The sequence below is a fragment of the Acipenser ruthenus genome, chromosome 3, assembly GCF_902713425.1.
Source record: "Acipenser ruthenus chromosome 3, fAciRut3.2 maternal haplotype, whole genome shotgun sequence".
NCBI lineage: Eukaryota > Metazoa > Chordata > Actinopteri > Acipenseriformes > Acipenseridae > Acipenser > Acipenser ruthenus.
This window is the reverse complement of record NC_081191.1, coordinates 93,666,404-93,788,932: the sequence shown is the minus strand read 5'-3', so window position 1 is coordinate 93,788,932 and position 122,529 is coordinate 93,666,404. Positions and strand designations below refer to the sequence as shown.

The 122,529-nt window shown below is 40.3% G+C and overlaps 5 protein-coding genes across 9 annotated transcripts; 3 read left to right on the top strand and 2 right to left on the bottom strand.

Moving 5' to 3' along the window:
• The first annotated feature begins 6,123 nt into the window (after positions 1 to 6,123).
• On the top strand, positions 6,124 to 55,685 carry LOC117395069 (GTP-binding protein Rheb). 3 transcript variants are annotated; one of them, XM_034921086.2, is made up of 8 exons: positions 6,124 to 6,426; positions 21,318 to 21,389; positions 41,912 to 41,979; positions 42,167 to 42,249; positions 47,497 to 47,553; positions 47,644 to 47,691; positions 53,333 to 53,443; positions 55,175 to 55,685. In XM_034921086.2, exons 1-8 carry the CDS (start codon positions 6,375 to 6,377, stop codon positions 55,317 to 55,319), a joined length of 636 nt encoding a protein of 211 aa, XP_034776977.1. In that variant the 5' UTR covers positions 6,124 to 6,374; the 3' UTR covers positions 55,320 to 55,685. The 3 variants fall into 3 exon arrangements, with proteins under 3 accessions (XP_034776977.1, XP_034776978.1, XP_034776979.1); XM_034921087.2 differs by having other exon boundaries at positions 6,126 to 6,426; positions 53,362 to 53,443; XM_034921088.2 differs by lacking the exons at positions 6,124 to 6,426; positions 21,318 to 21,389 and adding an exon at positions 35,843 to 35,914.
• A 2,009-nt stretch (positions 55,686 to 57,694) lies between these two features.
• LOC117435349 (gamma-crystallin N-like) lies at positions 57,695 to 61,418 on the top strand. The gene is made up of 4 exons (XM_034058435.3): positions 57,695 to 57,758; positions 59,141 to 59,389; positions 59,533 to 59,678; positions 61,200 to 61,418. Exons 1-4 carry the CDS (start codon positions 57,738 to 57,740, stop codon positions 61,333 to 61,335), a joined length of 552 nt encoding a protein of 183 aa, XP_033914326.1. The 5' UTR covers positions 57,695 to 57,737; the 3' UTR covers positions 61,336 to 61,418.
• Positions 61,419 to 66,555: 5,137 nt separating this feature from the next.
• On the top strand, positions 66,556 to 85,716 carry LOC117394427 (WD repeat-containing protein 86-like). 2 transcript variants are annotated; one of them, XM_033992688.3, is made up of 7 exons: positions 66,556 to 67,400; positions 69,408 to 69,549; positions 71,049 to 71,451; positions 72,418 to 72,495; positions 79,706 to 79,841; positions 80,742 to 80,845; positions 84,436 to 85,716. In XM_033992688.3, the coding sequence occupies exons 1-7, from the start codon at positions 67,199 to 67,201 to the stop codon at positions 84,670 to 84,672; spliced, it is 1,302 nt and encodes a 433-aa protein (XP_033848579.3). In that variant the 5' UTR covers positions 66,556 to 67,198; the 3' UTR covers positions 84,673 to 85,716. The 2 variants fall into 2 exon arrangements, with proteins under 2 accessions (XP_033848579.3, XP_033848580.3); XM_033992689.3 differs by lacking the exon at positions 72,418 to 72,495 and having other exon boundaries at positions 66,557 to 67,400.
• Positions 85,717 to 86,745: 1,029 nt separating this feature from the next.
• LOC117435314 (NEDD8 ultimate buster 1-like) lies at positions 86,746 to 109,496 on the bottom strand. 2 transcript variants are annotated; one of them, XM_034058375.3, is made up of 15 exons: positions 109,147 to 109,496; positions 107,027 to 107,151; positions 105,959 to 106,126; positions 105,751 to 105,812; positions 104,780 to 104,847; positions 104,121 to 104,291; positions 103,077 to 103,165; positions 102,451 to 102,557; positions 99,240 to 99,426; positions 98,114 to 98,221; positions 96,476 to 96,628; positions 93,165 to 93,311; positions 92,551 to 92,646; positions 92,062 to 92,215; positions 86,746 to 91,676 (listed from the first exon to the last, which is right to left on the bottom strand). In XM_034058375.3, the coding sequence occupies exons 2-15, from the start codon at positions 107,144 to 107,146 to the stop codon at positions 91,507 to 91,509; spliced, it is 1,800 nt and encodes a 599-aa protein (XP_033914266.3). In that variant the 5' UTR covers positions 107,147 to 107,151; positions 109,147 to 109,496; the 3' UTR covers positions 86,746 to 91,506. The 2 variants fall into 2 exon arrangements, with proteins under 2 accessions (XP_033914266.3, XP_033914265.3); XM_034058374.3 differs by having other exon boundaries at positions 107,027 to 107,162; positions 109,147 to 109,495.
• Positions 109,497 to 115,708: 6,212 nt separating this feature from the next.
• Positions 115,709 to 119,263, bottom strand: LOC131727375 (uncharacterized protein C9orf152-like). The gene is made up of 2 exons (XM_059018853.1): positions 118,837 to 119,263; positions 115,709 to 117,059 (listed from the first exon to the last, which is right to left on the bottom strand). Exons 1-2 carry the CDS (start codon positions 119,096 to 119,098, stop codon positions 116,491 to 116,493), a joined length of 831 nt encoding a protein of 276 aa, XP_058874836.1. The 5' UTR covers positions 119,099 to 119,263; the 3' UTR covers positions 115,709 to 116,490.
• Positions 119,264 to 122,529: the final 3,266 nt, after the last annotated feature.

Genomic DNA, 122,529 nt, shown 5'->3' with positions numbered 1-122,529 from the left:
AATCTAGGTAAAGTACCTTGCTGAAGGGTACAGCAGCAGTGTCCCCCACCTGGGATTGAACCCACGACCCTCTGGTCAAGAGTCCAGAGCTCTAACCACTACTCTACACTGCATGTATTAGAACACCCCATTGCTTCTGTAGTTCAGCAGTGTGCACATGTATTAGAACACCCCATTGCTTCTGTTGTTTTGATTTGTTGTGCATATTAAATCAAACCACTGGAACTAAAAATTGTCAAAGTAGGCAAATTAGTGATTGTCTAATTTAATTGATGACTTTAGGCCACACATGCAATTCATTTTTTAAGTTGTTTAAAATGCATAACTAAAGCACAAAGTGGTCTAACATTTTCACACACAAAAGTGCCTATTGTTTCTATATCGCCGATTACTGACCGAAAATAGATTTCTTGCACCCTGAGGTTCTCATGCAGGTAGGTATATAAAAGTTTATAAATGACACATCTTGAGGTGTTTTAATAAACTTGCACACTTCTGTACACAGAGTGGTGAGACTGTTGTTGAGGCTGAATCACTTGGATCCTTTAAGACCACACTTGACAAAACATTGAGATGAATCTGCTACTAAGAACCAGATAAACATTGATTGGCCAAATGGCCTCCTCTCGCTCGTAAACTCTTATGTTCCTATTGTTTACTGTAGATATCAGTTTACAAATGTTGTTATTGAAGTAAGAATGTACCTGTCCACATTTTCTATTTTACATCGTGCCTGTAATATATACTGTAAAAGAACTTCACCCACTCGGGTTCGTTGCCCCCTTTAAAAATAGACCCAACACAACAGAAATGGATTTTAAGCGCTGGGGCGCTATTTTTAATAAACACAAAAATCAAACAAAACACACAAAATAAACACCTAGCTCTGTACGAGCACTAACTAACACACCGGAACACCCTGGCTAACACGGGACAGCTACGCTCTTTCCCCGTCCTTACAAAACACACTGATTTTATACAGCACTTACTTTTTAACGCATGACTGCCAGGAAGCAGAGCACACCTTTCTGCCTCCTTCTCCTCAGCAGCCTTGAGCAGACTAGCTGCCTCTCTTAAATACCGTGCACCTGGTTTTAATTTAACAATAGCTAACAGGTGTAGGGGATAATTAATAATAAAACAATTAACAAATCAATTAAACAATAAAGTAAAACAATTAAATTAAACAAATGTGCATTCCGCACATGTTTTCCACTCAGGGAGGCTTTAACCCCCTCCCTGCTGTGTTACAATACTTTGCTGGAATTATACCCAGGATTTGACCACTATTTTTTAAAAAATGTGTTCTTTATATTGCATATTTTCTGAAAACTAATACCGGTACTTATAATTAAAAAATGAAAGACAGCTCACTAAAACAACCAACAGGTGCTGCTTTTTCGAAGTAAATCTTATGCCATGCTCCAGACGCAGTGACTGCATTGTATTGCCCTTCTTACAGCATCATTTGACATTGCAAGAAAGCAACCAACACTTACATGAGCTTGTGTAGAAGGCTGTCTTTCAGGAGGGTGGGGAGTTTGGATGTAAATTAATGTAACCAGCAAGCAGACCCATTTTAGTGACAGGAAACAGTTTCCATTTCCACTCTGTCTCATTACACCAAATTCGTGTGGATCATTTCTGAAAGCAAACTGAAAAGGTCTATTATTGAGTGATGAAATAACAGGCCCTAATTACATCACTGACATGTTACTGGAACTATGCTTTACAGTATATCCTATACCCCACAGCTAAAACATAAGGAGACAGTGATATGCACTGTTTTCTTCACATCTAAACCCTAATTTATTATAGGACATGTTACAGAACTAGTTGCTGAGAGTACATAAGAAGGATAGGTTTTACATTGTTCTACACACAGACATCTGAATGCAAATCACTTGCTCAGCAAGTCAGTTGTGTCTAGTTTAAAGGTAGCGAGAGTTATGCCTAAAAATAGACAGCATTTCCAGATTGTCCTGTTAATACACCATGAAGGCTTTTTTTCAGATTCAGAAAACCACCACCAGGATAAATATAGCCACAGCCTGTTTTACTGTCCACTTACAACACTCTCCACTCAAGAAGAACTTCATATTGTTAGAGAAGAGGCTGTGGCAAGTCCCTTTACCCTTGCCTATCGCTCTGTTCATCATACTGCCCCTTCCTATCTCCAGTCCCTCGTGCCTCCTTATATTCCCTCCTGCCCTCTCCCATACTAGCCAACTTTTGAAAATACAAAATTGGGTGGTGCTGATAAGATATATACTTATTTTTTCTGTTTCCCCTGTAGAGGGAGCCAGCAAGCGAGCGGGCAGGGGCGCTTGTTAGAGAATATTTACATAAGGTAATAATGCATTACAATTGGCAATCTAAATTATCCACGCCTCGACGAAATCGGGAGACTTGGCAGGTATGCTGGCCGACTTGTTATGCCTTCTCTTCACTCTCCTTCCTCCCATGCTCACTCCTTCTCTTCCCTTGTCCCGCTGTGGTGGAACCAGCTACCGGTTATCCTAAGGACTGTTCAGTCTTTTACTGCTTTCTCCTGTCTTCTCAAAACGTATTGGATCTTTATTTGTAAATGCCTATTTATATCAATCAATCCTTTTTTATTTTATATAACGCCTTTCATAGTGGACCACCATCACAAAGCGCTTTATATCTTTTCGTATTTTCTTTATTTATAATTATTTTGTATATATCGTAGCGATCCATGCATTTGTGTTTATGTACTGTATTCCCCGCTGTATGTTTGTGTTTACATGCTATGTGTTATTCCCTCCCCGCTGTATCCCGTCGCTGCTTTGTTTACCTCTTGTGTGTATTCCTGTGTATCCTGTAACCCGCTTTTCTCTATTAAATGTAATTTGCCATGTCTGCCCAGTTCTGAATGCTGTATAGATCATTTTGAATGACCTTTGCTGCTGCAACAGTGTTTGCCACTCCTCCGATTTTTGTGTCGTCTGCAAATTTAACAAGTTTGCTTACTATACCAGAATCTAAATCATTCATGTAGATTAGGAATAGCAGAGGACCTAATACTGATCCCTGTGGTACACCACTGGTTACCTCGCTCCATTTTGAGGTTTCTCCTCTAATCGGTACTTTCTGTTTTCTCCATGTTAACCACTCCCTAATCCACGTGCATGCATTTCCTTGAATCCCTACTGCGTTCAGTTTGAGAATTAATCTTTTATGCTGGACTTTGTCAAAAGCTTTCTGGAAATCTAAATAAATCATGTCGTATGTTTTTCAATTATCCATTGTCGATGTTGCATCCTCAAAAAAATCAAGCAGGTTAGTTAGACACGATCTCCCTTTCCTAAAACAATGCTGACTGTCTCCCAGGATACTGGTAACAGTATTCTGGGAGAGTCAATCAATCAAGGAATGCAGTGAAGCTGACAGAGCAGTGGTCTCTAAGTGGGTGCTGAGCTAGCATCCAAGCATGTCTTCTCAATTTGCTGTCTCTGGCTAAAATGCTACAAAATGTTATATATGCGTTTGTTTTGCATTTTTATTGCCTTGAATTTATATACTTTTATATTTTGTTTAATTTTCTGCTAAATAATTAAATAATACTAATAATAACAGTTTCACGTTTTGATTGGTCCTTGTCTGTCGCAGGAATATGAGTGAACACGAGTGATCAGAGAGAGAGGGAGATATATCTGCTTTCCAGAACCTTTCAATTAAAATATAATATGGTATTGTGCTGTACTAATATAACAAACTATGACTCGGGAGCACGCTGTGCTCCGAAACACGTGCCATCAGCCAACCGCTTCTTTTCACTCTGCAGGCCCACCTTGCAGCCAACAAAACATACAGGCAAGCCCGCAGGCGGCCGGCCAGTCTACAGGGGTCGCTGGTGCGCGGTGAGCCGAGCACACCCTGGCCGACCTACTGGAATGCTGAACTAGTCCATTAGCGCCTTTTGTGCTGTGCATCATTTGCTGTAGTGAAAAGAAAGGCTCATTAAGTCAATCTTGCTATTAATCGATTTGACTTTTTTAAAGTGACATTTGAAGGCAAGTAGTTTTGGTAGGAATAAATGTCAACCAAGTCTATAATGTAAAGCTGTTTCGAATGTCAGGCATTTCCATCTGTGGACTATTAGAAGTATGTATGTATGTACTGCAACAAAGTATCGATCTAGACAGTTATTAGGTGGCACAGGCTGATACATTTAACCTGTGGCATTTTGTCAATATCAGAACTGCCTGTGGGTTGTTAGTATCAACTACAACAACGTATCAATCTATGCATGAAGTAGGTCACACACTTGTGTCATTCTATCAGTAATGTTTCCAAGTAGGAAGGACTATACAGTTAATGGTTGAGGGGCACATTTTACACATTACTTGTACTGTGCACTAGATGTAATCACTACTATTTACAGTGTGTTTTTCCCCATTATATTTACATAGTCCAACTGTTTAAACATTATCTATAGCCTATATATATATATTTTTTTTTTAATAGATAAGGTATATTTATTTGAAGTTGTTGAAGGGCACTGGTCTCTTAAAACCCAGAAGTGAAAGAGCTGATATAGGCCTTTAGTATGTATTTTTTGTGTGTATTAGGTGAATAAAATATGTTGAACTCTACCATTCTATTCATGTTGAGGTCTGATAAACCCCTACACATGACTATAGATTGATGGGCATTACATAAGCAAATGAGATGTCCTTCTTTTGGAATACCACGTTCCTTCTCAGAAACATGCTTTAACACCTTTAATAAAGGAAAACGCCTGCTTTAATGAATTTTCATATACCTATTTCAGTGCAATGTAGTTTATTCATTGTAATAAAGAAATCAGCTTTTTAAAAACAGTATCTGTTTCTTCAGAAAAAATAATGTTTTCTGGAGAGAAACTAAAAATATGTTAACTTTTATTGATGTACTAAGGGTTACTCTTAAATGAAGTCATGATCCAGTTCTGGTGTACATTTTTATGGTAAACTGAGCATGACCTAAAAAACTCGACTGTCATCTGAGCAGAATATTCCAAAAACTGGGCTGAATTCGGAAAAGCAGAGCGGCCTGAGAACAGGGCAATCTATATGTAAAACTGTGATTAAATTACATTAGAGATAAACTAATGAATCCTGCAACAAAACTGTAATATTGGGCAGGATATATATATTTGCAATTAAAATAAATTACACAAAAGATTATAGATATATGCATTTGTGCATAACATGATAATTTATATAAAGTAAGTCACCCTTAGTTTGTTATATTAGTACAACAAAATACCATATTATATTGTAATGGAAATGAAAAACAGGTCTCTCTCCCCCTCTCTCATCACAATGTTAAAAACGCCTCCAACCTTTCCCACTCGTGTTCACGTCATATTCCTCTGACAGACAAGACCAATCAAAATGCGACACTGTTATGCTGCTCCATCCCAAACACCGGGCCTGTATCATACCTCGGTAATTTTAACATGAATGGGCGCTGCATATTTTTTTGTACCAATACTTTGTCAGTTTAGCAGTTTTTGTAATGCTTACTTTTTTGATAGCCTCTTTTTGTAGTTTATTTACTTCATGCTTGATGATCGTGTTCTTCATTTTCTTGGCCTTAATAAGTTTGAAGTCTGTCATTTTGGCCGCCTTTTCTTTGGCCACAGTTTTCTTGCCCAGTTGTACAAAGACCACTTCTCATTGACTTCTGCCTTCTTACCTGCACTGTGTGGGACTTTAATGACAAAGTCAGTAACCTATGGTGGCTATTGCACATTACATGCTGTGCTACAGTACAGTGCATGGCTAACCTCTACCCTAATAAGCTCTCGTATTGGACTGGAAAAGCTACACCCCTGAACACCCAACGGTAGTGTTCATTTTAAACACGCCGCCGCGCTGTATCAGGTATGCCAAGCCAGGGAGAAGGGATACGCCCTTTTGTGAATGACTACAGAAACAGAAAGCAGCAGAAGCACCTACACTCTGTCAGCTTTCCCTAACCAATCACCGCCGCCTTGCTTATTCAGACCAGGGCTCCATACTGGTGGATTGGCGTCGACTTTAACCAACGGCTACGTTACGAATGGAATTAGTACCGCCTTTTATCGGGTGCAGCCAACCGGCACAAGGTTTCATGAATTATTAACTAGGTTGTACAGGGGAGTGACGCAGTGAATACATATTCTCGAGTAATTTCATGTAATTGTTGGAAAAAACGCAGAATATATTTACAGAATTGTTTTATTCCTAAGATCGTGGCAACATTCACGTATTGTTATTCGTTTAACGATTTGAGACAGAATAAAGTGAGTCTGCTCTCTCAGATTCTGCATGTTGTTATATTGGTGTACTGTTAATTTGATGCCGTGTCGTTGCTAGAAAAAGATGCCGCAGCCGAAATCTCGTAAGATCGCCATCCTGGGGTACAGATCCGTGGGTAAGTATATATTTGGGATGATGTGGAGACAGCTAAGTTGATGCACAAATTGGGGGAAAAAGTACCAAATGCAAGAAACAGCTTAAAACTGTTCCGCCTTGCTCCAGATTGATGACAGACAGACAGATGATGTAGAGTACCATAGCTGTGTGTGTACTGTTACAGCACAGTATACTATCGTCGTGACTTTTCAAAACCAGACGGACATTCTCGTTCCTGGTGAATTTCATATACCTTTCATCGCACGTTTGTTTCTGATAGAGAAAAGTATTATCTTTGAAATAGTATTAGGATGTGCGATACCAATTTTTACGCTCCGCGGTGCTGCTAGGTGATAGGTATGAAGTGAACAATATAAATATATTGCTAGTAGTAATACTGTACATTCAGAACACAGACGAAAGAGTTTGCGTTTTGAAATGACAAGTGATGCTACATTTCATTGTGAGAATGTAAAGCTAGCTGCTAAATACACAGTCTGTGTACAGTCTTGTGAATGCGAGGAGTATGCACTGAACAGACGCTGCTGCTAACTCAAGATCTGCAAGGAAAACGCGCTGCTGACTGTGAATTAACCGACACAAGACAACGTGATACATGATACCATTCAGCAGTTATACAGGAGCTCGGGAGGGACCTACTCTGGATATCTTTTTATCTATTTATTCATTAATGTATTTATTTATGCGGACGAGTGTTTTTCGATTTTAACACGCTTACCGTGTATGGTTGGGGCGGGGTTCAGCGTGAAGCTTTTTGAAAATTGTATACAAAATGCAGCTGTTCTGTACTGTTATATTACAGATTGGACGTCAACTTCTTTTTTTCAGTACATGCAATTTTAGCGTAAGAGCATAAGCTAATTGTTAAAAGCCACTGAAATGCATCACTTTTCTCGACCTAAGCTGACAAATACCTGCATACAATGCATAGTAAAAATAACGTTATACATGCTACCTTTACTACTGCTGGTGAAATAAATAAATACATACTACTACAGTAATAATAATACACAGCACGCTAAATGCTCGGGTCTGCACTATGAATTTACCGTGTATGTATTGATTATCTTATGCTGCGCATACTCTGACAGCAAACCTCGTTGCACTAAACACTAGCCAACACTGCAGATCTTTCCAGGGTTACACGTATATTGTGAGTGTGTCTGAAACTGTGGAGCGTGCGGTTCCTTCCCGGTATATAGACGCTTTTGGGGGCAGCAGAGGCAAAGGCGTCTGACGCGCAGTCCCAGTAACTGTGCAGTTACAGTTCAGACAGTTTAACTTGCGTGGGCTGTAACGTTTCCAGTAGATACACTGCCATTGTGGATTCTGTTTGATAGAGGTGTAACGGGCAGTGTTGTGTGATACACTGTCAGTATGGATTCTGTTTGATAGAGGTGTAGTGGGCAGTGCTGTGTGATACACTGTTATTGTGGATTCTGTTTGATAGAGGTGTAGCGGGCAGTGTTGTGTGATACACTGTCAGTGTGGATTCTGTTTGATAGAGGTGTAGCAGGCAGTGCTGTGTGATACACTGTCAGTGTGGATTCTGTTCGATAGAGGTGTAGCGGGCAGTGCTGTGTGATACACTGTCATTGTGGATTCTGTTTGATAGAGGTGTAGTGGGCAGTGCTGTGTGATACACTGTCATTGTGGATTCTGTTCGATAGAGGTGTAGCGGGCAGTGCTGTGTGATACACTGTCATTGTGGATTCTGTTTGATAGAGGTGTAGCGGGCAGTGTTGTGTGATACACTGTCATTGTGGATTCTGTTTGATAGAGGTGTAGCGGGCAGTGCTGTGTGATACACTGTCAGTGTGGATTCTGTTTGATAGAGGTGTAGCGGGCAGTGCTGTGTGATACACTGTCATTGTGGATTCTGTTTGATAGAGGTGTAGCGGGCAGTGCTGTGTGATACACTGCTGTTAGGGATTCTGTCCTGCTCCCTGTCGGTGAGATGAGATCAGGTTAAAGGCTCTAAAACCATGAAGGCAGAGGAGCCCGGCTCTTTTGCATTGTGGTGCCCTGTCACACTGGTGGCGTGACCCGGATCTCGTAGATTCACTGCTGCCGATCGTTGAGGTTAAAGGGGGGAAGAGTGTAGCGGGCATTGTTGTGTGATACACTGCAGTTACAGATTCTGTCCCCTGTCAGGGTAAAGAGATGAGGTTAAAAGCTCTAAAACTACAAATGCAGATGAGCCCCTGAAGAGCTGCAGCCAGCCAGTAACTGTGAGAGTGAAGGACGTAGTGGGTTAGTCACTGGGACCCCCTAGCTGTAATAAACTGTCCAGTCAGAGCTCTTGAGACAGTTCTGAAAAGTTACACTGACTTGTTCAAAACAACACAATCAACAAACACAGAAGAGGCTGAATATGGGTAGACATACAATAGAAGGTAGTTCGCTTTTGGCAAAGAGCTGCATTTACATAGAAATGGAGTGAACCTGTGTACCTGAAATTTGCTGCATTTCCCTACATTGTCGTTTCTAATGTCTTGTCAGAATGCCTAAAATAGATACTTAACTCATACAGAAGGTCCAAAGATACTACCCCTGCAAAAGGATAGTCAGTAGATTTTCCATTCGATAGAATGTGTTTGGCTTGCCTTTTATAATGCCCATTGGTAGGTGTATAAAATGTCACTTCTTAACTAATGTCTTTTTCTTGTTATTCAAAAATCCCTATCATTTTCTGTTTGCGTCATTACATCCTGGTGACTTTTGAAAAACTCAGAGTGGCTAATGGTTAGAATGTGGTGTACCAGCTGTACTTGGAAAGAACACACCTTTGAGCCTTCCTGAGAGGCCACGGGAGTGTTTTTAAAAAACAACAAGATGCATTCGTTAGTTCAGATAATACCCGTTCCAAGTTGCTCTTTAAGTCAGGCAAGTCAGCCAAAGTTAAGTTAAGATAAGTGCTAAAGTATGGGATTGGGGATATCATCAGACCTTGTGTGATCCTTCTTAATTATTCATGTCCGGAGATTGATCATTTAAAAGCTAAAAAAGTCTTCCATTCCAGGGATCGATGCCCAAGTGCTGTAATAATGATTATTAGAGGCCTCTAACTGGGAATGAGATACTGTATAGATCGCCACTGTATTTAAATGTAGAGGGGACTCGCACAGGATTGATTTCAGTTACACCCAGCTAGAAGAATATTGGAAGTGGTGTTGGATAGAGTGCCTCCGAATAGGGAGTGCTACTGCAACCTTGCTGATACAGTATGTGAGTACATTCATTTTTATTTACATCAGATGTGTAAATCTGGGATTGAGTAAGCCATATGTCTGGGAATGCAAAGGTTTTTATTTCGTAAACTAAACTTGTTCTAAGATTTCCATATGTTAAATAGTAACTGTTGCAAATTGGGTCTTTGTCGACTGGGGTACTGTATATCGAAGTGTACCCGGGTTTAGACGAAGCTATTGCTTGGCATGTTACAAATGTACCCTGGTTTCAAGTCTCATTTCGTGTTGCAGGTCTGTAATGGGGTTACCCCCACCTCAGGAGTTTTTAAGAATGCAGAAAAACGCAACATGCTAGTGTTCACAGGCATGTCTGTGCTATCTTTATATTTCTTTATAATTGTAGAACTAATCACAATACTGCATGTTTTTATAGTAGAACGAGTATTCTGAATAACCACGTGTATCTGTTGTAAAATGTAAAATGACCAAAGTAAGAAAGAAAAGGAAGTAATATATACCTTTGTTTATTCTACCAAGATTGCTATTGAATACAGTGCAGTCTGTTTATAAGAATCACCGATATAAGAATAAACCGCATATAGTGATCAAAACCACTGGGAGCAAATAATTCCATATGGGAGTAAATCGATGTGCCTTAAATACAGATTCCGCCTCACCCAGCCATTCTGTATGGGAGTAAATCAATGTGCAGTAAATACAGATTCCGTCTCACCCAGCCATTCTGTATGGGAGTAAATCAATGTGCAGTAAATACAGATTCCGTCTCACCCAGCCATTCTGTATGGGAGTAAATCGATGTGCAGTAAATGCACTTGCTGGACGGGTTGCTCTGTATTGTATTTTCTAGACTGTATTTTGCTTAATATTTTGTATTTGAAGAAGAGATAGTCACCCATAACTTTCAGTACATGTTGCAGCCCCAGTCATTCTGTATTTGTTCATCTTTACAATTATTTGTTTGAGAACACAAACCGACTTGGCTTTTTATGCAGTCTGCCACTTTCATTTATAACTGTTGTGCTAATTCAGACACAACTGATCACAACTGAAGTTTCTTTCAACAACATTGGGCTGGATTTTTAAAACGGTTTACCATACATTAAATCAAATGGTTTACCATACATTAAATCAAATGGTTTACTGTACATTAAATCAAACTGTTTACCATACATTAAATCAAACTGTTTACCATACATTAAATCAAACTGTTTACCATACATTAAATGCAACGTCATTAGAATTGTTCTTCTTTTCATGTAGTGTTATTGGTACTCAAGCACAGCCAGTGCTCATGGGCTATATTGAGAAATATTTCACCAGAATTCAGCTCCCTTGCCAGGTACCTGCAGGAAGCAGTCAGAACATGCAGATATTTATAACAAGCAAAGGCAAGCACATGTAACAGGGAGGAGGCTGGGCGTGAACCAGCAACCCTGTGCACCACAAGCACATGTATCAAGGAGGAGGCTGGGCGTGAACCAGCGACCCTGTGCACCACAAGCACATGTAACAGGGAGGAGGCTGGGCGTGAACCAGCGACCCTGTGCACCACAAGCACATGTATCAAGGAGGAGGCTGGGCGTGAACCAGCGACCCTGTGCACCACAAGCACATGTAACAAGGCGGAGGCTGGGCGTAAACCAGCGACCCTGTGCACCACAAGCACATGTAACAAGGAGGAGGCTGGGCGTGAACCAGCGACCCTGTGCACCACAAGCACATGTAACAGGAAGGATGCTGGGCGTGAACCAGCTACCCTGTGCACCACAAGCACATGTAACAAGGAGGAGGCTGGGCGTGAACCAGCGACCCTGTGCACCACAAGCACATGTAACAAGGAGGAGGCTGGGCGTGAACCAGCGACCCTGTGCACCACAAGCACATGCATAGGGCAGCAGTGTGGAGTAGTGGTTAGGGCTCTGGACTCTTGACCGGAGGGTTGTGGGTTCAATCCCCACTGGGGGACACTGCTGTTGTACCCTTGAGCAAGGTACTTTACCTGGATTGCTCCAGTAAAAACCCAACTGTATAAATGGGTAATTGTATGTATCATTGTAGTGTTATTGGTACTCAAGCACAGCCAGTGCTCATGGGCTATATTGAGAAATATTTCACCAGAATTCAGCTCCCTTGCCAGGTACCTGCAGGAAGCAGTCAGAACATGCAGATATTTATAACAAGCAAAGGCAAGCACATGTAACAGGGAGGAGGCTGGGCGTGAACCAGCGACCCTGTGCACCACAAGCACATGTAACAGGGAGGAGGCTGGGCGTGAACCAGCAACCCTGTGCACAGCGAGCACATGTAACAAGGCGGAGGCTGGGCGTAAACCAGCGACCCTGTGCACCACAAGCACATGTAACAGGAAGGATGCTGGGCGTAAACCAGCGACCCTGTGCACCACAAGCACATGTAACAGGGAGGAGGCTGGGCGTGAACCAGCAACCCTGTGCACCACAAGCACATGTAACAGGGAGGAGGCTGGGTGTGAACCAGCGACCCTGTGCACCACAAGCACATGTAACAGGAAGGATGCTGGGCGTGAACCAGCGACCCTGTGCACCACAAGCACATGTAACAGGGAGGAGGCTGGGCGTGAACCAGCGACCCTGTGCACCACAAGCACATGTAACAGGGAGGAGGCTGGACGACCAATTATTATTTTTATTTATTTTTTCCCCCAATTTGGAATGTCCAATTACCAGCGACCCTGTGCACCACAAGCACATGTAACAAGGAGGAGGCTGGGCGTGAACCAGCGACCCTGTGCACCACAAGCACATGTAACAGGAAGGATGCTGGGCGTGAACCAGCGACCCTGTGCACCACAAGCACATGTAACAAGGAGGAGGCTGGGCGTGAACCAGCGACCCTGTGCGCCACAAGCACATGTAACAAGGAGGAGGCTGGGCGTGAACCAGCAACCCTGTGCACCACAAGCACATGTATCAAGGAGGAGGCTGGGCGTGAACCAGCGACCCTGTGCACCACAAGCACATGTAACAGGGAGGAGGCTGGGCGTGAACCAGCGACCCTGTGCACCACAAGCACATGTATCAAGGAGGAGGCTGGGCGTGAACCAGCGACCCTGTGCACCACAAGCACATGTAACAAGGCGGAGGCTGGGCGTAAACCAGCGACCCTGTGCACCACAAGCACATGTAACAAGGAGGAGGCTGGGCGTGAACCAGCGACCCTGTGCACCACAAGCACATGTAACAGGAAGGATGCTGGGCGTGAACCAGCGACCCTGTGCACCACAAGCACATGTAACAAGGAGGAGGCTGGGCGTGAACCAGCGACCCTGTGCACCACAAGCACATGTAACAAGGAGGAGGCTGGGCGTGAACCAGCGACCCTGTGCACCACAAGCACATGTAACAGGGAGGAGGCTGGGTGTGAACCAGCGACCCTGTGCACCACAAGCACATGTAACAGGAAGGATGCTGGGCGTGAACCAGCGACCCTGTGCACCACAAGCACATGTAACAGGGAGGAGGCTGGGCGTGAACCAGCGACCCTGTGCACCACAAGCACATGTAACAGGGAGGAGGCTGGACGACCAATTATTATTTTTATTTATTTTTTCCCCCAATTTGGAATGTCCAATTACCAGCGACCCTGTGCACCACAAGCACATGTAACAAGGAGGAGGCTGGGCGTGAACCAGCGACCCTGTGCGCCACAAGCACATGTAACAAGGAGGAGGCTGGGCGTGAACCAGCAACCCTGTGCACCACAAGCACATGTATCAAGGAGGAGGCTGGGCGTGAACCAGCGACCCTGTGCACCACAAGCACATGTAACAGGGAGGAGGCTGGGCGTGAACCAGCGACCCTGTGCACCACACGCACATGTATCAAGGAGGAGGCTGGGCGTGAACCAGCGACCCTGTGCACCACAAGCACATGTAACAAGGCGGAGGCTGGGCGTAAACCAGCGACCCTGTGCACCACAAGCACATGTAACAAGGAGGAGGCTGGGCGTGAACCAGCGACCCTGTGCACCACAAGCACATGTAACAGGAAGGATGCTGGGCGTGAACCAGCGACCCTGTGCACCACAAGCACATGTAACAAGGAGGAGGCTGGGCGTGAACCAGCGACCCTGTGCACCACAAGCACATGTAACAAGGAGGAGGCTGGGCGTGAACCAGCGACCCTGTGCACCACAAGCACATGCATAGGGCAGCAGTGTGGAGTAGTGGTTAGGGCTCTGGACTCTTGACCGGAGGGTTGTGGGTTCAATCCCCACTGGGGGACACTGCTGTTGTACCCTTGAGCAAGGTACTTTACCTGGATTGCTCCAGTAAAAACCCAACTGTATAAATGGGTAATTGTATGTATCATTGTAGTGTTATTGGTACTCAAGCACAGCCAGTGCTCATGGGCTATATTGAGAAATATTTCACCAGAATTCAGCTCCCTTGCCAGGTACCTGCAGGAAGCAGTCAGAACATGCAGATATTTATAACAAGCAAAGGCAAGCACATGTAACAGGGAGGAGGCTGGGCGTGAACCAGCGACCCTGTGCACCACAAGCACATGTAACAGGGAGGAGGCTGGGCGTGAACCAGCAACCCTGTGCACAGCGAGCACATGTAACAAGGCGGAGGCTGGGCGTAAACCAGCGACCCTGTGCACCACAAGCACATGTAACAGGAAGGATGCTGGGCGTAAACCAGCGACCCTGTGCACCACAAGCACATGTAACAGGGAGGAGGCTGGGTGTGAACCAGCGACCCTGTGCACCACAAGCACATGTAACAGGAAGGATGCTGGGCGTGAACCAGCGACCCTGTGCACCACAAGCACATGTAACAGGGAGGAGGCTGGGCGTGAACCAGCGACCCTGTGCACCACAAGCACATGTAACAGGGAGGAGGCTGGACGACCAATTATTATTTTTATTTATTTTTTCCCCCAATTTGGAATGTCCAATTACCAGCGACCCTGTGCACCACAAGCACATGTAACAAGGAGGAGGCTGGGCGTGAACCAGCGACCCTGTGCACCACAAGCACATGTAACAGGAAGGATGCTGGGCGTGAACCAGCGACCCTGTGCACCACAAGCACATGTAACAAGGAGGAGGCTGGGCGTGAACCAGCGACCCTGTGCACCACAAGCACATGTAACAAGGAGGAGGCTGGGCGTGAACCAGCGACCCTGTGCACCACAAGCACATGCATAGGGCAGCAGTGTGGAGTAGTGGTTAGGGCTCTGGACTCTTGACCGGAGGGTTGTGGGTTCAATCCCCAGTGGGGGACACTGCTGTTGTACCCTTGAGCAAGGTACTTTACCTAGATTGCTCCAGTAAAAACCCAACTGTATAAATGGGTAATTGTATGTATCATTGTAGTGTTATTGGCACATGTAACAGGGAGGAGGCTGGGCGTGAACCAGCAACCCTGTGCACCACAAGCACATGTATCAAGGAGGAGGCTGGGCGTGAACCAGCAACCCTGTGCACAGCGAGCACATGTAACAAGGCGGAGGCTGGGCGTAAACCAGCGACCCTGTGCACCACAAGCACATGTAACAGGAAGGATGCTGGGCATGAACCAGCAACCCTGTGCACCACAAGCACATGTAACAGGGAGGAGGCTGGGCGTGAACCAGCGACCCTGTGCACCACAAGCACATGTAACAGGAAGGATGCTGGGCGTGAACCAGCGACCCTGTGCACCACAAGCACATGTAACAGGGAGGAGGCTGGGCGTGAACCAGCGACCCTGTGCATCACAAGCACATGTAACAGGGAGGATGCTGGACGACCAATTATTATTTTTATTTATTTTTTCCCCCAATTTGGAATGTCCAATTACCAGCGACCCTGTGCACCACAAGCACATGTAACAAGGAGGAGGCTGGGCGTGAACCAGCGACCCTGTGCACCACAAGCACATGTAACAGGAAGGATGCTGGGCGTGAACCAGCGACCCTGTGCACCACAAGCACATGTAACAAGGAGGAGGCTGGGCGTGAACCAGCGACCCTGTGCACCACAAGCACATGTAACAAGGAGGAGGCTGGGCGTGAACCAGCGACCCTGTGCACCACAAGCACATGCATAGGGCAGCAGTGTGGAGTAGTGGTTAGGGCTCTGGACTCTTGACCGGAGGGTTGTGGGTTCAATCCCCAGTGGGGGACACTGCTGTTGTACCCTTGAGCAAGGTACTTTACCTAGATTGCTCCAGTAAAAACCCAACTGTATAAATGGGTAATTGTATGTAAAAAATAATGTGAAATAATGTATAATGTGATATCTTGTAACAATTGTAAGTCGCCCTGGATAAGGGCGTCTGCTAAGAAATAAATAATAATAATAATAATGTAACAAGGAGGAGGCTGGGCGTGAACCAGCGACCCTGTGCACCACAAGCACATGTAACAAGGAGGAGGCTGGGCGTGAACCAGCGACCCTGTGCACCACAAGCACATGTAACAGGAAGGATGCTGGGCGTGAACCAGCGACCCTGTGCACCACAAGCACATGTAACAGGGAGGAGGCTGGGCGTAAACCAGCGACCCTGTGCACCACAAGCACATGTAACAGGGAGGAGGCTGGACGACCAATTATTATTTTTATTTATTTTTTCCCCCAATTTGGAATGTCCAATTATGTTTTTTCTCCTCACCGCAGTTCTGAGGGCGTTTGAAGCCTAAAGCCAGAATCGCTTTTACGCCGAGCAATTCAGAGCAGAGGTGGGTGGGCTACCAATCCCGGAGAACAGAAATCAGCCCTGCTGCTTTTTATCCACTCTGAATGTGCTCGGTGTCTGGCCAGTAGGGTTCGCTGTTGCGTTATGAGGAGAATGAGTACCTGCCGGTTTCCCATCACCCACCCCGGGAGCGTCAGAGCCAATGTGATGCCCCCTTTGGAGTTCTCAGCAAAGTTCAGTCTCTTTGCACAGCACGAACGTGAACTGCCACCTTCCAAGCCGTGTGACTCATCCTGCACTCCCAGCGGCAGTGCTTTAACTGGATGAGCCACTCAGGGACCCCTTGGTTTTAGAGCTTTTAATCTTATTTCACTGACAGCAGTCAGAATCTGTAACGGCAGTGTATCACACAACACTGCCCGTTGCACACACATTTCAGATATTTTATTTGAGATTTTAAATGGGTATTTGCACATTTATAATTAGACTGAAAAGGTCCTAAAGATATTTCCCCTTTAACGATAACCTCTTACTCTTTGCCTTCATCTCCAGTATTTCCACCATCACGACTAACAACACCCTGAGTGTACCTCTATATGAGAGCCATTCACACCTCCATAACTAACGCCTCACAAGAAAGCGTGGCTGTTGCCTCAGAATATGGAAAACCATGTACATGGGAATATACGGTTCTCAACTGTGACGGTTGGCAACTGTGAATTTAACACACCGTGTCTAGGAGAAGTACAGTCCAGGCAGCAGGCTTACTGTACTGTGCTTTGAAGACAGCTGGAAGCTATGTTAGTCCTGAGATTTCAAATCAGTACTGCTTTGTGACAAATACATGACCACCCAATCTACCTGCGAGTGAATTTACTGTGCTGCCTATACTAATCTACTGTAACAGGAACCCAATGGGGTTCCCAGTGGGTAATGGAAATATTCCCCTACCCACTCACCACCACCAGTCTCAAGTACTGTACAGGTGATCTGCGTAACATCATTAGTGGAGAGACTTTCACCTGGACTCGAGTCACCACCTAATCTGTCAATCTAATGGTCATATCTGTGCCGAATATAGAACTCAAGAACTCAGATAAAATAAAGGCTAATATAGAACCTGACAATGAAAAGTAGTCTATAAAACAAAACATCTACCTAGTTGTATATTCCATGTATTTTCTGTTACTGTAATAAAATCTATTCATGTAGAAAGGTTTCAGTGCACACAGTATCTAATGGGATCAATAACAACCCTTTAATGAGGGATCTGTTATTGTAAAGGCCTTTATTCAGATTCAAACATGCTTGTATCCCTCTGGGCTCGCATTGATTTTTTCTCTCATTATTAAATATAATGTTTATTAAAGCAGAAAAAATAGCGTTGTCGTACTCAAAATGCATCATTTTCTCTAGTTATTATACAACAAATGTTCCTAAACATTTAAATGCTTTCCTGAAAAACAGTAAATGCTAAATCGTTTTTTTATGACCATCAAACAAAAATGTTCTGTTTCTGTGTTTATTTGCTTCACAGCCATTGTTTCTGGTCAATAAAGCAAATAAGAGTAATTGTTGTTTTTATTGTACAGTAGTTAAAAGTCACATTAAATTTATAATGTAAGGCTGTAGCTAATGCATATTCCATAGGTTAGCATTAAAGTAAGTACAGTATTTATTGAAAGTGCTCATGACTTCTAGGTAATGTTGCATTTCACTCACCGAAAATACATTTTGCTCACATAGGGCCTGATTTTCAGGAGGCGCATTTTTAGAGAGAAAATGAAGGTTGCAATGCATTTCCACTGCAAGTTGTTTTACCACCTAATTATACGTCTTTATTTTCAACAGGGCCAGTTCATTTCTCCTACTCGCAAAGCCTTTTGTGAATTCTGCGTATGACGGATCCAGTCTGTATCTACGCATATCTTGTATTGGAGGTAGATCTAAAATGTCTGACGGGGACGAACTATTCTGATTTTAGGGTAGGGTCGCTCATGCTGCAGTATGAGAATTGGAAGCTCTTCGATATCGATTACAGCTCAGTAGCCCTGTCAGCGGTCGCAGTTTAAATAAGACACGAGAGGGGTTGTGTCTTAATTAGCGAGTGTATTTTGGTGTACTAAGGGGGCACATCAGTGTTTTGCACCTTTTGAAAATAAGACATTATTTGCAAACTAGAACTAATTGTGGACTTCAGTTGCTTAACAAGCTGTAATGCAAGTGCATTTTCATAAAGCACACACCCTGAAATGCCATTGCGCAACTGACTTCTAGGACTTTTTAAACTACAGTTTGTCACAAAGGTGTTTTGTGACCTGATTTTCACGTTGCCCCTTCTGAAAATCAGGATGCTAGTGTCCTCATTGGAGAGTACATTACTCAGTGACCCAAACCCTTATCTGGAGCACTGCTGTACAGGATATGACTTCCAGCAGCACACCATCACTGCTCATGTAATCTTGATACAGCCAGGCATCAACAACAACTCACATTTCTATAGTGTCTTTCATCACAAGGACCCCAAAACACTTCACACAGATGCAAAAAAGAACTTAAACCATCACATTAAAAACAGTCTAATACAGAGAAAATACAAGATGAAATGAGATAGCAGTGGTGGAGACCAACCAAGATGTAGCTTTGCTGTAATATAAGAACCTTCAGCGCTTTTCCTCCAGGTAATGTGGATTTGCTATTGGCCCTGTGTTGATGGCTGAAGTGTAATGCTGGCCCCAGGGATCAGCCTATTTGCGGCCTCCCTGACGCATCAGCACACAGAACGCCGGCGATACCGGCTCCATACTGTTAAAAAATAGCTTCAACAACAGTCCTGAAAAGACTGGAAGTACTGAGACTGAAACACCTGGTGTGGAGCTGGTCCGTTTTCATTTGAAGGCTGAACGAATGCTGTATTTTACTGTAGTTCAAAGTATAGCATCTACAGTATTTATTTTTAAAATAATACAGTGTAGTCCTTTACAATGAGCAATTACTCCTTTCAGTCTTGAACAATCTTAACACATGCAATGTTAGTTGTGGTTGTGCTATAGTAATAATGTACTGTATTGATGTTATAAGTAAATTATTATATATCATCTATAAATATACATCACTAAAATGGTAGAATTTAGTAACACTAAACTGGTCCCATCAAGAGAAAATGTGCACGGGCTGCTCTTGCACAATGCAAGCATTAACCTGGTGTAGATAGATCAGTTATCCCTAAGAACTAAGTCAGCTGCTGTGATGAGAGAACATATAGAATTTAATAAAGAACATAAGCTTAAGCTGGTAAGATTAGTTAAGTGAAAAATGTTTCTGGTTTTTTTTATATATATTGTGACCTTGCATTTAATACAGTGTCCTATTGTATTTGTACTCAACATCATGATTAGGGCTGTATTTTATTCATTGTCAAGAATTGCTTATTTCACAGCATTTCATGGTCTAAAAATAGGTTTTTATTTCACGATAAACAGAATATTTATTAAAGCAAAAAAAATAGCGTTGTTGCATTCAGAATGTATCATTTTATAGTTGGGATTTTTATCCCTACCATCTCCGATTTACACCAGACTTGGTTCTTAGGGTTGTTCCAGGCAAACAAGCTCAAATTTACATTTTTAGACCGATCAAGTCAGGGGTTCAAAAGTTATAGAGAGGTCAAAATGTGGTCAACGTTAACCAACTTTTTACTCAAAAACGGTTTGTGCTGCGGACTGGGAAATCGTGTGGGAAATTCCAAAAAGGTAAAAACATACATTTGAAAGAAAACAAAAGGTAGTTAAACCCCCTCCCCATTTATAATCCAGCGAACACAAACTGTTATACACCACCACCACCTTCTAGACATGCATGATAACCGCGTATAATGAATTCCTTTTAACTGTGTGGTACCAAAGTTTTTAAAACCCATTCTTACCCTGGCTCCCCTTAACACTGCCAACGTCCAGATGTGCTACTAACGATAACATAAGCATTTGGCACATGGACAAGAATATTTTTTTTAAACCATAATGTCAAGGACCAACAAAAAGGTCTTGGCTCTCCTATAGACAATGTAGTATTGTTAAATAAGCCTCAATTGTCTTAATTTTTAAGTGCTGTTGGAAAACATGGATCGAGAATTGATTAGCAGTTTGCTACGCATGTGGACTGGCAGAGCTATACTGGTGTTCTTTTCTGAAAAGAAACTAATATTGCAGATAGCAGACTGTTTGGTTCAAATTGCATGTACTGCTAACAATTGATAAGAGACCTTGTTTCTACAAGCTTCTTGTCCAACATTGACTGCAAGCTAACAAGATAACAGTGCTATGGACCAGAAGGGGCCAGGCTCTAAGACTTTTGGGAATACAAAGCATAAAGGGGCTAAAAGGCTCCCAGGGACTGCCGTTGGACCCAAAGGTTCACAGGGAGAGTAAGAGATAATGCCACTGGACTCAAAGGGTCTAAGGCAAAACGGAGAGATAGTTACAAGGAAGATGACAAAAACCAGATGTATGGACCTTTTTGGGGCACCAGGGATTTGAGGAATGCACTGAGTTCAGAGGTCGTCACACTAGACTACACACACACACACACACACACACACACACATACACACACTCACACTAAATGAAATATATGTTAACAGGATAATGAGTTGTACCTTTTCTATTGGTTAAGTGTCAGAGAAAGAGGAGGAGAGAGACACCTATGCAGAAGGGTATTTAATGTCATGCAACAATTGAAAGAACGAGTATTCTGTTTGTCCTGTACCTGGGACCAGACTCCCTGCATATTTCAATAAACCTAACAACTGAGTGAAGAAAAGGACTCTGTGCATTTTCTTGAATCTACTTACTCATCATCCTCTTTTTTAAGTTACATCAAGTGCTCATCAGAACTCCTCTCCAAGCACTGAATCGTTGTAGAGACCATAAGCTGTAACAGTATGAGGGGACAGTTTCCTGTGACGGGAGACTAATAGCTAATAATAACAGCATGTCAATGGTTTCTCTTTTGCAGGAAAGTCCTCATTGACGATTCAGTTTGTTGAAGGCCAGTTCGTTGACTCCTATGATCCCACCATAGAAAATAGTAAGTATCTGCAGTATTGTGCTTTAAACATCTTGATTTGAAATTACCTGTAGATGACACAATTAAATTGGATGACACAAACGCTTACTGAAGAGTTGTGCACCTTCAGAGAAAGTACTGAGCGTTATTTCAGGTTAATTGAGAAGATAGAAAATCAACAAGAAGGTATATACATTGAATTAGCTCTGTTGAACTGCGCCTATGGATATTTAGGGAGACTTTTTGTTTACTTTCAAGAGTGTTACAGCTTTATTGTAATTGAGCAGTGAAGCTTGAACCCAGCTACCGTTCCTCCCAGCGCGTTGCAGCATTGCAATGCTGAACAAAGGCCAGCTGAAGAGTGGAGAATGTCGGCAGTAGGAAGCCGTTGGCAATCATTCTCTGGTTTTGTACTGTAGGAGGATTGAACTGAACAAGCAGGGCTGCAAGCAGCTGCTGGGTACACCCCTTTCTAACCCCACTCCCTGATTAACATGTACACAAGCCAGGATGAATGCACAGTACATGTAGGTGCCCTTCTGGGGTGTGTTACTGCACTGTAAAAAAAGATCAACTAGACTCCCCTTCTCATGTGAAATAAAAACAGAAATCAAATATCTGCTCATCGTTTGGGTTACAGCCTTCAAACCAGATACCTGTACTATTACTGATCTCTGCTCTGCGTTGGACAAAGAGAAGGATTTGCTCACCTGAGATACCGTATAAACACTAGCTGCACATCTATTAAAATCTTATCATGGCATGTCAAGTTCTCCACTACAGTACATTACAGTTAAACCAGCACATCAAAACCACTAATGAAAACCCTGCCTTTCTCTGTTATGGATAACAAAAAGAATCTGTATTACAAGTGTTCTCCCAAGGGGAGTTTTATAAATGCAGTGTAGTGGAGGTGTATGACCGTGGATGTTTGTTATAAAATTTTACTCAATATACTGTGACACCTATTTTGGAAAATTGGAAACATTTTCAGAGAGGAATAAGATGCTGATTTTTATTACATGAGAACAGCTGTCATTTACTTCATGCTAATATTGGACTTTCACCTTTCACCAAAATAAAATGAGATTGCAGTGGTGGGGACCAACCAAGACGTAGCTTCACTGTAATATATGAGCCTTCAGCGCTTTTCCTCCAGCTAATGTGTATTTCCTATTGGCCTGAGACAGGAGGTGCCCCCCTGATGACCCCTGTGAAGTGCCCCACCCAACCCAGCCCAGTTTACTAACCTTAGCCTTAACCTTCTTTGATGTAACTTTCCTCCATCTCTGTAATTTTAACAGTGTAACTAATTCCACATTTCCATCTGTCGCTGGAAGTGACTTGAGAGTAGAATCGATCATTTCCATCAGCAGCAGATCGAGATCAGAACGATTTCAATCAGGACTCTGTAAGTCCCAGATTGTGGGCTGCAGAACTGGATCTTCTGCTCGGATTGATGGTGGAGTTACCTAATGTGCATCTAATGCAAAGAACACAAGAGGCAGGTTTGAAATTCTCAGACTGCAGAAAAATCCCATATAGGTAGAACATGATGGATGTGTGAAAATAATGCTGTTGGGGAAAGGCTTGTGTTAGCTTGGCAACATGCTTTACCAGTTTCGACACGCTTGTTATGAAATGATGTTATAATCTACATGTTATATAAGTGCTTTGTGGGATATGTAACTTAGGTATCGTGTATAATGAGAAGCATGTGTTTTTACTCAACAAGAATAGGCGCATTAGCTACATTTGTACATCTAACTCATTTAAGTGCTTCTGCTGCAGGGCAATATAGGTCAACCTAAACCATTAGGACATTATTACTGTGATGGGAGGATATGCAAATGAGCTGAGCATGTGAAGACATCAGTGTTAGAACTCTGTCATGCTAGCACCCACGCTTTGTAGTTGGCTTAATTGATACAGCATGGATTTCGATAAGCCATGGGTCTGGTAATGGCCTCTGCTGTGATTAAAAATGAATGGAAGGGAAGCAAAGCATAGGGGTTAAAACAGTCTGCTTAAGAGGGGATTGCTAAGTGTTGAACCCTTTTTAATGCAGTCAGTATTTTTAAAACTAGCTTTAAAAAGTAGTTTTGGACACATGACAAAATATATTGTTAATTTAAAAAAATGTTCAGGTTTTTTCATTGCTTTATATGGGGAAAATGGCATCTTCATGTGAGGCTATCATGCAATTTTGTCTTTCATATGTCCCCATATAAAGATTATCTGTCGCCATGGATAAAGGGTTAATAACAAAGGTGTTTTTTTCTTTTTCTTTTACTGTTTTAAGTCATATTTTGAATTTTTGAATTTTAGGCACACAAAATAGAAGGAGCTTTATTTTATTATTCACTTAACAAATACAAAATCTAGCTTCAGTGAAGCAGGATGGCACAGCATGTTTATTGTATGGTAAGTAAGTAAGTACGTTTATTTATAGCACCTTTCATACAACAGTATCTCAAAGCACTTTACAACAATTAAACACGAACATGAAAAAGTTATAGTAAAATAAATCAAAACATCAACAAATATTTATTTATTTATTTATTTATTTGTTTGTTTGTTTGTTTGTTTATTAAAAATGATAACTCTGCATCTCTGATGTCAAATGGTAGTTTATTCCATAATCTGGGTGCATTGTAACTGAAAGCTCTTTCTCCTCTCCTTTTTGCCTTAATCTTACATATGACTTTTTTTTTTTAAATAAATAATTTAAAATCCAATCTCAATTTTTAGGACAGTCTTATGGTTTATAATTAGGCTTGCTACTTTTCAATATTAATCGGTAAATCTCGTTAAACGTCGAATTCCCCCAAAATTTGAGTTTGACCGAAATAAATGTATATACGATAAACGTTCGTAAAACCACTTGTTTTTTTATATTCTTACCAAAAATAATCATTTAGAAATCATGTCTAGTTTGTGTAGTTTTTATACTTGCTGTCTGTCCCGTCTCCGTTCCGCTCTGAATGGCTGAGGGTCGGTGTCAGTCAAATCAGTGGTCTGTTAGTACTGTAGTTTCACCCTGTCCTGACAGATCTCGTTGACTGAAGCAGTGCTAGAATGCTCTCATTTGCCAGCTACAGCGCCTGTCATTCAAAGCACCTACTTTGAAATTAGCGAGTTAAGGTGTACGTAAGCTTTTGCCTTAGGTATACAGTGACAGTAAACTAGTTTGATTTGAAAATGGGGCGCAAGAGACGGCTGAAGTCTCCGCGGCAGGACGAAGCGGGCCCGTCATCCTTGCCTTCCAGTGACTCTGAGTACGGCTGTGCTGAAGCAGGAGAGGGGGAGCTCAGACTCCAAATAGTTAGTTCTGTTCAACTATCTAATGTTTTGTACTGTCCATATTATTTTTACTCGTAAATTTATGCTATAAAGGTGTGTGTAATACACTTTTATATGCTGCGTTTACTATGGCTTATTTTGAGACCATTTTTATAGCTCAGCTGTGACCAAACGTTATTTCAATTAGTATGTTGGTAACCATGGTTTTGTTGCATGTCGAGACGTTTTTCAATGCCATAAAAAGGCTGTTGTTTTTTTTTAAAGCATAAAGGTCGATTTCGCCCATGCTCTGCTTGAATTGAAAAATAAAGATCGTAAACAAACGGTGTATTTTTTCTAAAATAAACGTCGATATTAATCGTCGATTTGGCAAAAACATAAAAATCGAATAGTAGCAAGCCTATTTATATATGATCGCAGTTTATTTATTAATGGCATTTTAAAAAGCATGTTATCAATAACTAAATATTAAATTAAAGAGCGTCCCCCCATTGCAGATATTGTCAGTGCTTGTGTGGGGCCAATCAGAGTGGACTGATGTCATAAGCAATCCACAGAACACAGTTTATTTGGCTGACTTCTCTGTAAAACATCTGCTAAGGGAAATTGAGAATCAAGCTCTTCTCGTCCACACCAGTGTGTCTGTTTATAAGAGTTAGGGGTGCAGTGTGGTGTGTTGGACTATCTGAGCGGCAGGTGGGTTGCACCCCTCCCTTACATAGAAGGCAGGCTAACTGGTGACAGGAAGACTTGAACGAGCATGCAGCTCCCTGGTCTCCGCGCTTCTGAGGATCCTGCTCTGGGGTCACGTCAACAGACAGCTAGTTAAATCAGAGTTGTAGCTTTGATGGAAAAACATCTGTATAGCTGTAGATTGGTGCTCAGTTTCAGGCAGTGAAAACGTATCTGTCATATTCTCTAAATGCTCTTGGGAAGAATGCTGGTTCCTTATGCACTGTATATGGTGTGTTTGTGTTTAGTTATTCATCAGAAGGTATTTATACTAGTGTTGTCGGAACTATTTCTGGGTAAGGCAGTTGTTCTTTGTAAATGTGCAAACCACCTGCAGTAAAATGGGTGTCAGTGTTCACTGTTGCCTGGCGACTGGAGACTGAACATGGCTTCACATCTAGGCACAGTCCACACTACATAACCCATGTAGTGAACTGTACTCGAAACTGTTCTAATTAATCCAACTCAAAGCAGCCACACTGAAGTACCGTTTTCATGTTTAGTCAGACCTAATGTGTACAAACACTATTAAAATAGTTCAGTTACAGTTTCTAGCAGCACAATGGACAGCTGTACTTAATACAACACTATCCCATCAGGCACTGCATTTTATGTTTAAAAGAATGTGTATGTGGACAGGGCCTCAGTAATAAGCACTACATAATATACTTTTTCAGTATTAAATGGTAAGGCACACATACTCTGCCACCATCAGTGAATTATCAAACAAAATAAAAACATAAATAAATGTAAAAATAACGACAGACACATTAATGTCCCCTTCTTGAACAGGATGCTGAAATATTTCAAATTTTTGATGCAGTGGGTGTCTTTTTCATTGAAGACATTTTAAAGAAATCATGCAGCTCTTTGCAGTGTGTGTTCAATCCTTTACTGGAAGCAAACTAAACCAGCTGCCAGGTTCCTAAATGCAGTGTAACAGGTAGTGCATCAATAAGGCAAAAGTTTTTGATATTACATGGTAACGGGTACATTTTACAGAAATCGTGAAATCCGGAATAACTGTTAAATAAATACAGCCTTACTCATATATATATATATATATATATATATATATATATATATATATTTACATTCTGAACAATGGCGTATGTATTGCAGTTATGTAATTTGTTATGTAATTTGTTTCCAAGGTTTTACAAACCCGTTTTATACACCTACATTCTGGTCTACAAGCAACAGATGCGGGTTGTGAGGAGCATGATATTTTTTCAGCATCCTAAGCCCCTCCCCATTTCAGAGAAAGAAGGCATGTGAACTGGAACTGCTGTGGGGCAGGCATAGCACAGGAGCGCTTTCCATACCCGTCTTCATCGTGTGTAGTAAAGCCATAGTGACTTTATTAGAAATGTGAAAACTAAATACAACAACAACAAATACAGACAGAAATGCAGCGGATCATCGCTTCACCTGCATTCAGCTAGTGATCACATGACCTGAGTGCCTGGGTACTGCCTTAAACAGCTCACTCAGATACGAAGACATGGGAGAGCACCACAAACCTGACACCTTCCTGTCATCAAGACAGTTAATAGCTTAAAGAAAAGCAGTGCCGATGCATATTCCTCATTGCCAAGCCTTACTAGCATCAGCAATCCTGCAGAGCAAGACCGGCAGCTTCTAAACATAGTCGTATTTTATTAGATATTTATAACCCTATTTGGATCATTAGACAGACAGTACATTATGTTAATGTAGGTGTGCATACAGACAGAAAGAGATAGATTCCAATTCTCCTCATATTCTGATACTATTGAGTCACCCTAACTGGCAATAATGCTTAAGAATGCCCTGAGCAAGTTCACTTGCACAATGTAAATGTTGCAGACTCCAAACACACAAGATTAGGACTTTGAGAGATTCGCTGATCCAACTGTGCTGAAGCTTGAAAAGGATTTGGCACAAGTCATTGAGTGCATGTATATGCTTATCTTGGGGTGCATGGAGGTGTCCTGCATGTCTGTTTAGAGGGCTGTAAACGGGTGTATGGAAGCAGGTTTGAAATGTTACATGTGGATAGAGGCACAGTGATTCCTTTTTCAGAATGTGGGGGTGTATGGAAGCAGGTTTGAAATGTTACATGTGGATAGAGGCACAGTGATTCCTTTTTCAGAATGTGGGGGTGTATGGAAGCAGGTTTGAAATGTTACATGTGGATAGAGGCACAGTGATTCCTTTTTCAGAATGTGGGGGTGTATGGATGCAGGTTTGAAATGTTACATGTGGAGAGAGGCACAGTGATTCCTTTTTCAGAATGTGGGAGTGTATGGAAGCAGGTTTGAAATGTTACATGTGGAGAGAGGCACAGTGATTCCTTTTTCAGAATGTGGGGGTGTATGGAAGCAGGTTTGAAATGTTACATGTGGATAGAGGCACAGTGATTCCTTTTTCAGAATGTGGGGGTGTATGGAAGCAGGTTTGAAATGTTACATGTGGAGAGAGGCACAGTGATTCCTTTTTCAGAATGTGGGGGTGTATGGAAGCAGGTTTGAAATGTTACATGTGGAGAGAGGCACAGTGATTCCTTTTTCAGAATGTGGGGGTGTATGGAAGCAGGTTTGAAATGTTACATGTGGATAGAGGCACAGTGATTCCTTTTTCAGAATGTGGGGGTGTATGGAAGCAGGTTTGAAATGTTACATGTGGATAGAGGCACAGTGATTCATTTTTCATGCTACTGGTAGCTCTCATTTTGTATGTACAGCTATGCCAAAGGATGTATGTCACAGATAAGCTTTATATAGATGTGTTTTATATAAAGAATGGACTACATTACAATTAGGACAACAAATGCATGTTACTGTGCCTACAGTTTCACTCTATTTACATACATGATAGGTCTGAATACTCATGACGTGGTTATAGTTTTTTTCAATTTAAAACAACACTGTTTTTTTCCATTCCTGGTGCTGCTCTTATCAAAGACGGGGATTGGAACAGTCCACTAATATGTTACAGTTCCCCTCTTGGATCTTGAAAAGCTTTATTTTAATCACGTACTGTAAAAAGCCCTGACGCATAGAGCTGCTGTGTATACGCGGTGGAATCTGTTCCCTGCACGTTTACAGTGCTGTACTGTACTGTACTGGCTCCCATGCTCACTCGTCCATTCTGTAATCTCTCAGTGCTATAAATAGCAGCAGTCTCTCGCCGGAGCACATTGAAAAGGCAGCACTGCAAACCTGAACTGACAAGGAGGGCTTGCCTGTCCTGTGCTGCAGTTACTTCACTATCTTTAGCCGAGCCATTCATTATTACAGAGCACACTGATCTGAGCTGCAGCAAATATTACAGAGCACACTGATCTGAGCCATTCATTATTACAGAGCACACTGATCTGAGCCATTCAGAGCACACTGATCTGAGCTGTTCATTATTACAGAGCACACTGATCTGAGCCATTCATTATTACAGAGCACACTGATCTGAGCTATTCATTATTACAGAGCACACTGATCTGAGCCATTCAGAGCACACTGATCTGAGTCGTTCATTATTACAGAGCACACTGATCTGAGCTATTCATTATTACAGAGCACACTGATCTGAGCCATTACAGAGCACACTGATCTGAGCCATTCATTATTACAGAGCACACTGATCTGAACCATTCATTATTACAAAGCACACTGATCTTAGCTGTTCATTATTACAGAGCACACTGATCTGAGCCATTCATTATTACAGAGCACACTGATCTGAGCCATTCATTATTAGAGCACACGGATCTGAACCATTCATTATTACAAAGCACACTGATCTGAGCTGCAGCAAATATTATAGAGCACACTGATCTGAGCCATTCATTATTACAGAGCACACTGATCTGAGCCATTCATTATTACAGAGCACACTGATCTGAGCCTTACATTATTGCAGAGCACACTGATCTGAGCTGCAGCAAATATTTCAGAGCACAATGATCGGAGCTGCAGCAAATATTACAGAGCACAATGATCGGAGCTGCAGCAAATATTTCAGAGCACAATGATCGGAGCTGCAGCAAATATTACAGAGCACAATGATCGGAGCTGCAGTTAGCATTAGTGGCTCCTGCTGTACGCAAATATTGTGTATCCCCTGCACACAGGGGGTCAATACAGAGAGAATAAACCTGCATGAAATCAACGCCTGGAACTGACAGCATGGTAAAACACTTCCGTACCACATTGTAACCATTAACCCAGGGGTGTCCTATCAGAGTCCTGGAAGGCCATTCCAATCCAGCTGTAACAGATACAATGAGATCATTAACTACTTCAGGGTCTGGATGGAGGTATAATTTAATCAATTAAAAAATTTAGAGCAGGGTTGGAACAAAGACCAGGAGTGGAATGGCCCGCCAGGACCGTGATTGGACACTCCGCCATTACCCTGTCCCCCTACTACACTGTTCCCCCAGTGCATGCAATAAATGCCTCCTTTACACTATGTAGTATTCCTTAACCCTTTGCAGTCCATTTATTAAATGCGCGTCAGGCGCATCAGGTCCAATTTATTTTCACACGCGCAGTTAATTTTAGACGCGCTGTTTAAAAGTATTTTTTTTCACAGTCAAACGGGTTTAAAAGGCCCTACATATCAACAAAGCACTCACTAGGCATCTCCAGCCCTGCCCCACCCTTTCGTTCGCTATAGCTTTCACCTATGTAAGAAATAAATAATAATAATAATAATAGTCGTGCATACCGATCAATCATCTCCTGATCACTCGTTTTATCACCAAACTCCTCAATAATGCGATCCAAGTCATTATTTTATTACTATAAAAAAACAACATATGAATCCAAATTAACATGTATTTATACTAAAGTAATACAAAAATGTCTACAAAAGATTTAGAAGTGAGTAGTTTTTCGAGATTTACGATTATACTGTAAATCACTTTCACGAATCAGCCCCCAAATGTAGTCTCCCATCATGTTCTCGTTATACTGTCCTTGGTAGCGGCGTTCAAAGTCCAGTATATCCTGGTGGAAGCGCTCGCCTTGCTCCTCCGAGTACGCTCCCATGTTCTCCTTGAATTTATCAAGATGAGCATCAAGGATATGGACTTTGAGGGACATCCTACAGCCCATTGTGCCGTAGTTCTTCACCAGAGTCTCAACCAGCTCCACATAGTTTTCGGCCTTGTGATTGCCCAGGAAGCCCCGAACCACTGCGACAAAGCTGTTCCAAGCCGCTTTCTCCTTACTAGTGAGCTTCTTGGGGAATTCATTGTACTCCAGGATCTTCTTTATCTGTGGTCCGACGAAGACACCGGCTTTGACCTTTGCCTCAGACAGCTTAGGGAAGAAGTCTTGAAGGTACTTGAAGGCTGCCGACTCCTTATCTAGAGCTCTGACAAATTGTTTCATAAGGCCCAATTTGATGTGCAGTGGTGGCATCAGCACCTTCCAGGGGTCCACCAGTGGCTCCCACTTGACGTTGTTCCTCCCCACAGAGAATTCGGTCCGCTGTGGCCAGTCCCGCCTGTGGTAGTGCGCCTTGGTGTCCCTGCTGTCCCAAAGGCAAAGATAGCAGGGAAACTTGATTAAACCGCCTTGGAGACCCATCAGGAATGCCACCATTTTGAAGTCTCCTATGACCTTGATGCCATCTCAGAAAAATGCAGATATGTATCCACTTAGGCAGCTGGAACTAAACTGAACTGGTGGGCTTAAGGCCCCTGTATTTATACTACTATTTATATTACTGGAAAGTTCTAGAAGTCACTCCAAGTTTACTCAGCACTGAATCTATCTGGAATGTTCTAGAAAATAGGTAAATTTCAAAATATCACTGTCCTGGTCACAAAAGCAAAGTTTGTGGGGAATAATAGCCATTTTCTATACTTTTGAGGCATAAGCAATTAGGAAATAACACTCACTACCCAGGAACCAAAAAAAAATAAAATTTGTTACACGGTGTTATACATGTCTTGATTATCTAGATCCTTAATAAGAGGGGGGATTCTTTGTGTTGCTGTTGTTAAGCTCTGCTTGATTTTTATAATACCAGGTATTAAAACATTACTTTTTAAAGCTGCTTTGTGATATCAGTTACTGTTAATTACAGCCTTTTTACTAGTGCACTAAAGCTTTCTGAATAAGTTCCTTCAATTCCTTTGTGCCCAGCGCAGGTGTTAAAAAATAGTCTTAAAATACAATACAATACAATACAATACAATTCACATTTCTATAGTGCTGTTCATCACAAGGATCCCAAACACTTCACACAACAAGAAAAAATGAACAATGAAACCATTACATTAAAAACAGTCTAATACCAAATGTAATTAAACAGAAATTTAAAACATGTGATGTGAAATGTACAATTAGAAAAAGATACAAAGCTGGTTTATAAAAATAGAACAATTAAAAAAAAGTCTAAAACAAAAATGTAACAAAATTGGAATTAAAAAAAAAACACAAATTGTAAAATTAGGAAAACTAAGATAAAAATACCAGTTTGTAAAAACAGAGCAATTAAAAACAGTCTATTAAAAAAACGTGGATACAATTGGAATAAAAAAGGACAAAAAGAAAATGCAGTTTGGGTTGTAAAATTTGAAAACTAAGATAAAAAAAGGTATTTTGTAACAAGGGCTTTTTTTATCTGGATTTAAAAACAGCTTCCCTGACAGAAGGCAGAGCATTCCAGAATTCAGGAGCTTTATTCACCCTGGAATAACCAGCAGCCCTGCATTCTGTGATCTAAGAGTGCAGTTAGGAATATGCAGGGTCAATAATTCCTTTAAGTAACTGGGTGCTAATCCATTCAGGAACTTATAAGTTAAAAGCTAAATCTTAAAATCAACTCTAAACGCCAAAGTAGGGATAATATGTTCACTATTTCTGCTTTGTATTCCAATTGTAATCCAGTCCACAGGCTATGACTGGCTGACCCCACTGTGTTGTTGTGTCACTGGCAATGCTGTTAGAACATTATAGGAGAAGTTATTATCAGACTCACCATCGCCCCCTCCCTACAGAGTCCTCCCCACAGTCAAACACAAAGATTCTTACTGGCAGAGACGCATTTAATAGCAATTTAATTTAAACAGGGCACACGCAGAGATTGAAGAACAGTGGCTGTGCTTTGTAATAAGCTTCATTACAATCATTCTGTTATTAAACACGTACCGTAACTGCCTCTGGAGCTAATGCTTGTTGAACTTTGGGTTTCTCTTGGTGCTTTTTTAAAGGCAGTCTATCCCTGATAGACATCATGACCAAGATGAAAAGAAGTTGCATGCTTATTTCTGTTTCTTTCAATTTAAATGCAGGCTCGAGTCAGATGCTGTACTATGTGGCTATAGAACAGGCCAGCTACAGTTTTTTCATCAGCAATGTACCTGTGATGGGTACTGGTGGAAAACTGGTTGCACCTGTCTGTGTGTGTGTGTCTATATATATATATATATATAGACACATATATATATAGACACACACACATATATATATATATATATATATATATATATATATATATATATATATATATATAGTGAAAAATATCACAATTTTTAAGGTCAGTAGCCCCTTAAAATCAGACGCAGACACAAGAATTTGAAGTTTTTAAAAGCACTTCTGTGCTGTTTTATTAATTACAGAAATCAAAGCCAAAAGAACAAAAAAACAAAACAAACCCTAACTCCGTTTTTGGAGCGCTAACCAAACTGTTCAGGAACCTAACTAACAACCTGGACGGCTAAGCCGTTTACCATTTACAAAACCATTTTTACACAATTACACATAACAACAATACAGAAAAGGGTTACACAATACCTTTTCCTTACTGACAGCCTCTAGCCTTCACACTGAAGGTAATCGCAGGCAGGTGGCATTCATTTATAATTATAGCCAGGTGTACCCCATCCTGGCTCCCCCCTGGCTGAGGGACTACATCTTTTCCTCTTCCTCCCCCTGGTCTGTTACAATCTATCTATCTATCTATCTATCTATCTATCTATCTATCTATCTATATACACAGTATGTATGGATGTATGTGTGTGTGTATATATATATATATATATACATTATATATATATATATATATATATATATATATAAGTTTGAGAAAGGAAAACTGCTGTGTACCAAAATGATCAATAAGAAAAAAGAAAAAAAAGAAAAGGATATTTCAGGTACTTAAAGGTAGAATAATTGATTTGTAATCAATTATCAGGACGTTTCGGACTACAAGTCCTTCATCGGCTGAATACAAAAAAACAGTGCTTTAAGAAGTTGATAAAAAACAAACAAGTAGTCTTTTAAACAAAGTTCCAGAATGTTGATGATGATGATGACCCCAGAATAGAATGTTCATTCCAAATGGCTCCAAAGTGCCTAGTTTGAAAATAAGCACATTCCTTTTGTTTCCTGACAGCATTAGTTCCATAGCATTGAACCATCCCACAAATTGTGATGTCTTCTATAGTGTGGCCATTTCTGTTAAAATGTCTGGTGACAGGAAAGGTAGAGGTGTTAATTCGTATACTTCTCAGATGTTCCACGAAGCGATCAGCCAAGCGTTGTTTTGTTTCACCAATATATAGCTTGTTACATTTGATGCAGCCAATGCAATATACTATTCCTTTACTAATGCAAGTAAAAGTATCATGGATAGTAAATGAGGATTTTGCTCCCTTAACTACTGTGTTGCTGTGAATGTATTTACAAGTTGCACAGCAAGACCTATTGCATGGAAACGTACCCTTAAGATTGGGTCGAATGTTACTGTGGACCAGATGCTCTCTTAGATTTTTGTCTCTTCTGTATGACATTAGAGGAGAGTTATTGAAAATAGGAGCTGTAGAAGGATCATCTTGAAGAATGCTAACATTTCTTTGTATGATGTGTTGTACTTTTTTGGTCATAGGATGATATGTAAGAACAAGGGGAATACGATTGTTGGTATTCTGTGTTTTGGTTTCCTTTCTGTTTATTGTTGATACTCTTAACTGAGCTTCTCCAAGTATAGTGTCTGGAAAACCACAGTTTCTGAAAAATGTACACATGTCATTTGTTTTATTCAAAATATCACTATCATCACTGCAAATGTGTCTCGGTCTTAGTAATTGGGAGTATGGAATGGAGTTGCGACAAGCTTTGGGATGTGAGGAGTCGTATCTTAGATATGAATGAGAGTCTGTTTATTTGTAGAAAATTGTAGTATTGATGGTACAATTAGAAACCGTGATGGTAATGTCTAAGAAAGAAATTTGTTTAGAAATGTTCCATGTATAATTTAGAGCTGGATGAGACTGGTCAATAAAATGTATGAAATCCATTAAATCTTCATTAGTGTTATCTGAGATGCCAAATATGTCGTCAGTGTACATAAGATATAACATTGGTGTATGTCCCTTGTACTGTTGAAAAACTTTATTTTCAATCCATCCCATAAAAAGATAAGGCATAAGAGGGCCCCATTTTGCTGATTAACGCTTCCAGCTTCTATACTGTTGTCAAGGAAACCTCATACACAATGAGTGGCCACATAAGTCTTGGCAGTAGACCAAACTGAAAGCACCAAAGTTTGCCCGGTAAAGCGCTGCTGTCTGTGCTCTTTAACCCTTACACTGCTTGTTGTCTCACTTCTCCCACACAAACTGTGTCCTTTAGGTCCCCATCAGACCATCTCCCAAGACTTTTCACAGGCTTCTCAGACACTGTTGGTATTGCCTCACCGTTAATATAGAACCTCTTAACCACTACATTACCTTTAATTAGGGCAGCAGTGTGGAGTAGTGGTTAGGGCTCTGGACTCTTGACCGGAGGGTTGTGGGTTCAATCCCCAGTGGGGGACACTGCTGTTGTACCCTTGAGCAAGGTACTTTACCTAGATTGCTCCAGTAAAAACCCAACTGTATAAATGGGTAATTGTATGTAAAAATAATGTGATATCTGTATAATGTGAAATAATGTATAATGTGATATCTTGTAACAATTGTAAGTCGCCCTGGATAAGGGCGTCTGCTAAGAAATAAATAATAATAATAATAATAATAATTATAGAGATGCTCCTTGACTTAGTAGGCTTGAATTGCATTCATGCCCATTCAATGTTATTGATTAGTTTGCCCAATAACCTATTAGTGCAGGCTACTGTTGTAGTCATGATTGTCATGTCATCCACGTATGCTCTAATTGGTGGCAGTCGCATTCCAGAAGCCAAGCGCTCTCCTTCCACTACCCATTTTGACACCCTAATAATTACTTCCATTGCCATGGTAAAAGCCAGTGGAGAAATGGTACATAGCAAATCTCCGAAGTAGGCTTTCACTAAGTTTGTTATTGTCCTTGGTACACTGAAAAAATCAAATGCTCCCCAAAGTAGTTCATGTGGTACTGAACTGTATGCATTAGCTAAATCCAGGAATGTCACATGGTGCTCCTTCCTCTCCTTTTTAGCTGTTTGAATTTGCTGATGTGCTCTAAGCATCCTGGGAAACCTGGAATATCAGATTTCTGTACTGGAGTGTCATTGAAGCAGTTCTTCAATAGGTAAGCTAGCAATCTCTGAGCAACAATGCTGAAGAAAATCTTGCCTTCCACGTTTAACAGGGAAATAGGGCGAAACTGACTGATACTCGTAGAATCTTTGTCTTTGGGTATAAAGACCCCACCTGCTCGGCACCATGCTCTTGGTACAGCCTGTTTTTCCCATGCCACTTTCATCAATTTCCACAGGATTTGTAGAACATCAGGGGCACTCTTGTACACTCTGTACGGAACTCAATTAAACCCAGGAGATGATGATGCCCTTGCCTTTTTCACAGCTTGCTCTACTTCTTTCCACTTAGGTGTGCAGTCCTCCATTTGGTATTCTGGTGGATTGATAGGTGGGATGTCTGAAGGAATCGACATAGGCTCCTGTCTTTTTGAATCTGTGTGCGTTTCCTTATATATGTGAGTGTGGATCTGGCAGAAATGCTCAGTGCTTGGCAGACCTCTTACCATGACGGTCTGAGTGGGCTGGTGGCTTACTCTTGTTAGTAACTTTTTAATGTTCTTATAAACTATCCTATAGTACAGTGGTTGTGGACCGCACTCCCCTTCCTCTTGTCTGTGGTAGTTGACACCCCCCCACCCCTCCACACACACATGTACAACATGCCAGGGCTCTCTGTATGTCACCGCTGTTGTGTTTTTCTCTTTTACACGAACCAGCCACTGATCCATCACAATAAGAGCAAACTTAACACTGCAAAAATAGTTTACCGATTGTGTCCAACGCTTACTAATGTGCACACCACGTAGTAAACCAATAAACAATGTACATCACTAGATGGCAGTGGACTTCATCCAAAAATATGCAAGCTTCAATAAAAGGCACCCGTCAGATGCACAGCGCCATCTAGAAACTTATATATATATATATATATATATATATATATATATATATATATATATATATATATAGGTTAAGATGCTGTATTTAAAAAAATAATAATTCTTATACGTTCTCATGCCAGGATACATTGTGTAGCCTCCTTGAGGGGTGCCCCCCCAGTTTGAGAACCACTGCAATAGTAGGTGCCTTAATGAGTGCAAGGCAATGGGAGCTTTCTATAAAAAGCAGATTTACAAACCAATGTGCACTCAGCTAGTTTCTGGGCTTGTACCCTCACGAACACTGCTTCCGTTACCAGAAGTTACATCAGTTCCATTGCCTTCTTTTGATTATCTGCCAGATACAGTAATGGCAGTGTTTAACAAAGAGCACTTTACAGCAGAATCAATGCCTAACAAGCTGAGGCCAGAGCTTCCATTATTGTCTGCTTATAATGGAGCCCAATCGGGGCTGCTTCCTCTAGTTCCTACTGTGTCAATAGAGGACATATATGAATAGTGTGTTGTGTTAAAAACTGCGCTGTGAAAACTATGTAATAGCATGCAGCAGTGCGGAGGAGACAATAACAATCTTTTACAGAGCTGCAGTGTGTTCACTGAATTCCACCGGATCAAGCCTTGGCGTCTCAGTCCCTATCTGTGACTCTTCTTCCCCTACATTGATCCCCAGTATCAGACCCTGTGAAAATGCATGTGATCGGGAGGTGTGGTGGGAGACGACAATCTGTCTCCTTACAATCCTGCCCTCATTCCTTTCCAGCTGCCAGCAGCACTATAGTATGAAAACCCCTAATAAAAAGGGTTGAGAATCCCATTAGTAAACATTCATTGATTGTTTAAAGAGCAAGTATAAGGTCCATATAAGTTACAACGATAGCTGTCACTTGTATTGGACCTTGCTGTGCTGTGTGCCGTTCCATATCTTACCTGATCCCTTGAAATAACTTTGTTCTCAACGCATTGATTATTGTCTCTTATTACCTGCCCCTTATCTGATTAGGACATTGGTTGCTGACTGCACCTCATTTAACCAGCCTGGCCGTGTATAATGTTACACATAAATACAGCAGAACCTGTCATATCTGATCTTGTAACATACAATACCCTTTATTAACCAATGGACAATTACAAAATTGCAACATATATTTTGGGAGAGAATAATAGATATTCAAATAATAATAATAATAATAATAATAATAATAATAAAGCTGAAATCTCCTCCCTTGGCTCCAAGCAGTGTTTGTGATAATGAGAATGTACTCTACAGACAAACTTCATGTCTAACAGCAAGAGGGGAGACATAGTGATGTTTCTGTTTTACAATTCAGCCATTCACTGGATTGAGGGTGCCTTGTGATGTAGTCAGAGCCGGTTTAAAGGGCAATCGGGGGGCCACTAGGCTAAGTGAGGGCATGTCTACTGAGCAGTGAAAAACAAATTTAACACAAGCATTCATAATAGTACCACATATGACACCTTAAAGTGGTCAAGTCTAGTTCTGTTTGTTTAATTTTACGATAATTGTTCATATGAAATGGTATTGCCATTTAACAGGTACAGAACTGGACGTAGTGGCTCTGAAATGATAGCTAGAGGTCTAACGAATACGTCTCAGACCTAGTGTGATATGATTGACTGCCACTCTGCCAGTGTGGGTAGAGAGAGGTTAGTCTGGATTACTGTAACATCAATGTGTAGAGGTTGTTTTTTAAAACCCTCATAAAATGTGAATAATCTGATTCATATCAGTGATGTGTCTCATTGCAAAATTGCTTTTGGTTTTATAATATTCTTTAGAAGTCATTACCCCTGTCAAAAAATAAGGTTTGGTTTCCCGAGGGGGCCCATTTTTCCACCTTTCGTGACATATATTTAACAGCCATGAGATGCTTCAAAAATGCACCGGATCACCACTTCTGCAGTGCCAAGCTAGTGGTCACATGACCTGACTGTGTGAATTCTGCAGTGCTGCCTTCCACAGAAAGACACAAAGGGGTTAACAGTTAGTCCTGGACCCATCCTCCTCCCTTCTCTACAGGCTCTGAGTGTTGCCAGCTCCTTCCGAGCCACCCTGCATTATCATTCACTTCATACATTGTCGAGGTACTGCTAGTTATGCAGATTGCACACTCAAATCACATGCAAAGGTTACCAAAGCTATGCATTAATCATTCAAAATACAAAACAATCTGTATAAATTGGAAGAAACTGACATTTATCCTGCTAGTTTTTAGCGAGGGAAGAATTGAAATTCCAGGCAACTACAGACCAGGTAACTACAGACCAATAAGCCTGACTTCTATTATATGTAAACTTATGGAAACTATAATAAGATCCATAATGGAAAATTACCTATATGGTAACAGTATCCTAGGAGACAGTCAGCTTGGTTTTAGGAAATGGAGACGGTGTCTAACTAACCTGCTTGAATTTTTGGAGGATGCAACATCGACAATGGATAATTGCAAAGCATATGACACGGTTTATTTAGATTTCCAGAAAGCTTTTGACAAAGTCCTGCATAAAAGATTAATTCTCAAACTGGATGCAGTAGGGATTCAAGGAAATGCATGCACATGGATTAGGGAATGGTTAACATGTAGAAAACAGAAAGTACTGATTAGAGGAGAAACCTCAAAATGGAGCGAGGTAACCAGTTGAGTACCACTGGGATCAGTATTAGGTCCTCTGCTATTCCTAATCTACATTAATGACTTAGATTCTGGTATAGTAAGCAAACTTGTTAAATTTGCAGACGACACAGAAAATAGGAGGAGTGGCAAACACCGTTGCAGCAGCAAAGGTCATTCAAAATGATCTAGACAGCATGCAGAACTGGGCAGACACATGGCAAATGACATTTAATAGAGAAAAGTGTAAGGTACTGCACGCAGGCAATAAAAATGTGCATTATAAATATCATATGGGAGATACTGAAATTGAAGAAGGGAACTATGAAAAAGACCTAGGAGTTTATGTTGACTCAGAAATGTCTTCGTCTAGACAATGTGGGGAAGCTATAAAAAAGGCCAACAAGATGCTCGGATATATAGTGAAAAGTGTTGAATTTAAATCAAGGGAAGTAATGTTAAAACATTAGTTACAATGCATTAGTAAGACCTCATGTAGAATATTGTGTTCAGTTCTGGTAACCTCGCTACAAAAAGGATATTGCTGCTCTAGAAAGAGTGCAAAGAAGAGTGACCAGAATTATTCCGGGTTTAAAAGGCATGTCATATACAGACAGGCTTAAAGAATTGAATCTATTCAATATCAGTATCCTCCCGTACATGCTGGCTCCAGCCCCCGGAATCACGCCACTGTCCCCAAAGAGGAGACGGCTTCTGCCAATTGTGCACAGCAAAGCCATTGTAAATCAGACCCCCACGCTGCTGAGCTGTTTGGAATGACACCAGTATAGTACATGTTATACTCAACGTTTAAGACATACAGTATATATATAGCTTGGACCACAAATTTGAAAAAAAAAAGAATTTTGATGGTTAGCTATGAGAGTCTCAGTTAAAGAAGAACACCCTAAGTTGGTCACTATATTAGCACACCTCTAATAGTAAAGGGCAGCAGTGTGGAGTAGTGGTTAGGGCTCTGGACTCTTGACCAGAGGGTTGTGGGTTCAATCCCTGGTGGGGGACACTGCTGCTGTACCCTTGAGCAAGGTACTTTACCTAGATTGCTCCAATAAAAACCCAACTGTATAAATGGGTAATTGTATGCAATAATAATGTGATATAACAATTGTAAGTCGCCCTGGATAAGGGCGTCTGCTAATAAATAAATAATAATAATAATACTAAAAAATGTAATCTCTAGACCATGCCAAAGCAGCAATGGCAAAATTATTACATTGCTGTTTATCATTTTTAAAACTTTACACTTTACTTACAGTTATCTTAAAAATAATGAAAGATTTCAGTTCTGTTTTTGGCACTTCTTTAGTCTGTGCAACATGGCCTGTTTACTGCCTTTAAAACCTACTTTGCTAGTTAGTTGATATTATCCTTTCAGTCTTGTCCATGCTTCTTTCAATGCATATGTAATGGGTGAGTGCAGCTTCCCTCCTCTGTGCTGGTGGACCAGACCCTCATTGAAACAGCACAGATGACTGGAAATGCTGCTGCTGGTGGTGCGGCTTCAGTAAAGTAATTGAATACAAGTTTGAAAAGCTTAAAATACACAAGTATCAAAACATTTTACAGATTTTTGAACACTGACTGTAAAAAAAGCCCAAGAACACAGGAGACCGTCTTGATGGACATGTCATTGCAGCTTGAGCATTTGCAGGGACACCCACTGTCATTCCCCCTGTGAAGTCACTGAGATCCTGCAACTTTCTACCTGATTCTCAATAGTTGCACATCTATAGCTCCAGTGGATCACATACAATAGTGTGCACATTTATCAGCACTCCCCGTTGCCTCTGTTGTTTTTCATTTGTTGGGCATATGAAATTAAATCCCTGTCTGAAAATCTTGGAAAATTGGCAAAATAGTCAAAGTAGTGATTGCCTAATTTAATTGATGACTCTAAAAGGCCACACATGCACATAATTTAAAATAGTAGGAGAAAAGGAACACATAACCACAAATGATAAAATGCATGAGACTTTTTAGAAGTTGTTTAATATCCGTAATTAAAGCATAAAGTGGTCTGACATTTCCACACAAGTGTTTCTATATCACTGATTACTGAGCTGTAATTCTCACACCCAGAGGTTTTTGTGCAGGCAGGTATATATTATTGTTATTTATTTCTTAGCAGACACCCTTATCCAGGGCGACTTATAATTGTTACAAGATATCACATTATTTTTACATACAATTCCATTGTTTATTTATTTTTACACATTATTTTTTACATACAATTACCCGTTTATATAGTTGGGTTTTTACTGGAGCAATCTAGGTAAAGTACCTTGCTCAAGGGTACAGCAGCAGTGTGCCCCACCTGGGATTGAACCCACAACCCTTTGGTCAAGAGTCCAGAGCCCTAACCACTACTCCACAGTACTGCCCCAGGATGTAAAGGATGTAAATCTCAAGGGGTTCTAATACATTTGCACATGACTACCTTGTGAAAGATGGCACGCAGTCTGGTACCAGTGATTATATGCTTGTTTTCCTTCTACAGCATTCACAAAAATGATCACAGTGAACGGCCAGGAGTACCACCTTCAGCTTGTAGATACAGCCGGTCAGGTGAGTTCACTGCTTACCAATTCACATACAGTAGCAACCTGAAATTAGAAGGTGTCTATTCCACAGACACAAGTGCGGGTGGAGCTCCATTGGGCTGTGCTACCACAGCTAAGCTAGCTTCATGCTTTTATGAACCTCTGTGCATGGATGCTATAAACATGAAACTCATTCTGCTGTGTTTTTACAGGATGAATACTCCATCTTCCCTCAGACTTACTCCATCGACATAAACGGGTACATCCTGGTGTATTCAGTCACGTCAAACAAAAGGTAATAGAAAATGTTTTATATTACATGGTCTGAAACTTGAGCTGAAGAATGTCCTTATCAAGCTTCACCTCCAGTGGATGAGATGCAGTACTGTATATGGAACAATGTTAGTATGATATCAGTACATATAGGTGACCAGATGCCTCCATATATCCCCAGATTCTTCTACTCCTAATAGCGTGCGCTAAAGAATGTGCGTAACATGTTTATATCACAGCTGGATAAGCTGTTCTCAGATATACTGTATGGTAGCTCCACTGTATAACCCCTCCAGTCACTGCATGTATAATGTTACCATGTTAACTTTCCTAGCTATCTATCTAGCTATTATCATGTAGAATGGGGGTTTTATTCAAAGTTGTGGCCAAAGAGTTCACACAAACTGTTTTAAAATTTCTAAAAATGTAATAATAAAATCGTGACCGACGGGGATGTATAGCTAATACATTGCATAAAAAATGTTGGAATTTGGGTGTCTTGATATTGTGTCTGTTTAACACTAATATTGGGTTGAGTGTATTAGCTCTGCAGCCCTAACTCAGTACTACAGATCTAGGGCCTTCCTTTTGATTAGGAAGAAATTCAAATTAGAATGGCTGATTTTCATGAAATAAATAGCAGATACCAAGCTCCTGATACATAAAGTATTGTAGTTATTCAATGCCAGATCAAAATCATAATAATACAAAATTAACACCTGAATTCAGAAAACCTGAACGATTTGTGCACTTCTTAGATGCACCACATTATTATTATTATTATTATTATTATTATTATTATTATTATTATTATTATTATTATTATTATTATTATTTATTACATGAGAGTAGCTGTTATTCATGATAATATTGAGCGCGGCTTTTGGCAAGATACAATGAGGTAGTAGTGGTGGGGTCCAACCAAGATGTAGCTTCACTGTAATATATGAGCCTGCAGCTCCTTTCCGCCACCAGGTAATGTGGATTTCCTATTGGCTCTGTGTTGATGGCTGAAGTGTAATGTAGTGATGAATATTTACGGCCTCCCTGGCGTATCAGCACACACAATGGTGGTAGGGTCTCCATAGGGCCTCAGCATGGCAGCCGTCTGGAAAGGGCTGGGTGGGGCACTTTGCTGGGGTCATCAGGTGGGCACCTCCTGTCTTCTGGTGTTTCATCGACTAGCCCACAACACCTCAGGAAGGCTGGACAGTGATGCTGTAAATGATTTTCGGTTGATGTTTGGTATTTCTGAAAATGTTTTGTTAGACATACAACAACGCACCGCATCCATTACTTGAAATAGTTAAATTCTTATACTATCAGAATGCTGTTTTTACTTTGGAGTATTTTGGAATTCTGTATAAATGCCATCCTTAACAGCAGCAGGGAAATGCAACAAATGAAAAGAGCTTGCAGTGGCACCCACCCTTGGTACTACATGGACAGATGCTAAGAGAAAGCTGGCACATGTAGAGCATGTCATCAAAGAAGATCATAACCCGTCAACATTAATTAAAGTGCTGTGAGCAAGAGTGGAATCTCACCTCACTGTACATGCATAACTGCAGCGTGTCAATACTTGATAGAGAGCATGACATAACTGCAGCGTGTCAAATCTTGATAGAGAGCATGGCATAACTGCAGCTTGTCAATACTTGATAGAGAGCATGACATAACTGCAGCGTGTCAATACTTGATAGAGAGCATGACATAACTGCAGCGTGTCAAATCTTGATAGAGAGCATGGCATAACTGCAGCTTGTCAATACTTGATAGAGAGCATGACATAACTGCAGCGTGTCAATACTTGATAGAGAGCATGACATAACTGCAGCGTGTCAAATCTTGATAGAGAGCATGGCATAACTGCAGCTTGTCAATACTTGATAGAGAGCATGACATAACTGCAGCGTGTCAAATCTTGATAGAGAGCATGGCATAACTGCAGCTTGTCAATACTTGATAGAGAGCATGACATAACTGCAGCGTGTCAATACTTGATAGAGAGCATGGCAAGCCCTTGAAGTGCGGTCTTGTACTAAAGAATCACAGGGATTCTAAGTGTAGGCCTGGTACACAAGGAGCTGGAAATGGATTTTAAAATGATCACTGTACCTGGCTGCTGCTCAAGTCTCCCTCAATCCAATCAGATCAGATAACTCCATTCACGCTATGACTTCATCTTCACTTACCCACTGGCAGCCCTCAGCCTTGCAGCACTGAAGACCTTTTCTCTTGTTTTTAGTTGGTGCTTGTGTAAGGTACTGGACTGACAAGCACTGGATGCTGAATTCTATCTAATTTTCCACAGAACAGTTGTAGTACTAGGAGTGTGAACAATCCCAAATTCTGCGGTGTACCCCATGCCTTCCTTATAGTGACACACCTTACTCGTATACCTCGTTTCCATGCACCACTCTACCCAGGTTGAAACCCTGCTGCCCCTGATACTGTGTTTCCATCTTCATTTAGCCAGCCTGCATTGGCTGCCAATACAAGCGGCCCCTGATTTTGTTCTCACTTTCCCAAAGCAGGATGGGTGGAAGTTTGTCCCAGCGCTGATCTATCAAGTGATGAGTGGGCGTAAACACTTAATCCACACATACAGGGTGAGCAAGTTCCTCCGTGCTTTAACAACACTGACCAATCAAGTGACGAGTGGGTGTGTACGTCACAACACAGACCAATCAAGTGACAAGTGGGTGTGTACGTCACAACACTGACCAGTCAAGTGATGAGTGGGTGTTTACGTCACAACACTGACCAATCCAGTGATGAGTGGGCGTAAACAATTTAAATCCACATCCAGGGTGAGCAGGTTTCTCCATGCGTTAATTAATATTCTTGTATGTTTTTTTTTTTTTTAGTAACAAAAAAATCCAAAGAATTATCGGAAGCAAAGCAATAGCGTCTATCCTTTTGTGTTAACAATGAATGTGACCTTAGTCGCAAGGCGTGCTGGGAAAGAACCGCCCACATCTGTCAAACTCACATTGCATCTTTTCACTCAGCTCGGGTAGACTATCAATGGGGGTTCAGGAGGAATGCAGGAGAACCCGGATCACCTCAGATTGGCGGTCAATCCATGCTCATGGAAACAAGGGATTAGAGAAGAGGGGAGCAGTTTGTTTCCCATGCCAAACCCTGGTCTCATTCATTAGCAGGTGTGCTGTTACTGGACGGTAGCTTTGTGTTAGGCATGTCATTTGAGACGACCATTGAACTCATTGAACCTAGACCTAGTTCATTTAACCCACAGTGCCCCCTCCCCCCTCTTCTCGGCAAGCTGTTTTATATCTGATGAAGTTCAAAGATGCTGCTGCAGTTCAGACACCCTCTCGCCCTGCTCCACCCCAGCTGTGCTGTGTGATAGCCGACTGGGAGGGGAAGAAGGCCATTAGAAAGCCTTGGAGTGCCTGGGCTGAGACGAACACACTGTCATAAGAAAGCCAGTGAGCGCCTGGGCTGACGAACACACTGTCACAGGCGTCCCAGGAGACAGCTTTAATGAACACAGAGACCCAGAGGAGCTGGAGATGAGCTGAAATTAAAATATAAAAGACGTTGCTAGGTTTTTTTACTTGAGTCTAAGAGTCAGCCAGTAAACATCCTAATAACCTTTCATGTTGGTACATGTTAAGCTCTCAATGTCCTTTTAAGGGCAAAGCCTGCAGAAAACAGAGTGTGCATGCCGTACTTGTACTAGGACTGTGATGCTAATGGAACCGCAGTCCTTGGAGATATTTGCAAGAACAATACAGGTGCGGATTGTATATGTATGGGCTCTGTCGGAGCTGTCCGTGGTGCTGCATCTCTCTTCTGCTCCTTTATGGTTAGAGCATGTGTTCTCCTGTAGCGCCCTCACTACTGATTTAATGGAAGGAGGTACATTCAGGTGCCCCATTGCAGAATAACTGGGTGGAATATTACACCTTGAATATGACTTCATTTACCCCAAAACCGTGGCTGTTAAGACTGGAACATCTTTCAGTGTCAATGCTTGCACAGCAGTGTAGGGACTTCCTGCTTTTGCTTCCCTTGTTATCGAACCTTGAGACTATCTGATCATTTCATCATGTGCGCTTTCATGTGGTGTGTATGTGTTAGGCCTGGTTAGGTCTTCACTGGGGAATCTGGCCAGCCTTCTGTGTTATAATCTCTGGGAATACTTACTGTGGTCACCTCATTGAGGTGACCTCACAGAGCCTACCTCACTGTGCTGACCTCACTGTGCTGACCTCACTGTGCTTGTATACAGAAGAAGAATAGATCACTCCACATTGGACTGGACTCTGCAGAGGCCCACCTATCAATTATCTGTTCTCTGCTACAGTTTTTGTTTTTAACTGGCATGTAAACTTCCTACTGCTTGAACCAACAATTGACAGGGAATTAAGTGATCCTTCAAAGGACAGGGCCGGTGGGAGTGGAGTGGTCTTCATGATTCTGAGGGATGTGAGTTTTGTTATACACCTTGGTCCATTTATAGAAGTTATGTATCTGTATGCATGTATCGTTCTATGTGGTTTTGCATCCAGACCCGGTGGTGATAAAAGGCAGCTTGTATAAGGAATGCTGGTTTTAACACCGTACAGACGCACCAAAGACCTGCCTGAACAGTAACAAGAAGGTGTGTTAGATCAGCCTTCGGCCTGTGTGCTTATTGAAATCCACATTCACAGGAGCAGCCAGGCACTAGAGTTAACAGTACCTTTGTGTTTCTAGCACACCCCTCAGGAAAGACTTCCAGCGCTGCTCCTGGTTGTTTTTCATCACGTTGATAGCGATTGATCATAAGCTGGGATGGTGCCAGCAGGTGAAATCTCGTTCTGATGTGTCTGGTGAAGCTTTTTGTAATGAAGGCAGTTTTTCACAAGCACTCGTATTAATCTGAGGGAACACAAAGCCACTTTCTCAGGAACAGTAGCTTGAAATCTGGTTCCAGGAGACCGGGAGACCTAGTTTGAGGCAACTTTGCTGTATCAAACCCCCAAGTCTCCCCTGGTGTGCCATGGAGTGGTCTGGAACCTTGTCTCCTGAAACCAAGTTCCAAGCCCCAAAGTGCCCAAAGACCAAAGCATGTAGTGTTTCCGAAACAGCAAAACAATGGTACACAAGCTTTTGGGTCCACAAAGAACCCATGTAACGTGGAGGCTTAAAAATGAACCTTCTTTGTTTTTTTAATACTGTAGGTACACAGTAGAAATGCACTTCTAGAAATAAGTGACCTGATTTTAAACTATTTCTACTTTTTTTTTTATTGCAGTTTTGAAGTAGTTAAAGTTATCCACGAAAAATTGTTGGATATGGTGGGAAAGGTTCAGTAAGTATTTAAACATTTAAATAAGCACACAAATCATGAAACAAAGCAAGAAATGTATGGTTTTAAAGTGTCTTTCTCTGCCTTGTTTAGGGTGCCCATTATGTTGGTTGGAAATAAGAAAGACCTTCATATGGAAAGGTATGTAGTCTGTTATTCTACGGATTGCTTTTTGAACTAACACTGATTGAGGTTGTCCAGTCAAAATGAATGTCGGCAGTTGCAACATTTGTCCAGCTGGTGGTGCTGTGTTCTACATTTAAATGCCGGTGTTCCATAGAACCATGCCTACCCATGGAACCATGCCTCCCACAGGCACATTCTGATAGCTATAGAAATGAAACCACGCCTCCCTGAGGAACCACGCCTCCCTGAGGAACCACGCCTCCCTGAGGAACCATGCCTCCCACAGGCACGTTCTTATAGCTATAGCCATGAAACCACGCCTCTCTGTGGAACCACGCCTCCCACAGGCATGTTCTGATAGCTATAAAAATGAAACCACGCCTCCCTGAGGAACCGTGCCTCCCACAGGCACGTTCTGATAGCTAAAAACATGAAACCACTCCTCCCTGAGGAACCATGCCTCTCAAAGGAACATTCTGATAGCTAAAGACATGAAACCACGCCTCCCTGTGGAACCATGCCTCCCACAGGAACATTCTGATAGCTAAAAACATGAAACCACTCCTCCCTGAGGAACCATGCCGCCCACAGGAACATTCTGATAGCTAAAGACATGAAACCACGCCTCCCTGTGGAACCACACCTCCCTGAGGAACCATGCCTCCCACAGGAACATTCTGATCGCTAAAAACATGAAACCACTCCTCCCTGAGGAACCATGCCTCCCACAGGCATGTTCTGATAGCTAAAGACATGAAACCACGCCTCCCTGAGGAACCATGCCTCCTTGAGGAACCATGCCTCCCACAGGAACATTCTGATAGCTAAAAACATGAAACCACTCCTCTCTGAGGAACCATGCCTCCTTGAGGAACCATGCCTCCCTGAGGAACCATGCCTCCCACAGGCACGTTCTGATAGCTAAAGACATGAAACCATGCCTCCCTGTGGAACCATGCCTCCTCTAACTAACAGTGTGGCATTATTGTTGCTTAGACTGGTGTTGTGGAAACATCCACACAGTGAGCAGAATATATGTGTCTCGATCCTCTGTTTAGGAGTTGGCGATGGTGAATATGTGTTCCCCAGTTATTATTCCTAGAATATGAACGCTGCAGTATTTTTTTTAGAATAATATTGCAATAACCACTTTAATACAGGGGGAGTGTAAATAATAGCATACATATAATAAGAACCGGAGACTAACTGGATGTAACCTGTAATGATCCTGGGGAGAGGAAATCGTGGTGGGGTACATGCTGTAGCAGGGCTAGTCTGAAGGATAGTAAACTAAAAGGTTTACAAGTTGTTTAGCATACCATTGCCTTAGTTATGGTTATTTTGAGAATCTCTGGGAATAATTGCTGTGCTGACCTATACATATGTTCAGAGAGAGCATGGGTTTCGCTGTCTCTTTTCTTGTGATTTATTTAAGTGTATCTTTTTGTGTATCTTTACATATACAGTAACAGGTAAAAGTTTTAAATAGAAACAGTATTGGTTAGACTTATTTTTCTTTCATTTCAAGGGACTGTACTATTTATAATAATGAATGACCTTACCTGTTATATCCTGAATGAAATGTACATACAGTAAGACGAGTGTACAGGGGAAGCACCCTTTTATGATGAGAGCTGTACCAGAATCAAAGTACAAATGCATTCACAGTGCATACCGGAGACATGGTTCTGTAATGAGAGCTGTAACAGAATCAAAGTACAAATGCATTCACAGTTCATACGGGAGACGTGGTTCTGTAATGAGAGCTGTAACAGAATCAAAGTACAAGCACATTCACAGTTCATACGGGAGATGTGGTTCTGTGATGAGAGCTGTAACAGAATCAAAGTACAAACACATTCACAGTTCATACGGGAGACATGGTTCTGTGATGAGAGCTGTAACAGAATCAAAGTACAAGCACATTCACAGTTCATACGGGAGATGTGGTTCTGTAATGAGAGCTGTAACAGAATCAAAGTACAAGCACATTCACAGTTCATACGGGAGACATGGTTCTGTGATGAGAGCTGTAACAGAATCAAAGTACAAGCACATTCACAGTTCATACGAACAACAGTTAAGAAAAATAAAAAATAAACCACCACCATTTCCCACTTGCATCTACATGCCACATATCCAAAAATCCAATGAATGGATCCAACATGTTGAATGGGTTTTGGCTCAGTCTGTAAATATCTGTTGGGACCCTGTGGCTCATGCGCATTCAGAAACACTGAAACACAGAAGAATACATTTGCATCTAAAACCTATTGATTGAACTGTAACTTGTATGCATTTGAACAGCCCCCTCCATTATCCAACCTGTCTGCAGAGCACCAGCCAGCACTGCAGTTGTTTCTGTATAACGAAGGGCTGCTAATGAAGGGCTGCATTGTGGCACAGCAGCTTAACTGGAGACTCTGTCAGCTTTGGGTCACTTTCAAAGGGTCTTGCAAAGGAGTAAATGAGGTTTGGTCTTCAGGTTATCTGCCTTCTTGGCTTGAGGCAGGAAAAGGATTTTAAATACATGCAAAGTATACTTTGGAAAGCTTGTAATATGTGAAATCTAGGGTTGGATAAATATATAGTAACAACCAAAACAAATTAACACTTTAGTTTAAAAAAAAAAAAAGTTAAATACATTATGCTTAAAATATGGCATTCCATTGGCTGCAGGTTTAAGTGTAAATCCTATAAAAATAGAATATTAATAGTTGTAATATGAATATGTACAGTAACACACTTTTCTTTAAATGGTTTGTTCATCACATAGCTGATTTAATGGACCACAATGATCTGTACTGATCTGTATCTGTACTGTCCCACTCTACTGATCTGTATCTGTACTGTCCCAGTCTACTGATCTGTATCTGTACTCATCTGTATCTGTACTGTCCCAGTCTACTGATCTGTATCTGTACTGTCCCAGTCTACTGATCTGTATCTGTACTGTCCCAGTCTACTGATCTGTATCTGTACTGATCTGTATCTATACTGTCCCACTCTACTGATCTGTATCTGTACTGTCCCAGTCTACTGATCTGTATCTGTACTAATCTGTATCTGTACTGTCCCAGTCTACTGATCTGTATCTGTACTGTCCCAGTCTACTAATCTGTATCTGTACTGTCCCAGTCTACTGATCTGTATCTGTACTGTCCCAGTCTACTGATCTGTATCTGTACTGTCTCAGTCTACTAATCTGTATCTGTACTGTCCCAGTCTACTGATCTGTATCTGTACTGTCCCAGTCTACTGATCTGTATCTGTACTGTCCCAGTCTACTGATCTGTATCTGTACTGTCCCAGTCTACTGATCTGTATCTGTACTGTCCCAGTCTACTGATCTGTATCTGTACTGTCCCACTCTACTGATCTGTATCCGTACCAAAACAGTTAAAACACATAATTATGGGTTAATTTAAAGAGGCAAATCAGTTGAACGAGGGAGTTCTATTATTGAGAAACATGGCACAGCCATGCCATTATCACTATTATACTGCAATGTATTTAGATGTATATATTTTATTTAATAACACTATGTAACACAATTTCTGTTCCTGGGTAGTAAGTGTTATTTCCTAATTGCTTATGCCTCAAAAGTATAGAAAATGGCTATTATTCCCCACAAACTTTGCTTTTGTGACCAGGAGTGATATTTTGAAATTTACCTATTTCCAGTGAGAAAACGGGTGAATTTGTGACTTTTCGTTCACATAAAGTGAACGAAATGGCAGCAGTGTGGAGTAGTGGTTAGGGCTCTGGACTCTTGACCGGAGGGTTGTGGGTTCAATCCCCAGTGGGGGACACTGCTGTTGTACCCTTGAGCAAGGTACTTTACCTAGATTGCTCCAGTAAAAACCCAACTGTATAAATGGGTAATTGTATGTAAAATAATGTGATATCTGTATAATGTGAAATAATGTATAATGTGATATCTTGTAACAATTGTAAGTCGCCCTGGATAAGGGCGTCTGCTAAGAAATAAATAAATAATAATAATAATAATAAAGTCAGAAAACAACATATGAATCCAAATTAACATGTATTTATACGAAAGTAATACAAAAATGACTACAAAAGATTTAGAAGTGAGTAGTTTTTCGAGATTTACAATTATACTGTAAATCACTTTCACGAATCAGCCCCCAAATGTAGTCTCCCATCATGTTCTCGTTATACTGTCCTTCATTGACAGCTCATCCAGGAGCCACAAAGCCGTGCTGCTCCATAATGGTAACAAGTACCCGTCTCTTCCCCTGGCTCACTCGGTGCACCTCAAAGAGGATTACAACAGCATCAAGACCTTGCTGGACGCCTTGAAGTATGATGAGTACGGCTGGGACCCCAGGAAGGTGCTGATGCCACCACTGCACATCAAATTGGGCCTTATGAAACAATTTGTCAGAGCTCTAGATAAGGAGTCGGCAGCCTTCAAGTACCTTCCAGACTTCTTCCCCAAGCTGTCTGAGGCAAAGGTCAAAGCCGGTGTCTTCGTCGGACCACAGATAAAGAAGATCCTGGAGTGCAATGAATTCCCCAAGAAGCTCACTAGTAAGGAGATAGCGGCTTGGAACAGCTTTGTCGCAGTGGTTCGGGGCTTCCTGGGCAATCACAAGGCCGAAAACTATGTGGAGCTGGTTGAGACTCTGGTGAAGAACTACGGCACAATGGGCTGTAGGATGTCCCTCAAAGTCCATATCCTTGATGCTCATCTTGATAAATTCAAGGAGAACATGGGAGCGTACTCGGAGGAGCAAGGCGAGCGCTTTCACCAGGATATACTGGACTTTGAACGCCGCTACCAAGGACAGTATAACGATAACATGATGGGAGACTACATTTGGGGGCTGATTCGTGAAAGTGATTTACAGTATAATCGTAAATCTCAAAAAACTACTCACTTCTAAATCTTTTGTAGTCATTTTTGTATTACTTTAGTATAAATACATGTTAATTTGGATTCATATGTTGTTTTTTTCTGACTTTATGTGAACGAAAAGACATTCGCCTGTTTTCTCATTGGAAATAGGTAAATTTCAAAATATCACTGTCCTGGTCACAAAAGCAAAGTTTGTGGGGAATAATAGCGATTTTCTATACTTTTGAGGCATAATCAATTAGGAAATAACACTTACTACCCAGGAACCAAAAAAAAAAAAAAATGTAACACGGTGAGATCAGTAGACTGGGACAGTACAGATACAGATCAGTAGACTGGGACAGTACAGATACAGATCAGTAGACTGGGACAGTACAGATACAGATCAGTAGACTGGGACAGTACAGATACAGATCAGTACAGATACAGATCAGTACAGATCAGTAGTGCACTGGGACAGTACAGATACAGATCAGTAGACTAGGACAGTACAGATACAGATCAGTAGAGTGGGACAGTACAGATACAGATCAGTAGACTAGGACAGTACAGATACAGATCAGTAGACTGGGACAGTACAGATACAGATCAGTACAGATACAGAACAGTAGACTGGGACAGTACAGATACAGATCAGTAGAGTGGGACAGTACAGATACAGATCAGTAGTCTGGGACAGTACAGATACAGAAGCTGGGCAGTGAGACACATTGTTGGGACCTGTCTCTTATAGCCTGATGGTTTTATTTGTACATTTCTAACCCTCTGTAGCTCTGTCTGTTGTGTCCTGTGTTTTTCAGGGTCATCACTTGTGAAGAAGGGAAAGCTTTGGCAGAGTCCTGGAGCGCAGCCTTTATGGAATCATCTGCAAAAGAGAATCAGGTATCCTAGTAGTAGCACTTCCCAGCCATTCATTCATTCATATGTATTTATTTAACCTGGATACAACCCATGTGAAATAAATCTTATTTAAGGGGGTCCTGGCAAGAGAAGGCAGCAATAATTAACACATTATAAAATCAATGCAGTAACCAAATCGCCCCAGAGTCCAGCCTTTGCCCTGTTTAAGATCACAACATGGGGGTATGGCAGGACTTAAGCTTGCATGTTGCATTCCATTTTTATTTTTAGTGTTCATCAAAATTGTCTATTCAGCAGAAACCTAAAAAATCATTTGACCTCAATATAGCAGTCATGTAAGGTTAGAGGTCAATACTGTGGCCACCAGTACATCTGGCTATTGGATTAGATATAACTTGAGATTATGAAGTTAGAACCTCAAATGGTATCTGATACATGAGGTTTTGACAGTGTGTCAGCGACTGCATTATACAAATGACTGCTATAAAAGGTTAATTTGTCTTGTAAAATACCCACAATCAAAATGAGTCATAGAATACAGCTGTGTACCAAGTATAAAGCCAATACATGACAATCTTTATCGTCTGGAAACCAAAAAGTCCCATTACCTCAGTATGGCAGCATGTATTCGCTTACAGGTTAAAGTGAATTGTACCTTTAGATTTTGCCTGAGGATTTTCCGTTACATTAAAAAATAGGCATATGAATGCAGTAACATCTCAAATAGTTTATGAAACATTAGCCGCTGAAATAGTAGTGGTACTGGCAGATTTACATACACGCTTCCCTCAAAGTGTAGAACATTTTAAAATCTACAGAAAAAATAAGGGACTATGCTATTAATAATTTTTAATTTGTTGTTACTGTAAGAGAAACTTTGTTTATTACCCCTTTAAAGCTTTGTGAACAGGGCCCAATATTGAAACTCAACAAGCAGGTACTGGAAAGCTAATGAGCATTCAGAGATAGGTATAGGTTGGCCAGGCTGTCCTTGGCTCACCGCGCACCAGCGACCCCTGTAGTCTGGCCAGGCGCCTGCGGGCTTGCCTGTAAGCTGCCCAGAGCTGCATTGTCCTCCGACGCTGTAGCTGTGGGTTGGCTGCATGGTGGGCCTGCAAAGCGAAAAGAAGTGGTCAGCTGACGCCACACGCTTCGGAGGACAGCGTGTGTTCATCTTCGCCGCTCCCGGGTCAGCGCAGGGGTGGTAGCGGTGAACTGAGCCTAAATACAATTGGACATTCCAAAATGGGAGAAAAATGGGGTAAAATTAATTGGCGACTACTAAATTAAAAAAAAGAAAAAAAACTGCTGTGACTGACATTTTGGACGGCCTCTAATATACAAGGGGAATACAGTCTAGAATGGATTCATAGAAATGTGTCTGTTAAAGGAATAAAAAATAAAATCTTAAAATCAGATTTCACATTCTTGTCTGATTGAACAATTCAAATAAAACTTAAATAGGATGTTACTATGATAGTCAAGAACATACATAATTACTGATTAGAGGTTTTAGTGGCTGTGGAGCCGGAGCCAGCTCAAAGCAGCTGGAGCTGGAGCTGGAGCAGAGGCTGCTGGATCAGGGAGGGTCTCCATCAGCTGTGGAGCTGGAGCTAAGCTACTAGAGCCACTCCGGAACTGGAGCTAGCAAAGCCGGAGCACGGTCAACCCTAGTGCACACCTTACACTCATGCACTAACCCGAGGCACTCCCATGGCTTGTATTAGACTGACTCTTGCTGCTGTTTTCCAGACGGCGGTGGAGGTTTTCAGGAGGATCATTCTGGAGGCAGAGAGGTTTGAGGGAGGAGCCCCACAGGGGAGGTCCTCGTGCTCGCTCATGTAGAGCCTGCTCGACGCCACGGACACTGGGAGAGCCCTCTACTGGAACAGGCTGAAAAAAAGGCCTGGTTTCCTCCAGATAAACTAGGCTTTCCTTCTTTTTTCTTCTTTTTTCTAAAAAATGTAGCAAAGAGAAAGATCTAGTTGGTCAAAGCTTCACTTCCTAAATGATGTTCCTCTCTGCTCTGACCTGCTCTCTTCCACTTTCAGAGTTTACGCTTTTATTATTATTATTATTATTATTATTATTATTATTATTATTATTATTATTAATAATATTTTTTTTCAATTTGTATATTGTATTTCTTATATAATTATGTCCAATAAATTTGCCAACTTACATTAATTTGTGTAGTGGAATGTTGTTTAAAATCTTCTCTGACTGTAAGCATTAAAACAGTATGTTGTTACACTATTATTTACATCAGTAGCCCTGGGCGTCTGTATTTGTTCTTGTTTTTTTCTTTCTCTATGGCCTGCATTGCACTGTATGTCTTATAATTACATTGTTTGCTGCAAGCCATTCTGAATGCTTTTCAGAGTTAACCTCAGCACAAATTGTCTTTCTCTGAAGCGATGGCACATGATTCTGAAACGGTGTTACAGGAGAATGATGGTAACACTTCCCATTCAGTGTATTGACGTGGTAGTTACTTGGTGTGTCCTTACACCTCATTAGAGTGTTATTGTGCAGAGTGTAACACAGCCTCCCGGCTCAGGCTCGTTTACACCCATCTGATTAGCAGACCAGACACACAACAGTACTTTTTAAAGCACTTAGGTGCACTTTTATTATTTACAGACATAAAAGAAAACTAAAAACTTTACTTTTCTTCACAATCCCTAAACTATAAATCAGACAGCTAAGCTGTTTTACCGGTTGCAAAAACACTATTTCACACAGTTTTACAAATTCAGTAACACAAAGGTTCACACAGCACCTTTTCTTTAGACCACACAGGTCTTTGGTCCTTACACCTTAGCTTCACACAGACAGCCCTGTATAAACATTTGTGTTCTGTTTAAATACCTGCCTGCTAATCACAGGCAGGTGTCCCTCATTCGGTCAGAGCCAGGTGAACCTCATCCTGGCTCACTCCCATGGCATTCTGGGGAATGTAGTCCTGCAGCACCCTTCTGGACTACATCTCCTCTCCCCCTACTCGGCCACAATAGTTACAATGTACATAATGTGTCAATCTTTGTGCATGATGTAACCCTAACCCTTTTCTAATACAATTGTGTACGTGCATATATCATGTAAAAACACCACTGCACACACAATAAAACTGTTGGGTTTTGTTTGGAATTTGAAGAAGTCAAAGATAAAATTGCAAAAGCGATTCATTGACCAATGTCAAGGTGGATTAAATCTGAAGAACACCTCCTGGCATTATCTTTCATGTGAAACAAGACCACTGCAATAATAGTGCTGCGAAAACAGGGCACATACAAGCTGGATACAGTTAGAAAACAATTGAGCAGAAGAGATCTCTTATTTTATGATTCAAATAAGTGCATTAGAATCCCAGTGATGAAAAAAATAGCAGAACTATAAAAAGTACTGGTCTATGGAATGCTCTGATTGAGTGTGATCAGGACCTGAAAAACAGCCAATCAAGACGCAGAACCCAGCATAAAGAAAACCAGATTGCAGTCCCTTTTATCAGGGTAAAACAGCCCAGTCATACTGGAAACATAAACAAGTAATATAGGAAATGATAAGTGGTTAATATGGTACTCCTAAAAACAAATCCTGTATTAGTCATGCGTTTTGTAGTTTCTCAGTATAGCATATTTTGTAAAACGACATAATATTCTGTCCCTAAGTGATAAAGTATGTGTTAATGGTACATGTCATTAAGATCTCAGTCAAGTAATATGGCATTTGCATGTTTACATCATTTTTACATCTGCATTGAGATATGAAATATGAAACTGTACATTGATATCCGGCCAACAAAGATTGGGACACAGGTATTGGTGCAAGTGGCTGTTGAAATGTTCTGAATGAATGAATAACAGAAACTCTTCCCTATGGGAAGTTTATATTGTGAGTAATAGCTCCAGCCACTTCGAGTCACTATTGCCACGGCACACTTTAATAAATTAGGCATGCAGCACCGTCTGCCAGTAATGATACACTATACACACACTGTGTGTGTCCAACATGATATACTGTACATTAAAAAAAGAGAAGCCCAACATATGCAAAACCAGCCCACAAAATCCCTTCCAAGCAAATCTTTTGTCAGGTCGTCTGCACTGAATCCAAACTCCAGAATCAGCAGTGCCAAATGGAAGGGAATCTGCTAATGAAGCAAAACCCTTAAACCCTCCATTGTGGCCACATTGTTGGATTAACCTCGCGATACCACTGCCCGCTCCCTCTGCCATATATATTGAGGTGTCCAGCTTTTTTACTGTCACACTTTCTCACCTCTGGGTTGGTCTGGACAGCATCCAGTAGCATCATGTCTCAGTACTCTGGAAAGGTAAGTAGCTGGGTTTAGCTCAATCAGCATGCATGATTTCTGTACCTTCCCTCTGAACAAATAATATATGAAATTAATTGCTCAGTGCCAGCTCACATTTATATATAACTTTTTTCTGAGCTGCTGTTAACTGCTTGTTTGAGAATTTGAATTAAATACTGTATTATGGTTGATGTTCCATTAAGGTTCAGCAAAAACTTTATATGCACTCAATTCTACTTCAGGTATTGTAACAATATTGTCAATATGTGGCTTGAATATATAAAAAAAAAATCTAAAGCCATTATGGAAATTATTTTTTTCTGTATGCTGTACTGTTCAATGTGCAAACCATTTCTTTTAATATATATATATATATATATATATATATATATATATATATATATATATATATATATATATTGACTTTGCTGTTCAGACTGAAAGCATTGGGGATGAAGCAGTTTCTGGAATTGAATGACTGTCTATGGAAACTCTGAGAAGTTTGAATACATGACTGGACTATGGAGTAAAGCTATAGCTACAGTAGGAGGTATTTTTAGCAACTGGAATAATAGGAATAACTAGGTGCCGTCCAGTGTACAAAGCCAATTACAGAACAATGTTGTCTGGTGGCTTCACTGTGGACCCGCAGTGCGAAAAATTACGGATTTGCAGTAGCAGTGAACCGGGATAAAAATAATAATTCCAAAAGGTGAAATCCAGCTTCAATGACAGGTTCAGTGTGGGGCACTCAGCTGGAATCTCTGCAGTGTGGAGTGTGCTAGAGCAGAGGTGAAATCCAGCTTCAATGAGAGGCTCAGTGTGGGGCACCCAGCTGGAATCTCTGCAGTGTAGAGTGTGCTAGAGCAGAGGTGAAATCCAGCTTCAATGAGAGGCTCAGTGTGGGGCACCCAGCTGGAATCTCTGCAGTGTGGAGTGTGCCAGAGCAGAGGTGAAATCCAGCTTCAATGAGAGGCTCAGTGTGGGGCACCCAGCTGGAATCTCTGCAGTGTGGACTGAGGACTGTAGGGGTCCTGTGTGTGCAGGGAGCTCCTGAAACCAAATCCACTGCATTCACTATGGGGTTTCTGAGGACTGCAGGGGTCGTGTGTGTGCAGGGAACAGCCAAAACTGGTCCTCCAGAGTTTTTTATAGACAGATGATTTAACAGTTATGGGACTCTAAAGACAAGGTCAGGGGGTCCAATCACAGTCCTGGAGGGTCATTCCACTCCAAGTTTAACAGATACAATGATATAAATAACTACTTCAGGGTCTGGATGGAGGTTTAAATGGTCCAATTAAACAATTTAGAAGAGGGTTGGAACAAAGACCAGGAGTGGAAGAGACTGGACTAGGTGGTCTCTGCTCATAGATGCCGTGTTCTTGTGCCCCCTCTAGATTGTGTTTTATGAGGGTAAATGTTTTACCGGGCGGAAGTTGGAGGTCTATGGCGACTCTGACAACTTCCAGGACCGGGGCTTCATGAACCGGGTGAACTCTATCCGCGTGGAGACCGGAGCCTGGATCTGCTTCGATCACCCCGACTTCCGAGGGCAGCAGTACATCCTGGAGCACGGGGAGTACCCTGAGTTTCACCGATGGAACGCCCACAATGATCACATGGGGTCCTGCCGGCCAGTCAGGATGGTAAGTGAGGAGACTCGGGTCTACTAGGGCAGGGATTTACAGCTCAGCTTTACAATCTTGACTTTATAAGACTTGATAAGTGAGGAGACTCTGCTACCAGGGCAGGGGATTTGGGTGTAAATGATCTGATTCTTTTTCATCAGCACGGTGAGCACTACAGAATCGAGCTGTTTGAAGGCTGTAACTTCACTGGCCAGTGCATGGAGTTCTGTGATGATTGCCCCTTCCTGCAGGGCCGTGGCTGGAACAAGAACTGCGTCAACTCTCTCCGGGTCTACGGAGATGGAGCGTAAGTGTGACCCCTGCTGCTGGCAGGGGGAGGAGGGGGGCAGAGTCACTTATACAGACGGTTAGGTCTGAACCTTCCTTGGTTTACCGAGCAGATACAACCAGTTCTCTTTCATCACCTCACTGTAAATATCCCTCAGTCTTTCACTTGATTAATTCAGTTTGAGTGAAAACGGTCAAAGAAACCACAGTAAAAACAAATCCATAATAACCAGTTCCTAATAAAAATAAAATAAAATAAAAATGAATACAAACTGGCTTACTAGAAGTCAATTACAAAGTTGTAATCCTTTTTTTATTTTTAAGTAATTAAATACTCTGTTACAGTTTTGAGAGGCATAAATAAGTTGCCCTGGATAGGGACGTCTGCTAATAAATAATAATAATAATAATAATAATAATAATAATAATAATAATAATAATAATAATAATAATAATAATAAATAGCTTTTTAGAATTGTATCTCCTGTTACATTTCTTCTACTATACACACATACTTGTGATGATAACGTATGCCATGCAGCACTGTGATCATTCCAGATAGGGTCCCAATAGCCAACATATTGAAATGGTAAAGGCACGCGCACTGCACCGCAATGCTAAAGGCACACGCGCTGCACCACAATGGTGCTTGGAATGGCTAGGTGATGAGTCTCATGGTTACTGAGCCTGCTAAAAACTCCTGTTTCCAACTGTAAACTTGTCCCTAATGTCAGATAGTCTGTTATATACAGTGTGTAAAGTTTTCTATTTTTGTCAGAATATTGCAGTGCAGCTTGCCAGTTTTGTTGGTAATGAAGGAAATGTCAGTTACATGCTTTTGCCTTCAGAGGGCAGCAGAGCTAAGGGTTAAGGGTATTAAAGGGTGAAAATGATCAAATGCCAATTTTTGCAGTGCCTTAAAAAGATTAACTATTCTCCAGTACCTCCCCTAAAGACACAAACTAAAAGTTACTTTACGGTTCGAAGAGCAACAATACCCTCTGCAGCAGGCTAGGGCCTTATTTATAATTGTGGTCAATTTTGCCACAGTGGAAAATATACTGTAGCTCTTTGTTAATTGTCATAGACTTCAGCTTGGAATACCGCCCACGTGGTCAATTACATTAACAGATTTTAGCTACTGTGTTATTTGGAAAATTAATATTTACATATTAAAGCAGTTATAAGTGCTTGTCAAATATTATCAGTATAGGAAAAGCATATTTTGGGTAAAAAAAAAAGGTTTGACCCAGTGTCTGGGATTTATAATCTCCCACTGCTGCACGCATGTCTGTTTGAATGAGGGAGGAAGTGTGTGTGTTTACAGCCAAAGCTACTGGGTAATATAAGCACCCTGGACAGTCAACACGTTCCTCATAAAGGCACATCATTAGGGCAGTAAATGAACAGCAATAGGTTTTGTTTTTTAAAACATTAATAACAAGTTGAGGACTAGGGAAGTAAAAACATGACATACGAGTTGAAAGTTGAACTAAAGATTGACTGTACCTTTTTAAACTTGCTAAATTTCTTTCCTCAGCTGGGTGATGTACGAGGAGCCCAACTACCGCGGGCGCATGTACATCGTGGAGAGAGGCAACTACCGCAGTCACACTGATTGGCAGGGGCACAGTGCCAACATCCAGTCCATCAGACGGGTTGCCAACTACTTTTAAATCATGTGAAATTAGACTGTACCTTTTACCTCTCCGCACTGAAACTGTGAAATAAAATACAATATATATATATATATATATAATTCTGGCAGCTTTGGTTCTTTTATCCACTCATATTAACATTACTTTCTTGTCTCAGAAACGACTTTATCTTGGAAATAACAGCCATACCATTAAGCAAAGTGGAGGTTCAGACAGGGAACTTGCTCTTCTGTTCATCATGCAGATCTTAAATCATTCAGTCTTACCGGTGGTGCTCTTCTGTTCATCCTGTAGATCTTAAATCATTCAGTCTTACCGGTGGTGCTCTTCTGTTCATCCTGTAGATCTTAAATCATTCAGTCTTACCGGTGGTGCTCTTCTGTTCATCATGTAGATCTTAATTGTGCAGTTTTGAAAGAAGCACGTGCTCTAGCAAACATGCATTGTCATTTTATTTGATAACCGGCTCCATACTGAGATAAAGAAGCTATCAGTTTACAGAGCTTACTTTCAATAAACCTGTTACACTTACACTTCCCAGGTCATTTTACTTCACCAGTGTCTTTGGGGTCCAAGCTTGTCACTAGCTGCAAAGCATGTCAGCCATTTGAGGACACAGCCAATTGGATGCAAGGCATGCAAACTAAGAACTTTCTTTAACCTAGTGTGGTTAGATATCATTTTTTTAAATAAAAATACATATCCGATGAAACAGGTGTTTCTTTCAAAACTGCACATGAAGTGCACCTATATATAGCGATTATAAATCAATGACAGCACGTATGATTTATGGCATTATTCTTACCACCCCTTAACCTAAAGACCCCTGACCCAGCATTTGGGAAACACTGCTAAAGCAGCAGCAGTGACATGCAGTATTGAGTTCTCAATCACCTGCAGGCCTCCCATTCCTGTGCAAAACGCTGCCACCCAAACAAGCAGACTTGATAGCCTTCACTCTAAAGACATGCTAGTTTAACACTTGCATTCGGAGGCACGGTCTCACAAAGAGCTGGGCGGTTTTGTAAACTCTGTGCGCAAAACGAGGTTTGTACAAACACCTTTACAATTGCAAGATGTTTAGCTGTACAGTAAGGTCAACCATATTTTATTCTTTTTTCATCACAAAATATTTACAAAGTCTTCCCCTGTTCTTTAATTAACTCCTATGTTTTAATGGAGAAAAAACATCATGTTCATTTTTACAAAATTAGATTTAAAATACATTGAGTGCTGACAAGAATTTTAAATACAGGGTGATTAGATAGTAAGATTACCACATCAGTGCAACATATCTCACAAACGGTGGGGCATAGAAAGGTGAAACTGCATACAGTAGTTAAGGGAGCCACGGGGACACAAATGCCACATTCATTTTTGTCACTAGGGGGCGCCACTGTGACCTACCTCTGATAATCACAAGTGTTCAATATGTGCTCCTCCATGATCCAGAATGAATTGCATTCGTGTGACAACGGACATTATGGCAGCATTACGCATCTCATCAGGTATGCTGGCCCCCTTCCGGACAATGGCATCCTTGAGGTCTAGAATTGTGCGAGGGTTCCCTCGGTACACGCATGACTTCAGGTACCCCAATAACCAGAAATCCACAGGTGTAAGGTCCAGTGAATGAGGTGGCCATTCACAAGGAAAGTGACATGGAATGAAAGTGTTCCTGCAAGACACGTTTAATCTGGTTACCTGGGTACCATCCTGCATGAAGACTGTAGTGTTTATCACATCTCTTTGCTAAAGTACGCTTTTGCTTTTTCATTTAATCACAGAAACACTTGGTTAATGTACTGTACTCGGATTTATATCAATATGTTTTGTATGACTGTATGGTTTAGAACTTAATCAATAGCTTCAACTCATGAAGTATTACAAGCCTTTTTCTAATCTTCATGAAATGTCTCCAGATTATTGTTAAGTGAACAACTGAATGTATCAAAATCGAGTTAGAAAAGCAATTGAATAATTCATGAGTAAAAGCTTTGTGAATCTGGTCCACTGCAAAATCACCAGACTAAGTAAAGCTGTATAAGACATACTTGTACAGGCATACTTTTCATAGTTTATTCCAGTGTTAAATGAAAGTCTTGTTTTGTATATTTTTTAACAGTGTGTGTATCCCCTTTGGTCACATTTTTTTATTTTAACTTTTAGAAATTTTAGAGAAGTTGCCCTGCCAAAACTTAGAAAAAATGTATGAATTATAAAATAGAGACTGAAAGGGATATAGCCTTTTTGGTTAAGTATGAATGTTATTTTCTTATTGTAAAGCAGCATGTTTTCATCCTGGGGAATGCATTGCAGTGAGGGGTTGTAATTACTAAGAGAAACCCTGCAGGGTTAGTAAAGAGTTAATTATTTTGTAGCTGGCGCTCAGGGAGTGCAAATAAACTACATATTTTAGCAGGCGGAATGAAGAAAAGGCTTCAGCTCAATAGAGACGAATGTTGCAAAACAGGAAGTGCCCCAAGCCTGTGCTTTTTAGACTTGGTGACAGGCTTCAAATCTTTCTGATGCACATGCAGTTCCTGCCAAAGAAACATATTCTTTGTGTATTTGTACTTAATCCTGGAACGCACAAGCATGTTTGAAATTAGAAAAGCTACTTTATTTATGCAACTAGATTCTGTTTTCTGCCAGCAACACATAATGCACTGTATACAGTGATGTGCAAATGTCTTAAAACACCTCACGATGTGTCAATTCTATCCTTTATATACCAACCTGCATGAAAACCTCAGGGTGTGAGAACTGACATTTCCGGTCAGTAGTAAGAACATAAGAAATTCAAGAACAAGAAAAGTCTATCTGGCCCACCTATGCTCGCTCACTTTGATGCCAGCGTGGTCTGTTAGCACTCAGGAGAGGAAAAACAACCCCCCCCCCTAACCAAGTTATAGGGGAAATTAAACCTCTGGGAATCCCTGACTGGACAGACTGCCCCTCCTCTAGGCAGCTAGCTAGTCTTATTGTGGTCACAGAGAGGGTTATACAGTATTGTTCATGACAGCATCCAGTCTATTCTTGAAGGATCCAATAGTCTCTGCTTCAACAACTCTGTCCAGCAGCCTGTTCCAATGGTTCACCACCTTTTCCGTGAAAAAGCTCCTTCTGCCCTCAGTTCTGAATATGCCCTTCTTCAGCTTCCATCCATGGTCCCTGGTTCTGCTCTCTGTGACCCGTGAAAAACAATTCTCAGCAGTTTCTTTGTTAAACCCCTTGACAATTTTAAATACCTCTATTAAGTCGCCTCTGGCTCTCCTTCTTTCTAGGCAATACAGGCTCTTTCAGTCTATCTTCATATGACATACCCTTCAATCCTGGAATTGTGTTGCTCTCCTCTGTACTCTCTCCAATGCCTGTCTTTCTTATGATATGGGGACCAGAACGGTGTGGTCATACCAGTGTATTGTATAATTGTAAGCTAACTTCTCTAGATTTGAATTCAACTGTTTTAGCTATGTAACCTAACATTCTATTTGCCTGTTTTTATAGCTTCTCTGCACTGTCTAGTTGGTTTAAGAGATTCATCCACTACTACCTCCAAGTCCTTTTCATACATAACCTCCTCTCTTTCGTTACTATTCATGCTGTACTTGCCTCTAATGTTTTTGCTCCCTATGTGCAAGATTTTACATTTATTCACATTCAATTTCATCTGCCATGTGTCAGTCCCAGGTCTAAATCTCTTTGTATTATTAAAGTTGCTGATTGGGAGTTGGCTACCCCTCCCAGTTTTGTGTCGTCTGCATATTTGCATAGTTTACTGATTATGTCTTGGTCCAGGTCATTTATATAGATTAGGGATAACAATGGTCCCAATACTGATCCCTGTGGTACCCCACTTGTTACGTTACTCATCAGATACAGAAACAATAGGCACTTGTGTGAAAATGTTAGACCACTTTGTGCTTTAATTAGGCATCTTAAACAACGTCTAAAAAGTCTCCTGCATTTTACCATTTGTGGCTATGTGTTCCTTTTCTCTTACTATTTAAATGAATGGCATGTGTGGCCTATTAAAGTATTTAATAGGCCACATTTCCACACTATGAGATTCTGGCTTGTGATCTAACTGTAACACATATTAGTTCAGTTTTCTAGGTTCATAATAAATCCATAAATAGCAAGATGCAGAATGAAATAAAAAACCGAATGCGCACAGTGACCCTCCTTCTCCTGAGCCCTGCTCTTAGTTAATCTGCTTTTCTCAGGGAAGATTATATTGAAAATAACCTGCTGATTACCAGTCTGCCTCTCATCCACACACCATACAAAATAATGACTACAAACAGCAAAGCCCATTGAGGGAAAAGGATAAGCAGCTCTCTTATATGGTGCCCTGTTAATCCTCATTGTGCTGTGCCTTTAAGTTTACAACAAAGGCTTTTAGAGTTACAGGTCCCACAAGTTGATTCCCATGGTGTATTCCAATGGAAGGCAGAAAGCTGCCTGTTATTGTTAAATATTGTTTTCAGGCAACATTTAATTTTGTTTTTTTAATTTTGACATAGAGCATATTACTGTATAAAAATATTATGAAAAATAAAGAAAAAGTTTTTGTGATGATGCGCCAGGGAGGCCACAAATAGGCTGAACCCTGGAGCCAGCATTACACTTCAGCCTAAAAGTAATTTGTCAATATGGGGTTAAGAACAATAGCTGCCATTCTCTCTGAGGTGTTTTTAAGTAGACGTAGGTACCTGCGATTGGCACCATTTCACAATCACTGTTGCAGTCACCAGCTTGTCACAGCACAATGTTCTGTTGTTTACTTACACAGCATACTTTCTACAGCTGTGACCAATTCATTGTTTGCTGCTATAATAATAATAAGCTAGAAGCAATGTCCTGCTTTTTAAACAAACACAACAACACAGTACAGTGATTGTAATGGGAAATACTGTGAAATGACATGTTTTTTTGTGACGCCGAAGTTGAAAAAGGTATCTGGAAAAGTATATGTCTTAAAAAAAAAAAAAAACAGGCCTAATAATTCAATTATAATTCATAAAATTCCAGGAAATGTAGTCAAGATGTAAAAGAATAACCTTTGACCCTAAAGCACATGGTGGTTTTCTGTTTACTAAGATAGCTTTTCATACAGGTTTACTTTAGAAAAGTAATGTACGCTAGACATACATTAAAACTAACAACAAACAGTTTGAGCTATTTTTATATTTATTTTTTGCAGCGTATTTAACCGAGCCGAACAAAGACACTGTGATCTTTGACGGCCTATCTTTAGGACCGGGGGGAATCCCTGTTCAGTACAGGAGTATAGTGTTACTTGGCTTGGAGTGCGGATTTAAAGTTTGTCTCACAGTAACTATTAACAAGTCCATTGGGGCAGCATTGCGGACTGGAGCCAAGCGGGAGAAATACTCAAGATCAGATCAGCGTTCATTTCATAAACGAGGTAGCATAAAACTGAAGAACAACAAACCTTGGGAGACTGCAGTGGAAAACGAACCTAGGAAGTTAAATATTTCTGTTTAATGACCCTACGGTTGTTTTGAAGTTTTAAAATCTAATGAAATTTAAAGTCGTTGCTGTTAAACAAAGACTAGCCCAGTGAATACACGTATGTATGGCGTATGGACTATTTTATTAATTTGACTTAGAATATTTTTGCACCAGTGAGCAATTAATACAACTAGGCTACCAACAAATTGATACAAAAAATAACTTTTGAAGTGGTAAATTAAATTGTAGGTGTTTGTTCCGTGGGACTTTCATCTCCTATACGCGTTACATTGGATTCCCTTTCTGGATCAAGGTACTATCTACAGGTGCAACAAAACAAATTAAAAGTCGCTTGTGGCTTTGATGGCCGTGGTTTTCGGGTGGAGCCAGCGCGAAGTTGATGAGCCCTCATGCCGAAGCAGTGGTGATGGGGAGCGGCAGCTCCAGGTCTACTTCCCTGCGGAAAGTCTGCGCTGATCACTGCGGCGGGGTTAACTGGCTAAGCCTCAGTCCGGACGGGAGCTACCTGCTCACCTGCAGCGAGGACTGGACCGCCCGCCTGTGGAGCACTTCGGAACAGCAGTGCTGCATGATATTCCAAGGTTTGTTTATTCTGTTTGTATTTATTTATTTATTTATTTATTTATTTAGAAAAAAAATGTTATAGGCCTACTCGTGTATTTATTTTTCTTTTAGTTAAATGTGACGACGTGTGTGTGTTTGCGATAGTGATAGGATATAAAATGTGAACTTGGTGTTTCCAATTAAGGAGACAGACTTGTCCGGTGGAGTTGTTGAAACATATTTCTAAATTACTGTAAACACAACACTGGGGTTATTTCGTGTTTTGCCTTATACATGTGATAAACATAATTTGTTACAAAGAATCGTGGAATGAACGCGCGTGATTAAATCCACACGGGGCTGAATTCAAAATGAATGACTTCAGAACTCGGAGGAAGTGCATAAGACATTCAGGTGTTATTCCTGTGGTATTCAGACTGAACTCATTATGAATTTGCAGCCATTATTTTAAAGTGTTACCAAAACACTTTAGTTTCCTATATTATACCACAGTGCATACTATTGTATAGCATAGGAACTATAGTGTTTTTTTTTTTTACTGTAATATTTTATTATATAGGACAATTTTTACTGCTCATCTTGTGGGACAGGTTTATGTGACAGTTAAAAATGTCCCACTAAACATTTTGGGACTTTACCTGTGGACTCCTGCACTTTAGTGTTCTGCTGTCAGAGATGCTGTTTCAGAGTTGAGCCCTATCAGACATAATGGGACAATCTCTATGAAAAGGGTCAAGTTGCTAAAAAAAGTGTTCTATAAAGCTGATAAATAAAAATTGATGAATTAAACAGCAAACCATTAACCCCCCCCCCCCCCCCTTTTTTTCTATAGAGATCACACCTATTTTAATTTGAGATCACCTAGGACTTTAAAGTATTGTTTTATATAGGTCTGCTGTTTGAATGTTCATGCTGCATCGAGCTTGCACAATTATACAGTTTTGTACAAAGATATGCATTGCTGATCCTGGACAGTTTAACAGGTCTAATTTTTTATTTAAGAATTGATCTTAATGTGCACTGAAGAGATTCAGAGGGCATTCAGGTGGAACTGCTTCACTCAGTCAAATAAACATGTAGGCTTAAATTATCTCGACATCAGAAGATCAATACCACTCTTTACACTAGTAAGCCTGCTCCTCCTCTGACCTCTTTACCAGCAAAATCACTTGCGCTGTATTTCAAGATATTTCACGACTAAACGTATTTATTAAAGCACAAAACAGTAGCGTTGACACATTCAAAACTGATCATTTTATCTAGTTATTATACACCAAATGTTCTTCAATATTTAAATGCTTACCCAGAAAATAGTAAATTCTAAATTGTAGATTATTTTGTTTTTTATGTTCACCTTTTAAAGATATTCTGTTTTTGCCGTTGGTGAATTGTCAAACAAAGTAAAATAACGGGCACGTGAAATGTCCCCTTCTTGTACTGAACAGAGCGATCTTTAGCAGAAATATTTGTGTAACTGGTTGTGCATCAATCGGGCAAACATTTGCTTTATTGGGGAATTTTCACAGGGAACTACATGGTATGACAATAGGTAAATTTCACGGATATCATGAAATCTGTGAAGAAAATAGAGCCTTACTCATGACTCGCACCCAGTCTCAACACAAGGAGCCTCCAGGTGCATAATTAGGCAGAATCTGTCATGATGAAACCACCTGCATTTTAGTGATTTTTGTCACTAAACAACACAGGCAGACTTTATACAACGAGGGCAGCAGTAGTGATCGACATTGTCATCCATAACTATTAAAATAAAACTCAAGCCATGCATACTGGAATGAGTCTCTACACTACAGTATTGTGTAATACACTGCCGTTTCGGATCCTGTCCCCTGTCGGTGAGATGAGGCTAGGAGCGCTAAAAAAAACCCACAACGAGCCCAGCTCTTTTGCATTGTGGTTAAGACGCTCGCTTGTGGTGCGCAGGGTCACCAGTCCGCAGCCAGCCTCCGCTCTGTTACACAAAGCTTCCTTTTTATTTATTTTGTACTCTTCCCTCCTCGCAGGCCATGAGAACTACATCACTTCCTGCCACCTGGAGAACGATGCTGCGTACACGTGCAGCGCGGACCACAGCGTCCGGAGATGGGACCTGACGACAGGGGGCTGCACGGCTCTCTTCAAGGGACACTCCTCCATCGTCAACAAGTGAGTGTTGCATTGAGCAAGTGTTTGTGAAAAATGAGAAAGCAAGGCATGCAAACTGAGAGCTTTCTGTAACTTTGTATTCCATCAGATATTGCTGTATTATTGTTACGTGTTTGGTGTAGCAATCTGTACCAGGTTCGTCTTTCAAAACTATACATATGAGATCTGTACAGCAAATGGAAGTGTGCAACAGGTACCATTGTTTCACTATAAAAAAAAAATAAAAAAAAATAGTGAACATTTGTTTTTGTGATTTATAATAAGAAGTTAATATGTTGTGTGCAAGGTGTCTCTTGTTCTAACAAAAAGCATTTTGCAGAGTTTGAGCATCAGTCCCAAACTGCATCTGATACTGATAAGAGGCATATTAACTTATAGTAGATAAAAGTGAGATCGCAAATGGAGGAAATACATATTCAGTCTGGAGCTGTCTGTACAGTACGTGCTGCTTTGTGTGTTTGCCTCATTGCAGGCTGTGTCGCGTATATAGCTGTACTCATCAATTTAGATGTTTGAAACAGGGACAGCAGCTGGCTTTTTTTAAATGATTTGTGTGATTACTTGTTTGAACACCAAACCGTGACATCTTTTAAACTGCCGCTTGTCACGGAGAACTGGAATACTCTGCTTTGTTTTCTGAAAAGCCTGTCATTTTCTTGTCATGCAGATTGTCCGTGCGTGGCTCTGACTGTCACTCTCCACTGATAGAAATCTGCTCTTTAATCTCGTTCCTAATCTATCTGTTCATAGCTCTACATCCTGAGCGCTTCTTTACTGCTACTGTTCACTACAAAGGATCTACTGCATTTATTTTCTCTCTCTCTGTTTGGTGATTCATTGAGTTGGCATTCTTGGCAAATCTAATGTTGTGGAGTGTACAGGAGCTATCTGCCCTCATGGTTCAAGCTGGGTTGTTTGAATGATGTTAAATAAATGGCTGATGAAACTGTTTACACTTTTGATGAACAAAAATGATCATAAACTATTAAACAGGGCAAACAGGTGAGCAACTAGTGATGTGTTTTAATTTTCACACACACTCTAGACATAAGGAATTTAGAGACTGCTGACACTACAGTGGATTCCTTTGATTTTCAACAGGTGCATGCATTCTAATGTAGTTATTATTATTATTATTATTATTATTATTATTATTATTATTATTATGATGATTAATACGTTTATTAAAGAGCACTACAAAAAATATATATTGTAGAACTCAAAGTTTAGGTTAATTTAGAATGTCTTCAGATGAAATTTCAGAATGAATAATAATTACAAAAAGTTGTTCAATACTAATGCAAAATGTTTGTAAAGTGATTCTTGCTGTAAGCGGTACATATTTGTTTATACGGATAATATAAAATCCAAGTGATTTGCTTTTGCAGTCTTTCTCACTTTAACACTTTGCAAGATTTCAATTAGGGATATAGGTGGAATTCCTCTGTGTAGTGAATGAAACGCATTCCAGCTGGTTGGCTGTGCTCTTGTTCCTACAGAGTCCTGGTGACCCGAGGCTGTCTGTTCAGTGCTTCCTACGACCGCACCGCGCGGTGCTGGAGCGTGGAGACGGGCAGGCAGCTCCAGGAATTCCGTGGACACCGCAACTGTGTGCTCGCTCTCGCCCACTTCTCCTCCCAGGACCTCCTTCCCGAGCAGGTCAGAGACTTCCTGGTCACAGGCAGCACTGACTGCACCCTCAAACTCTGGCTCGTGTCCGACGGGCGCTGCTACCGGACTCTGCGTGGGCACAGCGGGGCCATCCTCTGTCTGGCACTGGACACAGCAAACAAGGCACTGTTCTCCGGGAGTACGGACTGCACTGTGCGCAGATGGGACCTCGCTACTGGAGAACAGACCAAGGTCTTTCGAGAGCATCAGGGCTCTATCATATGCTTGGAGGTAAGAACCACAGTGAGACGATTACCACCTTCAGCACTTAATGTTAAGGTATCCTAACCAAACTTGAAATTGTGTCAGTGTTACCTTGAGTATACGGTAGCGTACTCTGGTTAAATATGGTGTGGAACCTCAGTAACAAAACCAAGATATGATGTCAATGACATGGATCATGGCGCATAAGTGGCCTCTCACTATATTGAGATGCAAGCTTCATCCAGGCCTGTATAAGTGTGTGTTTAACAGTACAACTGCATGGTATTTACAGTTAGGCTTGACGCTCCATAATACATTATTGGCTCCGATTGGCTGAAATGACCTTGAGCATTGTATAGTTGCATATGTCTTTGATTTATACTCGATGTTTAAAAGCTGTTGGGAACCTTCACAACTGTACGTTGCTTTTTCGCTGGAGAATAAACAACGCGTTTATGAGCTATTCTGTACCAGCAACGTTCTAAGAAAGAGAAGATGTGTGAATTGCTAAAATCAAAACGACGAACACCAGTGTTCTTGCAAGGTGTGCAAGAATAACAACTGGTGTTTTCCAGTGAACTGCACTGCCATGAAACAGGCTTAGCAAGGCATCGGCACCAACCCAGGAAAGACCGCTGGTGTAACGGGCAGTGCTGTGTGATCCACGCCGTTACGGATTCTGTCCTGTCCCGTCAGTGAGATCAGATTAAAAGCTCTAAAACCACGAATGCAGACGAGCCCGGCTCTTCTGCATTGTGGTAAAGATGCTCTCTTGTGGTGCGCGAGGTCACTGGTTCTCACCCAGCCCCTGCCCTGTTACACTGGACGCAGGCAGTATTCTTGGAACAAGAACGTTTATATCTGGTAAGTTCTGCAGACATTTCTGTCTTGATCTTTCTATATGTTTGTGTTATGTTGTACCAAGCTATAGCACCCTGTGGAGGAATGTGTCTTTGTTTAAATGGATGATGTGATTCTTCTGTACCATTCCAGATACCTGATGAAAAGATAGGAGGAGATTTGTGTGCCACTATAGCCCTTCATCCACCCTGTTGCAGTGAGGAGGCAATAGTAAGAGTTCTCATACGGGACTGTTTAGACTGTACTGTAAACAGTTTGAAATGTTCTGTACACTGTGTGTCCTTCCTAGTTCTATAATGACATGCTATGGTTTAATCGCCATCACAGGGAGCATTTTAAAGTGTTACTGCGGGGTAAATGTTCAGGGTTAACAGGAGTAGAAGCATTTCTTTTGTTAGAACAAACCTCAAAGCTGTGCCATCTGTTTACATGTGTTCTCAGTTCCAGGAATGCATTCTGTGTGGAATGTTTAGCCTGCTTTAGTGGGTTGCTGGAAGTGCACAGTTCTGTGCAAATAACATCTGCAGGTCAGAAACACTTTCGGTTGCAGTAACAGAACTTGAGCTATGGTTTTCTCATGCCACTACTGGTCGATCTTACATTTTGCTTTTAGAAATCTGATGGTTCCCAACGCTGGGCACAGACGCATGTGATTCACTATTTAATCACTGTTCAATTTCAGGGATGAAAAGAAGACTCCCATTGCAAAGCACTTTGATCCATTCCTAATTTTACTACGAGTTTAATAAGACACTCCTGAGCTTGTTACCTGTACATGCTGTGGCTAATCAAGCTCTTAGTAAAACCTGGAATGGGTAAAACCTGATGTGCAATAGGAGTCTGATTTCTATCCCTGGGCTTTATTATGAATCCCCACATATGATCAGTAACAAATTACACATGCTAACTCTCTGGAAACATACAATACAGGTAGGTTTGCATAAGGCCTCATTACTGAGCATCTCCTGCTTACTTATAGAGGCCTGTATACAAGCAGCCCGCATCTTATGAGGTCTCTCTCCATCTCTTCACTGGTTAAGGATTAGAGCCTCAGCTTCTTAAAGTCACAGTGCTATTACAGGGGAAGATCACATATGCCCCAACAAGTCAGTCCAGTATTGAATACTTTTAAGAAGTCTGTTTATAGCCAGCTCTCAAATCCATACCTGTTGCCTCTTTTATTCATTCAGAGAGCAGCATTCCTTTGCAGCTTAATCGCTGCTAAGGCACTTAATTCTCTCACTTTTTTTTTTATTCCTGTGTGATTGACTGCCAGGTAACTGATTGTTTTAATTAGCTTGGAGACTTGGGTGGGTTTAGTTTTAGCATACAGTGCATAAGATGCATTCTTCTTTAATCTGTGCATTAATGTGCAGCTCAGGGAGGTGCTGGTGCTGAAGAAAAAATGACCCACGAAGCCACAGACACTGAGCTGTTCTGAAGCCAACGGGAGGGAGATGCACAATGAGGAAATGCACTAAAGACTAACCTGTTGGAGGCCTGGGCTCATACAAACAGGGATGGGAATAAGCCTCCTATTGCATTGCAGTTTGGGCTCATACAAACAGGGATGGGAATAAGCCTCCTATTGCATTGCAGTTTGGGCTCATACAAACAGGGATGGGAATAAGCCTCCTATTGCATTGCAGTTTGGACTCCTACAAACATGGGTGGGAATTGCAGTTTCACCCATTACATGTTTTTAATGCAAGCCTGGTTAGCAACAGTGTGTCTTATTAAACTCCTAGTAAAACCAGGAATGGATAAACTGCTATGCAATGAGAGTCTTTATTTCCATCCCTGTACAAAGTGCAACACAAGTGTACAGTTGGCTTGTGAGACCCATAAGGACTGAATAGCAGTTGTGGTTATTCTGGATGCAGCATAAGCAGTTAGGAACAGCTCTGGGTGACTGATCTATCTTGAAGCTTGGTTGCAATGGTTAGTTTTTAGCTGCCATCTCTAAATTAGCATCTTAATTCTTTCCGGTCAGGTAGCATCAAGTTGCGCACAATAAAAGTCTAAAAATAAAATTTTAAATCGTTTGTAAAATGCCTACTGCAGCTGTAATTTGTTCAATCGAATTACCGAGACCAGAAGTAAATAATATGCAGTTGTTTATAACAAACTTCATAGGACTGATATTGTGAGTATTCACTGTGGAGATGGATAACCCGAGTGTCGTTCTGCTTCACTGGCTGGCTGGATTTGAATGACAGGTTACTTCATCTTCATTCCTGCAGGCACAGGAATGCTTTTGCAGCCTTATTTACACATGTGCTCAGTCCATGTATTTCTTTTTTTCTTAAATCAAAAGGATTGCTCAGGTCACCCTGCTTGAGGCATGTGAAGTAAAATTGTTCACAATTGACAAAGGATGCATGTGCAACACTGTGAAGGTCAGATTATGACAGCAGCTCGCTAAAGTAAAAAAAAAAAAAAAATGCAAACATGATTAAGAATAAGCATTACTTTGAAAGAAAATCTGTGAAAGGGTTTATTTCTGGAAATGTTGACTTCCAGGCACATGTGACTAACAAACTTAAAAGCATGATGTTGATACCTGTCTAGACACAGAGACATGTGTTCCTCCTTCCTACACAATCCCATCATTAAGCAGAATTCACTGTAGCTACAGTCAAAAGATCACAATACAATCCTCTGCTTGTATAGTGCCTTTCATGTGGAGGTGCTGATCTGATCAGACAGCTGTTACCAGTAGATCATTATTAAAGTCTGGTTTGTATTTGTATTTTAATGAATCAGACTAACAGATTTCTTTAGAGGGAGTTCCCTTATCTTAGTGTGTAATTACTAAACATCCCGCTGCCCCAGACAAGAATGAAGAAACTGTTCCTGTTAGTGCTGCTTGTGAAAGGGATGCATGACTCAAAATATTATAAGAGGTTTAGGTATTTATTACTCATCTTTGTGAGTTTTTCAAAACATTGGAGATGGTCAGTAGTCAAAACTGTCTTTATGCTTTGAAAGTGGAGCAGTGCTTTTTTTGTCAAGGTTATTTAAATGATGCCTTATTTGAATTCTTCTGAAGTGCTCAATTGTGAGAATATTGAAGAGATAAGGATGTATTTTGACATTTTATAGAGACCTGATTGTATAACCGCGTTGTTTAATACAGCGTTTCTCAACCTTTTCCACCTCAAGGCCCACTTAGTTATCTGGCCCATGAGTGAAGGCCCACACATGTGATCAGCGCCTCGATAGCACCCCCACCAGGCATCAATACATTAAAACTCTGATGTCTTTATTATTATTTTATTTTTTCTTAGCAGGCACCCTTTATATTGATGTGTTGTATATTATTTTGCACTAAATCGAATTATACAATAAGTTAGTAAATCCTCACAATAACTAAAAATATATATTTTTATAGCTACTTACCAGTTGTTAGTGAGACACTTGTGCTTGCTTCTGGTCAATTATGTGATCCAGTCTTGGGACAATTAGAGACAGGCCGTTAAAGTTATACAGAGCTTATTTCTAAATTTTAGTCTTTGTGACAGTCACAGTTGAAAATCCTGACTCGCACAGGTAAGTGGTGAAAAGAAACTTGATTGCCCTCTGTGATAGTGCTGGGTATTCACTTCCCACTGAAATCCAAAAAGTAGCAAGGCCAGCTTTTGAAAACGGGAGTTTTAGGCTGCTGTCAGCTGATAGTTCCATCAGCTGGGTTTCCAAGGCTGAGAGGGCAACGTCTGAAGCAACAGGATCTACTGAGAATGGGTCCAAAATCCAAAGGCTGCCATTCCGGGGATCTTCTGAGAAATAATCTGACAATTTCTCTGACAGTTGAGTTAAATGCTGACATACAACTTTGGAGCTGTCAATGTGGGGATGTTCGCCCCTCTTTAACTTCTCTTAAATCCCTCAATTTTGTCAACCACTAAGAACACACTGCTGTTTTTTCCATGAATTGACAGATTCAGTTGGTTTACATTGTCAAATATGTCAGACAAGTAAGCAAGCTTTGCTAAAAACAGAGTCAGTATAATGTACTGCCATGGGACATTTTTTCTCTTCAAGAAATGTATGAACCTTCATTTCAAACAAGCGGTTCTGCACTTTCCCTTTGGAAAGCCACCTGACTTCACAATGAAATAGTAATTGCACATGATCAGACTCCATGCTCTCACACAATGCTGCAAAGCATCTGGAATTCAAGGCATTATTTTGTATGTAGTTCACAGTAAAGTTGTGTTGGAAACATCTGTATATTCATCCAGCTGTCTTGTGAAAAAACTGGCTTTTATTTATCATTTCCAAAAGTTGACTTTCAATGTCATCACTAATATCCACTATTCTTCTAGCGACAGTGTCATTTGAAAGGGGAATGCCCTGAATTTTTTTGCTGCTGCGTCACCAAGTATTTCACGACAAATGTCCACATCACTTGGCAAAATAAGCTCTTCTCCAATTCTGTAGGCTTTTTTACAGTGGGCGATAGAGGCTGCAACAAGGTAAGATGCTTTCAGGGCTTTTTTAGAATGGGTTGCGAGTGAACTTAGACATCTGTTGACATTTTAGCTGATCTCGCTTCCTTTCAAAATATTCTTTTGGCTTTCCAACACACCCAGGGTGTTTAGTTTGCAAATGCCTTTCCAGCTTTGAAGGCTTTAGTGCTTCATTGGACAACACCTCACCACATTCAACCCACTGAGGCCTTGGCTCTGGATCACCCGTTGTTGTAAAACAATGTAGTTGGGATTGTACTTTCTCGACTTTCCAGCTACTCCAGAAGTCTCTCCACCATCACTAACCTTTCTTTTGAAAAAACGCTCCATCTTCTGATATATTTTCCTAGCCTTTTATCTTGTATTGTCATGCGTGGCATGTAGTTTGTTGTGTGTGTTTGTGGTTTTTTTAATTCTCTTACTAGCACGAGCCATTTGATTTACGTTCCTACGTCACTGAATGACGTTTTACACATGTAAATTCCAGAATGTAGTACTATTGTCTGTACTTTCTTTTTGTGTCTGTTGTAATTCTTTTCAGCATAAAACAAAAAAATCAATGTATGAGAGTGTGCTATGACTGTCTGTCTGTTTCGCTTTCCCGGTCTGCCTGCAGCCCATTACCTTGTATTTAGCGGCCCACCGGATGAGAAACACTGGTTTAATACATGCTGGTTGAAATGTTTTGGATTATGAGGGTAGACTTAAGCTGAGGGAACGCAGCCATTTTGTGGCTTGGACCTTCATTTCAGGAGACAGGTTTCAGGCCACTGCATGGCACACCAGGGGAGACTTTGGGTGTGATGCAGCAAAGTTGCCTCAAACTAGGTGTCCTAGAGCGAGTTTTCAAGCTACTGGTCCTGAAAAAGTGGCTTTGTGTTTCCTCAGCTTAAGGGCTCAATTGTCACCATTTGTAAGTTCCTAACTGAAATATGATTGTATAATGATATACAAGTTAAGTTTACAGGCACCTATTGAATTACCTTTGTAATATTTCATGTTTTATTTACTCTGTATCTGTAGGGTATGCTATGGTAAATCTTAGTCACTGCACTGAAACATTACCAGTCATTCGTTTTAAACAATGACGATGATGGCAGGTGTTTTTGAAAGGATGAATTCTGCTATTTTGGACAACCTGTCTGTCTCCCAACATGTCCAGTGTAGTGAGGGACTGCTGTACATGATTCTCTCTATTAGTTTGGGACAAGCTGTCTGATCACTGCCCTAGGTAATCAGAACAGTCATTCAGTCTTTTTCTTTCGTCTCCTGTGTTTAATACTGTTATTATAACTAAACATCCTGTCACAGTCAGACCAGTTCTTCATGGTTCTGCAGTTCACTTTTATAACAGTTGGTTTCTTTGTATTGTATTGTATTGTGTGTCAGTCAGACACTGCTTTGAAATGAAAACAGTAAAGAAGCAGCATTCTCAGCCTGCGATGATTCTCTTTCCTGAGTGCTATACTGGGTGGTCAGCGTTCAGCCTCCTCCCCTGGGTCACATTCAGCTCTAATAGAGCACTGTTGCCTTGATGTTGGTATAAATCCAAGTGCTGCAGAGCCTGGAGCCCTCCTGCTGTGTAAATCCACAAATCTTCCCCCTGCCTGCGAGCTCTTCTAATAAAATGAACTACCACTGTGAGAATGGACTCTGGACTCTGGACTCTCTGCTGTCTTTAACGGCCTGTAGGACTCCTGTGAAAAGAAGTGCTTTTATCGCTGATCAAGTGGCTTTTAAAATTGTGACATTTCTTAGTGGCTCGAGTTACACAAAGAACAGAAAACTATTAAAAATAAATAAATCCTCAACAGAAATGATGCCTGCACTGTAGAAAGTTATGGGGTTGGATCGGCAACAGTGTGAGGTTGTGCATTTGAAACGTGATAAGCATGCAGTCTGGTTTGAGTGAGACAAGGAAGATAAAGTCTGAATGTGCTCAGTCAGTCCTGGAAGCTATACTTGTGTCAATATCACTGTTGTGAATTCAAATAATGAACTGTGTAATTCATTGATTCACAGCTTTCTTGGTTTTGGAAAATGTGTTTAGAAAAGAATAGAAGCTGCATTTTTACATCCTGGAAATGTGATGTCAGCCGCGCACTCTTATTGGCTTATCCTAATCACTATCCAACCGCTGTGCTAAATATGTTCTGATGATTTCAATTGATTCTCATTTCAATTGGCATTCTTGTCTTGCAAATCCATCAAAACATTTTGTTTACAGAGTGTGTGGCAATGGAAGCGACAGAAGATTTCAGAGATCATATTTGACAAGGTTGAGGACTTGAGGTTATAGAATGGATAGGGGAGAACTAGATCTAGTTTGTCCCATCTGGTGTCATTGTTTTGTAGAGTTACTGCACACCAGACACGATGCGACAAAATTAATAGAACCTATACTTTTTACTCTTTTACACCAGAGGCAATACTTGAGCCACACAAAAAATAGGAGTGAATCCTATTTTTTTGTGATTTCTTCGAATGACAACGAGGGAATCGAGCAATCGGAGAACAGCTTCAATGCACGGTGACAGACTTGGTTTCAGCAGTATCCAGAATGACGGAGGAAAAAATAATGTATTATATAAACTCTGATTAGCTGAGAAGATGCCATGAATTAATCATACTGAAATATAAATCCTGTGTGAAGCAAAACCTGTGTGCTGCATTACCATATGTGATTTCCCAGTTTTAAAAAGTACAGTAGTGTGCCCATTTATAAGAACACCCCATTGCTTCTGTTTTGGTTTGTTGTGCATATGAAATCAAACCACTGAAACTCTTGGAAGATAGGCAAATTAGTGATTGTGTAATTTATTTGATTAATAGGCCACACATGCAATTAATTTAAAATATTAAGAGAAAAGGAACACATAGCCACAAATGGTAAAATGCATGACACTTTGTATACGTCGTTTACAATGCCTAATTGTCTTGTTTTTCAGCTTGTTAGTCAGCAATTGTACTCTGGGAGTGCAGACCGAACAGTCAAGTGCTGGCTGCTGGATTCAGGGAAGTGTGTTCGGACCTACAAGTCTCATAAGCGCACTGTCAGTGCAATCAGATACCACAGTGGACTATGTAAGTGCTACAAATATAACCTGGAGGACTTTTAACCAATAATAATATTGTTAATGCCAAATCTTTTGCACAAACAGCCTTGCTATTAACACATTAAATTGGGTCCAAGAGTTAATGCTGTTGTTGCCAGTTTATTCTCTGTTGCTTAATAAAAAGCATGCAGCCTCCCACTTGTTCCAGTGGAAAGCAGCACAGTTGAATAGGTAACTTTCTTCCACAGTGGCCTGCTTTAGCTGTTGCTTTTAGGGTCCTATGTTACAGTTCATTAGCCATGGTTGCTTAGCGATGTTGAACTTGCCTGAGGTTGTATTCACAGCTTTCAGTCCCTAAGCACATGTCCTTCCTTAACATGCTGAAGTAATAAAGGCAGGTTTTGAATGGGAGCTGGCGACTCTGCAAGAAGCAAGGGGTACGTGCTGAGCAGCACAATGGCAACATCCTTGAAAACTGGGTGTTAAAGTTGAACTCCAGTATTAAAAAATATATGTATATATAAATACCCCTTTTTATTCCTGATGCACAGGCTTCAAAGCTGTACTTTTAATGAGTTAAAATCAGAACTGGTGCGATTGCTGTTCGACTTTTCATTGCTCTGTAATGTGTATACTGTCAGTAATGTTTGGGGGGGGGGGGGGGAGGAGGAGGGGACGCACACATGCACGTTTTCACTGTCAGTTTCACTATTTCATCACTGTTCTATTTCAGGAATGAAAATGACTCCCATTGCAAAGCAGTTTGATCCATTCTTGGTTTTACTATGAGTTTAAAAAGGCACACACCTGAGCTTGTTACCTACACACTGTGGCTAATAGCTCGCAGTAAAACCTGTAATGGGTGAAACTGCTATGCAATAGGTGTCTTATTTCCATCCCTGTACGGTATTTAATTATTGTTTTGCAGTATTTACAGGAAGCGGTGATGCCTGTGCCAGAGCCTTTGATACCAAATCAGGGGTCTTAAGAAGAGTGTTTAGGGGGCACACCTTCATCATTAATTGTATACAGGTGAGGGGTTTTATTACCTTTACAAAGACATGGATCTTCCTTCACTAACATTCTTAATGTCACCCCCTTTGAGAGAAGTGCACTTATTTTTTTTCTTTTTTTTTATGTAGTAGTCGCCAATTAGTTTTTTGTTTGTAGTTTTTCTCCCAATTTAATAGTTTCCAATTATTTTTTAGCTCAGCTCACCGCTACCACCCCGCGCTGATTTGGGAGTGGCGAAGACGAGCACACGCTGTCCTCCGAAGCGTGTGCCGTCGCCTGACCGCCTTTTTTCACCATGCAGCCACCCAGAGCTACAGCGTCGGACAACGCAGCTCTGGGCAGCTTACAGGCAAGCCCGCAGGCGCCCGGCCAGACTGCAGGGGTCGCTGGTTCACGGTGAGCTGAGAGCCGTGGTCGACCTAACCCTCCCTCCTCCCGGATGGCGCTCGGCCAATTGTGCGCCCCCCCCCGGGAGCTCCCGTCCTCGGTCGGCAAAGGAATAGCCTGGACTCGAACCGACGACGTCCAGACTATAGGGCACATCCTGCACTCTACGCGAGTGCTTTTATTAGATGCGCCACTCGGGAGCCCTGAGAAATGTGCACTTCTGTAGGAATAGCTGTAGGGAGATATTCCCCTTCCTCAAGTGCACAGCCATCGTTTTGGTTATTCAATTGGTGCGTGTGCTTTATTTGTGACCTGCTGATGCTGTGTAAGTTTGGGGGCCGATATAATCAGATAGTATTTAACTGGTTCTCGAGTACAGATGCAACAAATGTATATTGCATGCACACCACTGGCACACTGAGAAGCACAGAGACCGACCGGATTCATTCCGCTGCTATGTTTTAAACACTGTTCCTATTAAATGCTGATAGGTGATTTTTTTCCCCTGAGGCTTATTTCCTCTTCTGTCTCTCTGGGGAAGATTGCCATGGAAACAAGGTTAGAGCAAACGAAAATAAACATGGAAATGCATGCATTTGAACGCAGTGTTCTAAAATGTAAATGTCTTTAGCAGATAAAAGTGCATTAACTGAGGCCCTGTTTGTTACCTAGCCATTGCCAGGCGTATAACAATAAAACCATTGTTCTAAATGTCACCTGAGGGTAAAATACATGCATACATTTTGTTTGTTTTTAATTTCTTAAAACCACAAGAGGGCGGCTGACATTCATTTTAATTTGGGCATTCAGTTCTATAATAAAAATAAAAAAAATAATAATAATTGAAATTAATCAGATCAAAATTGCTCAACAGTGAAGTGGCTCTCCTGCAAATTTCTTTTAGGAACCATCGAGAGAATCAAACCGTAGAAACGGCATTTATCACAGATTTGTGTTTATCACTGTCAGCACTACATAGAGTAACGTTATAGAAATATAACCTCAGGATTACTAATTCAATCCTGATTTAATGAGTCCTGGACTACCTTCCCTGAATTACCATTAGGGCGTGCAATATAATAGATTACTAATGCAATAGATTCTGTGGTGGGTTCACAGACCCTGATTTAACACGAGTCTTGGACTACCTTCCCTAAATTAGCATGATCAGTGTTAATCGGGGGCTGAGAAACCTTAGGATAGTGTTTTTATATTGAAAGTTGATTTGAATGTGACTTGCTCTTTTGAGTGGAGTTACTGTATCTTTTGAAAGAGCTAATAAGACCTGTGTACTCAGTATTTAATTTGTAAACAAAGGTGCTGGATCTTATAATTAAGGAAGAGGAATAGCTTTTTTTTCTAGCTCTAATGTACTGGCACCATGGTTTACAGTAGTTTCCACAGATGCTTCTGATCTTGTGGGTTTCATGTCTTATTGTTGGTGTCGGTAGCTGCATGCCCATCTTTGCCTGCCACCTTTTAACATAATCCTCAGGTCTGAACAATACCAGTGGCAGTTCAACCAGCAGGATATATTGACTAGTCCTATAACCCATTTATGTAATTGGTAGTAAGGTGGTAGTAAAACAGCTTTTGGCACATCTGGACGCTAGTTCTTCTTTACACCCTATGCAGTTTGGGTTTAGAGCAAAACACTCCACAGAAACAGCTAACAGTTATTTTTTTAGAAAGGATTAAATCTGAGCTTGATAAAGGTGGAGTTGTTGGAGCTGTATTCCTGGATCTGAAGAAAGCTTTCGATACGGTTAATCATACTGGTTTACTGTCTAAGGTGTCTAAATTGAACCTGTCTGGTCAGGCACTGAAATAGATGGAGTCTTACTTGTCGGATAGAAAACAAAGTGTTAAAATAAGCAATAGTCAATCAACGTTTAAGAACTGTACTTTGGGGGCCCCACAGGGATCTATATCAGGGCCTTTATTATTTCGTCTCTACATTAATGATCTACCTTTGATCTGTCCAGAAGTCAATATCCAAATGTATGCTGATGATACAGTGATGTATGTAAGTGCGAAAACTAGCCAGGAAGCAGCTACAATATTAACAGCTGTTATGGTAGAGGTGTCAAAGTGACTTGATCACTCTTGCTTGAGTTTGAATGTGAGTAAAACAGTGGGAATGTGTTTTTCTATTAGACAAAATATAATGCAGAATCAGTTTACCATTTTTGTAAAGGGGGAAATGATTAGCACTGTCTCAGAATTTAAGTATTTAGGTATTGCACTATTATTATTATTATTATTATTTATTTCTTAGCAGACGCCCTTATCCAGGGCGACTTACAATCGTAAGCAAAAACATTTCAAGCGTTACAATACAATTAATACAATAAGAGCAAGATTCGCACCTTGCCTTTAGGAAACACATAAAGGTAATCAAAACCTGAAATTTAACCTGTCCAATTTTAGATGTATTCAAAACTATTTACCTACTACTGCTGCTAAGATGTATTTGCACTCTATGATTTTATCCCATATGTCCTACTGTATAACTATATGGTCACAGGCTGGGTCAACTATGTTACAACTACTTCACTCTATACAAACAGTGTTCTAGATAAAAAGCCAGTAAAATATCATCAGTGTCACATTCTTAAGAAATATAATATGTTAAGTTTTGATAATTTTATTCATTTCTCCAATGTCTGATTTTTAAGTCTCTACATAAACTGCCCCCCCTGCCCCTAAGGGAATTTGTTCAGCCCTGCTCAGTAAAAGCTGTTAGAGTCACTTGATCAACCACTAAAGGAGACTGTATAGTGTCTCGACGTCAAACCAAGTTTGCACAAACCGCTTGCTCAATCAAGGGTGCCATGTTCTGGAATACGCTACCAGACTTCATGAAAAACATATCGGACGACAAGAGTTTTTTTAACAGAACTGAAAAAATGGTTGAAACAGGACCAGCTTTGTGACCATGTCTAGTCCCCTCCATTTGTTGACTTGCTTTTATTGTATTTTATAGTTTTTTATTGTTATTTCTAATTGTATTTTTATTTTAGTATTTTTAATTGAATTTTATTGTTGTTTTATTGTTATTATTGTTTTTGTAGTTGTTAGTTTGTGGGACTACCAATGTAAATTAGCTGTAGCTAACTTGGGTGCGATGCATCGTATGTTTTAATCATGAATGTTTTTATTGCACATGACCCCAGGAAACAAAAAAGATTCCAATCCAGTTCACTGTTCTCATGTTCCAGATTCACAACCAGCTGCTCTACACCGTCTCCCACGATGGTACTTTACGAGTCTGGGATGTGTGCAGTGTTTTAGAGCAGGACAAGGAAACCCCAAGAAAGAATTCCCAGAAAGGCAGCCTAACCAGGTTGTGCAACAACAAGGTGGACTGCATGTGGGGCTCCCAGGCCCAGAGGACAGAGCGGAGCTCCCAGGCTGAGAGAGAACTCCGAGAACAAGAGAGCATCGAGCTCGTCTGACAGCAGCCCCGAGGACAGAGCGGAGCTCCCAGGCTGAGAGAGAACGAGAGGGCATCGAGGACAGAGTGGAACTCCCAGGCTGAGAGAGAACGAGAGGGCATCGAGGACAGAGTGGAACTCCCAGGCTGAGAGAGAACGAGAGGGCATCGAGGACAGAGTGGAGCTCCCAGGCTGAGAGTGAACGAGGGCATCAAGCTCGTCTGACAGCAGCCCGGAGGACAGAGCGGAGCTCCCAGGCTGAGGGAGAACGAGAGGGCATCGAGGACAGCAGAGCTCCCAGGCTGAGAGAGAACGAGAGGGCATCGAGGACAGAGCAGAGCTCCCAGGCTGAGCGTGAATGAGGGCATCAAGCTCGTCTGACAGCAGCCCGGAGGACAGAGCGGAGCTCCCAGGCTGAGAGAGAACGAGAGGGCATCGAGGACAGAGTGGAGCTCCCAGGCTGAGAGAGAACGAGAGGGCATCGAGGACAGAGTGGAGCTCCCAGGCTGAGAGAGAACGAGCATCGAGGACAGAGTGGAGCTCCCAGGCTGAGAGAGAACAAGAGGGCATCGAGGACAGAACGGAGCTCCCAGGCTGAGAGTGAATGAGAACGAGAGAGCATCAAGGACAGAGGGGAGCTCCCAGGCTGAAGAGAACGAGAGGGCATCAAGGACAGAGTGGAGTTCCCAGGCTGAGAGAGAACGAGAGGACAGAGTGGAGCTCCCAGGCTGAGAGAGAACAAGAGGGCATCAAGGACAGAGGGGAGCTCCCAGGCTGAGCGTGAACGAGAGGGCATCGAGGACAGAGCAGAGCTCCCAGGCTGAGAGTGAACGAGGGCATCAAGCTCGTCTGACAGCAGCCCGGAGGACAGAGCGGAGCTCCCAGGCTGAGAGAGAACGAGAGGGCATCAAGGACAGAGCGGAGCTCCCAGGCTGAGAGTGACCGAGAACGAGAGGGCATCGAGCTCTTCTGACAGCTGCCCCAAAGACATGTCTCTATGGAAGACTTTCATAAATTTTATTGTACTAAATAATTATTATATAAAAAGTTTTATTTTAAATACAACAGTCTGTACAGTGTTTGTGTGTGTGGGGGGGGGGTTAATTAATTTTTAGAACCCTGAAATCTTTTTGTATTTTGGGGTGGAACATTCACTTAAGCCAAACCCAATCTGAAGAAGGGTCCTAACATATACCTGAAGTACATTTGATTTCCCAAGTTGTTTTTCTGTGTGTGATGAGTGGTTATTTTTAAACCCAGATGATACTTTGGAGAGAGGACTATATTCAAGTATTTTTGTTTTCAAGTACATTGGCTTATAACATTCTTACGATAGAAGGTGAGAGCACCAAACTCACAACAATACAATTCAATGCAGTTCTCAAGTGTTTTTCTTTTCTAATGAGAGCCAAGGCTGTTCTTTTAGCATGCCCCAGTGCTCCTCCCCAGTTTAGAATGCCCAGCAATGTTAAGTGACCAAAGTAATCCACACAACAGTTCAGGAGAACCGAAGGTCAGCGAGTGCCCTCTGATCCTACAACTAAGCCAATTCCCTCTTCACACTACCCAGGAGCTCCAGGGTGAATGCTGCCATGCTCCTGGCCCCTAACGCTCAGCCATGCAGGTGTGTGCTTTGAGCTTCTGGGCTCCTGGACAGTAGGGTCCTTCTCTGTAGTACGGTAAGTAGAATCAGTCCTATCAATATGTGCCTCCCGAACCCCAAGGAGCTCCAGAATGAATGCATTGCTCCCCGTGGAATCCCCTATGAATATTGACAGCTTTGTTCTATGCTTATATTGGGTGTATTTGATCCCTGAGAGAAACATTATTAAACATTATTAAAGACATTATTAGATGCTTACATTTTAGCAAGGCAATGTATTCCATTGACGATTGACATCCATTCCATTATACTGTTTATAGCATGTGACCCGCGAGAAGTACTGATTAGCACATTTGTTTTGTCAGCGGATCTGGATTCTTTAAGCGGACGAGCATTCCAACCATAATGAGTGAAAAAACTGGGGATGTTGTGTTTTTTTTTTCTTCTTTCAAGTCATCGAAGCTGTAGCAACTCTCAAGCAACTAAATATATAATAACCCAATGCAATTTAAAAGTTAAACATTGGAAATGGTTTAATAGATCAATTAAAAAAAAAATATTCAGCAAGAAAAGGCACTTTACAGAGCATTTAAAAGGGACCAAAAACAAAGTACACAGAAAGAGTACTTGGAACTGCAAACGCAAGTCAAAAACGCAGTTAGAAAGGCCAAGAGAGATAGAAACGAACATTGCTAAGGGGGCTAAAACCAATTCCAAAATGTTTTTTTCCAATATTATAACCGCAAAAGAACAAAGAGGAGGTTAAATGTCTACAAGATACAAATGGCAAAATCATAGACGAAGAAAAAAAAAATAGCAAATATATTAAATAATTACTTTTCACAAGTTTTTACAAAGGAGGATACGGACAACATGCCCCACATGTTGACCTGTTCCTATCTAGTTTTAAATAACTAGCACAACAGAGGCAGAAGTGTTAAAGGGATTCAAGGAAATGCATGCACATGGATTAGGGAGTGGTTAACATGTAGAAAACAGAAAGTACTGATTAGAGGAGAAACCTCAAAATGGAGCGAGGTAACCAGTGGAGTACCACAGTTATCAGTATTAGGTCCTCTGCTATTCCTAATCTACATTAATGATTTAGATTCTATTATAGTAAGCAAAATTGTTAAATTTGCAGACGACACAAAAATAGGAGGAGTGGCAAACACTGTTGCAGCAGCAAAGGTCATTCAAAATGACCTAGACAGCATTCAGAACTGGGCAGACACATGGCAAATGACATTTAATAGAGAAAAGTGTAAGGTACTGCACACAGGCAATAAAATATGCATTATACATATCATATGGGAGATACTGAAATTGAAGAAGGAATCTATGAAAAAGACCTAGGAGTTTATGTTGACTCAGAAATGTCTTCATCTAGACAATGTGGGGAAGGCCAACAAGATGCTCGGATATATTGTGAAAAGAATTTAAATCAAGGGAAGTAATGTTAAAACTGTGCAATGCATTAGTAAGACCTCAGCTAGAATATTGTGTTCAGTTCTGGTCACCTCGTTACAAAAAGGATATTGCTGCTCTAGAAAGAGTGCAAAGAAGAGCGACCAGAATTATCCCAGGTGTAAAATGCATGTCATATGCAGATAGGCTAAAATAATTGAATCTGTTCAGTCTTGAACAAAGAAGCCTACCCTGTGATCTGATTCAAGCATTCAAAATTCTAAAAGGTATTGATGATGTCGAAGCAGGGGACTTTTTCGACCTGAAAAAAGAAACAAGGGCCAGAGGTCACAAAATGGAGATTAGATAAAGGGGTATTCAGAACAAAATAGGGAGGCACTTTTTTACACAAAGAATTATGAGGGTCTGGAACCAACTCCCCAGTAATGTTGTTGAAGCTGACACCCTGGGATCCTACAAGAAGCTGCTTGATGAGATTCTGGGATCAATAAGCTACTAACAACCAAACGAGCAAGATGGGCTGAATGGCCTCCTCTCGTTTGTAAACTTTCTTATGTTCTTATTTAGAGTTATCCATTATAAAAGGCTGTGTTAATCAAAACACAATAGGGACTAACTTAAAAGGTGAATAGCAAGGCTAAATGAATCTAGTTCTGAACTGTCACTTTTGGCTGACCATTCAAAGTCATCAACTTGACTCAACTCCTCCCAACAGCTCAGCAGCAGTAGAAAATCAACCTGATTAAGCAAAACTACCAGTCCTGTACTCACCAGCATTACACTGCAGACAGACATCAGGACCAGATCAGCCACACAATTATACAGTGATAAACAGTAGTAGTAAAAATGGTCAGCAAACATGAGCTAAGTTATGGGGTAGTGTCTGGTGCATTCCGCAGCTAAGAGGGTTTGATTTGCCAGCAGTTACTAGTAGGACTCGCCTGGTTTGTTTGAATCCGTGGTTGAAATGCTTCTTAGTCACACCCTCCCCATAGGTAACCCACGGTAACCGATGTACTTGAACAGCATTCCTCAGTCACTGCGTGAAAGCCTTCACTGGTGTTGAAAGCATGTGCGCTGCAGCAATTACCTGGGTGAAAAACAACAAAGAAGAAATCCGAAGCAGGCTGCAGAAACCAAAGAAATTATATATTGGGTGAAAAACAGATTGACACGCCCTTCTAATAAATATAAATCTTCAAGATCCACGGCTACTTCCATACTGTGTGCACTGACTGTGATAAGACCTGCTGTTTCACACTTTGCTCTACCTTTTCTTTACAAAGCTTATGTAACGGGCAGTGTTGTGTGATACACTGCCATTATGGATTCTGTCCTGTCCCGTCGTTGAGATGAGATTTGATGTGTGTGTGTGTGTTTATGTAACGGGCAGTACTGTGTGATACACTGCCGTTACAGATTCTGTCCTGTCCCGTCGTTGAAATGAGATTTGATGTGTGTGTTTATATAACGGGCACTGTTGTGTGATACACTGCCATTACGGATTTTGTCGATGAGATGAGATGAGATTAAAAACTATAACTATGAATGCAGATGAGCCTCTTTTGCTTTGTGGTTGAGACGCTTGCTTGCGGTGCGCGAGGTCGCCGGTTCACGCCTCTACCCTGTTACACTTGGTTATGCTTTACTGTGCTTTATTAAACTTTGCTATGCTTTTACTTTGGGAAACTTGTGGAAGGGGCGTCTTGGATACAGAAGAATATGTAACCCAAGGGCCTACTAATGTCCCTCTGGTTTTCCAGCCTCTCACTCCAACTCACTGTTACTGTCACAATTATTTTAGAATTGGAATTTTAAATCTGTTTATATAAACTCTATAGGGTATGAGAAATTGCCCTGCCTAGACTTTGCATTATAAAGTATAGTATAGATAGGAAACCTGGTACAATTCTACAAGCAGGGACCGAAGGGGCTGTAGGAGCCATGCTGGTTTTTAAATTGCTCCAGGTCTGTATAACTTAATATAAATTTGATTGGACACGACATGTTACAGTATTCTTTTTTTTTTTTTTTCTTTCACATCTTGGCTTCCAGCTGGTGACAACACTTGAAGAAATATCACAAAGGCTGTGCTTAGGACTGCTCATCACGAGGGCAGTACTGTAGCGAGGCGATCGTTAACACAAAGGCTGTGCTTAGGACTGCTCATCAGGAGGGCAGTACTGTAGTTAGGCGATCGTTAGCACGAAGGCTGTGCTTAGGACTGCTCATCAGGAGGGCAGTACTGTAGCGAGGCGATTGTTAACACGAAGGCTGTGCTTAGGACTGCTCATCAGGAGGGCAGTACTGTAGCGAGGCGATTGTTAACACGAAGGCTGTGCTTAGGACTGCTCATCAGGAGGGCAGTACTGTAGCGAGGCGATTGTTAACACGAAGGCTGTGCTTAGGACTGCTCATCAGGAGGGCAGTACTGTAGTGAGGTGATCGTTAGCACGAATACTGTGCTTAGGACTGCTCATCAGGAGGGCAGTACTGTAGCGAGGCGATTGTTAACACGAAGGCTGTGCTTAGGACTGCTCATCAGGAGGGCAGTACTGTAGTGAGGCGATCGTTAGCATGAATGCTGCGCTTAGGACTGCTCCTCAGGAGGGCTGATCATCACCAACCAGGAAGTGGGCGCCCCGCGGATCAGGGGCATGGTCAGCGCACTGGAGTGAACGGGACAAGCCAGGCTGTACTTTTCCACCGAGCGAGGTTACCCGCAGACAGGTTGGGGCCCCGACCCCTCCCTTTTAGAATGCATAATTACATTTTAGAAAACAAATGAATAACTCCACTCACTGGGGGGATGAAATAATGGAAATAACTTGGAGCATTCATTACAAGAGGCTCTTTGTCAAGGCGCTGCATTAGTGGAATTCCACTCAAACCTCCACTGGCAATCGGCAAACAATACCAGTGGGTAAGAGGGCATTTCAGGAGATCCACATTTTAATACACAACTTTGTTCTGTCTCTATTTTTCAATCTTGACATTGCTGCATGGCTGCGATAACATTTCAATCAGATTTTGCAAAAGACAATGAAAAGTCTTGCATTTCTTTTATATATAAAAAAAAAATGATGCATTCCCTCTGAAAAAAATGAAACAAAGAAAACAAACAGTAGACATTAGAAAAATGGATTTGCAGGACATACTTACGTTTTTACAGAAGTGTGTTTATTTCAGTTCACAGTAGAGAAAAATATCCAAACAAAGAGAGAGTCACAGTTTTCGAAAACCAATAAATAATAATGTTCTTGTGTGCTAAATTTAACATAAATATATTTTTAAATGAGTAATTCAGTGAATTGTGCTATTGGTATAATGCAGCTTTTCAACCAATGGCAAAGAACTTGTTTTTCTTTTGAAAGTGATTTAAGTTAATATTTTAAAATGTGGTATGGGGCCTTTCTCTTTACCGTAACATGGTATAGACCTCAGCAGGCTGACAATGCACCTCAAAATAGATGTTCTATTAATTGCAATATATACAACTTAAAAACTGGTGTAAATTTATTAATATTGAATGTTGAAAACTGTTTAAACCGTTGCTATTCTAACTTGCAAAACTAAAAATCAATTCTACATTATGAAAAATACCAAAATCTGCTGATTACACATGTAAAAACTTTATTTGAATTGTTTTATTGAATTTAAGTTGCTCTTAAATATAAAATGCAGGTAAAGGTATCTGGAGAAAATGACTCTCTTGATGGGTTGACTGCCTAAGCTAGAAAGTGCAACAGCACCAAAGGGCCCTGTTGTTAATTGCTTCATGAATTTCTATGCAGCCCTTTTGCAGCACTGTGATGGGGAGACATTTAGCAGGGGGCTTGGTGTTTTGTTTCCAGGTACGATTTGAGCTTTGCAATGACCTCGCTTTCTTCTTCCAGATTTAGATCTAGATAGTCCTCCTCATGATTTGGGATATCCCTCAGCACCTCATTCACCAGGTCCAGATCAATTTGCTCATCTGAATTTATGGGAGAACCTAAAAAAAAAATTTTAAAAAAAAGTGAGTGAGTGAGTAAATCTGAGGCAACAGCTTTACTTACGCAAAGTTGCCTCAAACTAGGCCCCCTGGAACCAGGTTACAAACCACTGCTTCTGAAAAAGTGCGGTCAGAGATATATTTCTCCTCAATGGGGTTAAAGACAGAACAGTAAAATAACGAGTTATGAAAGTGCTGGAGTACAGGTTTTTTAAAAATGTGCTTTCTCTAAATTAAACAAAGTTATTTTATCTTGAACATTTTTAAATATAATTCCACCTTCAGCATAAAACAAACCAAACACATAATAATAATAACAATAACAGTAATAATAATGATAATAATTCCACAAGAAACAAAGGCCGTTGTCAGATGTGAGGTTTACCTGCAGAGTTGGAGGATGTGCTGGGCTCCTCTGAGGAGGAGGAGCGTAGGGGAGGGGGCAGGACATCTGGGGGCAGATTCCCTCGATGATGCACCAGAAGCTGGGTCGAGGGCTGCACATTGGCAGCTGCTGCAGAATCACGATCGAAGCCCAACTGCATTATTAATAAAAGAACAAGAAGAATAAAAATGCAGTCTCATTGAACTTGTATTTAAATAGATTAAGAAGTTGTTTAAGATTCCTAATTGAAGCACAAAGTAGTCGAACATTTTCACACGAGTGGCTATTCTTTCTATATCACCAACTACTGAACGGAAATTGAAATCCTCACATGCAGAAATTTTCATGCAAGTACGAATATAAAGGATACACATGACAGATTGTGAGGTGTTCTGATAAATGTGCACACTTCTGTACACACAGAGTTTGAATGTATGCATCTAGTTACTGTGTTCTTGGTTCCTGAAGAAATATGAAGACACTACTAACCTGATTAATCAGGACTTCCCTGTTGGAGGAGTCCATGTCACTGGATTCTGTATCATTGCTTGTTGTCTCTATCAGATGGTTGTTATCAAGAAGGATCTGGAAAGGAATTCAGAGGAGAGCTCAACACAAACATGGGGCAAATTCCACCCTGGAATGAAGCATTTCATATTGAAGGGAAAGATCATTTTACATTGAGGCCCACATCCTAGTGATTCTTCAGGCCAAATTCAATTCATAGTTTGCACTTTAGAAAAGCATTTAGTGTATTCAAACAATAAACAAAGTGAATAGCAAACAATAGTACAATCAAATGGTTTGCATAATAATGCCAATAGGCTGACCTTTACCAGAATGCACATTCTACTCTATTCAGCGTGTCTCAAGCCATTTATACATTGAGCATCACGTTAGCAATTAAAAATGCCACAGAAATAAGCGGTTGGGGGGTCAAATTAACAAAGCATACTACATACTCGGCAATTAAGATACGATACTGGGTCTTTAATGAGTTTAGAAGCATTTTTTAAAACATAAAATGGCATACAGAAATTGTGGTGGCTGTGAACTCCTAAGACTATGTGTGTGTTGCAGTGCAGTGTCCTTCACTGATTTACCTGAAAGGCATGGTCTAGGTCTCCTTCAGCGTCATGTAGAGCCCTGGCTGCATCTCTCTTGGAACAACCCATTTCTCTCAGCGTGTTGATGTCATCCACGTGTTTCCTTCTCTTCTGTCGTTCCTTTCTTTTCATCTCTGCCTTTTCCTAAGTGACAGAGAAACAGCTTACAGTGAAATAATCTCAATTTCCAAAACATAAGCCTTCGAGTGTATAATAATGATAATAAAATTGTTATTATTGTTATTACTAATGAGAATAATGAACACTTATTTTCAATGTGATATTTCCATGGTTATGGAATATACAGTTTAGAAAATGTAACCCAACCTGTCTGAACTGCAATACACAGCACTTTTTTTTCTAATTATTTTTCAGGTTCTACTCTATGTCAAGGACCAATTGCACCACCTGCTGGTCATGTTTACAGTAGCACTTGGCATTTGATTTCTTGTGTTAAGGTGGGTGCAAACAAACCTCTGTATTTGTACAGTTAGGTTTGGCCTCATTGTTACTGCAGAATTAAACAAACACATAAGGACTGCTCACGAATGAGTTTGAAACCAGTCTGGTTTGGCTTCCAACTCCGATTTGAAAGAACATATACGAAACACATTTAGATGTAACTCTTTGAACACTGCAGACACAAAAAACGAAGAATGCACAATTTTCTCTGAAATAACTTGAAACTGACAAAAGTAATTGGCATCCACCATTGTTTATTCCATATTTAATAGAAATCAGACTTTGCTTTTGATTTTTTATTTAACATAATATTGTAAATAATAAAACAAATGAAAATGGCATGGACAAAAATGATGGGACCGCTAACCTAATATTTTGTTGCACAACCTTTAGAGGCAATCACTGCAATCAAACGTTTTCTGTAGCTCTCAATGAGACTTCTGCACCTGTTAACAGGTAGTTTGGCCCACTCTTCCTGAGCAAACTGCTCCAGCTGTCTCAGGTTTGATGGGAGCCTTCTCCAGACTGCAAGTTTCAGCTCTTCCCATAGATGTTCGATAGGATTCAGATCAGGACTCATAGAAGGCCACTTCAGAATAGTCCAATGTTTTGTTCTTATCCATTCTTGGGTGCTTTTAGCTGTGTGTTTTGGGTCATTATCCTGTTGGAGGACCCATGACCTGCGACTGAGACAGAGCTTTCTGACACCGGGCAGTACGTTTCGCTCCAGAATGCCTTGATAGTCTTGAGATTTCATTGTGCCCTGCACAGATTCAAGGCACCCTGTGCCAGGCGCAGCAAAGCAGCCCCAAAACATAACCGAGCCTCCTCCATGTTTCACTGTAGGTATGGTGTTGTTTTCTTTGAAAGCTTCATTTTTTCGTCTGTGAACATAGAGCTGATGTGACTTGCCAAAAAGCTCCAGTTTTGACTCATCTGTCCAAAGGACATTCTCCCAGAAGGATTGTGGCTTGTCAATATGCATTTTAGCAAATTCCAGTCTGGCTTTTTTATGTTTTTCTTTCAAAAGTGGAGTCCTCCTGGGTCTTCTTCCATGGAGCCCACTTTCCCTCAAAAAGCGATGGATGGTGCGATCAGAAACTGACGTACCTTCACCTTGGAGTTCAACTTGTATCTCTTTGGCAGATATCCTTGTTTATTTTTCTACCATTCGCACTATCCTTCTGTTCACTCTTGGGTTGATTTTCCTCTTGCGGTCGCGCCCAGGGAGGTTGGCTACAGTTCCATGGACCTTAAACTTCTTAATAATATTTGCAACTGTTGTCACAGGAACATCAAGCTGCTTGGAGATGGTCTTGTAGCCTTTACCTTTACCATGCTTGTCTATTATTTTCTTTCTGATCTCCTCAGACAACTCTCTCCTTTGCTTTCTCTGGTCCATGTTCAGTGTAGTGCACACAATGATACCAAACAGCACAGTGACTACTTTTCTCCATTTAAATAGGCTGAATGACTGATTACAAGATTGGAGACATGTGTGATACTAATTAAAGAAACTAATTAGTTTGAAATATCACTATAATCCAATTATTTATTATCTTTTCTAAGGGGTACCAACAAATGTGTCCAGGCCATTTTAGAATATCTTTGTAGAATAAGCAATAATTCATCTCTTTTCACAGCTTCTTTGCTTTATTCTATGACATACCAAAGGCATGCAAGTATACATGATAAAATAGCTTTTAATTTCATCACTTTTCAGGAAGAATGAAGCATTATTTCAATGAGCTGTAAGGGTACCAACAAATTTGAGCACGTCTGTATATATATATATACACACACATTACATACATACATACATACATACATACATACATACATAAATATGTATTCAATATTACTAGACAATACCACTCACATTAGTTCACCCCACTGATGCTCATTTGTCCTGACTCCTTGTTGGGTGAATAAGCTACCCAGATTAAGGACTCCCAACATGCTGTACATGTCTCCTATACACAAGGCTGCACTGATTAAACATATGCAAAGTAAAGCAGATTCAATATGAATCCTGCTGATGTGTTTTTTAGGCTGGGGCAACACATCTAATCGTTCAGATCAATAACATTGATTACCCCCTCTGCCAGGCTTGCTAAACTTGAGTGGAGTTTGATAGAGTGCCAGTGGCAAGCTTCCCCACTCCAGGAGTCCGAGTGTGATTGAGTGTGTCTTCCCTGTGCAGTATTGAACACAAGAGGACGTCGGCATGGGACGTGTGTGCGCCTCTCCCCTGCAGAGCTGGCTGTTTAGTTCAATGGCAAGTCGTTCGTCTTTGAAGCATATGGTCTGCGGTTCACGTGCAGCCCTTGCCTTTCCATTCAATTAAAAATATTCACTCAGTGAATACAAAGAAAGATATTTGATGACAGGTCTCTCGATAAATCAAACGTTACAGGTACAGTGTCATGAAATAGTATTGCACTGCCTACCTGTAGTTCATCTCAATCCCTACACATTTTTGATCATCTACATACAATACCGTGCATACATAGGAATGAGATGCCAAGTTGGCGGAAGCTAATGTGTAATATAAGACTGTTAGGTGTATTCCCATTCCTGTTTAGGATCTTGATTGGTCTTTTATAGAAAATCGGTTTGCAGTGTGTTCTGAAATTGACTTTCCTGATTGGTGGATGAAAGTTCTGAGGTTTCTGGTGTCATGTAATCAATGTATCGGTTTTAAATATTTTACCATATACGTTGTATAACTGTACTGTACAATTATTTTGACAATGACCAGAAAGATGTCTTCTGCCATCACTATTCTCATAAGACCGATGGAGACACATGCTGTAGACCTGGGCTGCGACATATTTAAACCATACCTCTCTTCTTTGGCTAATGTGGTTGGCAGCTTCGTTGAAGTTTCCTTGACAAGCCCTCAGACCCAGACATGCTTCCTGCTCTGTGTACCCGAGATCCACCAGTTGAGTAATCTGATGAGGATCCACACATAGCTGCATGTACATATCTTCCACCTAATGGGAAGAAACAGCAATTACAATACTACATAGATTGACTGGTAATTTTTAATAAAACAGCTGGAATCGGGTTAATTTATTACAAAAACTATCCACAAGATTGCTGTAAAAACAGTGCAATGAATCATCACCCTGATATCTCAAAGTCTCTAAGATATTGCCATATTCATAAATTCTATAAGGGGATGCAAAAGCAAAACACATTTTTACAGTCTGACCAATGCTTTGTATCATCTATCTAACAAAACACATTTATGTTACAGAAAGCTATTTTATGTGAAATTGTCACCTTTCTGTAAATTACAGTACAATAAAAAGACAATGGCAAAACGTGGTTGGCAGTAAGTGATCCATAGCTACACCTGAAAAAGTATAGTTAAATTTCCAAATTACCTGCATACAGTAAGTGCATTAGGTAGATACTGTACATGAGAATTACATAAAAAGGCTGCCAGTGGGCTGTGATTATTTTAACCATCTCATAATAGCAAGCATATGCAGTCTAACTTCATTATAACAACCCCCCCGGCCCCCCCCCCGGGACCTGGAGAAATGTTTGTTATATCAGGTTGTTCACTACAATAGGGTTTGGCAATTTTTTGTACCAGAATAATGAAGAATAGCCTAAATTGAATTGAACATCTTTTTATACAGTAGTTCTTTCAAGACAACTTCACATTGATCCACATTTAAACTGTATATTTAAAAGAAAACAGTAAAGAAATGAAAAAAAGTACACTCACATGCTGAATACAGTAATTACGTGCCCTTTCTCCTGAAAAACATCCAGCGTAGATTGCTTCATATTTTTCGTGCTTTTCTCAATGCACGCCGTTTTAATCTTGTTACCTCCTCTCGCCTGTTGCCATGGTTGCAGTTTGTGTGAAGATGGCAACGGTTGCATACGTCACACATGATTCAATAGGTTATCTATGAATCAACCTTATCTTCGAATTAGCCTACCAAGGTCTTTGATTTCACTGAAAGAATAACACATTCACACTGGCGAAAGTTCAGTGTCAGTCACTACTGAGATCTGGGTAGATTCTGTAAAAGTGATCGCCTAATAGGGCTAATTTCCATTGAAAAAAAAAACGGTTCTTGCTGCTTGGATCATTAAAAAAGGGGGTTTGTTGTAAGACGGGTTTGTGATAGTGAAGTTAGACTGTATCTGACAATGAGATGCAATCAGTGCTGTGGAAATGTATTTGAAAGCTGGTGAAATTCACAGAATGTGCTAATGGCATGACATTCTAAAGAAATTAAAGCTGCAATTAAAATATAAAAAAGGCATTTCATTTTTATAATGGTTTAACTCTTGGAACTTGAGCTGTCTGTATAGGTATCCATTATGATTAATTTACATGAACGTTTAAATAACAGTATTTATCTGAATTACACACAGGCAATTCAACAAGAGCACTGCATCTTCATCAGGCGTAGGACATGCTGCGATTCTAAACAGGGACTTGAAAGACTTACCTTCACGACTTTCTCAGCAGCTAGTTTGTCTTCACCTTGGAAGAAGAATAAAAACCCCTGGAGGAGGTAAAGTCTCAGGAACAGCACTTCCTCCCTCCCTGAATTTCCCTGTGTATAAAAAAGGGACTGTAAAGCATTCATCCATGACAGCAAGATGTAACCTGTGGGAGAATATGAATACTCAATAGTGTAGCGCTTCAGTGTGTCCCGTTATTCCAACTGTAGTTATTCCAGGATACTCGATGAACTGTAGTTATTCCAGGATACTCTATGAACTGTAGTTATTCCAGGATAGACTATGAACTGTAGTTATTCCAGGATAGACTATGAACTGTAGTTATTCCAGGATAGACTATGAACTGTAGTTATTCCAGGTTACTCTATGAACTGTAGTTATTCCAGGTTACTCTATGAACTGTAGTTACTCAACAAGTGAGGGTGGTAGAACAATCCACAAGTGGGCGGTTAACAGCCATCCTCATGAGTGAAATAACCACAGCACCCCATGCACATTCATGAAGGATTCAAGTACAACACAGGGATGGAAAGACTCCCCCAATTGCATAGCTGTGTGATCCATTACTACCTTTACTATGAGTCTAACAAGACACACCTGAGCTTATTACCTCTACACTTCGGCTAAATCCAGCTCCTTGTAAAACCTGGAATGGGTGAAACCGCTATGCAATAAGAGTCTTATTTCCACCCCTGCAACATATGGATAGGAAACTAAACAACTGGACTCTGAGAATTATTTTCCTTGATCGAACTCGGTTTAGCATGCAATGAGATTTGGAACACTGCAATTCATCCAGTCATTCTGTCACAGTAAAAAAAAACACTATTCACTCAGCGAATACAAAGAGGTATTTGATGACAGGTCTCGCGATACTTGTATAAGCATGCACATACAGTACTTAAGATCTGTAATGGTTAATAAATAAAACGTTACATGTGTTAGTACAGTGTCATGAAATAGTATTGCATTACCTACCTGTAGTTCATCTAAATCCCTACACATTTCTCATTATCTAAATACAAGACCGTGCATGCGTAGGAATCAGCAAATAAAAAAAGACATCACAAGTTTGATTTGATTTTAAATGACAGCAAATCTCACCCGTACCTTTATTTGTAAAAGTCGTGTTTGTTCTTCGCCATAGCATTTAAGGAAACAGCTTTCAGCTTTTTGCAATCGTTCTTTTGCATTCTCAAGGTAATCCAGGTTCTCAAGCGCACGGTAGCACCACACAATATCCAGCTGAAGGACTGCATAGTTATCCACTGTGTTCAGCAACTGAGGCCCACATTTACTGGATAACAGGGGAGGAAAAAAAAAAGAAATAAACAAATCATGATGTTCATTTAAGAAAATATAAGAAATGTAAAAAAAAATCTAAATTTGGCACAGAATCTTTAACTTGGGTACCAAATACATTTTTATTTATATATATTATATTATATATATATATATATATATATATATATATATATATATATATATATATATATATATATATACACACACACACACATTTTTAATCATCTGTACACAAGCTGTATTCATGTCATTTGATACATTATAAATCAATATTTCTTCACAGATTTAATTTTTTTTAAATGCTTCGCTTTGGCTACAAACTGCTGCATCCTATTTTGAGGACAGTCAAGTTACACATGTCCGTAATCAGAGCAGTGAAATTTCACACCGGCTATGAAGTTTAACACAATGAAAATTGAGCCACTTTATGATCACTGTGGAGAGGACACCAAGAAATGTATACTTTTTAGGCTTCAGTTTCTTATTTTATATTGAGGCACCATAAAAGCATCTCAAGGGCTATCTCGAGGTTGAAATAAGAGCAAAACTCAGAGGCGCTCAGGAAATAGTTTGCCACAACTACAACACTAGGGCAGCAGTGTGGAGTAGTGGTTAGGGCTCTGGACTTGTTGCTCCAATTAATTTCTATTAAAATGCCCACGTAGTCCCCGCCTATGAATATAATGCATCTACTTTTAAAATGTTACACGGATAGAATCAGTGTTCTATAAAGTATTGTATCTAGCATGATTGAAGTATTACTCAAATTTAAATGACATACTTCATTTATATTTAACTGAGCCACATGTCTGTTTGTCACACTCTGCATGGTGAGCATGGTAATTGTATTGACGTTGCAAAAATGAACACTATATATAAGTGCATATAGAAAGTCTACACCCCCTTTCAAAATTTTCACCTTTTGTTGCCCTATACCCTGGAATTAAAATGCATTAAAATAATATTTTTTTTCATTTATCTACACATCCTACCCCACAACTTCCAAGTGAAAAAAATATTCTAGAAATTTGCAGAAAATGAATTAAAATTAAAAACTGAAATAGCTTGGTTGGATAAGTGTCCACCCCCCTTGTAATAGCAATCCTAAATTAGCTCAGGTGTAACCAGTCGCCTTCAAAATCACAGACCAAGTTAAGCGGCCTCCACCTGTGTTAAATTGTAGTGATTCACATGATTTCAGGATAAATTCAGCAGTTCCTGTAGGTTCCCTCAGCTGGGTAGTGCATTTCAAAGCAAAGACTCAACCATGAGCACCAAGGCGCTTTCAAAAGAACTCCAGGACAAAGTTGTTGAAAGGCACAGATCAGGGGATGGGTATAAAAAAAATATCAAAAGGCCTTGAACATCCCTTGGAGCATGGTCAAGACGATTATTAAGATGTGGAAGGTGTATGCCACCACCAAGACCCTGCCTAGATCAGGCCATCCCTCCAAACCGGATGACCGAGCAAGAAGGAGACTGATCAGAGAGGCTACCAAGTGGTCAATGGCAACTTTGCAAGAGCTACAGGCTTTTATGGCCAAGACTGGTCAAAGTCTGCATGTGACAACAATATCCCAAGCACTCCACAAATCTGGCCTGTATGGTAGGGTGGCAAGAAGGAAGCCATTGCTCAAGAAAGCCCACCTTGAATCCCGTTTGAAGTATGCAAAAAAACACTCAGGAGACACTGTAGCCATGTGGTAAAAAGTTTTGTGGTCTGACAAAACTAAAATGGAACTTTTTGGCCTAAATGCAAAGCGTTATGTTTGGCGCAAACCCAACACAGCGCATCACCCAAAGAACACCATCCCTACTGTGAAGCATGGTGGTGGCAGCATCATGTTATGGGGATGTTTCTCATTGGCAGGGACTGGGGCACTTGTCAGGATAGAAGGGAAAATGAATGGAGCAAAATACAGAGAAGTCCTTGAGGAAAACCTGCTGCCCTCTGCAAGAAAGCTGAAACTGGGATGGAAGTTCACCTTTCAACATGACAACGACCCAAAGCACACAGCCAAAGCTACACTGGAGTGGCTAAGGAACAAAAAGGTAAATGTCCTTAAGTGGCCCAGTCAGAGCTCCGACCTAAATCCAATCGAAAATTTGTGGCATTACTTGAAGATTGCTGTCCATCAACGCTCCCCAAGGAACTTGACAGAGCTTGAACAGTTTTGTAAATAAGAATAGTCAAATATTGCCAAATCTAGGTGTGCAATCCCAACAGACTCACAGCTGTAATTGCTGCCAAAGGTGCTTCCACCAAGTATTAACTCCGGGGGTGGAGACTTATCCAATTATGATCTTTCAGTTTTGTATTTTTAATATATAACTTTTTTCCCCTTAACAGTGTGGAGTATGGTGTGTAGATAAGTGGAAAAAAAAATCATCATTTAAATGCATGAAACTCTGAGGCACTGACACAACAAAATGTGAAAAAAGTTCAAAGGGGTGTAGACTTTCTATAGGCACTGTATATATATCAAATGAAATAACTTATTTGTAAGAAATGAAATAATTGTGTATTTTGTGTTTTAAATCTTTTTCTTTATCTGTAAGAATTTATATCAAATCATGTCCTTTACTTGTTTGAATGATTTAATGAATAACCGATGATGTAATATGAATTTAATTAAGTAAGGACTTGTTGATTGATAGCCTGAACTGCCTTTTTATATGCAATTGTAGGTAATTCAGGTGAAACCTGATGAAGGCACAGACATGAAATGTCGTTGTTTTGTTTGTTTGTTCTTTTAAAAAGTTTGATACTAATAAAATGAGTAGACTCTTTTTGGAAATAACAGTGGTCATGTCCATCTTTTAAATGATATGGTAAGAGTGCGGCTGATAACACATTTTTCATGTAATTATATATATATATATATATATATATATATATATATATATATTTTACACTAGCATCTAGCCTATTTAAGTTTCAGATTTAATTTCACTATAACCCGCTCTTACTACGACATGCTGAAGCCACTCTCCATGTGCCTGCACTGGTTTATACCTAAACTGTTCATCAGCTTGCAGTAAAAGACACAACGACGTTTCATAATCCTTCTTCTTCAGAAGGGTTCTTCCTTTCTCATGAAGTCCCATGGCCAAGATAAGAGCCTAGAAACAAAAAATAAAGAAACAGATATTTTATACTAGCCAGTCGGCTCAGATCAGTTACAGAGTTTCCAGTACTTTAGCAAAGGATCAGAAAGCCTTGTCATACTAAAGAAACCCATGAAGTCATCTTTCCATGTGCTTGCTTGAGAGAGAACAGCCCCCTTTGGACCCGCGCCTGTCGATTTCCACTAAAGCATGTCCTGCTACTGCTCGTCTCTGCCAGCCTCTCATCCACTGAGTTCCATTATATTTTCAAAACCGTTACAGATTTGTATACGGAGGATATTCATGCAGACTTCCACGTTTCTTATGATGGGAGTTGTTGGTTATTTGCAATATGGCTTGGCTCTGAGAAACAGCATCATTAAAAACAGGTTTTAATGAATGAAGAATACAACAGCAACATTTTCAAGTACATGAACAAGGTTTTGTCCAGTCAACCTAACATTTAGAATTGAGTAATACAGGGATGAATTGAGTAATACAGGGATGAATTGACTTCAGCGGTTTGAGATGTACCTTCCTCTCTGCTGGTGGAATTTTAATGGGGTTTCCCTTCTGATCAGTGATTTCCAAAAATGGAGTGGTATCTGGATACATACTTCCATCTGTGAAAAAAATGATACTATGAATTTCCATTTGTACACTAGGTGTTACTGGACATACTCAAATATAACACAATGACCATGCTAGGATCAGTACATGCAAGGCCATGCATAACTAGTTCTTGATTTAATCTGCCATTTTTGGGTCTTGCATGTCTTGCTTTTGAACCATTGTTGCAGTTTTTTTTGGATTGGCTGACACCCTATCCTAAGAATTATTATTATCCGAATCCAGTTCATGGCAAGATAGAGGACAGTGTTTTACATGGATACCTAAGAATGGTATTTGCCTCGGGTTGATGTTCAACCGCTACAGTAGTGTGCTCATTTAGCAGAACACCTCATTGCTTCTGTTGCATGTATGAAATCAAACCACTGTAACTGAAAATCTTGGAAAATTGTCAAAATAGGCATATAAGCTATCGTCTAATTGAACTGATAACTTTGATAGGCCAAACATGCAATTAATTTAAAACAGTACCGGTAATAGAAAAGGAACAGATAGCCATACATTGTAAAATGCATGAGACTTTTTAGAAGTTGTTTAAGATGCCCAATTAAAGCACAAAGTGGTCTAACATTTTGACACAAGAGTGCTTATCGTTTCTATATCACTGATTACTGACCAAAAATGTAAATTCTTATACCCATGTTTTCATGCAGGTAGGTATATAAAGGATATAAACGACAAACCTTGAGGTGTTTTCATACATTTGCACACTACTGTATGTTATTATAAAAGAAGAAAAAGATTATATATCTGTGACAATAAGAATTACTATGAACAAAACTCATTGCTATGAGATTCTTTCCAGCCACTCAGAGCACAAATAGACACTTTTTTACTCAGAAACTGCACCAATCCAGCCCCTAACCAGGTAAATACAACCCCAACAATGCAGTTGAACTAAAAGTGTGATTAAAGCCATTTATACTACAGTCGAGGATGAACCCACACCTCTCTCAGACAGGATTTCAAAGCCTTTTTGAGTTCTTGTTATGGTCTCGTTTATAATTTGGCGTTGTTTTTCTTCCACAGCCATTTTCTGCTTGTCCTCCTCACTTTCCTTCAGTGAAAGAACCATAATCTTTGAATTGTGTTTTACACCCTGCTCTTGAAGTGTTTTACCTGCAAAAAAAACAAAGAAATAAAAAAAAACAGTTAAGATGGCATAAGAGTAATGTTTCATTGAGGCTGGGTAGTTCAAAATCTTATCAAGTGGGTCAGAAAATTTCAATCTCACATACAAACCAGTTTTCACCTTGCAACTCGCTAGGGTACCTACACTACCTAACCAAAACAATTTTTAGTGACAACTGACCATGTCACAAAACTACCACCCCAGTGAGGGAACGAGTAATAAAGTGATTACAGTAACTTCTTGTTAAGAGGATATCCAAAAAATCCAGCGAAAACATTGATCATATCAGTAATTCTTACTGTCACAGTGACGATGGGAAACAGCCAAAGACATAAACTAATAGTGGACTGTAACTGAACAACAAGAAAACACATCTGATTATATTACATTTCATGAGGATTCATCTCTGAAATATTACAACAATGATAATTGTCTGTAATGTAATTGTGTCCCCCTGCTCCTCAGACACACTTACCAGCCCCCACTGTTTTGCCGCTTAAAAATAACTTCATGTTAGTTCCGACTCCAAATTTTTCTGATATCCTACAAAGACATGAACACAGATTGAACTGCTGAGGTCTTCAGATCATTTACCTTTTGATCCCAACACTTTTTTTTTTAACATGCATAAAATGTATATTAAACAGGGATTTTAATCTTATTTTCTATTGATCGATTAATCATCCAATCTACGATCAATTAATCACACCTGTTCGCTAGTGATATGAAACTGTATTGAAATCAATTACAAGTAATCACTTTTAGTGACATTTTCTTTTGAGCTGTAGTGTGTTTGTGTTTCCTTCAGCCAAATGCCATACCTAAAAGAAAAAGATTAAAAATACACCAAGTGTATATATTACTGTAAATGACCAGCTGTAAATAACTACAACCTAGAATACTGGATTTAACAGATCTGTTTTTGGTGTACCGTAAGCTTTCAAATTTCAGACTAACAGGTAACTTATTGAGTGCTATTTTATTAGGTTAGCTGAAGAGAAATTTCATTTATTGCGTGCTGTTTTACTTTAGTTTGCTGAAGACAAAGTATGATAACTTCACTTTCTACCATTTTAAAGAAATGCACTGAATAAAAAGAAAAATCAAGTTACTTGCGATTAAGATATACTTGTAATACTGCCATGAAAGGAAAGAACTGATGAGGAAATGTTGCAAGCTGCAGTATTTACTTCATTCTGAGACATTGTGAAATATTAGGCATACCTTCCAGTTGCCCTTTTACCAAGGTCTTTAGAAGTACCCTCTGACATTTTTCAAGATTACTTTCACACAGTGTGTAGACAAGATTAATCAATGAATAATGTTTTAATTGATCAAAGCCCACAGGTGTGATTAATCGATTAAAACCCAAAATATTAAAATTAACTTTATTTTTGTGTGCAGAATACTGAAAACAATAAGTAAAATGCAATGTCATGTACTTACATAGCTATCAGCTGATTGCTGGTAATGTCAAGCGTTGTTTCCAAGTAGTGTCTTTGAGATCCCTGTAGGCATAAGGAATGACATGAAACTGGCATTCGCAAACATACAAACACGTACACCAAGTCATTATGAAACTGACATTCGCAAACATACGAACACATCCACCAATACAGGGGATGCCAAGCCATTCATATCCACTATTGCCTACCTGCTTGTACTCCTTGGGCAATGCAATCTGCAGTGTAGCAACACCTTCTGTCTTGTACGTCTCATTTGCTTTCTCTCGCTTGACGGTCAATGAGCTCACAGCCTCCAATGCACTCTCTACTTCAGTGGCATTAAGATTAAGGTTAGGTGCATATTTCTCAGCAAGCTCCTATGAATAAAAAATAAAAATAATACAGAGCAGGGCTTGAAATGGACATTTTAAGCAACAGCAGTTTAGCATCATTTTAAAGCAAGTGCGAAGGCAATGGCAATTTCTTTGAAAGGTAGCGGAGTACGATACAATACAATGACCAGGTGCAATAACATTCACTGCTAGTACTGTGCTTGCAACTAAGTGGCTTGTTTATTGCGTTGCATGATACTGTTTAAACTGTTCGATTCATTTCAGAAATAATGCAATGCTTTTTGGTGGGCAGAGGTGCTTGCTTAGAGTTCCCAGTTTCACGTGGGCTTACTGTGAAGCTGTTACCAACACCCTATAAAATCAACAAGCTCTGCAATTTACCCTGAAATATCAATTGGCTATTTCCATTGTGTGTATAATAAAAGACTCCTTGGGAATCTCCCAAAGTCTGTGCTTAATTCGGGAGATCAACACAACTTTCCCAAATATTTAGCAGAACTGGATTTAAATGTACAGATTTGTAACTACAAAATGATATCGCAAAAGTCTATCTGAAGCCATATTAGTAGTATAGTATTTCATGACAATTGAGAAATGGCACATTTTTCAATTTTTGTCAGTTTTTTGTTAAAGTATACAGAAAACTACAAAGCGGTATGCAATTCAAAATGTTAACGAAACATTCTTCAGCAGGTTTCATTCAACTTTAGAAGCTAAATGAGTTAATTCTATAGAGAGATGCAAAACATTTGTCCATAGCTGTATTATGAACACTGTTAGCTAACGGGAATACTGGGAAAGTGACACAGTCTCCTCCTCAACTATGCTTAACATGCACCATTTAGACCTAATGGATGTGCCTGCTCTATGCAAAAGCAAATGCATATAATTTGGATCACTCAAGATTCAACACTATTACTGTACCTTTATTGCTTGCTGTCCAGCTTCATTGTTTTCTGTTGTGTGCGGAGCCTTCCCGAGCTGAACATTGTCACTTCTTAGACATGTTTTCAGCTTCAATTGGAGATACTCTTCCTGAGCCATTTGTCCTTTAAAACAACTTTAAATGTATTTTGTCAGCATAACATTTAAAAAAAAAAAAAAACCTTGCTGTGTAACAGAAAACACTGAACCCTAAACAAAATGTAGAGAACACATTGTAACTATTTAACTCAGACCTCTGCCAACAGTTTGCTGTAAACCACTACATTCACTCTGTTAAAAGGAAACTGAAACACTTTGATGTGATGGTTTACTTGATGGGCTCATGGTTTATACCCAGTTATTTCCTTGTAGGACACAAGCAGGGTTGGGGTCAATTCCTGTTTTCAATTACAATTCCTTTTTCAAATCAATTCCAATTCCAACTCCTTTGAAGTAATTGTAATTGATATTTCAGAGACATACTAACTGTTGCGATTTTTCAACTGCCTTCATTTCATTCACTGAATCATCTTTAGTAAAAGACACATATATATGTGGAGGCTGTGTGGTCCAGTGGTTAAAGAAAAGGGCTTGTAACCAGGAGATGCCCGGTTCAAATCCCATCTCAGCCACTGACTCATTGTGTGACCCTGAGCAAGTCACTTAACCTCCTTGTGCTCCGTCTTTCAGGTGAGACGTAATTGTAAGTGACTCTGCAGCTGATGCATAGTTCACACACCCTAGTCTCTGTAAGTCACCTTGGATAAAGGTGTCTGCTAAATAAACAGATAATAATATGTGACATTGTGTTCAACAATAGCCATATCTATCCTAAAGAAACTGCTGTACTAATTGTCCTTATGCATAAGTCTATGCTGGCAGAGCAAACAAGGGTAGTGGAAAAAAATCACATACAATATTTTATTATGAAACTGTTTAAGAATCTAAACATACATGTAATTCATAATAACAAGTACATACACGACACCTTTCCGTCATTTGCAATGATACTTTTAGGAATTGTAATATCAATGACATTTGTATAGGCAGTGATTAGGGATATAAAGGGTTTCTGTATCTAGATTGTCATTCAAGAAAAACAAAACAAAAAAACATGACCTGACTAGGTGGCAGTAGCAGGCTGAGTGATGCCCTTCTATGTCAGTCAGCACTGACGCTTTTAGAAGCTGCGCAATCTGTGCAGCCGCTACAGCCAGTGTCTGCGTGACGTCTGATATCAAATTCGGCTGAGGTCAAGCAGACGGCGAACTTGAACGGTTTCTGCCCAGAATCACTCAAGTCTGCGCGTCGTGAACGCACCCAGTGACTCTGAAAAAACTCATTTAAACTGAATACTGCTAATTGCAGTTTCGGTCAGTGGTATATTGGGATTGTTTAAAAGGGAATGGGAATTGGTTTTAAACAGGAATTGGTGAGCTGCAGTCACCGGTGCTTGGGCTGTGCAATTCACCTCTGTCCTGGAAATGAAAGCGAAACAACGGAATGTGTTTGTGCAGGGGGAATTCCAAAAGTTAACATGGATAATACGCAATACACGTTCTTATTAGTGTAGAGGACTATTTTGTGTGGTCCTTTTGTCAGAATAAACTGTATTTTTGTATATACTTGTACAATTCCATCTTTTATGTTATTATTACAATCCAATGGAGACACTGTTAACCGTACTTTGCTATATATCAGACTGGGCCTGGCCATGTATTTCAACTGGGATTCTTCCCCTAATCTAGGCACACTAAGTCATATAGTATAGGTTTACACTATTAGTTACACATTGTATATATACAGTACACACAAGGCTTAGTTTGTTAGCATTACTGTGTGACAATAACTTAATGCAAATGCTTTTTTTTTTTTTTTTTTACTGCTGTACATGCACCAAAATATATGATACAGTACGTATATACAATTCTAAATACATTATTTTATAAAAACGATATCGATGTTTAAATGACAGGCCATTCTAAACAGTAATACTACATGCGAAGGCATTTTGTTACTACACATCGTTTGTACTTATTAATATGAACACAGCAATATACTTGTCTACACCAACAAAGTTTAAAATTGATATCACTTGTATAATTGTCTTTCTTTCTTACTTGTAAAATGTCTGTCCCTGAAATGATTTCCGTTCTTCAACAACTATTGAGAGCGGAGGTTTCACTTTGCAGTCGTCTGTGCTTAGCGTATCTGTTTTTGTTTTTGTCATTTCTCTCTGTGTACGGGTCCTCACAAGGGCCAACTGCGCAAACTTTCTTTTGACAAAGTAAACTTAGCCAATCTGTCAAGAATGAGTCGACAGAATTTCTCAATTGAGAATTATGTAATTGAATGTTAAATGCAACAATCGAATGTTAAAACTATATCAAACATTAAATATGAGCTTTATCCATTCAATGTGCCTTTTATCCATTCGTAGTGCACTTTGTCATTCGATGTGCTTTTTATCCATTCGATGCATGCACTTGCAAACTGTCAATCAATCCCATCCGCCCCGCCCATTCCTACCCCTTCCACATCAGGGATATCGGTGTTCCTCCTTGTTACATGTTAACCTGTTCAGCCAATGAGAGGCTTCGATTTTCAAACTGAAATACGGTAGCTGTCTTGTGCCGTCTGTGGACATTTAAAAGGGTCTTATTATTTTACCTGTTCTGTGTGTAAAATGTTACATATTAAATAATGGATAAAAAGCACATCGAATGACAAAGTGCATATTTAACATTAAATAATTGCATTTAATATTCAATGTTGAATTTATTATTTGATGTTAAAATGTAACATTTGATACATTCATTTAATATTTAATGCTAGTATTTATTATTTGATGCTAAAATTCAATATTCAATACTTGCTTAAATTTAACATTTAATTAATTGTCATTCATTATTTAATTTGTGTTACTTTCACCTCCCAAAATAATACCATACTCAGTCAGTACTGAGCATTATTCAGTTCTTCCCAGGTTAGCATTGCAATCATTTTAGTGCTAATAACCTCCCTGTAATCCCCTAATGTGGGGTTCCTTAGATCATGCCATGGCTAATGGCGTCATCAATGTGCTTTTCATTCTTTGTTAAACGCCTGTTGTTTTACAGATCTGCCGAGGCCTGCTTTACTGAAGGCACTGCCTCCTCCTTCACACACAGACACATGGAGCCGCTGGTGGTGAAGTGCAGTACTGTACCTGGCCCCTGGGAGGTAGTGTGTCACTCAGCCAAGTGTTTCAGCTCTGTGGCACCTTGTCTATAGCTTCCCCACATTGTCTAGATGAAGACATTTCTGAGTCAACATAAACGCCTAGATCTTTTTCACAGATTCCTTCTTCAATTTCACAATCTCCCATATGGAATTTATAATTTATATTTGTATTGCCGGTGTGCAGTACCTTACACTTGTCTATATTAAAATGTAATTTGCCATGTCTGCCCGGTTCTGAATGCTGTCTAGATCATTTTGAATGGCCTTTGCTGCTGCAACGGTGTTTGCCACTCCTCCTATTTTTGTGTCATCTGCAAATTTAACAAGTTTGCTTACTATACCAGAATCTAAGTCATTAATGTGGATTAGGAATAGCAGAGGACCTAATACTGATTCCTGTGGTACTCCATTTTGAGGTTTCTCCTCTAATCAGTACTTTCTGTGTTCTACATGTTAACCACTCCCTAATCCATGTGCATGCATTTCCTTGAATCCCTACTGCATTCAGTTTGAGAATTAATCTTTTATGCAGGACTTTGTTAAAAGCTTTCTGGAAATCTAAATAAACCGTGTCATATGCTTTGCAATTATCCATTATCGATGTTGCATCCTCAAAAAAATCAAGCAGGTTAGTTAGACCCAATTTCCCTTTCCTAAAACCATGCTGACTGTCTCCCAGGATACTGTTACCATATACTGTAGGTAATTTGCCATTTTGGATCTTATTATAGTTTCCATAAATTTACATATAATAGAAGTCAGGCTTATTAGTCTGTAGTTACCTGGTTTGGTTTTGTCTCCATTTCTGTGGATCGGTATTACATTTGCAATTCTCCAGTCTGTCGGTACAACCCCTGTCTCAAGAGACTGTTGCATGATCTTGGTTAGTGGTTTGTCAATAACTTCTTTCATTTCTTTGAGTACTATTGGGAGGATCTCATCTGGTCCTGGGGATTTGTTTATTTTAAGAGCTCCTAGTCCGTTTAACACTTCAAACTGGATAGGAACAGGTCGACATGTGGGGCATGCTGTCCGGTTCCTCCTTTGCAAAAACTTGTGAAAAGTAATCATTTAATAATACATTTGCTATTTTTTTCTCTTCATCTATGATTCTGCCACTTGTATGTCTTAGACAATTTACCTCCTCCTTGAATGTTCTCTTGCTGTTATAATATTGGAAAAACTTGGCTTGTGTTTGCAGTTCCAAGTACTCTTTCTGTGTACTTTTTTCTAGGTTCCTTTTAAACGTTCTGTAAAGTGTTTTTTTTCTCTGGATATATATTTTTTAATTGATATATTAAACCATTTTGGCCATTTTGTTTTAGATTTAGATTTGTCAACTTTTGGGATGTATTTGTTTTGCGCCTTTTGTGCTACATTTTTTAAAAATAGCCATCCTTTCTCTGTGGATGTTTTTTTCTATTTTACTCCAATCTACTTCTGTTAGTTTCATTCCTTGATAGTTCCTTAGCTTTAGTCATTACTTTTGAGGTTTTAAAAAGCACTTCAAATGAGACCATGTTGTGGTCTGAGTTTGCCAATGGTTCTCTGACCTCTGTTTTAGTTATTCTGTCTTCGTTATTTGAAAAGACTAAATCAAGGCATGCCTCCCCTTTTGTCGGTGCCTTGACAAATTGCATTAGGAAGCAGTCATTTGTCATTTCTACCATTTCATTTTTGTCTGTCATGCTCCCCACTGGGTTTTCTCATTTTATATGGGGGGGGGGGGGGAGTTGAAATCCTCCATTAGTATGGTTTGTCCTTTGCTACACGCATTTCTAATGTCATTGTATAACAGATTATTTTGCTCAGTATCTGAATTTGGCTGTTTATAGCATGCCCCTATTATTATGCCCTTTGCATTTTTGTCCATTATTCTGACCCATATTGATTCTGCGTTGTTTTTTTCTTCCAGATTTAACACCTGGGGTTCAAGACTATTTTTGTTGTATAGTGCCACCCCTCTGCCTCTTCTGTTGTACCTGCCTTTCCTATACAGTGTATACCCACTTATAAGAACAAGAACATAAGAAAGTTTACAAACGAGAGGAGGCCATTCAGCCCATCTTGCTCGTTTGGTTGTTAGTAGCTTATTAATCCCAGAATCTCATCAAGCAGCTTCTTGAAGGATCCCAGGGTGTCAGCTTCAACAACATCCTTCTCAGATAACCAAGTTTCTGTAACACCTATCACATTGTAGTTACTTGTTAGTGCAGTCGCTTCAAGTTCTAACATTTTGTTTCTGAGACTTCTAGCGTTTAGATAAATACATTTAATGGCTGTCTTACCTGAGTTGTTGTATACACATCCTGGTGACACTTATTTTTAATATATAGTAGAAAAGTATGATCCTTATATTTTTCATATATAGAAATTGCCCCCTTTTATATATATTTAAAATATATGGGAAAGAAAGCCGTGGAAAATGCAAAGGCTGCCCTTCGAATCTGTGATATCATGAGGCAAGTTCAGCATGGAAGAGGGGGTCTAGGTCTTAGTTCAGCTCCTCCTACATGGCATGAGGCAGCCATAGCTCAACGGAGAAAGCTGGTAGTCAATGAGGTGCAAAAGCAGGAGGAGAGGATGAGGTGCGTAAAGGCTGTTTCCCAGGCCAAGCAGGGAGAATGGATGAGATGGGAGAGTGTGGAACAACGCAAGATTGGCTGGCAAGACCTATGGACAATGGAACAGAGCAGGATCAATTTCCTCATCAGGTCAACATATGATGTTCTCCCATCACCACAGAACCTAAACCTCTGGGTAGGAGAGGATCCTTCATGTCCTTTGTGTTCATCACCTGCAACATTAAGGCACATTTTCCTATTTAGCCCAATCCAGACGGTTGTCATGCTGATGTGCTGGGGAGACCGCACTGTGGTTGATCCCCGCACTGTGTGTGCTGATGCGCTAGGGAGGCAAAATAAGCTGATCCCTGGAGCCAGCATTACACTTCAGTCATCAACACCAGGCAGAAGGATATCTACATCATCATATGGATGGAAATGCAAATGGATGGAGACACAGATGGATCATATTAGATGGATCATACTACGTCTTAGCTGGTGCTTATCTTGGCGAGAGCAGATTTCAAATTTCAAATCAGCATGAAGTTTTAACATCTACTCTCATGTAATGGAAATCATTATGGGATATATTTAAATATATTTTAGTCTGTAATCCATGTATTTGATGTTGAAAATATATGGTGCACCATATATTTTCATTAGTCTGTAATCCATATAAAATAAATATATGGATTACAGACTAAAATATATTTTAAATATATCCCATATCTTTTAAATATATAAAAAAGGGGCCAATTCTATATATGAAAGATGTAAGGATCATATTTTTCTATCATATATTAAAAATATGTTTTTCCATAAGGGTTTGCCTTTTGTTTTTGCTCCCTCACAGAACTTCAGTCATCAGAACTTCTCAAACCTCTGTATTCTTCTTTCTGTGTATTTATCCATCATGTTTTTCTTCTCCTGCTCCTTTCAATAACTTTCACAGCCTGCCTTTAACATGCGGATCCCATCCCTTAACCTTTCTGCTTTTGTTCCCTACCACTTTCTTGAGCCATCTCTAACAGAAAACTGTCCTTTGAGCAATCTGGTTATTAGAGCCTGTCAAAGTAACCGTTGTGCACTTCTATTAACTCCATAGGTCTCAGATGTGCAGTTTTGAAAGAAACACGTTATTGTATTGTTGTTGTATTTTTATTTTCAAACATGCTATCTGGTAGTGCACTTGGTTAGAATGCTGTTTGACAATGCTTTCAGATAGAGTTGCTCTTGTTTGGAAATTTCTGAACATTTGGGGAATGTATTTTGTTAACTACAATTACTTTAAAGAGGAAATACCTTCCAATGTCATTTATTTTTCATTGCCCCCATACATTTTATCATGTATGCAACCATTCAGTGCTTTTTATAGCAACTGTTCAAATACTCCATTTGGCTATTTTCGTGTTTGTAAATGAACTTTACCATTATATTTGTTCATATCCTCTTTGGAAGGGGGTTAGAGTGTCTTTTTAGTTGCCTTCATTGCACATCAGAATGCCAGCTATCCAGACGAATGTCTAGAATACCCTACCAGACTTAATGAAAAACATATAGGACTACAAGAGTTTTTTAACAGAACTGAAAAAATGGTTGAAACAGGACCAGCTTTGTGACCATGTCTAGTCCCCCTCCATTTGTTGGCTTTTATTGTATTTTATTGTTATTTCTAATTGTATTTTTATTTTTAGTATTTTTTATTGAATTTTGTTTTTGTTTTATTGTTATTATCAATGTATCAATTGGTAATCAATATCAATTGGTAGCTGTTAGTTTGTGGGACTACCAATGTAAATTAGCTGTAGCTAACTTGGGTGCGATGCATCGCATGTTTTAATCATGAATGTTTTTGTTGCACATGGTCCCTTTAAAAAAAAAAAAAAAAAAAAAAAAAAAAAAAAAAAAACGGTACCAAACTACCAACCCTGTGGTGCTCACCTGTGCAGTCCAATCCAGGACCTTGACTGGAACAAGATCCTGATCATGTAACAACTACATCCTGCAACAGAGTTGCTAGTTTGATAACATTACAGTTGTTCTATTAATCTCAGAAAACAATCCTTTCTGGTGCTTCAGAATAGGCTTTTGCTTTTATCTCCATTTCATAGTCTTCACAGATCTCTTCTCAAACCCCAGCATTCATTCGTCACCCATCTTATCTTTGTTTCTTTACAAAGTTCTCTGAATATCTGGTCCCTGATGCTTGTAATGTTGGCAGTCCTTTATATAATGTATGGAATGGAATGAGGCAATGTACTGTATGATCTGAAACATTGTTATATAATGTATAGAATGGAACGAGGCAATGTACTGTATGATCTGAAACATTGTTATATAATGTATAGAATGGAACTAGGCAATGTACTGTATGATCTGAAACATTGTCCCCACAATGTGTGTCTGGACTTTATAAGATGCCTTCTGGCTGGTTACACCACACCAGCTCAGCCCACTTTGCTATCAGCTCTCATGTTAGTCTGCTAGTCCCACACACTATTTTAAAATAATATCACAGAATAATCAGTATATCTATGATATGCTACTACATTCTTGCTGCAGTAAACTACTGTCTCTACATTTTGGTCATTACTAGTACACTCCTTAAACTTGCTGTATATTTAGCTTGGCAGATTATTCAGTTAATACTAATTTGTTTAATTAGCACAAGGTGTCATTTAACACAGGGCTTGGTATTCCATTTAAAATGTCAGAATATATATTAAATTATGTTGGATTTCATCAAGCCAATTATAATTTCTCCCCCTTATCAGCAACTCAAGTTTGTTACTTTCTTACTGGGAATGTTCTATTTTATACACTTGAAATATAATATACAGTACAGAACTGTAGCATTGATATTGACAGTAATGTTAAGTATGTATATTAAAACTATTAAAAAACATGCTCTCATTGATTTCCTTGTTGCTTCTGGCTCTCAACTGGTAATACAGATGACAAGGTACTGTACAAACAGGGAAGGTAAGTCATGAATAGGTAACTGTTTCAGTCCAACATACTTCCTCCTACAACACCTGTCACACTAAAGCTAGCTGAATATACAGTAAGAAACCCAAAGCAGCTCACACTGACAAAAGCAACTATGTCATCTGACTGGGATTTATGCAAATAGAGCAGGTGAGGAGGAAATGACAGCAATACAAATGCACCAGTCGATTCATTGTTTAGTTTTGTAAAGCAAGGGGTATTGTAATGTTGTACAACACCATTCTCTATACAGGTCTCAAATGTGCAGTATTGAAAGAGACTGAAAGTTACAGCAATGTTCATGTGAAAACATGACGGGTCGCATTTACTCCAGTCTTTAATGAATATTTTTTTTTATTTTTTTAAAAAGGTCACACACACGTTGATTTTTACAAAACTACAACCAAACAGCTCCTGTGATATATTTCAAGTTCTCTTAAGCACTGTTTTTCATTTTATGAAATGAACATGTTTTCTCCTTTCAAAAAACACAAATTAATTCAAGAATGGAGGAAGCACTTTGGTAATGTCATTTGATGTAATAGTTTTCAACAATTTAGTAGCTCTTGGGTACATTATGAGTAGCTCTAAATGTATTACTTTATTTAAGGACATCGTTGGTGAAAGGGAAACATCCCCTCAGTCTTAAAAACCACACGTGAGTGAGTGTACAGAGCAAAGGGCATTTGATTAATGTGTAACATACAACCCAAGTCTCCGGGCAGCCTCCGATTTCTTGGGGCATTTCTTCTGAGGGAAAGGGTAGCAGAGCAGCTTGGTGTTGTTTGGTGGCTTATAAGCGACTAGACTCTGCCGTCCAGTCTGGATCACAGGAGTCGAGAGCTTTCTTGGACTGTGGGTCAGTGAATCACCCAAGCAGCAGTTGCTGGTGTGGTCAGGCACATCTGATTTGCTGGCTACCTCTGAAGTATCTACTACTTGCTCCTCCAGCATCTGCTGGCATGACAGGGAGATATCCTTCGTTAGTGAGGGGTCGGCTGTGGGGCTGGGCTGCTCTCCTGAGTACATTGTCTTTGCGCTCTCTTCAGCTGTTCCAGTGTTTCGGTGCTCTGTTTGAGTGTTGTGGTAGATTTCCAGGTGGGTGTGCCAGGGGGATTCATAGTCCTGGAGGATGCCAGGGAAATTAAACCGAATCTCTTTGAATGGCATCTCCACCTCAAAGGCTTTTGCTTTTCTCACGTTCTGGTTTAGTGGGACAACACTGACCAGGGGCTTGCCACTCATTTCTTCATTGTTAGCTGTGCAGGAATAATAATAATAATACAAGTTATTGGACAAAAAATGTAGGGTTTCCTAAAAACTCTTTTAGATCCATAGCTAATAATAAAAGGGGGTACAGATCCAAAGGTGTTTAAATACATTTACCAAAACCATAGACACAGTGGGATACTTTTTCACAACATAAGGGTCAGATCTTAATAGGTAGGACAATAAATTAGTCCTGGGAGAAAACACCTACAGGAATAATGTTGCGGTTTTGAGCAGTGGTATTAGAGCTCCATATTGCTAAAAAGAAATAAAACAAGTATTTTGGAAGAAGTAAATGCGAACACACACACACACACAAGTAGGGCTTGAAGTTTTCAGGTTTTATTTTTAATCAGGTGACGTCCCTTTAAAGAAATCAAGCTGATTCTGTTTCATAATTAAACTCTGTTAATTACAAAACAATCTTTGCCTTTACCATCATCTCTTTCCTGAGCTTAACTATGGTCCCCTTAATGTTATTTCAAACAGAGCTGACAAATTACCGTACGTGAATTGTTCATCCCAGACACCACTTAACTCGCATTTTATTTTTGCAGTCGCCTAATTTAACATTGTGTTTTTGTTATTTTCCCCACTAGTTTAACAGGGATGTCCGGACTTTTTTTTCTTTTTTTTAAGCATAAAAATGAATACTTGCGAAGTGTACAATGACAGCAAGTCCTTCAGGTGCCTGTTATTCTGAGTATTTAGGCAAACATATCAGAAAGCATACTGGGATATTGGAGGATACACAAAAAATGTACTTCGGTATACAGCATCCACACTTTTGACAAACCGCACTACCTGCGATCTAATTTAGAACCGGACTCGAGACTACCCCCTGAGGTGATCTCGAGTCTGGTTCTCGAGAACGGTAAACGCTGCGTAGTGTGGACGATAACCGTATTTAGCACTTTTAAACTGATTTAAAGGCAATTAATACTGTTAAAGGCATAATGTAGACATGGCCTTAGGTACTACTGCACTGTATTTAGTCCCTAAGGCAGGGTTTCCCCAATCCCGGTCCTGGGGACCTACTGTGTCTGCTGGTTTTCATTCCAGGAGTTCTCAGTTACTTAATTAAACCCTTAAATTGAATTTATAATTTGCTTATAAACCCCTGTACTTGTTTTCAGCTCTTTATAGTTGCAGATTTCAAGTTAACTTTAACATTTTATAAGTAACTTGAACTCTGCAACTTTTAAGAGCTGAAAACAATTATAAATGATCAGTTCAGTTAAGGGTCTAGTTAAATAATTGAGCTCAGTTGGAATGAAACCCAGCAGACAGTGGGTTCTCTGGACCAGAATTGGGAAACGCTGCCCTAAAGCAATCGCCAGCAACTCTTACCATATAAGTCATTGTGATTTGGTTTTATAAAGGGACCGGTTGGTGACGGTTCATTCAGGGGTTTCTGTATTGTTGTCTTCTACAATGAATTAAATATCGCTATCGCTGTGTTGTGAACAAGTTAATAAGGACTGGAATTAGTTTGCCCCATGCAGTAACAACAATACTAAATACCCGCAACGAACAATCTGTGGAGTTATTTAATGTCAAATCCTCCTTTATTTAGTGCAAATGCGATGTGCATCCAAACCTCCTCAAGTAAATGCAGAGCCAACGTGTATTCTATTGAGTTAAAACATGAACAGACACACAATTTGAATAAAAAAGTACAAACAAGCAATTCGTTTTCCTACACTTTTTACACTGAATGAATGAATGCGTTGAACAGTGGCTAGGATATACGATCAATTCGCTTACCTGTTTTGAACCAAACAACGTGCGTTCGGAGTTTCTTTCTAATGCAGTGGTATTGTTCCTTAAGGAGTGTAACGTCCATCTCGGTTGCTTGCTTATCGCTGTGTGTCCCGTCTTTATTTGAAGTATGACTCACTCCTGTTGTTGCGCCGTCACATTCACCTGCCTTCACCATCTGTGCCAGTAAAGGCGCCAGACTTATACAGCAGCCTCGCTCCTTTCTTTGCATTTGACACGTAATAATCGTTTTTTGACAGTGTGTCATCCACCTGTTGCATATAGAAACGCCGAACTCTGACTGACACTGAAACGGTCATCTGAACTTAGGCTAGAATTATGATTTGGAGCAACACTGCTGTGCAAAGGATAAAGTATTGGCTGCTTGCTCCTTCATAACCAATGAAAGAGCGCCTGATTTAAAAAGCATGGTACAGATTTGCAGTGACGCGTTTAGACAAACACTGGGCAGTGGTGCGATTCAGAAAGATTTATGACACTAGTGGTGGAATAGATGGTTAGAGACAGGTGGCTTTGTACAGCAGGTGAAGGTGAGACCATTGCTTAATTCGAGCCGGATCCTGCCGGAACAGGATCTGGCACCTCTCAGATTTGACTTTTTTCGTTCCGGCACCTAATTTGCTAGGATCCGGTACCTCTCGCGGCATGATTTATTATTTTTTCCACTGTTTGCACTGTAAACATTCTAATAAAAGCGAACAAGTTTAAAGTTGCCTCTGCCTCCTCGTTATTTCTCCCGACCCCGTAAAAGCGCATCCTATCCTGCCACACCGATTCCAGACCTGCTCTCTTATTTATACATAGAGGTTATGGGGCGGGCCGGCGAGGTAAGTAGCTGATCTTGAAACAGTGGTGGTCAGCTAGCGAGAGGTCCCTCACGTAGCCTACCGGCTGGTCGGTGCTGAATTTGAAACGTGTCGTGGGAAAGGAAAGACACATCAAAAATGAGGGGGAAACTGCTCCTAATGGCGATGCCTTAATTCCGCCAGCAGCATCACCACCGGCACGTCCTCCACTATATAGTAGGCCACTAGTGAGTCAGACTCGGCGGGAGAGGGGGACGGGGTCGGGGAGGACTAGTGATGGGCAGTTCGATTATTTTTAGTGACTCGATTAATTTCGTTCATTTGATTCTCTGATTCAATGACACAAAACCAATCAATGTAGACCGCATTAAGATTGTTTATGTAGGTTTATTTGAACCGGAAAGAACGAGTCGTTCTGCACGAACTGCACATCACAAAAGCTAGGGGGAATCTATAATTGGTTGACTGGGTTCATAAACATTAAATTAAATATAGTTTGACAAAAAAAAATAATGATTAGAATACTGGCGATAACATAACAGTTTGAACCATTAGCATTGTTTAGCCATCAGTATCAATCTAATTTAATTTAATCTTTAAAAAAATAAAAATAGTCAATTGCATTTCTTACGTTTTTTTTTCTATACATTTGGAGTCACCCATTGTTTTTTACAACAACAAAAAAGAGAGGCTCGAACGAGTGGTATTTGTGGAAGTAATCTGTGGTATTTATTCAGCACATAGCAAAACGCTGTTTGCCCTGTTCCTCTTCTATCCAGTAAACCTTTGGGATTAGTCATGTGATCAATCACACGTTGAAGCACACCCATAATCGTAACATGTACATTTTATATAAACAAAGTTTAAATGTGTATATATTTAGTATTTTTTAGTGTTTAACACAGTAAAATAACATTTAGATAATGTATATTTAAATGTGCGTGTAAAATATAATAGACGTTTAAGAACGTCATCCATTAGAATGTGCAATATCCTCCTAAAAGGTCGTTGTATCGTAGTTGATACTACGTGTCACCTTGTAGACTAAGGTGAATCGCAGTCATTATTAAATTATAAAATATTTAACCTTAGTTGTAAATTGTCATGTATAAAACACATTAATTCCTCAAGGTCAAATATGTAATCACAAGTTATATAATTAAGCCTTGGGTACAATAACGTTACAATACCAGTAGATGTTTGTATTTATTTATTTTGAAAATGAGGTGTATATCTCACTAATAATAATTATTATTATTAATATTATTTAGTAATTTGGCTGACTTTACTCAAGATGACTTAGAAGTATTAATCATAATTTGTGCAAAATAGTTAACTGTAGATATGATTAATTTTGTATGTGTATAAAAAAATAACAAACACACATGGGCTACAACTAGTAGTGATTCATTTTATTATTTATTTGTTTGGCAGACTTACACAAGGTTACGTACATAGTAAACTAAGAAGAACTGTAAGAAAAATAAAAAAATAAAATGACGGTGCACAAACCAGTAATCTGAGTTTCTGACAACGTGAAGCAGCACTCTAGAAAGTACACACCGATCATAGATATATAGCTATGGTCTGGAGGATGTAACTGACGCCATTTTGGCTCACACGGAGTTCTTATCAAGCACTAAGTAAGCGGGAATTTGGATCCAACATGGCACATACGGTCTTCAGTTTCATAACACTCAATGAGTTGAGAGACAACCCGGTTTCCTTGTTACAGCGAACAAATCAGCCAGACTCGAGAGGTAAGGAATCATTTCATGACTTTTGATAGGCTGGTAACTCGACTCCTGCGCCACGCAGCTTGTTCATAGGATGAATCAAAAGAACCGATTCAATGGGGACTCTGATCCGATTCTCATCGTTCACCTTCGTGAGTCGTTCAAAAAGAACGATTCGTTCGCGAACTACACATCACCAGGGAGGACAGTGCATCCACCGACAAACTGCCCGGAGCAGGTGCAGTTTGGACAGAGGCTCAGTTCAAGAAAAAGCAAACGTATAACCCCTGGCTTGTCATGCAAAATTCAAAGCTGGGCTGTACAACATGCAAAAAGGTAGGGAGCTTGGGTCCGGAAAAGACTGGAGGGATGAAACTAGCAAAAGAGTGGGTGGAATATACAGTAACATCCTCTGCCTCTGACGTAAAAAAATAACAAAGAGCCCTCAGAAAAAAAGGTTTTTGAACATGCCCGAACCAAGACCCATTTAGCGACAGCAAGCATTGTAGCCAAGGCTAAATATGACACCTTAACACAGGTCATATTTACATTGTCTGGCTACATTGTGATTGTCACTTTTTCTCATGCGTTCCGGTACCTCAGAGCTCACCGGAACACCCCCCTCTCGCGCTCACTATGTGTTCCGGCACCTCCCGATTTACAAATTAAGCACTGGGTGAGACCCAATAAACTTTCCATGCAATGTCAAATGGAGAATGGATTATACAAGTCATTGATGTACATATATCACATATAACGCAGGGACCGTGGCGTGGTCATCTCTAGCGCCTCCCACTGGTAATATTATTATTATTATTATTATTATTATTATTATTATTATTATTATTATTATTACTATTTATTTCTTAGCAGACGCCCTTATCCAGGGCGACATACAATTGTTACAAATTGTCACTTTTTTTTTTTTTTACAAAATATTACCCATTTATACAGTTGGGTTTTTACTGGAGCAATCTAGGTAAAGTACCTTGCTCAAGCGTACAGCAACAGTGTCCCTACCTGGGACTGAACCCACGACCCTCCGGTCAAGAGTCCACAGCCCTAGCCACTACTCCACACTGCTGCCCTATATACTACATTATTATTATTGAGCCGCCTAAGATACCGGCCCTCTA

Excerpts from the sequence above, each read along its gene's own strand:
- LOC117435314 (XM_034058374.3), bottom strand. The coding sequence starts at position 109,256 with ATGACAAAAACAAAAACAGATACGCTAAGCACAGACGACTGCAAAGTG. Across the intron at positions 106,127-107,026 it reads CTGGACAGCAAGCAATAAAG|GAGCTTGCTGAGAAATATGC; the intron begins GTACAGTAATAG and ends TTTTATTCATAG. Across the intron at positions 102,558-103,076 it reads TTCCACCAGCAGAGAGGAAG|GCTCTTATCTTGGCCATGGG; the intron begins GTACATCTCAAA and ends TTTTGTTTCTAG.
- LOC117394427 (XM_033992688.3), top strand. The coding sequence starts at position 67,199 with ATGAGCCCTCATGCCGAAGCAGTGGTGATGGGGAGCGGCAGCTCCAGG. Across the intron at positions 69,550-71,048 it reads CACTCCTCCATCGTCAACAA|AGTCCTGGTGACCCGAGGCT; the intron begins GTGAGTGTTGCA and ends TTGTTCCTACAG. Across the intron at positions 71,452-72,417 it reads GCTCTATCATATGCTTGGAG|ATACCTGATGAAAAGATAGG; the intron begins GTAAGAACCACA and ends GTACCATTCCAG.
- LOC117435349 (XM_034058435.3), top strand. The coding sequence starts at position 57,738 with ATGTCTCAGTACTCTGGAAAG. Across the intron at positions 57,759-59,140 it reads TGTCTCAGTACTCTGGAAAG|ATTGTGTTTTATGAGGGTAA; the intron begins GTAAGTAGCTGG and ends TGCCCCCTCTAG. Across the intron at positions 59,390-59,532 it reads CCTGCCGGCCAGTCAGGATG|CACGGTGAGCACTACAGAAT; the intron begins GTAAGTGAGGAG and ends CTTTTTCATCAG.
- LOC131727375 (XM_059018853.1), bottom strand. The coding sequence starts at position 119,098 with ATGACACACTGTCAAAAAACGATTATTACGTGTCAAATGCAAAGAAAG. Across the intron at positions 117,060-118,836 it reads CGTTGTTTGGTTCAAAACAG|CTAACAATGAAGAAATGAGT; the intron begins GTAAGCGAATTG and ends ATTCCTGCACAG.
- LOC117395069 (XM_034921086.2), top strand. The coding sequence starts at position 6,375 with ATGCCGCAGCCGAAATCTCGTAAGATCGCCATCCTGGGGTACAGATCC. Across the intron at positions 42,250-47,496 it reads TCAGTCACGTCAAACAAAAG|TTTTGAAGTAGTTAAAGTTA; the intron begins GTAATAGAAAAT and ends TTTTTATTGCAG. Across the intron at positions 47,692-53,332 it reads AAAGACCTTCATATGGAAAG|CTCTGTCTGTTGTGTCCTGT; the intron begins GTATGTAGTCTG and ends AACCCTCTGTAG.